This window comes from Hyperoodon ampullatus (assembly GCF_949752795.1).
Source record: "Hyperoodon ampullatus genome assembly, chromosome: 16".
Taxonomy (NCBI): Eukaryota; Metazoa; Chordata; class Mammalia; order Artiodactyla; family Ziphiidae; genus Hyperoodon; species Hyperoodon ampullatus.
In genome coordinates, this window is record NC_136929.1 from 25,754,513 (window position 1) to 25,898,691 (window position 144,179).

Genomic DNA, 144,179 nt, shown 5'->3' on the forward strand with positions numbered 1-144,179 from the left:
CGGTTGCTAGATTTAGCAAATAAAAATACGACATCCAGCTAAATTTGAATTTCAGACAAATGATGGATAACTTTTTAGTATGTCTCATGCAGTATTTGTGACACACTTAAACTTTTTAAAGTTTATTCTCAATACTAAGCTTATACATACTTTTAAAAATTATTCATTAGTTTTATAAAATTCAAATTTAACTGGGCATTCTGTGTATTACCTGGCAACCCTATACTAGAACTTGAAAAATCGGCCGTGAGGCTTATGACCTAATACTTAAAGTTAAGGTTGAAGTTGACTATGAAAGTCCTCTTCATTTATTAATACTTATTTTGTTTGTAAGCATGACACATTGTCAGCAGCAGACAGGGCCACAAACACATGCTTATAACATGGCAACAACAACAAGCAAGACTAATAAGCATGTGACTGCTGAGCTGTTTCTTTCCTACCTGCTCCTGTCCCATTTCCAGAAGCACCTTCCTTCACCTCTGGCTCTGGGAATCAGTGTTTCCTAACAGTGAATCATCTGTTAGGTTTCTGTTATCCAAGTCTGGAAAAATTTAATCATTTCTCTTATACTACCCTAAACCAGCTACCCTGATATTAACTAAAAGTAGAATAACAAACTGTCCTGGTTTGCCCAGAACTGAAGGTTCCCAGGACTTAGGATTTTCAGTTTTTTGGGTTTTTTAAAAAAAATTATTTTATTTATTTATTTTATTTTTGGCCGCGTTGAGTCTTCGTTGCTATGCATGGGCTTTCTCTAGTTGGCAGCGAGCTGGGGCTACTCTTCATTGCGGTGCGCGGGCTTCTCGTTGCGGTGGCTTCTCCTGTTGTGGAGCACGGGCTCTAGGTGCACAGGCTTCAGTAGTTGTGGTGCACGGGCTTAGTTGCTCTGTGGCATGTGGGATCTTCGTGGGCCAGGGCTTGAACCCGTGTCCCCTGCATTGGCAAGCAGATTCTCAACCACTGTGCCACCAGGGAAGCCCGGATTTTCAGTTTTAACACTGGGAATATCCCAGGCGAAGCAGGATCTGCCTTGACCGTGGTAGATTCCTTTAAGCCAGCAATGTCTCTGTGCTGATTATGAAGTTTTAATTCTGACAGGAGAATTATAATTTTTCTCCTCAAAAAAACTTTATCTTCTTTACTTAAATTGTCTCTCTTTTATATAAAAGGTAAGAATTTATAAAGGAAAAGGTATATTTTTTATATATTAGGCCATATTACATTTTAGTTCTTAGGACATTCTTACTGGAAATGTTTGTATTTTTTTTCTAGGCTAATTTGTTGTGCCATTTTTAAATGATTGGGTCAAGAAAAGAGCTGATCCTTATATATAGGTTGACTTCATCCCTTATATACCAATTTGGAGATATCCTAAGGTTCATGAATAATACAGGATGACAAAATACATATACATGTATATATTTATATACTAAATGCAAAATACAAATGACTGGCAACCTGTCTTACTTTCAGAACTGAAAAATCTTAGTTTTGTACCTTGAAGTAAATTATCCTCATATAAATTTCAAGGAAACTTGCATTCCACTGGCTCAAGCATATCTTTACCACAGGGCAAAACAAAAACAACATAATTCTGGATTAGTGAAAACCTTCATTATGATGGCAATTCTAGGGTCCTGATTTACAGTTGTGGAAGAAGCTAGCTACCAAACCAATACCAATTCTCTTCTTCTTACTTAATAAAAAAAAGTTTAAGGGACTTCCCTGGTGGTCCAGTGGGTACGATTCCATGCTCCCACTTCTGGGGGGCCAGGTTCGATCCCTAGTTAAGTAACTAGATACCAAATGCAGCAACTAAGAGTCTGCATGCAGAAACTAATAGAAGTCCGCACGCCACAACTAAAAGATCCCGCATGCTGCAAGGAAGATCCCGCATACCACAGCTAAGACCTGGCACAGCCAAAATAAATAAAATAAATATTTTAAAAAATAAAATAAAATAAAAATAAAAAAAGTTTGATTTTATTCCAAGTAACAATATGACCAACTAAAGAAGTCCTCACAGCCCACATTGCAGCTAGATGTGGAATTCAGAAAGGATCCTTAATAGAGGCACAGCCAGCTTACACAAACCCTTCTTACTTTTTATTTATTTATTTATTTTTGGCTGTGTTGGGTCTTCGTTGCTGTGCACAGGCTTTCTCTAGTTGCAGCGAGTGGAGGCTACTCCTCGTTGCAGTGTGCGGGCTTCTCATTGCAGTGGCTTCTCTTGTTGTGGAGCATGGGCTCTAGGCACGTGGGCTTCAGTAGTTGTGGCTTGCAAGCTCTAGAGCGCAGGCTCAGTAGTTGTTGTGCAGGGGCTTCATTGCTCTGCGGCATGTGGGACCTTCCCAAACCGGGGCTCAGACCTGCATCCCCTGCATTGGCAGGCGGATTCTTAACCACTGCGCCACCAGGGAATTCCCTGCCACTTTTCATTTCATCCTGTTTTCGTTTTTGTTTTTTAGGGATGCTATGTTTGGGGGGAGGTTAGGAATGCATGGGGATGTTTATATTCGGGCATCAGGTTAGGAAGAGATGGTTGGCAGCCTTCTTTGGAGAAATATGAGGAACTAATACATTAACACACTTTCTAGGATCACTAGGAATGATGTAGGATCAGAATTCTTCTCAAAATGGCTTCAGGACTGCCCTTGTTTAGACTATGGAACAACATTTTTTTTTTTTTGCGGTACGCGGTCCTCTCACTGTTGTGGCCTCTCCCATTGCAGAGCACAGGCTCCGGACGCGCAGGCTCAGCGGCCATGGCTCACGGGCCCAGCCGCTCTGCGGCATGTGGGATCCTCCCGTACCGGGGCACGAACCCATGTCCCCTGCATTGGCAGGCGGACTCTCAACCACTGCGCCACCAGGGAAGCCCGGAACAGCATTTTTTTAGTTCAGATACAACTCAAATATGTGGGTTAGGTTACAGTAGGTATTAGATAATCTAATGGACCAAGAATGCTTTCTAACAAGACTATTTTCTTATTTTGAGCTTATTATATTAAGCTCTCACCAATACCAAAAGATCAATTTAAACTTCATTTTGTCTTCTAATTTTCTGGATACAGGATTATTTAAGTTCAGAAGTAACTCAGACTGTTTCAGAGATGTTAGGTATTTGCTCAACTTTCTATTTTGATACTATGCACAGTAATAATTGAGGTCCACAAACTTTATCACACAGGATTATTTCCCTCAGCTTCCTTGTTATTTATGACTCTTTCTCTTAACTAGGTTAAACTTACACTTTGTAGTTCTCTCCCTTTTTTGTTTGTTTGTTTGTTTTTGTCTTTACTAAAAGACCAATCAAGTAGCCAAAATCTATGCACCTTATCTAGCTGTCAAATTAGCTTCCGATTTGTCTCTTTCTCTCTCTTTTGTTTCCCCCCAAAAGGATCCAACTGTATTAACTTCCCATTATGAAGTTCTACAACAGTTTGGGCGGGGACAAATATCACAGCCTCACCCTTCCCTCCAGCTGGTTAGCCAACATTTCTATACAGGCGGAATTGCATTTAATATAAAAACAGGAGCAACTGGAATGTTGTTTAAGAAGAATAAGGTAGAAGCAATCCAGCTCTTTCTTTTGAAGGCAACGGAAGCTGATATGTACCGATTATACAGACACAGACTTTAGGCCTGTCTCTAGCAGTGGCTGAGCCATTTCCTCTCTCTCAGAAGGAGTCGCTGCCCTGAGTCACTGCCTAGCTGTTGCTAGGTGCTTGTTTTCTAAGTAGTCACACTCTCCACCCTCACTTCCCCACACACAGAGTTCTGGGGAATTGCCCCAATTTTCAGCTCTGCTGAGGTGGTTTGTGACTCATCCTCTTTTCTCTTTCATGACCTTTGAAAGCAACAGGAATAACCCCTATTTTTATTTTATTTTATTTTATTTTTTAGTCATTTCTCTTGTAGGCCTCTTACTTATTTGAAAACAGGCACAATGAAGTCTAAAATCATTAACTCTGTTTTGCATACCATTTATATAAAATTGGCTTTCTATTCTGCTTCCTAGATAAAATATTTTCTTTCCATTGGGGGAAAAAGGGCAGGAGGATCTTATTTCCTATGGGACAGTGGACGATATTTCCCATAAAATGCTCTCAGTAATTGTCCTAAATAAGGTATAGAACTGCAATCCTAGGCATTCTATTTAGGTTCTGTTTATTCATAACTTTACATACAAGATCTCTCCTCAAATGACAAGGATTGCCAGCGCAAGCAAAATTGCAGTATTCGATTTTTGCATTATGCTGCAATGTCAAGTAATTTTTTTAAAAAAACCTTAACTCCAGTATCTTTGTTTTATTTTATTGTTATAATTTAAAACTGTTATCATAACTAAATATCCTCACCTTAAATAAAACCTCCTTAACTATTTTATGTTAGAGTTTTTGGCATGCTTATTATCATTTTGACCTCCCATAAAGTGAAGAAACCCTTGTGGATGGGCTATGGAAGATGTCTTTGTGTATGTACTTAACTCCCATCACTAGCCCTGGAGCCGACTGGATTAGAGAATTTTAAGCAGCCCAATTTTGTTGGAACATAAGGTGTGAAGGTGGGAATAGCAGGAGATGATGTAGGAGAGATAGTGTTAAAGAGCTTGAATTTTGTTATTTTAGAGTTTGTCGTAGGTCTGGAGAGAAAGGCTGGGCATAATCTAATTTTAGGAAGTCTAAAATCTAATTTAGATCAATTCTCCTAAATTTAAGAAATTATATATCTCAAAAATTTTAGAGAAAAAAAGTATAAGGCTCCTATATAGTTCAAGAAGGTTTAAAACTCCAGAAATACATTTCTCACTATATAATTCAAATGGCACTAGTAATCACACTGAAAAGTGTTATTGGTTAGTATATTCGCGAGTGGGTGAAGGAGGAGATATCAAAAGAAACAATGAGATTCACACTGAATTCTTCTGTAATCTCACATTTAAATTTATGTGTATAGATATTTATTTTTATATATAAAATTTTTGTATATGAATTTGTATATATGTGCTATTACACACACACAGATGCATGTGTGTATGTCTATGTAGTGGAAATAAGAAGCATATAACTATGGGCAATGTCAAATGAGAGCAATATGCCTAAAGAATATACAGATTAGTTTTAAGTACCATACATAGTGAGCTATTTCTTTTTTTTCCTTTCTGCTTGCTTCCCTTCCTCCCACCCTTCCCTTCTTCCTTCTTTTTTTGGTTATATAAGAAGAAAGAGAGAGGGAGAGGAAGGAAGAAAAGACAGAGAGAGAGAGAGATAAAGAGAGAGAGAAAGGAAGGAAAGAAGGAAAGGAGGAAGGGAGAAAGAGAAAGAAAGGAGAGACCAAGTTCTGGCTCCAGGGGCTGGCACCTGCATGTGGTGGGTCCCAGCCAGGCCTGCCAAGCCTCATGCATGTTTTCAGGTTGGTCATTGCTGCCCAGTGCCGATGAGACATGATTGTAGTGCCATTGTACACAAAGAAGGCCTAGTCATTTTTTTTTCTTTTTTTTTTCTATGGTGTAACTGCCCCATTCTTAAACTTTTTTTTTTTTAGATGTTGGGGGTAGGAGTTTATTAACTAATTTATTTATTTTTGCTGTGTTGGGTCTTCGTTTCTGTGCCAGGGCTTTCTCTAGTTGTGGCAAGGGGGGGCCACTCGTCATCGCGGTGCGCGGGCCTCTCGCGGCCTCTCACTGTTGCGGCCTCTCCCGTTGCGGAGCACAGGCTCCAGACGCACAGGCTCAGTATTTGTGGCTCACGGGCCCAGCCGCTCCGCGGCATGCGGGATCCTCCCAGGCCAGGGCTCGAACCCGTGTCCCCTGCATTAGCAGGCAGACTCCCAACCACTGCGCCACAAGGGAAGCCCGGTCTAGTCATTTTTATATAACCTATGGACCAGGTAGCAAGATGGTGTCTATGATAGAGAAAAAACTGTACCTAGAACCTGGATGAGACACACGTAATATAGTTTGCTTAAGACAGTTTTAGAAACCATAAAATTTAATTATCCTGGAGTTTCAGGTGAGCATGATTTATGTAAGAAGAGCAGCAGCAAATCCAGGTTTTATGAGGTCTGAAATGTATTCAGTTTGGGAGAAGGGCCTTATTTAAGACAAAATAAAAACTAACAAATTCAAAATTTCTGTGGTCTTTCCCAAGGCCTTGGGAAGGACTCATGCAAGCAAGGGACCCTAAAGCTTAAGCTTTAATCTGCCTTTGCTTCAATAAGGGACTTTCTTTGATGTGGCAGGACCTTATCCTGGACAATCACAAAACCATTTCCACCACCCAAACACATGTACTTTGTAGGACTCAAGAAGCCACATTCTCTGCCCACCTGAGTCAAAGAACATGGAAAAATGATTTGAGTGACAATTTTCTCAATTCTCCCCAAATGGTTACATAACTAGAACTACTCTAGATGCATAGGAGAGAAGTTAATTCGTTGCATACAGGGGATGCCTTAGTGCAATTATGGCCTAATTTGCTCTGGGAACTAGTTGAGAAAGACTACGCCAGCTTCATATCTTCTAGTATTCTTTGCTGCATATGTATCACTGGAAGCTACACAATAAAACGTGTATGATATATTTGTCAGAGTGACCACTTCTACTACTCTTTAAAGCCAGTTTCTACAAGACTGAGTCATCACTTTAGACTATGATCCCAGAAAAGGCTTACTCAGACTGGACACATCTAGGCAGATATGATCCTCTGGTTATCAGAGGACTAATATAAATCATTAGGGCCAAGAGGCAAAGATGAGGTCATAAGCAGGAAGTGAGGACAAACATGAGGAATGATGGTGGTCAGAAAGAGGTATCAAGTCTAAACACAGAGGAAGTGTTGCAACCCTGTTCTTAACTGGGGCTAACCACATGATACAAACACAAGCTTGACAGGATGGGTCCAAAGTGAGAACCGATGGTGTACTAATAATATAAAGAAAGCCTACTTCTCATTTTCTACGCTGTTCTAATATTTTCTCTCAAGGGAGAACAATTTTTTGGTGGACAATCATGAAATGAATATTAGTAAAAAAATAGAAACCTACGATTAAAGAAGAGGTTGCAAAGAACATGTCAATAATCTACATGAGATGAAGTCTCCTAACTTAGGTAAATTCCATGTCAGTTGTGGGATATAAAGTATAGTTACATATTAGCTATGCCTATGGGGAGGAGGCATCTAGAAGGATTCTCAGAAAAGGCAATGCTTGAGATGAATCTCAGAGATGAACAGAACATTACAGGTGGACAAGGCAGGGTAAGGAAGGCTAAGTAGTGTGAACAAGAACTTGCACGGGGTGGGGGGCTTCCCTGGTGGTGCAGTGGTTGAGAATCCACCTGCCAATGCAGGGGACACGGGTTCGAGCCCTGGTCCGGGAAGATCCCACATGCCATGGAGCAACTAAGCCCATGAGCCACAACTACTGAGCCTGCACTCTAGAGCCTGTGCTCCGTGTGCTTCTAACAAGAGAAGCCACTGCAATGAGAAGACCGCGCACCACAACGAAGAGTAGCCCCCACTCGCCGCAACTAGAGAAAGCCCGCGTGCAGCAATGAAGACCCAACACAGCCAAAAATAAATAAATAAAATAAATAAATTTATAAAAGAAAAAAAAGAACTTGTACGGGTATCAGTGATGCTTGCAGGGCTGTGAAAGATGGATTCAGAGCAGGAGTAAAACAAAGATTATACAACATTCAAAAGAGGTAAGAAGATTATGCTACAAATTTCTAAAATGGTTGATCCCAAGGAGGATTTTAAATTGGATTACTAAAGAATGCGTCATGTCCTTATAGCTTCCAGCATTGATTAACTTGAAAAGATCAATACATCCTAACCTCGCCTCTCCAAATCCCACACATACCATTCATTACTGGCAGTAGAGGAATGTGTCTGAGTGCTTAAAAGAGGGGGAGAGGAGGAAAGGGGGCATTGGCCGAGGGGCTGCAATGAAAGTTAGTATAGCATAACCCTGGGGATTAAAGCAGGCAATGGAAGGCTATGCAATAGGAGATGTTAAGGCCAGATGATTGAGGAAAGCCAAAGAAAAAAAATGTGCCAAGTTTCAAAAACGTTAGGAAAAAAGTTACAGGAATTGAAGGCAGAATATGATGCCAAAAATATGAATCTCAGGATAATAATAGCAAGTGCCAACAGTCAGGCATTAAATCAGAGGAAAGGGAGGAAAATAGGAGAAGACAGGAAGTAAGTCCTGAGTGGTTGCCCTAAAACATTGGTTTGTTTGTTTGTTTGTTTTAACATCTTTATTAGAGTATAATTGTTTTATAATGGTGTGTCAGTTTCTGCTTTATAACAAAGTGAATCAGTTATACAAATACATATGTCCCCATATCTAAAACATTGGTTTTTAAATTGTGAAGCACCAGATGAGCATCACATGAGAATCTGTTAGAAATGCAGATCCCCAGGCCCTGCCCCAGACCTACCGAATCAGCAGCTCTGACTGGGATCCAGCAATCTGTGTTTTAACAAGCCCATCAGGTGATTCTGGCACAACTAAAGTTTCAGAAACACTTCCCTAGAATATCAGCTAGAGTTTGCAGCTTGCTTTAATGGGAGTAGGGAACTCAGTTTAACTCCAAGGGCCAGTTTCTATCTTGATTGTTATATGGTAAAGGTTTCTATTTTTAAAAAGCTACCCCAAATTTTTGCATTGTGTTTAGATTTCAGGGATCAGTCACAAATTGTTTTGTTAAAAAGGTCTGCTGCAGAGAAGAATGTCATTTTTTTCTAACCACTGAGAGTTACAATGAGCTTTTTATAGCACTGAAAATAAAAGATCTAAAAAACAGAAAACTTAGTGAACTTGCCGCTGATTCATTTGTACCAACTGATAAAATTTATGAACCATCATCAATTTTCACTCTAGCTATTATATCATGACTTTAGGCAATTATTTACAACAATGCTTCACAAAACTTTAACACTTACTCAAGCACAAAGGTTCCTATTGTGTATTTCATAATAAATAAAATCAGGTTCCATAGCACATCCTCTTCTTTTTGGGGACAGAAGCTTAGAGAACAGAAAGTACACTGTAAAACAAAATGTAATCTGATTTAGGACATTTATTCCTATCCTACTAAATCCAGTGAGCAAAAGACAATTTACTTGATGAAAAAATAAATGATTTTCTTCTCAAAGGGTTTATGAGTCAGGGTCCAGTCTGGAGACAGAAACCAAACCAATTATTTAAACAGGAAAAGTTCAATATAAAGAATTGTTAGATAGTAGAAGGTGGTCATCTACTGAAATGAGTAAAAGGAGTCCAGAAATGTCAGGCGCAAAAAAAAACAACAAAAAACAGCTACTATTTGTAGGCTGTGAATACAGACAATAAAGGAACTAAGTACAGTACCAAGAGAAGGCTTCCCCTACCCCGACCCCTACCCCAGACTAAGACTTGGACCTCTTCAGAGAGAAAGCAGCTACCATAGTAACACAGCCTGCCAGTAGCCCAAGAAGTTGCCAGAGTATAAGCTGGCACAGGTCTGTGGAAGAAGCCCACCATTGCTGGAGGAAGTGGTTAGTGGGCTGGAAGTGATACACCATTTGTCAGACAGTGAAGGCAGGCCAGAGCTGTTCAGGCATCTGGTAGGGAGATCATGGCCTCAAGATATGATTGGAGCTCCTCTGCATAGTAGACTACTAATTTCCTGCTCTGAATAATCATATCTAAGGACTGGAATCTGGAAGGGAAGTGTCTTACTGAGGCTATTGCCTAGAGGGTCACACCAGTGCCCCCTACTGGCAAGTCTAATACTCCCTAATGCATCTCAAAGAATTTCCTGGGTTCCAGACATACTATTCTTTGCCTCTGTGTGTGGTAGCAACACAACTTGCCCTTAGTAATTGGGATCAGTTATACCAGCCAGTAGAGTAACTTTTTTTCCTGTCACCTTCAAATGACAAGGTGGTAATCTTATCTTCCAATTCGATAGAACCATTATTTTGTCTTCTGGTGGAAGCATTCCCTCCTGAGAACTAAGACCTTCAAACCAGTGGAGCTCAAAACTGCTAGGACAGGAAGCAAAGATTCTATAAGTGGGTTGCTAGGCATAGTAGTAAGAGAAGCCACTGCAACTTCTACCCCTTGATTCCTACTACCATATATTAGGGGTAGAGAGTACCATACAAGTCTCTGACTCAAAGTGTATAAATGTATTCTGTAAGACAGACTCCTTGGCTTCAGGGTATTTTTTTCTCCCAAACTGGAACTGTAATGGAGTTTTTACATTTACTAATCAATCAGGCCAACTGCTTCTAAGTCTCTGGCTTCATACATTTTTCTAAAAGATAGGACTTTTATGTTTGTTTTTAGAGCAGATAGTGGAAATGGCTTAGATCTAGTGTGACTTGAACCATAGTAGAATATGTGACAAATGGATCATGATATACTTATAAACCATTTAGGGAAATATGGATTGAATGGATGGCTTGGATTAGAAAAGAGTGGAACACCCATTCCCAAAAGATTCACAGGTCAATGTCACCTGAGAGGGACATGTCTAGTATATCAATACAGAAGAGTATTCTTGGCCCAGTAATGTATCACACTGTGATAAATGGCATGGATCATGATATGATTGATGTTGAGGGCATATGCTTCAAATCTATGATAAAATAAAATTAGAAGGGATATAGAATAAATTGAATGAGTTAGGAAAGTAAAATCCTTAGACCTTAAATTTGGGACTTAATTTAACAAGATTAAATTTAACATAGAATCAATACAAATACTAATAAGCTCTTATGGAGTTATACAACTTGATACTAAAGTTCATATAAAAAAACAAACAGGCAAGAGTAGCCAGGAAAACACTGAAAAAAGGAAACACTACCAGGGAACTAGCCCTACCAAGTATTAAAACATAGTAAATATAAATCCTCCATAATTAAAATAGTGTGGTACTGGCACATGAATAGACAAACAGGCCAGTGGAATATAACAGACAAGCTAGAATTAGATCCAAATATTTATGGAAATTTAGTACATGAGAAAGGTGACTATACAAATCACTGGGTTAAAGATAGACTTTTTAGTACATGGTGCTAGACAACTGATTAGCCATTTGTAGAAAGACAAAATTAGATTAATATCTCACATCATACATAAGAATAAACTCCAAATGGATTAAGTATCTACATGTAAATTTAAAAACATCATACAAGTACTAAAGGAAAAATAGATGAATTCCTCCTCAACCTCCATGTAATGAAAGACTTTCTAATCATGGCTCAAAATCCAGAAGCAATAAGAAAATAATAAATTTGACTACATAATAAATTTAAAAATTTTGCACAACAAGAAAACCATAGGACTTCCCTGGTGGCACAGTGGTTAAGAATCCACATGCCAATGCAGGGGACACGGGTTCGAGCCCTGGTCCAGGCAACTTCCACATGCTGTGGAGCAAATAAGCCCATGCACCACAATTACTGAACCTATGCTCTAGAGCCCGCAAGCCACAACTACTTAGCCTGCGTGCTACAACTACTGAAGCCCATGCACCTAGAGCCCATGCTTGACAAGAAAGAGAAGCCACTGCAGTGAGAAGCCCACGCACCTCAACGAAGAGTACTCCCTGTTTGCCACAACTAGAGAAAGTCTGCATGCAGCAATGAAGACTCAACGCAGCCAAAAATAAATAAATAAATAAATAAATTTATTAGAAAAAGAAAACCATAAACAAAGTCAAAGTATAATTTACAAATTGGGAGAAATGTTGATGATACATAATACAAAGTGCTAATAATCTTAATATGCAACTACTCTTAAAATTGAGGAACAGTAGCTAAAGCAGTGCTTACTAGGATATTTGTGGCATTAAATATTTATATTAGAAAGGAAGAAAAGTCTCAGATCAATAATGTAAGTTTTCAATTTAGGAACTAGCAAAAGAAGAGAAAAAATAAAACAAAGCAAGAAGAATGAAGGAAATAATAAACATTAGAGCAGAAATCAATCAAATTGAAAACAGAAAAACAATACAGAAAGTCAATGAAAAAAAAGCTGGTTCTTTGGAAAAAAAAAGTAAAATTGATAAACCTCTAGCAAGACTGACAAAAAAGAGAGAGAGTGGCACAAAACACTAATTCAGGAATAAAAGAGGGGATATTACTATAGACCCCACAGCCAATAAAAGGATAATAAGCGAATATGATGAACAACTCTATGCGCACAAATTTAATAACTCTTATGCACATAAGATGAACAGAACAGCTACTTGAAAACATAAAGAAATCTTTCCCTTCTTTCCATTTTCCCAGGATATTATAACATTATCTTCTGATGATCCCAACCTATTTTGGTTAAAAAAAGCCAGAATTCCAAAGTGCAGTTTGTTTTAACATTTTATTTTTTACAAGGCAGAAGTTCCTCCATATAAATAAAATGGATTTAATTATAGTTAGAACAAAGAAAAGTAGTCCTGCTGAAAAACACCCCAGGTTTTTCCTCACTTAACTGACGTTCAAAGTAATTTTATAGTTTAGTTTGTATGGTGAAAGGCAATATTATTATCTTGTTTATGAAACACAACACATGATGACGTTTTGCAATTCCAAATGCCTGCTTCAAACATTGTTAAATGTTCCCTTTAGAAAAAGTGTATCAATGAAAAGGCCCACATTTATTTTAATCAGTGAGTTCTATATTCTATTTATATGAGTTCTATATTCTACATTCTATTTATATAGAACTAGAGCTCTATATTCTAGTTTGGGGAATGGAAACAATTTATCTCATCAGCTTCATTAATAGTTGCTTCTGCTCAGATGGAATGTTAATATAGCTTATGACAACTACTAAACTTTAATTAGTACACATAATTTTCCAAACAAATGGCTAGCAAAAGTGATTCTATAATTCATAACTCTTATTTTAAAATAATTTAAGTACTTATTTTTGCTTTCTCTTAGTATATAAACTAGAATTATAAATTTATAAGACCAATATAAAGGAGTGTTATAGGCTGAATTGTGTCCCCCCCAAATTCTTCTGTTGAAGTCCTAACCTCCCGTACCATAGAATGTTTGGAGATAGTGACTTTCAAAGAGGTCATTAAGGTACAATGAGGTCATATGGGTGGGCACTGATCCAACATGACTGGTGTCCTTATAAGAAGAGATTAGGACATAGACACAGTAACAGAGGAAAGACCATGTGAGGACACAGTGGGAAGGTGGATATCTGCAAGGCAAGGAGAGGGGTCTCCGAAGAAACCAAACTGGCTGACAATTTGATCTTGGGCTTCCTAGCCTCCAGAACTGTGAGAAATAAATTTCTGTTGTTTAAGCCACTGAGACCGTGTTACTTTGTTACGACAGCCCTAGCAAATGGATGCAAGGATATTCAATATTTTTTCCCACGTGTTGAAAAATGTCTGCAGTATGCTAGGCTCCGTGGGGAATACAAACATTTTAAGAAACAGTTGTTTCACTCAAGAAGTTTAGAATATTCAGACTTAAGTGGGTTGAAGACTGTGGCAGATCTTATATTCTGTAATAAGCAGAAAGATATATATAGATATATATATATATATACACACATATATACATTCTCTTATAGCCTTTAAAAGTAAACAGAACACTGAGTTTTCTCTTCATGATGGCTAAAACAAATCCTACAGTGTTTTTTTTTGCACTGTAATATATAAAGCCCCATAATAATATGTAAATGAAGTTTAATCATGGACAAATGATTAATGAAGAGCATTTTTTTCTGCTCAACTGCACTTTCACAAGAAGTACAAGCGCAAATAGTAAACTTTATACTACATTTAACTAAGAATGTATTTAGGATCTCCAAACAGATGCTCATTAACACTGAATACCCACCGAAAGATAATAATCTGAGGCCAGGGGGCTGACAACTAGAGCTGAGTAGAGACAGGGTCCATGCACCAATGGAGCTAGAATCCAAACAGTGGGATCTGGGATTTTACTCTTCTTACAAAACAGGAGCTACTCTTGTATTTGTGATTGTTCCGAGGAGTAATTACAGGAAATTTCTTTCCAGTAAAAGTTTCAAAGCTTACACACTGCTTTTTTCACTAAAAATAAATAAATAAATAAATAACTGTGCTATTAGTTAAAAGAAGATATGTTGATAAATGAGAGTGTTGTCTGTTCTCTGTGGTTTGGTACAAGCGGTATAATCCATTCCCATCCCACACATCTACATTACTCAACTCTATCACTGAATAATTGAAAGTTAGCCTTGCATTTAGGCACTTACTGCATTGTCTTCTCATACATTCTTAATACTGTATTGCTAATAAGTTGATAATGTACCCCCTTGGATTAGAAATAAATAATCAAAGGCGCTGAACTCTGGGAATATGAGCTGTCAGCTTTCCTTTCCTCACTAATATTGAGTTCATTACTTTGATCACTTGGGCCAGTGGTTAGGGTTAAGGATAGCTCATACTCTGCTGAACATTGATTCAGTATTTGGGGGAAGCTCCTTCTGGAAATGAATTAATTTTATCAGAAAGGGGCAGAGGCAAATTCACAGACAGACATGTTCATAGGACTTGCTAGGAAAGATGTTTCAACACATAGTTACTGCTAAAAACTATATGAAGCTTTCTTAGGCTTGGTCTATAGCTTTTATGATTAATATTAAACAGATTAATTCCATTCATTCAGTCAGTCCACAGAGATTTGCTGAATGCCTACTATAAGATGCTATCTTATGTCAAGTTCCCTAGAAGCAAAGCCTGAGATGGAGATTCTCGTTGAAATGATTAGTTGAGAGAGTGATCTCAGGAGAATGGGGGTGAGAGAGGCAGGTTAGTACAGGGGATAAAATCTTAGCAGGGATGTAATCTCACTGGGATGCTAGCTTCAGTCCAGTCCCACGGGAAATTCTTTTCTCATCTTGAGGGAAGGGAGCCAGCTTTTGTGCCTCCTGTCAGTCAATTTTTGATGGGGGCTATATCCCTCAGGGTGCGGCTGCTCCAGTCTCCCATCCCGCTGAAGGGAAGAGAGCAGTTCTCCTGGGCTGGGGACAGCTGTGAGTTGCTAACAAGAGATACTCGTAAGTGATAGGGGATGGACAGACCAGCCAGATCAAGCAGGGTGGGCACTAGAATAGTCCAGCAGATACGGTCCTGACTTGTTAAATTTTTTAATTTTTGAAAATTTAGAGGTAGAAAGTACCTTAGAGATTACATAACAAATTACCACTCATTTTCCATATAAGGAGAACCGAGGTTCAAAGACAATCTTAGAAGCGCCCGATTTGGCATAATACGGATTCAAGCACAAATCCGACTTCCAGCAGTTTAACTTTTATTATATCCCAATTCCTAATTCCAGAAATGTTTCTTTTGATTACTATATAGGTAGCAGAAAACTTACCTCTAATCTTTTTCTTTCAGAGAGCAAAAGGACATGATAACATATTTTGGGACAAAATTAATTTTGTAATAGGAAAGAATTAACTGCTCAAGGTCAAATTACTGGACTTCTCCTTCTTGCAATGAGTTTAAGAAGAATTCAACGTCTAAATTTAGATGAGAACAAAAAAATAAAAAGGCAGCCCCAAACTGGCGATAAGAATAAGAGACAAAAATCAATTTCTTCCTATCACAAGTGATGAGGCAGAAAAACCCCAGGCTGGAATAATGCTAGAAATAAAAAGCAGAAAGAGATGCCTCACCACCGGATTTTTTTTTTTTTAACAGAGCTAAGTATTTTGAGGATTTTATGAGGAAGAATCTTGAAAGAAACTGCGAGTTAGGATTCTATTTTTGAGTCTTTAGACTTGACATAGACAAACCCAGGAATTTTCCTTTTCTCTTAAAACATCTTGGCTTTATAGATATATTTATGCTGTCTTTAGGAGTTATGTAACTGTACCAAATAGTCAAAATGTGAGGATTACAAATTCTATTTACTGTATCTGTTTATATCAGGAGTTCTTAACCTGGAGTCCTTGGATGCCCAAACTGTCCATGGATAGAATTCAGTAGGTAGTTGAACTTGATGGGCAAAAACATTTACATCTTTATTTTCAGTAATATTTAACTGAAATTCAGAAAGTCCTCCAAGTATGAATGTTGCCAAAAATCTTAGTCTCTGTGACCTTATAAACCAATAGGAATCACAGAGACTTTCAAATCACAGTGAAGTTGTTGAATATATCTCAAAATACCACTTATGCTCATCACTCCCTCAAAGGTACTGCAGTGTTAGCTCTCAGCCTCCCTGTCCACAGACACCCTTGCAGTGGAGCTGGCCAAATGCAGAGCAACTCTGGGCCTCCATATGGTGAAGCTATATAACCTCATAATAGAAATTTAACTCAAATAGCTTTAGAGATTTTTGATATTCCTTGAGAGAATCTACCCATTCCTTGTTAAGCAAGCTATGGAAACTTTAATTAAATTTACGATAATATGTTTTTGAGAATCTGGATTGTCAGCACTTGAAGCCAAAAAACAAAAAGTGGAAGTCAACTGGATGCCATACGACATGTATATTGCTCCGTCAAAGAAAGTTTATCATTCTTATTCATGTTAAGTAACAACAGCCTTCACACTAAGGGTTGTGAAAAATAAAATTTAAATTTGAGTTGCCTATATTTTATATGTATTGTTTAGTGTATTTTTTAAAGCTCATATATTTTTATAGTACAAAAATAATATTAAAAGTTTTTCAATATTTTGAAATATTGAAAACATTTAAAATATTTTTAAATATTGCAAAAATTTTCAACATTTTTTCAATGATTTTCTTTGTAATCCTATATATGCAAAACATTTTATTTTCATTTAATAAAAAAAATATTTATTGAAACATAACAAGCCAGCCATTGCTAGGGACCACATGATGAGTATCTCTATCTCATATATAACAGCAATAAATTTTTAATATGCATAATTTATTTAGTACTAATACAAATGTCCACATAACCACAAAGATGAAAATCAATCAATCTACATTTTTTTTCAACCCCTGTTGTCCCCTGAATTGCTCTTAAGCTCACCTAGGTTCTTAACATCAGGGTAGCTTTAATGGTCCTACTTGGCTACACACCGGCACTTATTCATGCCTAGTTAGACACAGAGTAACATATCAGATTAAAGGGGGAATGGATTTTACAATTAAAAAATGCAAACTATATAAGAAGTGCTGACTACATTTGAATTTAAAAACATTATTACTAGTAGGAATCCATAGGCTTTATCAGACTGCCAAAGGGGTCCATGTTATAAAAGAAGGTTAAGAAGCTTTGATTTAGGCGCAAGTTGTTATTTATGCAAATCATGACTCTGAATGGTTGCTCTCACTGGCCTTCGCTTCTGTGTTCTGATTTAAATCAGTTTTATTATTTCCTTAACTCATATTTCTTCCTATTTTTTTACCTTTAATGAGATGTATTTCACATACCATAAAATTGCTCATTTCTGGTGTATAATTCAGGCATGCAATTAGTAGCTTTATTGAGTCAGTTTTAGAACATTTTCATCCCCCTAATAAGATCACTCATGGTTACTGATGGTCCTTAGATCATTATTAGGCATATTGAAATTGTATCTCACCTCCTCCTCATTGATTATACTGTTTTTTAGATTATAAGAATTCACCTATAATGAAAGTCCTATGACTATGTTAACACTTAGCATGGCATGACTGGTATACATTTTAGAAACAGGTTTAATGAAAAGATATTCATTTTAATTAATTCAGGCAGTAGTCATCAATAGATGCTAACACTGGTGTGTAAATTTTTGAGGAGTATTAAGATAGTTACATAATCTCAAAGTATGTTTCCATAAAGCATTTATTAATTATGAGATAACATAATAATGCTACAGTGGAGAAACATGACAGATACCACCTTGCCAAATGATCAATGTTAACTTCAACAAAAATGGGACAAATAAACAGCATATGCCTCCTAATGTGGTACACTGAGAGGAGCACAGCCTCATTTCTATGATATTCCTACCAAAAGTGCATAACTTGAATCTAATCATGAGAAAACATCAGACAAACCCTAATTTGAAGGACACTCTACAAAATCCTTGTCCTGTACTCTTCAAAAATATCTGCTTCATAAAATACAAAGAACATCTCGGGACTTCCATGCTGAAGGAAAGTAAAAAGATATGACAACTGAATGTGATGCATGATCTTAAATTTCTTTTGCTACAATTGACATTACTGGATAATTAGTGAAATCTGAATAAGGGCTGTATAGTAAATAATAGTGTTATATCAGTATTAATTTCCTAATTTTGAAAATTGTACTGTGGATATATAAAATGTTCTTGGTTTTAGGAAATACACACTGAAGTATATAGCAGGAAAGAAGCATTGTATCTGAAACTTACTCTTAAAGGATTCAGAGGTGTGTGTGTTGGGGGTATGGTTGTGGGTGGGTATGTGCAAGCATGCTTGGATGCACGCGTGCACACACACGAGAGAGAGAGAGAGAGAGAGAGAGAGAATGAAGAAGGTTGTGAGTACAATAAAAGTTAACATTTGAGGAATCTGGGTGGCGTGTATTCCAGAATTCTCTGTACTATTTTTGAAACTTTTCTATAAGTATGATATTATGTTAAAAGAAAACAAAATAAAAAACCTTTCTAAGTGTACTCACTGTCATACCAAATACTGAGAGTTCTGATACCCCAGTTTATACTCCACTCAGTTATTTTTAGCTACTGGCAAATTTTCTCCATAGATTTTTCGCTGTGCCCTATTTGCTTTTTTCATTTGAGTATTCATGCTCTCCTCTTTTGTTTATTATTTCCCTAGGGCAGATGATGCTAAGCTGCAAACATATGGCCATTTTCATTTTCTGCCAATCACTTACAAACAAATGCCCCTAAAGACCAATAGTTGTGATAAGCTAAAATAAGGTGTGGAAATGTTGAGCAGAATGAATCATATATTTTGCAAGTCAGAAGCTTTGGTTGGCTGCTGATTCAATTCGTGAACTTGGGAAAAAACCCATCATTCCTTTGTGCCTTATTCTCCTCATAATCTTTTTCATTATGGAGTGTTGAAAGGATTAATTTATGATTGTACATCACTTTGAATCTCCATGATTTAGGTATTAAGGGAGTTACCTTTATATTCCTATAAATAGCATACTTACGAAAATCTTCTCCTTGGTATTTTCATAGTTGCTTTAGAATTATAAAAGCTTTTCATAATGCTCAAAATATTACCAGCCTTGGCTTGTGGTAAACTTTCACCCTATAGACATTGTATTATTGAATATTATTGGAGACAATAGGAATTATGCAAGGGATTTATAGATTACCATTGTTTTGCCTATTTTATCTTTTCATTTCTAGACTGGAATTGCATACATTAATTTTTTTCCTTCCAAGTTTTTGCCCTCTGCACAAGGTCTGCTGTATTTGCTTGCATGGTACCCAATGACCTTTTTGCTGGAATTGAGTTAAAGTTAGGGAAACATGCCTCCTCCAACTCAGTTCATATGGTTTAGTTGGGACTGACCCAGGAAGATGGGGTCCTTGATGCAGATCTGGCCAATCAGAGAGCACACGCCCTGTCTACAATGATTGTAGGAATAGGCAAGTGATACCAAGGACCATGAGTCCCTCTTATGACTCATTCTAAAATTATTAAGTAACAGGTGATCTCCTTCACCTGGGATTGCTTAACTGAGAAAATGTAAGCTTAGTCTTTCTAGTAGCTATCTTGTCATTATGAGGGGAGAGGACATCTAAGCCTGTTTCCAATCCAGGTAAAGCAAAGGTGAGAAGTAAAAGGAAGTAAAATTTCCCAAAGATCATTTGAGTACCTAGATTAGGTATGCCTGTACAGAGATAACAGTTTGCTAATCTGGGTCAATGCTTTTTCTTTTTTTGGCTCGAGTTGGTTGAGAGAGCTCCAACAAAATCATTTTGTACATGTGGCAGAGACAGCTGGTTGCTTATTCAATGTCCACTTTCCTCTTTATCCTTAGTAACATAATCTCAATTTTATTCGGGGTACCAATTGTCCCAGCTTTAAAAAAATGTACTTCCCAGCCTCCTTTATAGGTAGGAATGACCATGTAACTGGTCAAAGAGATACGGGCAGAAGTCATAGGCTGGGATTTGTTAGAAGACTCTTATTAACAGAAAGCTTGGATGAGTTTTTCTGCTCCTCCCCCTTCTACTTATTCCTTCCTGAAGTAATAACATATGACAGTTGCAATTCTAGTGGCCATCTTGCGCCCTTGAGGATGGAAACCATGTATTAAGAAAGGATTCCCGTTGTCGTTGTAGAACTTCGTACCAGTGTGGATCACCCACTTTTGTGTTTCTTACTTGTAAAAGAATAAACTCTTAGGTATTTAAGCCATTGTAGTCAGGTTTTTATTGCCAGTAACTGATAAAATTCCTACTTGATATAATACAACGCTGCAATTGAACATCAATGGTACTTCAGGAGATGCTTGAATTTATTTTCTGTGAAATGAAGAGAAACGAGACAAGAGTATTTTTGCTTAAAGTTATAGGTAATTCTCTTTATTTTTGCATCATTTATGAATGTTAGGTGACAAGCAATTAATAATACTGGCTGCTACTTCTTCAACCTCTTTTCTGATCCTTTCTATACAACGAAGAAAATTTTAGATGGGTCAAATGTGGTAGTTCAGAGTCACAAAGCTCGCCAATATGAGCTTGTAGATGTTCTCATTTTTTTTGGCCTTCTCCATTCTTATGATTATTGTCCCATTTCAGGACATCATCAGTCTGTTACTTGGGGCTTCCTGCATCCAATCTTTTGTTTGCTAAGCCCAATTCTCTGCACTAGCATCAACGTTATCATTCAAATATACATCATGATTTTAAAAACTGCTTAAAAAATAACGACCTAAATGAGCTGGAGAGTGACAAAAATCAGGTAGAAGCTGGAGATAAGTCAGAACTTGAAGGAGGTGGTAACAGGTTATTTTATCAGGTGATTTTTAACAGGCAGTCTCCAGTAAAGGAGCTAAAACTCAGATGGAAACCCACAGTCATACTGGCTTAAAGAAACAAGAAACAAAGCATCAAGTTTAGGGTGATCACTGCAGCTGGAAAGAAAGAGAAAAAAATCTCTTAAAGGAGAGATCCAGAAAGGGAGAGTTCCAAATTCTCTGCTCAGATCTTAGTTGAAACCTGAACTCTACGTGCACATGACAGATTAAAGCGGCCCAGATAAGGCCAAAAGATTTGAACAGAAATTTAGCTGCTGCCCTCAATGGGGAAGACAGATTTTGGAGTGTGAGTCCAGCTATGTTAACTACATATTAAAAAACAAACAGGGCTTCCCTGGTGGCGCAGTGGTTGAGAGTCCGCCTGCCGATGCAGGGGACGCGGGTTTGTGCCCCGGTCTGGGAGGATCCCACATGCCGTGGAGCGACTGGGCCCGTGAGCCACGGCCGCTGAGCCTGCGCGTCCGGAGCCTGTGCTCCGCAACGGGAGGGGCCACAACGGTGAGAGGCCCACGTACTGCAAAACAAACAAACAAAACAAACAAACGAGCAAACACCACTATTAGAAAACTAGGAATAGAGAGAAAATTCTTCAACTTGATAAGGAACTTGATAAAGAACCTACAGCTAACATGGTGAGAAACTTACAAGCTTTCCTGATAACATCAGATACCAGGCAAGGATATCCCTCCTCACCACTGCTTTTCAACATCATACAGGAAATCCTAGTTAATGTAGTAAGACAAGAAAAGGAAATAAAAGTTATACAGATTGGAAAGGAAGAAATAAAACTGTTGTTGCTTGCAGATGACATGATTGTCCATGTAGAAAACCCAAATGAATCAACAACAAAAAACCCTGCAATTAGTAAGTTATTATATCAAGGTTGCAGGATACAAGGTTAATATACAAAAGTCAATTGCCTATATACTGGCAATGAACAAGTGGAATTTGAAATTAAAAACACATTATCATTTACATTAGCATCCCCCTTAATGAAATACTTATGTATAAATCTAACGAAATATGTACAAGAGCTATATAAGGAAAACTCCAAACTCTGAGGAAAGACATAAAGAAGAACAACATGAATAGAGAGGTATTCAATATTCAAGAGTAGGAAAACTCAACATCATCAAAATGTCAGTTCTTCCCACTTTGATCTATAGATTCAGTGCAATCCCAATCAAAATCCCAGCAAGTTATTCTGTGATTCTAACGTTTATGTAGAATAAGCCCCAAAATAACCAACTCAACACTGAAAAAAAAATGAACAAAGTTGGAGAACTGACACTACCTGATATGCTTCGAGACTTACTATAAAATTACAGTAATCAAGACAGTGTGGTATTGGGACTTCCCTGGCATTCCAGTGGTTAGGACTCTGCGCTTCCACTGCAGAGTGGGCTCGGGTTCGATCCCTGGTCAGGGAACTAAGATCCCACATGCCTCGTGGCCAAAAAAATAAATAAATAAAAGATAAATGAGTAGGGACTTCCCTGGTGGTCCAGTGGTTAAGACTCTGGGGGTTCAATCCCTGGTTGGGGAACTAAGATCCTGCATGCCACCAGTGTGACAAAAAAAAAAGAGTAAATGGTAAATTAAAAAAAAAAAAAAGACAGTGTGGTATTGGTAAAAGACTAGACAAATAGATCAGTGGAGCAGAACAGAGAGCCCAGAAATAGACCCACATAAATATAGTCAACTGATCTTCTTTTTTAAATTGACAAAATTGACATACATTGTATTAGTTTCAGGTGATTCAATCTTTGTATTGTGAAATTATCACCACAATTAGTCTAGCTGACATCCATCACCATACATAGTTACAAAAGTTTGTTTCTTGTGATAAGAACTTTTACCATGCACTTTCTTAGCAACTCCCAAACATGTAATACAGTATTACATCTATACATTACATCTGCAGACTTATTTACTTTATAACTGGAAGTTTGTATCTTTCTGCATGCCAAATAAATACCATAAGTCCAAAGACAGCTAAGTGGTGACACACATCACAAAGGGTTAATTTCCCTAATAAAGAGAGACAGCCTACAAAATTAATAAGAAAAGGACTGACAACTCAAAAGAAAACGAGCAAAGGGTTATGAACAGTAAGCTCATGGAAAGGAAATACAAATAACTCCGACAGTGATAGCTCACTCATAATAAGAGAAATGTATAATACATCTGCAACTAGATACATTTTTCATCTATTAGACTGGCAAAATTCAAAAGTTTGGTAACAGTCAGTTGGCAATACTATAACAAAATGGCTCCATTTCTCCTGAGGGAATATAAATTGGTATAACCTTCATGATGTCAATATCCATCAATATTACACACTCACATGTCCTTTTACCTAGCAACCCCACTTTTGGGACTTTATCCTTCAGACATAATTTTCACATGTATAACATGGCACATGTATACAAGATTATTACTGAAATATTATTTGCAATAGAAAAAGACTGAAAACAACTCAAAAGTTTATCAACTGGAGACTGGTAAATAAATTGTGATATATTCTTAAAATGCACTTGCTATCCACTATACAAATGTTGAAGAAAAAAAGGAGTAAGTTTTCTACAATAGATTTATGGAAAGATTTCCAAGATATATTAGTAATAAAAGCAAGATACAGAATAGGGTATATGATATGGTGCTTTTTGTATAAGAAAAAAAATTGATTAGAATGAGACACATATATATCTGTATATTCATAAAGAAATTCTGGAAGGATACATAAGAAATTAATAATGAATGTTTATCCATGAATGTGGAGGGGCTGAGCATTGAGCTGAGGGAAACATGTTTATATTATGTTTTATTACATATGCAAGAATTACATTTAAAATGTGTCCTATTTCAAAAAATAAAACCCAAAAGGCTGGGGAGGTAGCCAAAATGGGACAGTGCTAATACCAACCTGGCTCCTTTGCTGGGAACTCTTGTTATCTTGCTCTGGATTTATCTAGTGCCATATTTAGAAAAGATTAAATCAAAACTGTGAAATTAAAAAAAAATACAATTGATAAGCCTCTATCCATACTGGTCAAGAAAAATAGAGAAAAAAATAAAAAATAAAATGTGTCATATTTTACCTATCATGTTCTATATTTGCAACTGGAAGGTTTTCATTTTAGTTCAGTCCACCTTACCAGAACTATAAATCTTGGTAAGAAAAAAAATTTTTTTTAAGTAAAGGCTATTGGAAAAATAAATGGACAGAATTAATTTTAATTGCCTGCCATTTCTAAGTAAAATAAATGATAATGATATCTTTTTTTGTTTGGGAATATATTTATTATTTTAACAAGAAATAGGATATTCTTTTTAGTAGTATATTTATATTATTTAAATAATAACTACATCATTTTTCAGAATCCAGCAGCTTTTAAAAGAGAAAATAAGTTTCTTTAGTTAAAAAACAAAACAAAAATGTTTGAGCGCCCTCTGCTGGTTCTATAGTAGCATATCAGAGTAAATTTTGGGTTTATTTAGAAACAAACTTGCACATGATTAATGCCATTAATTCATTTGCCAATATTTAAGAGAGTAATTCTAACCTGTGTTTTCCAAAATTTTATAAATGTTAAGTTCTGCTAATATGTCACTAATATTGCCAAGTAAGATGAGCATTTCAATACAAATCTTAAAACGTTATTCAGTCGGGCTTCCCTGGTGGCGCAGTGGTTGAGAGTCCGCCTGCCGATGCAGGGGACGCGGGTTCGTGCCCCGGTCCGGGAAGATCCCACATGCCGCGGACTGGCTGGGCCCGTGAGCCATGGCTGTCGAGCCTGCGTGTCTGGAGCCCGTGCTCCGCAATGGGAAAAGCCACAACAGTGAAAGGCCCGCGTACCGCAAAAAAAAAAAAGAAAGAAAGAAAAGAAAATCACTAGGTTGGTAACAGAAATGTCAACACTAACACATCTGATAATTGTCTAATGAGCCCATGTCCCAGAAAATCTGAGGGAAGCTCCATTGCCCAAGGGGGGGTCAGAATTTTATGCCTTAGTTTTTTGGACTATTTCTTGCTGTCCAAGGAGTAACACTGGGTTACTATTTTACTGGACACTATTTAATCGACACCAGTAAATCCCAATGATGTATGCAAAGAGGGGTGGGTCTGATACAGAATGCGCATGGATTAAGGTCCAACAAGTCCCCTCCTCTTGGTCCCACCACTGCTCTTGCCTCTTCTGACTACTTGCTCTCCATGGCATTTGACTGCCTGCTGTGTTTGGAATATTCTGCACTTTCACAAGCTAAAAGAACACACACTTCTTGGGGCTGTATGGCAGAACAGGCTCTGGAATCGGACAGACCAGGTTGAAATCTTGGCTCTACCAGCTCCCACTGTGTGACCTGTCCAAACGTTTTCCTGAGTCCTCTGAGTCTCAGTTCTCTCATCTATACAGTTGGGTCATGAACGATACCTACCTTATGGGATTGACGTAAAGAGTAAACGCGTGTCAGCTCCCAGAACTCCATAAATAAAAGCTACTATTCAAGAATCTGGATTGACTGAAAGCACTGGCATAAGAATATCTCTAAGTAGCACTTTTCCCCTAAAGGTCTCTTTGCTTAACCCACTTCTGGACCTTTTCTTTTGTAACTGCTTCCAGCATGAGTACCTTTGGTAATGACATATCTCTTTCCTTTGGGGATGCATTATGACCAGAACTGTTTTTCAGAGCCAACAGTGGTACTGAGAAGAGGAGCATCCTTTTAGTCAAATGTGAGGGGTGACTGTGAAGTCCAAATCTGGTCCCAATACACAAGTCTATCAGTTGTCACCACTCCCCATCCTATGCATTCAGAGTTCCTCAAACCTCACCATTCCCCAAGTGAGCAGAGACTTTCCTGCTCCCAGGGCTTCTCACAGGGCTCCTCCTCCAAATAGAATGGCACAGCCTTGTCTCTCTGACCCAGTCAGAAATATCCTACTTATCCACCACACCAGCCCACTCAACCCTTCTGTAAAGCTTCTTCTCTGCCAGGGAGGCACAATGGCACAGCAGTTAAGAACAAATGTAAGAGCCCAATAACAGCGCTCAGGAGAAGCATCAGAAAAGGTGGTGATGTGCATGGACCACGAAGCCAGGCTGCCTGGGTCTGAATCCTGCCTCTACAATGTGGTCATGAGCTCTGTGATCTTAGATGAGTTACTTTATGTCCCCATGTCTCAGTTTCCTCAATAGTTAAATAAGATAAAGAATGGTGGTTACTTCAAAAGTCTATTTTGGAGATGAGATAAAGCACCTAGAATAGTACCCACCAAATGTTTGTCTAATAAAGTCCTCAATCTATCACTTCTTAGCTGGGTGACCTTCAATGGTTTATTTAACCTTTCTGTATCTCAATTTCTTGACTTTAAAATGAGGATAAGAAAAATAGCACCAATTTCATAGGATTGTTGAGGGTTAAATAAAATAATATATATAACTTGCCTAGTACATAATTGTATACAGAGCTTTGCATATGGCAGGATTTAAACAAAATGGTAGTTTTTAAAAAAAGTTAGTTATTTTTCCTGAACTTTGTAACGCCTTACTCATGTATCTATTACGGCACATATCAGATTATATTGTAATAGCCTAGACTGGGAACTCCTTGAGGACAGGAAGTTTGTCATTAATCTTCTGGTAAAAGGAAAACCAATTCAGCTGGCAACTAGGATGTGAGGGGGGAACTGAAAACTGAAACAGAAACCACAACTTGCAAAACTATATAATGAGTCACAAAATAGAAAAACTGTACAAAACCATGATATGCAAGATAGACTAAGTTCAGACCCCTAACAACATCTCATGGTGTTCTAAATAAGACAACAGACAAACTAACCTAACAATAACTCTACACAAAGGCATGTCTTCTAAAGATAAGACAGCTGATTGTTCCAACAACTTCCTAGTTTACGAATTCTGACCTATCTCTGCCAAGGCCATCCAATGACTAACTACAGTCCTGCAAATTCTGTAGATAATCTTCCTTAACTTCCACCTGTTAAAATGTTGAACTCTCCATTATGTGTGCACCTCCTTGCTGCAGCAAGCTAATAAACCTTTGTTTGAAAAAAAAAATACTACCTATTGTACATTGGACACTGAGAATAAAACCGTGAATGGAAAAAAGCTTTTGCCTTCAAGGAACCTAATCTTTTAATGTGGTAACAGACAGATATTAACAATACAGTGTGATATAATTATAAACAAGGTAAGCACTGTGAACACTTGGCCTAGTCACGGAAGTCTTTCTGGAGGAAGTGATTTTTAGGATAAATCCTGAAGGGTGATTAGGAGTTAGGTAAAGAATAGGGTTGGGCATGGTAAACATTCTAAACAGCAAGGGCTCCCTGTGCGAAGAACAGAATAAAGGACAGCATGCTTGGAATAGAATAAAGGACAGCTAGGAATAGATTAAGGACTTTATAGGCCCCATGCATCAAAAATATTGCTATGTTCTTCCATTTGAAATTCAAAATAAAAATTAATGCTAATTATAAAACACATGCAGGGAAAAAGGCACACAAGGCCCAGGGCGCCACCTCCAGGCACTTGGAGGAAGGAGGGTCAGTGCAGAGCCAGAAGAGCACGCAGCCAGGCAGGGGGTCGCGGCTCCTACAAAGGCGCCAAGAATGTCAGTAAGAGGATACTCTGTGGCTGAGACCACTGGTAAGAGGCTTCTGGCACTTATAATATCAGAGCCGTGTGGCTGACAGGGTCTTGGTGCTCCCGTCGGGTGTCAAGCCTGTGCCTCTGAGGTGGGAGAGCTGAGTTCAGGACACTGGAACAACAGAGACCTCCCAGCTCCACATAATATCAATTGGCAAGAGCACTCCCAGAGATCTCCGTCTCAATGCTAAGACCCAGCTCCACTCAATGATCAGCAAGCTCCAGTGCTGGACACTCTATGCCAAACAACTAGCAAGGCTGAAACACAACCCCACCCATTAGCAGACAGGATGCGTAAAATCATACTAAGTTCACAGACACCTCAAAACATACCACCGGACGCAGCCCTGCCCACCAGAAAGACAAGATCCAGCCTCATCCACCAGAACACAGGCACTAGTCCCCTCCACCAGGAAGGCTACCCAACCCACTGAACCAACCTTAGCCACTGGGGGCAGACACCAAAAACAACGGGAACTATGAACCTGCAGCCTGAGAAAAGGAGTCCCCAAACACAGTAAGTTAAGCAAAATGAGAAGACAGAGAAACACGCAGCAGATGAAGGAGCAAGGTAAAAACCCACCAGACCAAACAAATGAAGAGGAAATAGGCAGTCTACCTGAAAAAGAATTCAGAATAATGATAGTAAAGATGACCCCAAATCTTGGAAATAGAATGGAGAAAATACAAGAAATGTTTAAAAAGGACGTAGAAGAACTAAAGAGCAAACAAATGATGAACAACAAAATAAATGAAATTAAAAATTCTCTAGAAGGAATCAAAAGCATAATAACTGAGGCAGAAAAACGGATAAGTGACCTGGAAGATAAAATACTGGAAATAACTACCACAGAGCAGAATAAGGAAAAAAGAATGAAAAGAACTGAGGACAGTCTCAGAGACCTCTGGGACAACATTAAACGCACCAACATTTGAATTATAGGGATCCCAGAAGAAGAAGAGAAAAAAAAGGGACTGAGAAAATATTTGAAGCGATTATAGTTGAAAACTTCCCTAATATGGGAAAGGATATAGTCAATCAAGTCCAGGAAGAAAAGCAAGTCCCATACAGGATAAATCCAAGGAGAAACACGCCGAGACACATATTAATCAAACTATCAAAAATTAAATACAAAGAAAAAATATTAAAAGAAGCAAGGGAAAAACAACAAATAACATACAAAGGAATCTCCATAAGGTTAACACTGATCTTTCAGCAGCAACTCTGCAAGCCAGAGGGAGTGGCAGGACATAGCTAAAGTGAAGAAAGGGAAAAACCTACAACCAAGATTACTCTACCCAGCAAGGATCTCATTCAAATTCGATGGAGAAATTAAAACATTTACAGACAAGCAAAAGCTAAGAGAATTCAGCACCAACAAAACAGCTTTACAACAAATGCTAAAGGATCTTCTCTAGGCAAGAAACACAAGAGGAAGAAAAGACCTACAATAACAAACCCAGAACAATTAAGAAAATGGTAATAGGAACATACATATTGATAACTACCTTAAATGTAAAGATTAAATGCTCCAGCCAAAAAGACACAGACTGGCTGAATGGATACAAAAACAAGACCCTTGTATATGCTGTCTACAAGAGACCCACTTCAGACCTAGGGACACATACAGACTGAAAGTGAGGGGATGGAAAAAGATATTCCATGCAAATGGAAATCAAAAGAAAGCTGGAGATCATATCTTGGGTCACAGCTCAAGCCTTGGTAAATTTAAGATAATTGAAATCATATCAAGTATCTTTTCTGACCACAATGCTATGAGACTAGATATCAATTACAGGAAGAAATCTGTAAAAAATAAAAACACATGGAGGCTGAACAATACACTGCTTAATAACCAAGCGATCACTGAAGAAATCAAAGAGGAAATCAAAAAATACCTAGAAGCAAATGACAATGAAAACATGACTATCTAAAATCTATGGGATGCAGCAAAAGCAGTTCTAAGTGGGAAGTTTATAGCAATACAATCCTACCTCAAGAAACAAGAAACATCTCAAATAAACAACCTAACCTTACACCTAAAGCAATTAGAGAAAGAACAAAAAAAACCCAAAGTTAGCAGAAAGAAAGAAATCATAAAGATCAGATCACAAATAAATGAAAAAGAAATGAGGGAAACGATAGCAAAGATCAATAAAACTAAAAGCAGGTTCTTTGAGAAGATAAACAAAATTGATAAACCATTAGCCAGACTCATCAAGAAAAAAACGGAGAAGACTCAAATCAATAGAATTAGAAATGAAAAAGGAGAAGTAACAACTGACACTGCAGAAATACAAAAGATCATGAGAGATTACTACAAGCAACTCTATGCCAATAAAATGGACAACCTGGAAGAAATGGACAAATTCTTAGAAATGCACAACCTTGGGCTTCCCTGGTGGCGCAGTGGTTGAGAGTCCGCCTGCCGATGCAGGGGACGCGGGTTCGTGCCCCGGTCCGGGAAGATCCCACCTGCCGTGGAGCGGCTGGGCCTGTGAACCATGGCTGCTGAGCCTGCACGTCCGGAGCCTGTGCTCCGCAACGGGAGAGGCCACAACAGTGAGAGGCCCGCGTAACGTAAAAACAACAGCAACAAAAAAAAAAATTAAAAAAAAGAAAAAGAAATGCACAACCTTCTGAGACTGAACCAGGAAGAAATAGAAAATATGAACAGACCAATCACAAGCACTGAAATTGGAACTGTGATTAAAAATCTTCCAACAAACAAAAGCCCAGGACCAGATGGCTTCACAGGCGAATTCTATCAAACCTTTAGGGAAGAGCTAACACCTATCCTTCTCAAGCTCTTCCAAAATATAGCAGAGGGAGGAACACTCCCAAACTCATTCTACGAGGCCACCATCACTCTGATACCAAAACCAGACAAAGATGTCACAAAGAAAGAAAACTACAGGCCAATATCGCTGATGAACACAGATGCAAAAATCCTCAACAAAATACTAGCAAACAGAATCCAACAGCACATTAAAAGGATCATACAACATGATCAAGTGGGGTTTATTCCAGGAATGCAAGGATTCTTCAATATACGCAAATCAATGAGTGTGATACACCATATTAACAAATTATTTCAGTATGACCTCATCTTAACTTTAATGAATTATACCTGTGATGAATGTGGAAGCAACCTAAGTGTCCATCAACAGATGAATGGATAAAGAAGATGTGGCACATATATACAATGGAATATCACTCAGCCATAAAAAGAAACAAAATTGAGTTATTTGTAGTGAGGTGGATGGACCTAGAGTCTGTCATACAGAGTGAAGTAAGTCAGAAAGAAAAATACAAATACCATATGCTGACATATATATATGGAACTTAAAAGAAAAAATGCCTCTGAAAAACCTAGGGGCAGAACAGGAATAAAGATACAGACGTAGAGAATGGACTTGAGGACACGGGGAGCTGGAAGGGTAAGCTGGGACGAAGTGAGGGAGTGGCATGGATATATATACACTACCAAATGTAAAATAGATAGCTAGTGGGAAGCAGCCACATAGCACAGGGAGGTCAGTGTGGCACTTTGTGTCCACCTAGAGGGGTGGGATAGGGAGGGTGGGAGGGAGATGCAAGAGGGAGGAGATATGGGGATATATGTATATGTATAGCTGATTCACTTTGTTATAAAGCAGAAACTAACACACCATTGTAAAGCAATTATACTCCAATAAAGATGTTTTAAAAATAAATAAATAAGGCTTCCCTGGTGGCGCAGTGGTTGAGAGTCCGCCTGCTGATGCAGGGGACACGGGTTCGTGCCCCGGCCCGGGAAGATCCCACATGCCGCGGAGCAGCTGGGCCCGTGAGCCATGGCTGCTGAGCCTGCGCGTCCAGAGCCTATGCTCCACAGCGGGAGAGGCCACAACGGTGAAAGGTCCTCATACCGCAAAAAAAATAATAAAAAAAATTTAAAAATAAATAAATAAATAAAATGAAATAAAATACATGTAGGAAAGTCCTTCTGGTTTTTCTCATCTTGTGTAGTTTAATACTTTAAAAGAAATCTTGAATTCTCTGAAAAATATACTCATGGTCCTGCTTTGGCACTTCAGCATATATAAGTTTGTCTGTGGCATCATGCACTACTGTTTCTTTAGGGAACTACAAATACTTTGGTGTGGCAGCACTGTAGAGTGTGAAAGGTAATGAAGTAAGAGATAAAGCTGGAGAACTAGGCAAGCACCAGTTAATGAAAGTTCTAGTAAAGATGTAGTTAAAAGATGTGGTCTTTGTTGTCTACTGACCTGGGTTCAATCTCTGCCATGCTTGGGCACTCACTTTATATGACTGGGCAACTCAAAGCCTTAATTTCCTCAACAGTAAAATGGAAATGCTAAGCTGTGATGATTAACATAATAAATATAAAGCGCCTAGCACAGTTCTTAATATCATAAAACACACTAAATTTCAGTTAGGTATTTTTGCTAATAAATTTGTTCTTCAGCTTGAGAAATGGGGAGTCAATAAAGGGTTTTAAGTAGTATGATTAGAATGGGATTTTATGGATTTCTTTGCTGGAGTGTATAGTCTAGGTTGAATGACAATGAGTAGATTCTAGATGTACTTAAGAGGAAGACTCAGTAGATAATGATGGGGCTTCCCTGGTGGCACAGTGGTTAAGAATCTGCCTGTCAATGCAGGGGACACAGGTTCGAGCCCTGGTCCTGGAAGATCCCACATGCCGCGGAGCAACTAAGCCCGTGCGCCACAACAACTGAGCCTGAGCTCTAGAGCCCCTAAGCCACAACTACTGAGCCCACGTGCCACAGCTACTGAAGCCCGCGTGCCTAGAGCCCGTGCTCCACAAGTAGAGAAGCCACCGTAATGAGAAGCCCACGCACCGCAACGAAGAGTAGCCCCCGCTCGCCACAACTAGAGAAAGCCCACATGCAGCAACGAAGACCCAATGAAGCAAAAAAAAAAAACAAATAAAGTTATTAAAAAATGATTGGATGGAGTTTGAAGATATATATGCATATATCTATATGTTGCATGTATACATATATTACATATTCATACAAACACACACATTTACAAAGTCTCCTATATAAACTGCCACAGATGATGATAGGTGTAAATCTCAGTTTCCAGAGGAATCAAATATGTAATATTATTAAAATCATCTGTCAGTGAAATGATGTGATAATCTGTCAAAATAATTTAAAATGGGCTAAGGAGAGAAGATGGAGTGTCAATGAAATAAAATTGACCAGGAGTTGATTACTGTTAAAACTGGATGACAGGAAAGATTATACTTTTTTCTGCTGTTGGATACATTAAAATTTTTCCATAACAAAAAACATTAAAAAAATATATACTAAGGTAGGGAGACCCAGGAAACAAAAAGATCCCTGGGGGGCCTAATAGACTGGCTAGAATACAAGTTCCATGAAGGCAAAGACCTTGTCTGTCTTGTTTACATCTGTATCTCCAGGGCCTAGAGCAGTTCATAGCCACACAGTAGGTTCTCAGTATATAGGAATGAACGTTGGAGAACAAAAGCCATAACCTAAGTGAGTCTGACAGCTTAGATTGAGAGCCAAGATTCCTGGGGATCATCTTTTATGCTCTATATGATATCTCCCTAGCTACTGTAAGGAAGAAGAGCTCGAGAAAACCAAGAGAGAGCAAAGCAGATTCACAAACTTCACTTCCGTATTCCATGAGAAGTAGGTATTTACAACGGTAATATGCATATGATACCTAGAAAGCTTCTCTGGGGACTCTGTCATATCATTTCATGCCATTGCTTTTTAAAAAACAAATATTTATTGTGGAGATGTCTTTGTCTTGTCTTCAAGCCAAGAATCAGGAGAAAACTATGTATACCCTATCCTCTCCTTCCCTTTCTTACGGCTAATACTACTATGGCTAATAGAAGAGAGGGAAGGAATAAACAGTCTTTTGAAGAAGGTTCACCTCTACATTTTGTTCTTATTTCCTTAGTAGCCTTAGAACAAAACTGTCTATTACAAAAGTAATGATGTAGAACCTTAATTAGGGCTTTTGAAATTCAAGCCCACTCTTAATGGGGGGCAGAACCTGAGCTGAGGAAAACGACCAATAACACTGAAACAACAGACATCAGGTACAATTAAATGCCCACATGAGGCACCCTCTAAAGTTTTAAAGCTGCACTGTCCAGTACCATAGCCACTAGCAATGTGTGGCTATTGAGCATTTGTGATGCAGCTTGTCTGAATTGAGTTGACCTGTAAGTATAAATATACACACCAGATTTCAAAGACTTAGTAACAACAACAAAGTAAAATATCTCAATTATTTTTATATTAATTGCACAGTGAAGTGAAAATATTGTGGATAAGTTAGACAAAATATATCATTAAAATTAATTTCCCTTTTTTTTACTTTTTGAAAAAGTAACCACTAGAAAACTTAAAATTACATATGTGGCTCACACTATATTTTTATAGGACAGCATTCTTTTTTTTTTTTTTTTTTTTAGTAATTTTCCTCTCCTTATGTGGAATAAAATAAAGAGCTCAGGGTATTAATAGCACAACTCCTAGTCTTCTTACTCTATACTGTTTTGGGTCCCTTCTATAAAAGTACTGCTATACGGAGTCATTATAAGCAATTATAGGTATAAATGGAGTGCCCACTGAAGAACTGGTGATTGTCCCACAAACTCTTTTTTTTTACTAGAAGTGCTCTGAACTTATTAAGGGAGAAATGATAGAATGTCCTCTGATCCCTATTTACACTATCAGCAATTGCTGAAGTGTTTCCTCTTAAATTACCTAAAGATATACCTTACCACAGCAAGCATTATTTTTCTTTCCAAGTCATCAGTGCCTAGTCTCAGATGAGAAAACTGTTTTCCCTTTATTAACATGTTCTTGATTCACATTTTAAAAAAAATAAATTTATTTATTTTTTTGGCTGCGTTGGGCCTTCTTTACTGCGCGCGGGCTTTCTCTAGTTGCGGCAAGCGGGGGCTACTCTTCGTTGCAGTGTGCATGCTTCTCGTTGCAGCTCACGGGCTCTAGAGCGCAGGCTCAGTAGTTGTGGTGCATGGGCTTAGTTGCTCTGCGGTATGTGGGATTTTTCCGGACCAGGGCTCGAACCCGTGTCCCCTGCATTTGCGGGCAGACTCTTAACCACTGTGCCACCAGGGAAGTCCAGCTCTTGATTCACTTCTAGCGAAATAAAAATCCTGGCATTATTATGTTAAAAGTGATTTGCCTCCCTTCTGTTTTTATTTAAAAATTCCCAAATTTAATTAAGCTTTTTCTTTTAAAAGAAGTATGTACATATGTTCATGTTTTCAATTCATCCTGTCATACTGAAAAACTTTTCAATGGTTGTGTATCATATTTTAAATAAAATCTAGTTCAAAAATTTTAATGTGGCTCTTGTTTACCTAATTTGGCTACAGCCATGTTTCCCCCTAACTTGATACCCTCCCACCTCTCTGGCTTTCTTCAAGAGCATAGCTCTTCCTTACCTCTGGAACATCCCACAAGCTATTATGTCTGCCTTGAATGTTCCTGTCTCTATTTTGTTTCACATGGCTAACTTCTACTCATTACTCCCTTTCTTAACCATTTAAACACTATATTCTAAGAGAAACCATGCTTGAGTCTTTCCAGTCTAAATTGTTATAATGGTTCATATTTCTCTCTATTTTCTTTCATAAAACCTAATATAATTTGTATTAAAATTTAAAATTTTAATTATAAAAATTAAAAATTTTTTCCTATATGATTTTCCGTTAAATGTCTCCCTTTCTAAATTAGGCTATAAGCTCCATAGGGCAGATACCATGCCTTGTTTGTCCATCACTGTATTCTCAGCAAGTAGTAGTATATCTGAAACAGAGCCAACCTTTAGTAAACATTTGTTGAATGATGAATTGGAAAGACCCAACAGAGTGCAAGAGTTGCAAACATGAGATAAGGAAGTAACTGATGAAACAAGGTACTAAAGAGGCCACGGGGGATAAAGTATATGTGCATTAAAAAAATAAAACAATAGGGGCTAAATCAATGATGGCCATAGAAAGTCAAAGGTTTGTTAGAATGTATGTCCTGAGAGACATCATATTAAATGAAGGTGGCTAGGGATGGTTTCAAAGAAGTAATTGGGCCAGAAGGGATGCTTAGATTTTATTAACTATAATTAAAAAAATATTTATAAAAATAGAGTGAATCAGATGACTTGTGTCATAGGTTAGGTTCTCTGGGAAGTAGATGTTGAGGTGGAGTTAGAAGTACAAAAGGTTTACTGGAGGATAGCACTTGTGAAAGAGAAAGGGAGAAAGTAGGATTAGGCAGGGGGAGCCATCAGACTGCCATGCAGGCCTGAAAAAGCCTCTGTCATCCTCATGTTGACATTAGGTCCTTATACTATGCCTTACTCAGTCTTCAGTTGAGGATGGGCATGGGAGAGAGTGGTAGCCCTGAAAATAGTGTAACTTCAGCTTGGAAGCTGAGGTGAACCCAGAAGAAGTTAATGACTGAAGGCTGTCAGCTAACTACATGCCTTGCAGTTGGGCAGTGAGTCCTTTCTCGAAGGTAGATCTGAGCAAAGTACCTCTGTGACTGCTACACAGGATGCCAATTCAACCCAAATTAATCTATAAATTCAATAAAGGATCCTTTTTTTCTTTGCTAAGCTCAACAATCTTGTTCTAGGAAGTATTTAGTAGACCAAGGGTTCACAGTTAGCTAAGTCAAATTTGAAAGACAAGAGCAAAGGGGAGGGATTTTTCACTATTACATATTAAGACAGTCTATAAGACAATGGTAAATAAAAACAACATGGTACTGGCGTCATGATGGATAAAGAGACCAACTGAAAAAGAGGTCAGAACCAGAGCCATACATAAATGGAAATATGAATATATGGTAAAGGTGGCATTGAAAATCAATGGGGAAGGGAGAGACTGTTCAGTAGAATTATAGAGAAGAATTGGCCTGCTCTTTGGAGAAAAAATAGGCTAGATCCCCACCTTACAGCAAATAAAGGCATGTATTCCAGAGAGAATAAAGACCTAAACGTGATTCTCGGGACAGAGTACTGACTATAAAATAGAAGAAAAATATAGAATATGTTTGTGATGTTGAAATACAGGCTAAGTGTTTAATCAAGACCCCCAAAGCACCACAGAGAGTAATAAGATTGTCTCCATCAGCTAGGTGAGAGAACTGGAAGAACCTAAGGAGGAGTTAGGTTAGTCTAGAGACTATTCCTAGGATCAGGGCAGCTAAGTAAACTATAAGGAGATGTAGGCCTATGGGGAGATATATCATTATGACTTGCCTATTGAAAATATTTCCCCTGCCTCTACTTCCTTCTTATATTCTTCAACAAACATTTTTGAGTTCCACACACTGTGCTACGTGCAGAAAGAACAAAGAGGAATAAACCTGAGTCCTAGTCCTTAAAGAACTCATAATCTAGATAGACAGACAGATGAAAAACTAAATAAGACGTTTTAACTCCTATTCTACAGGTAAGAACCCAGAGGCAACAACCTTTGCCTAGGGCATCTGGTATTTGAGCAATAAGGAAAGTCATTCCAGGCAAAAGGAACAGTGCTAACAAAGTCACAGGGCTTTGAAGGAACATGGTATGTTAGAAAATGTTAAGGAGGTAACCTAATAATGGACATTCTGAAATGTTTGTTATTGAATACATAAAGTAGTCTATGCAGGTTGTTTTAGTCTTTTCTTAGTTGCACTGCTTATCACATTAGCTAATTATCACTTCTGAAGACAAAGCCAAAGAAGATGAAGCACTGAAGCGATGAGGGATAAATGATAATAGTTAAGATAGAGAATCATGCTAGGAAGCACTGATGACTAGTCGTGGAGTGATAACAAGCCTTGTAACTAAGGATTTAGAGGAGGAAGAGATTGCTATCAGCTACGTTGTTCAGGGAAGATTTCCTGGAAGTGGCAGGGCTTCATTTGATCATTCAAAAAATTGAGAATTGACTGTATATATCAGGGGCTGTGCATGGAACAGGAGATTCAAAACCATAGTCTACTAATGAACAGATAATCAGATAATTGCAAAAATAAAGCAATGAGTGTTATAATAGATGCAAGCACAGGCTGATGTGATAAAACCTCAGAGGGACTCCTGCTTTAGAGAAGGGAAGTCAAGGATGGTTTTCTAAAGGTGATGCTGTATGCACTGAATTTAATGGATGGGTAGGATTCAAGTGCAAGGGAGGGAAACACATTTTGCAATGGATCAGTTTAGTGAGAGAACACACCTCTTTAAAGGAGCATGAAATAGTTCAGGGTGGCTGAAGCGAAGGCTGAAAGGCAGTGAAAGAAGTTTCTAAGGCATATAGGAAGAGTTTGATTTTAAAAGGTCCTTTATAGATGTTAAAGAATGTAGATTTTTATCCTGAAGACAACGTGGAAGTTGATGAAGATTTTAAGCAGGGAACTAACATGATTAGATCCAAATTTTACAATAACTGCTATTAAAGGCAATGATGATGAAGGCAACTGAAGATGAACTGATAAGGGGGCAGCTAAGAGGCAGAGAAATTAAAAGCCTGTTACTATTGTTTAGGAAAAATAAGGAAGGATTCAAAAATACAGCAGCAGTGGTACTGAGAGAGAAGGATGGGCAAGGTTTGAATAGCCAGAGAAAGAAGTAAGTGGAAGCATTCCCTGTGGAAATGATGTGAATAAATGTTTGGAGGAGGGAAAGGTGAGCAAATCTGTTTCCCTGGATTATATAGCATTTAACAGAAGAATGATGATTAGCTGGAGTGGAGAGCCAGAGTTACCCAACAGTTGGTGATGAGGTTGAAAACTGGTGGAGTCAGTCTGTGGCAAGGCTATTAAACAGACAGGCTAAACAAGTAGGATTTTACATTTTCCCTAGCAATATTAAATTTATAAATCATTTTTTTATTGTGGCAAAATATACAAAAATGTACCATCTTAACCTGTTTTTTTTTTTTTTTTTTTTGCGGTACGTGGGCCTCTCACTGCCGTGGCCTCTCCCGTTGCGGAGCACAGGCTCCGGACGTGCAGGCTCAGCGGCCATGGCTCACGGGCCCAGCTGCTCCGCGGCATGTGGGATCTTCCCGGACCGGGGCACGAACCCGTGTCCCCTGCATCGGCAGGCGGACTCTCAACCACTGCGCCACCAGGGAGGCCCCCATTTTAACCATTTTTAAGTGTACAGTTCACAACACTCACATTATTGTGCAACCATCAACACCGCCTATCTCTAGAACTTTTTCATCATCCCAAACTGAAATCCTTTCCTCATTAAAAACTAGCTCCCCATTCTCCCCTACCCCTCTTGCCCCTGGCAACTAAGTGATAACAAGTTGATAAAAATTCTATTTTTCTGTCTCTAGGGGTTTGGCCACTCTAGGTACCTCACATAAGTGGAAACACAGAATAGTTGCCCTTTTGCATCCAGCTTATTTCACTTAGCTAAATCACTTGTTAATCAACACCCTGGTTAATCAGTAGCAGGTTTCTAATTTGCATACTACTTTATATGTTATATTTTAAAACAAATGTCAAGCTTTTCTGACTTTATCAAATCTTTTCCACTTATTGCTTAAGGACACTTCACTCTAGCAAATTATAAACTCAGAGTTCTTAACAATTTGGTCTACCACTGTGTCTGCCATAAAAAGCTTTTTATTGGTCTACTTTAAGTGTCTATATTGTGAATTATTTTCATTTCATTACAGTTAACAGGCACTAGACTTTTTGTAAAATTCCACCTAGTACCTTAATGGAAGTAAATAATAGCAAATAGAACAACTGAGGCAGGAATCAAACTTATTTGACCACCCAGGAGAAAGGAAGTTACTTTATTTAGGATGCTGATATGAAGGCTCTCTTTTGATATTATGTAATTTCCCTATCTAGGGCTGAATCGGCTCTAAACGGAGAGAATTAAAAACACAAACACTTAAAAAAAACCCCAAAAACAAAACAAAAAAACCCCCACAAACACTTATCTTATTTCTAGCTGGGGAAAAGTCCGAAAGTTTCAGATGTTTGGAAACTATTTCAGAACTGTCAAGGGTTGGAGGAATCCCTAGGTCATTAGTGCTCTGCCCATGCATGAAGTGGAGTAATTCTGGACAAGACTTAACTAAGCCTCTGGCGGTCTCAGTGCGTTACATGAGACCAGCCCGTTCTTCCCAATCTTGTCCACAGCACAGCACATGCAGAATATAGTACTGCAGGACCCTGGGGTAAACGGAGGAGGCAGCACAGCGCAGCACACCTGTAATCCCCAGGTCGCCTGCATCCCGCCACATCCGAGTGGACGCTCTTAGAGGAGCGCTCCCGTCGGTCGTTCCAGCCGATGCGCCACGCCGTCAGTTACAGAGGACGGGCTGGGGTTCCCGCTGATTCTGAAATCAGCAGCCTTTCCCTCCTTGCAAAAAAAATAAAGTCTTTATTCCTTAAGAGAATCAAGGCGTGAAAAAGCTCACGGCCCACAAACCACGCAAAGACGCAAAATTCGCCGCACTTCCCTAGCGCGCTCTCCGCTGATCTTACGTCTCTTCCCAGCAGGCTCCGGGAGTCACCGCGACATTTCAACAATTCTCGCGAGATTTATCGGCAGCCATCTTCTTGGGGGTGCTGGGAACCGGGAAGACCCCCCGAACCGTTCCCATTCAGCTGCGCTTCGTCTTCGCTTTCTTTACTTTTGCCTCTTCTGCGTTGCCAACCAGCACCTGGTCTCAAAGCTGAGAGAAAGCCCGCGTCTAGGAGCGTGTCGCGCTCTGGTCCAGGAAGATTCGCTGGGGTGGAGAGAAGGGGGAGGGCCCGGGCAAACCGTTGCTGCCTCAGCCGGGGCCGGGGTCCGGGGAGGGGGAGCTCCTGGCACCCCGTGGACTCGCGGCCTGCAGCCGTCCCCCCGGAGCTGTTGGCCCATCGGGGCTCGCGGGAGCCTGCCACCGGCGCCTCCCACCGCGGCCCACGCGGGCGGCGCGCGGAGGAGGGGGCGGGGGCAGCGGCGGCTGTAGCGGCCGCGACCTGGGCGGGCGGACTAGTGTGACGGGCCTCTGGGCCGCCGTGGATGGTTTCTAAAATGATCATTGAAAACTTCGAGGCCCTCAAGTCCTGGCTCAGCAAGACTCTCGAGCCCATGTGAGTATCCGGGGGCTATTTCCTTGCAGGGGTGGAAGTGGGAGATAGGTGGACTCACGGTTGCCTCAAGTGCCTTCCGTGGAGGCCGAAGCGGTGAACGCAGGTCCCAGGGCTCTGTTTTCTCCTCCTCTACCACTCTCGTTCCCAGGTTCAGAATACGCCTGGGAGCCTGAGCTGACCTTTACCTTATCGCTGAGTTGGTTCTTAAACCAATGTCTCTTCCTCTTGTTTTCCCGTTATTTGTAGACCGACCCCAACAACCTCCACACACAACTCGTATTTGCCGAGGGCCCCCCGATCGGTTTCTTCTGGTGAATCCGAGCATAATCGCTGTCCACTAGACTATTTTTGTTTCTTTAAATGAGGTGAATAGCCCTTATTACGGATTAGAGCAGTTCTCGTCTCAGCCACTCACGTTTTACCTACATACAATCCCTGAAAGAAAGGCCATGTCTCCCATGTGCTGTCTGGCTCATCAGCACCTCTGTTAACTGAAGATGTAACAGGTGCTAAGGTGCCCCGTAAACTTCCCCTTTCCCACCTACACGTTTGTTAGCTTGGAGGAAGAAAATGCAATCTATCCGTATGGACTATTTAGCAGTTTTAAGTAGGTTTCTGTAGGTGGACTCTGTGCGTGTATGTGTTTGAGGGGGTTCAGGGTGCTGAAATGTATTAGGTTGGAAAAATTGAGTGTTTTAAGGATTTATCTTTGAATACACACAAAATATGGGCCAAGTGTTTTATCAAAATTGGTTGATTTACAATAAACAGCTTAAAATACAACGGGGAATATCCACTCATTTAATAAATTTATTAGGCTCCTTCTATGTAGTGTGGAAGGGTCGGGGCTAGAGTTTTTAAATTCCAAAATCAGTAAGACATAATAAACAAGTAAATAAGCTAATTTCAGGTAATAAGAGTAATGACGATTGTAACAGTAGAGGATCATGTAAAAGAGTGATTAGAAGGCCTCTCAGAGGAGGTGACATTTGAGCAACACCTAAGGAGCAGAAGGAACTATCTGTGTAAAAGTCTGGAGAGAGAATGCTCCTTACAGAAGGAACAGCAAGTGCAAAGGCTCTCTAGTTGGAAATGATCACGGGGTGATCCGGGAAGAGAACGCAGGCAGTTGTGGCCGCAGGGACCCTTGTGATGGGGGAGAGGATGGAAGGTTGTGAAGTTTGAGAAGCAGGCAGGGCCCAAATCATGTAGGGTCTTCTAGGCTGTGGTCAAGAGCTAGGATTTAACTTAAACTATAATGGGAAGACATCAGATGATTTAAAGCAGGCAGGGATTGATTTGATTGTGTTTTAACTCTCCCTGCTTTGTGGAGGTTAAGGGGTCAAGAAGAGAAGTAAGGAGACCATTCCGAAGGACGTTGTAGGCAGAGCTGTAGATAGTTTGCATTAGAGTGATAGTGGAGACAGAACTAAATACGTTGAATGAATAGATCTGGTAGAAGTTGCTGATCGATTGGGTGTGAGAGGTAAGGGAAGGGGAAGTCAAGGGTGATAACTAAGAAGGTAGCCTAAGCAACTGAATCCGTGTTGGTAGAGAAGGCTTGGAGAGCACAGGTTGAGGGGAGAAGAAGTAGGTTGGTTGGTTTTGATCATTAAGTGTAAGGTATTATATATGTAAGTGAGATGTCACATAAGTAGGTGGGTATGAGTCTAGAACTCAGGCCAGGACTAGAAATATTTGGAGTCATGCAGATAGTGTTTAAAGCCATGAGACTGGGAAGTTTCTGAGGAAGAATGTGTAGATAGGGAAGCGAAGAGAGTCCAGGTCTGAGGTAGGAAGAAAATTGGGATACATGTCACTAATGAAACAAATGTATGACAGAAGAGGAGGGTTGTCAACTTGATGGGATGCTGCATAATGGATGAAAAAGGTGGAGGCAGATTAGTGGCCCTTAGGTTTGGCAAGGTAGAAGTTCATTGGTGAACTTCGTGAAAAGTTTCAGTGGAGTGGGGGGGTGTGGATAGAAGCCCTGTTTCAGTGGATTGGAGAGAGAGAGCAGGCAGGAGTGTAGTCATAGTGGTTGAGAGGGAGAACTCTGGAGCCAGAATGGCTGCCTTTGAATTCTGCCTCTGCCACTTACCAGCTGTGTGATACTAGGTAAGTTACTTAGCTCAGTGCCTCCTTCCTCATGTCTAAAATGGGGAAAATAATGAGTATGTATTAAAAAAATCTTTGAACACTGCCTGGTTTGTAATTAGCACTCAATAAGTGTTAGGTGAACAGAAAACTTAGAAGAATGTTTTGAGTTAAAATAGCATTCCCGGGGCTTCCCTGGTGGCGCAGTGGTTGAGAGTCCGCCTGCCGACGCAGGGGACACGGGTTCGTGCCCCGGTCCGGGAAGATCCCACATGCCGTGGAGCAGCTGGGCCCGTGAGCCATGGCCGCTGAGCCTGCGCGTCCGGAGCCTGTGCTCCGCAATGGGAGAGGCCACGGCAGTGAGAGGCCCGCGTACCGCAAAAAAAAAAAAAAAAAAATAGCATTCCCTTTTTTAAGCATTCAGTTCTCAAATTACTTATCAGATTTATTACCATTACCTTTTTTTTTCCCACTAATTGAAGATTATAGCTACGTTGCTTGTAATTTTTCTTGAGTTTTAATAAAGCATCTTCGGGTATCATATAGCCTACTCAGATGACTGTAGCAGTGCAGTCATTACTGCTGGAATAAAAAGCACTACTTGTAGAACCTAGACAGTGATAGGAGCTGGGATTGGTCCTTTTATAATGTACACTACTGTGGTAAAAATGAGCCCTTATCCAAGTTCCTGTCCCTTTAATTGCATTTCAGGTGAATTCTTTTAGATGACTTTTAAAGCTGATTCCAGTTATTTAAGACCTATGGTTTCTAACCTTGGTTTTGTGAAACTTGAAGACGTATTTGTTGTCTAAAGAGATTTTTTTGCTTTACTTCATAATTGCCATATAGCACCTATTTGAGGCAGGACCATATGAAGGACGAAGGATAAGACAGAACTTGAAACGTGTATAGAACTTTTTAGCTATTTGTGCTAGTAAAGTATCTGATGGTTTTGGATTCGCCTCGTAGTTTAAATGTATTAGTTCAGCACATATTTATTGAGCACTTAATCTACTCTGTGCTAAGCACTGTGTTAGATATTGGGGAAATAGTAGGACACACGACATGAAATGACCATCTTCATATTGTTTACCGCTTAGCACGGAAGACAGATGGTGAACAAGTAACCATAAGACTAGTGAGTGTTATAAATCCAGAATGCGGTCAAAATATATGTCTGGGAGGTCAAGAAAGGCTTTCCTGGCATGATAATATTTCATCTCAGCCGGGATGGATAAAGAGCAGTTTGCTGGGGCAAAAGGATGGGAATGGAGAGCTGTGACAGCAAGGTTTTGGAGGGCAGATGGTATGAAGGCCCTAAAATAAAGGGAAAAAGAGGTGTCTTGGAGGAATTGAAAGAAACTGAAAAAAGAGCCAGTGGATAGCTCCAGAGAGAGGAGCCAGATCGCACGGGACTGTTGAGTCATTTTAAGGATTTGGGATGTCATTGAAGGGTAGTGGGAAGCCAGTGAAGGGTTTTAGGGGAGGAAAGTTTTCAGATGGACATTAAGAAAAAAAAAAAAGTCAACCTGGTTGCAGTTTCAACATGAAGTAAAAGTTGGTAAATCTGTATTTTATTTGATTATAAGGTCTGTAGGTATATCAAGATTCTGAGTTTTTTTTCATAATTTATTGAAAATATAGGTGTTAAAATTGTCATCGTGAAATACTTGATGTTTTTGTTCTCCCAAACATTTGCTTAGTCATGCATGCTAATAATAAAATTAGATGTTGGTCTTCCCTTTAACATTGATTTCTTTTTCATAATGTGCAGTCCTGGAAAAAAATTAAGCTATCTTCTTTCGATGTTTTTCTGTTTTTTTAAACAGAAGAGGTTTTCTGCTGTATTTTAAAACTTTTTCTGAGTTTACACATCACTAAATGTGGTGATTTAATAAAATCATGGATTATTTTTAGTTTAAGGGAAACCTCAAGATCTAATCAAACCCGTTAATTTTTCAGAAAATAAAATTGAGAGACAGATGGACTTAATGATGTGCCCAGATTTTGTTGAGTTTAGTAGTAAAGAACAAAATGCCTAGTTTTGTGCTCCTGCTACTATGTAGTGCTGTGGAGGTAGCATTGTGTAGTGGAAAGAAAACATTTTTGTGTCCACATAAACCAGTGTTCACATCTCAGCTCTGCCACTTATTAACTGAGTAATCTAGGCAAATGAACCTCCCTTTTCCTTGTTGGTGTGATAGGGAGAATTATACTTGTTTCTTTCTGTAGTTGAAAGGATTAAATGAGACATATTTTAAAGAGCCTAGCCCTTCCCTCCTTTCTTAAATACCGGGTTGATTAAACACAAATAGGTTACATTACTATTATCGCTACCATTAACATTTGTACACATTGTTAACGTTTTGTATTTCAAGTTTTGTGAGGTAAGTACTGTTACCTCCATTTTGCAAGCGATGACCCCGAGGCACTAAAGCATGAAGTTGAGATACTTGCCCAGAGTCACAGCTTTTACATGTGACTAAACAGTGATTTAAACTCAAGTTTTTGACTCTGGAGCCTTGTTCTTAATTTACTACAGCACAATACAGTGTATTCTTTCCTATTACTCTGTGTGTGTGTATATACATTTTTGGAGTAGTAGCTGCTATTGTAAAGGAACAAAGTTCTAAAGCATCATGGTTATCAGTGCTTTAGAGTTTAAGAAAGAAACCTAGGGTTTTTGTAGTCTTTTCCTCTTCACCCACACTTGTTATTAAACCTTTCTTACCACATTAAAATTTATTTTTGTTCCAGTTTTACAGGAAGAGCTGAAAGGTGATCTTTTTATTTCTGAACTTTATACCTGTTTCCCTCCCTTGATCTTTTCTTTTCTACAGACTCCTTTGGGCACAGAGTCAGTCTCCCATTCCTTAAGGAAGAAAAGCTTAGCAACAATAGCAAAAAATAAAACAAAAAATTAAATCATACTTCTAGTCCCTTTCATGCTAGCTTTCTTTTCCTGTCACTGTTAACTCTTGAAACAGTAGTCAGCCTTTAATTTTTCACTCATTTGCCCCAGCCATTTACTTCTTAATGCCTTACAATATAGTTTCTTGCCACTTGTATTCAACCAAAATTGCTTACATCAATGTTACCAATGAATTTGTTTATTAGATGTAAATACTTTGTATAAATTTTAATTATTTGATCTCTGTGTATAACATTAGACAGTGTTGATAGCTGCCTTTTTTTATTTTAAACTTCTCATGTCTTGGATCCATAATATTTTGGTTCTCTTCTCAAATCAGTCCTATCTCCTTAAGTTCTTTTTCTTGCCTTTGAATTGTGTTATTCTTAGTTCTGTTCCCAAGACTTTTTTTTTCTTAATCATTCTACTCCTGCTCCCTCATTCACATTCATTCCTATGGATGGTTTCTATTGTAATACGTGCCTGTGGTTTTTAAAAACTTTGTGTGTGTGTTGTAGATGCTTTGAAAGTTTGATTAAAGACTGTTTTCCCCGGGATATTGCATATACACATTTGCATTTGAATTTTAGAGCTTTTCCAAGAGTACCTGTATGCATTTATTTTTCACACAATTATGTTTAGGCTTAACCACTTCAAAGTTTTAAGCTCTTAACTCCCATTGCTAGCTCTCTACCTGATCCTCTCATCTGAACTTCAAACTACTGTATGTTTCTGAAAATAAAATGTTCACTTATTTCCATTTCATTTCTCCAAATTATCTGGGCTTGTAGTTTCATTTTTTTGGCTTCTCCTCCCTTCATTTCTTTTCTCCCATTCAAGTTGGTCATTGGGTTCTGTCTCTTTCTTTTAATAATTCTTACTAATGACAGTGCTCAGTAGGGGACTCTTTACTCCTTATCTAAACCATTGCAGTTTGTTTCCTAACAGGCCTCCCTATCTCCAGTCTTTTTCTCTCTTCCAGTTCTTCTGGCCTGGATGCTCAACTTGTTTATATCCTATTGTTAGATCAGAATCTTCAGGACTCTTAAGTAATTAATTGCATACTTTTTAACTTGGTTTTCAGAACTCTAATGTCTGTTTCAAATTATCTTTCCAGTTTATATCTTCCTACTTTTTATGTAAGTCTTAATTTCAGCAAAATTGAACTTTACATTCTGATTCTCTATCACATTGGTCATACAGTCCTTTTCCCCCCAACTTTAAGTAGAAGGTAACATTCACTGAGTGCTATTTGCTAATCCTTGTGCATTCATTGTATGTGAGCTAGGTTCTGTTATACCAATTTTAAGGATGAAGAAGTTGACTCTTAGGAAGATTAAGTAATACACTTCATTCATAGCTTATAAATGATAGAGACAGGATTAAAAACAAGACATTTCTATTCCAGAGCTTTGTTGTGCATTCCTTTCTCCGTTTCTTTTTTATGTGTTGAAATCAAAGGTCAAGTGTGATTCCAGTTCTTCCAGAAAGCCATTTATCATCTGTCCAGTTGGAAGCAGTGACTCTCCTCCATGACTCTCCTCTCCTAGCTCTAGTTTGTACTCATCACTTGCAAACTTGTTCAGTAGTTAATTCTTACTTGTTTTAAGGTTACTGTTAGAGTCTAAGGTCCTTGAAAGTAAACTCCAAATCTTAAGGTTAAGTGTTCTCCTGTTCTGTGTGAGCACCCAGCACAATGCCATGTGTGGGGTGTGCATCTGAGTTTCAAATGCATTAGTTGAAATTTCTATCTTGTGCACCCATGACTTAAGAGAGAAGAGGCATTTGTGTAAAACTTTTATTTCAGAGAAGCAGATAAGTGAGCAATTTGAAGATTTACTAATCTCAGGGTCTGTTTTGCTTTATTTTTACCTTTCAGCACTTTCAAATTAACTAAAACTTAAGTGATTTTTTTAAGGGGGAAAGGATACTGAAGAGTATTAACATTTACTCATTAAAGTATTAGTGAATGCTGCTATATGCAAGACTGTGCACCTCCATGGAGCTGCACAAAAAACTATGTATGGTAATTCTAGTCTGATGAATTTTACAGCTGGTAGAAGAGTTTTTCTATAATTAATTATTGGCTAAAATATTTTTCATGACCTTCATTACCACATTTTACTGCTGCAACCTTAGTTGGGTTTTCCATCTGAGTGATGAGTAGTTAAAATGCATTTAGCATTTTCTGTCTGTTTTAGCAATTCCTTTTCTTTGGCTTACAGTTCTTTTCAAATGAATTATTTTACATGCATAAATCAAGATATAGGGATAGTATTATGAACAAAATGGACAATAAGATATTCCAGTGTTTGGTGTGTACATATTGAGAATGACTAACTCAAACTTGAGCTAAATGTAGGCTTCTAGGAATTTTTTTTCTTCCTCCTGTTTCCTTAGTCCCAGAGAATAGAGAATGAGTGAAACGAGTGGATGGTAAATGCTTCCTACTAGACTTACTCACTACCCTCCTACCACCTTGTTTCTGTGGAAAAATCCTTTTCAGTTTACAGATAGTAACTTCTGAAATAGGTAAAAGTTTATTTTTAACTTAGGGTTATATTTAGTATTTTGTGTGTGTATGAAACAGTGGAGTATGTTGGAGATATGTTACTCATTGGTTCTCACTGCGATATTTTGCCTATGTACAAGCAAATATGTTTATATATATATATTCTCTTTTTTTATATAACTGGTATCATACTTGGAGGTCATTCAATATAATACATAAGAGACTTGCCCCCTTTTTAACGGTTGCATGGCATTTTAATGTAACGGGTGTACCATAATTTATTTAACCAGCCTTTATTGATTTACTGAACAAATAGTACTATGGTGTATATATCTATCATGTGTCCGTTTATACTTAACATAAACATTAGTTGCATAAGGTTTTTTTTTTGGCAGTTTCTTTTTTATTTTTTAATTAAAAAGTTCTTTAAATTAATTTATTAATTTAATTTATTTTTGGCTGTGTTGGGTCTTCGTTTCTATGCGAGGGCTTTCTCTAGTTGCGGCAAGCGGGGGCCACTCTTCATCGCGGTGCGCGGGCCTCTCACTATCGTGGCCTCTCTTGTTGGGAGCACAGGCTCCAGACGTGCAGGCTCAGTAGTTGTGGCTCACGGGCCTAGTTGCTCCGCGGCATGTGGGATCTTCCCAGACCAGGGCTCGAACCTGTGTCCCCTGCACTGGCAGGCAGATTCTCAACCACAACGCCACCAGGGAAGCCCAGTTGCATAAATTTTGACAGTTATATATGCCTATGTAATCACCATATAAAACAGGATCTAGAACATTCTCTGGAAAATTCTCTTGTGCCTCTTTCTGGGTTTTTCTTTCCCCCTCCAACAAAGGCATCTACTTTCTAACTTTGGCATTATGAATGTGGCTGCTATGAATATTCTTATTCAAGTCTTTGTGGAAATATTTTTTGGGGGTAAATATCTAGGAGGATATTTGCTAGATCATAGGGTAGATAGATGTATGTTTTCTATTATAAGAAACTGCCTAATTGTTGCTACCTGTGATTTATGAGAGTTCCAGTTGCTCCATATCCTCAGCAATATTTAGTATTGTCAAGGCTTTTTTTGTTTGTTTGTTTTTAAACCTTTAGAGTGAGTATAAAATGGCATTTCCTTTTTTGGACTGACAGTTTAATTCTCTTTATGGTTTTAATTTGCATTTTCCTGATGACTGATGCTATTGAGGACCTTTCCATGTGCTTATTGACTATCATATCTTTTGTAAAGTATCTAAGTCTTGCTTATTTTTAAAATTGGGCTGTCTTTTATTGTTGACTTACAGGAGCTCTTTATTCATATACAATACATGTACTGCAGATTTTTTCCCCACCCTGTGACTTTTATACAGTAGTCCCCCCTTATCTGTGCTTTTGCTTTCTGTGGTTTCAGTTACCTGTGATGAGCTGCGTTTTGAAAATATTAAATGGAAAATTCCAGAAGTAAACAATTTATAAGTTTTAAATTGCATGCTGTTCTGAGTAGCATGATGAAATCTTGCACTGTCCTGCCTGAGATGTGAATTATTCCTTTGTCCAGCATATCCCACCTGTTAGTCACTTAGTAGCTGTCCTGGTTATCAGGTCGGCTCTCATGGTATTGCAGCACTTGTGTTCAAGTAACCCTTATTTTACTTAACAATGACCACAACACGCAAGAGTAGTGACACTGGCAGTGTGGATATACCAAAGAGAAGCCATAAAGTGCTTCCTTTAAGCAAAAAGGTGAAAATTCTCAACTTAATAAGGAAAGAAAAAATTCAGTACTGAAGTTACTGAGATTTACAGTAAGAATGAATCTTCTGTGAAATTGTGAAGAAGGAAAAAAATTCTTTCTGGTTTTGCTGTCACACTTTAAACTGCAAAAAAGTTGCAGCAACAGTGTGTGATAAATGCTTAAGATGGAAAAGGCATTCCATTTGTACTAAAGTATTTTGAAAGGAGGAGGGAGAGACTACACACTCACATAACATTTATTACAGTATATTGTTATAATTGTTCTATTTTATTATTGTTGTTAATCTCTTACTGTGACTAATTTATATATTAAACTTCATCATAGGTATGTCTGTATGGGAAAAAATGTAGTGTATATAGGGTGTATTTGTGGTTTCACTGGTTTCACACCCCCCCTCACCAGTGGGTGTCTTGAAACATATTTCCCCCATGGATAAGGGGGGACTATTGTATAATGATGTCATTTCGTGAGCAGAAATTTTTAATTTTTATTAAGTCCAATTTATTTTTCTTTTATGGTTAGTGCTCTTTGTGTCTAAGAAGCCTTTATCTCCTCCAACATCATAAAGATATTCTATGTTCTAGAAATTTTCTGCCTCTTGGTTTTATGTTTAGATCTGTTCATCTCAAATGAATTTTAAAAAAATGCATATGGAGGAGTTTGGGTTTTTCGAGCACAAGCCACCTGTTCTTACTTGGCCCTGCAGTAATCGTTTCTCAGTGCCAGACTCCGACATTTTGGTTTGTTTGGCCTAACTGTGCGTCTCTCAGTCAAACAAACTTGCGTTTGGTATCAGTTTTGGTGAGCCAGCCCAGTAGTCTATTCCTGTGGCAGGTTGACCCTGGCCAGAAGCAGCCTCTTCCCTGAGTCCCCAGCAGCTGCCAAAGCTCATTTCGTTCTGAGGCACTCAGAAGGACTCTCCCGTACAAGCACTGGCTGCCCTGGCTCAAGGCTGTTTGGAGTCGAGAAACGAAAAACAAACAAACAAAAATGCATGTGGAATGAGATAGGGCTAAATGGCTCCTTTTTTTTCTTTAATAAGTATATTAAGTTTTCCAGAAATGGTTCCTAAAAAGACTTTCCTTTTCCCATTGGATGACTTGGCACGTTGGTTGATAATTAAGTGTATGTATAAGTCTATTTCTGGATTCTGTCTTGGTCCAATGATATTTGGCATGTTGGCTGATGATTAACTATATATGAGTCTATTTCTGGACTCTGTCTTCGTCCAGTGATATTTATTTATTGTGATGCTTATACCACACTGTCTAAAGCCACCTACCTTTATAATAAGTTTTAAAATCAGGTTATGTAAGTCCTCCTAGTTTGTCCTTTTAAAAGATTGAGTTATGCTGGATTCTTGGCATTTCCCTATAAAGATGAGAATCAGCCTTTCAGTTTCTGCAAGAAAGCCTGAGTGATTGTTGACAGGGATTGTGTTGAATGTAGAGATCAATTTTAGAAGAAAGAACATCTTCATAATATTTAGTCTTCCAGTTCATGAATGTGGCAATCTCTCCATTTACTCAAGCTTAATTTCTCATGGCAATGTTTTGTAGCTCTCCGTGTGGAGTCCTTGTAAATCTTTTGTTAGATTTTTTTTACTGGGTATGTGATGTTTTATAAAATCATTTTAAAATTTAATTTTTCAATTTTCTTTGTTATTTATAGAAATATGATTGATGTTTGCATACTGACCTTATTCTGCAACTTTCTAAGTACACTTATTAGTTATAGTAGCTATTTTATAGATTCTTTGGAGTTTCTTTTACCAATCATGTCATCTGTGATTAATGACACTTTTACTTTCTGATTTTTTATGCCTTCATTTCTTACTGAACTGGTTAGGAACGACAGACAGTACAAGTTAAATTGAAGTGGTAAGAGTGGACCTTATTGTTTTGTCTCAGTCTTAGGGGAAAGAGGCTTAATGTTTCAGTATTAACTGATGTTAGTGCTAGATTTTTTTTTTGGCCATGTCGGGTCTTAGTTGCAGCACACGGGATCTTTGTTGAGGCATGCGGGATCTTTTGTTTTGGTGCGCGGGCTTCTCTCTAGTTGTGGCATGTGGGTTTTCTCTCTCTAGTTGTGTTGTGCGGGCTCCAGGGTGCATAGGCTCTCTAGTTGTGGCGTGCAAGCTCAGTAGTTGTGGCGTGTGGGCTTAGTTGCCCTGCAGCATGTGGGGTCTTAGTTCCCCGACCAGGGATCGAACCTGTGTCCCCTGCATTGGAAGGCAGATTCTTTACCACTGGACTACCAGGGAAGTCCCCAGTGCTAGATTTTTTTTATAACTGCCTTTTAAATACCAGATTGAGGAAATTCTCTTTTATTCTTACTTTGCAGAGTGTTTTTGTCACGAAAAGGTATTGAATTTGTCAAATGCTTTTGTCTACATTTATTGAGATGATCATAGGGGTTTTCTTTCTTTTTCTGTTAATATTGTGTATTACATGGATTGGTTTTCAGATGTTAAGCCAGCCTTGCATTCGTGAGATAAACCCTGCTTGGTCATGATGTATTATCGTTTTTATACGTATTACTGGATTTGATTTGCTAATATTTTGTTAAGAAGTTTTGTTTTTGTTTATGAGGGCTATCTGCATTTTATTATTTCTTTAAAATGTTTGGTAGACTTCACTGATGAAGCCAACTGAAACTGAAGATTTTGTTGTGAAATGGATTTTTTATTACAAAATCAGTTTCTTTAATAGGTATAGGTCTATTTAGGTATTCTGTTTCTTCTTGTGTCACTTTTGGTAATTTATGTTTTTCAAGGATTTTTCTCTTAAGTTGCCAGATTTATTGACATAGAGTTGCTTCTGTTGTTGCCTTACTATTCATATAATGACTAGAATCTATTGTGATGCTCCCCCTCCCCTTTTAAAAATTATACCTGACATTGGTAATACTACTCTTTTATTTTCTTGACCAGTTTTGCTAAGTTTATCAATTTTATTCATCATTTCCAAGAACAGTATTAGCTTTGTTGATTGTTTTCTGTTTCAATATTATATTTCTATTATTTCCTTTTTTCCTACTTTGAATTTAGTTTGCTGGCCTTTCCCTCTTTCTTATGTCATTGGTTTTATATTTTTCTTTTAGTTTCAAAAACTTGGAGCCTGGAGGTAAAGCACAGGCAGGTATCCAGAATCTTGTTAATGCTGAGATTCCAGCTCAACACATTTGAAGCCAGTGGTGAACTGAATCAAATTAAAGCTTCTTTGAAAGCCCAAACCATGTCAATTACAGAACAAGTGACTCCACTCTAGTGGCCTGATGAAAGGGCATGGCATTTACTGAAGGTAAATCTTATTTACTTCAGTCTCCATTCACCTCAGTGTTCTTTTACACAAAACGTTCAACATAAGATCAAATAACAAGGAACACAAAATAGTAAGAAAATAAGATCCACGTGAGAAGAAATAGTCAATGGAAACATACCCAGAGATGACTCAAATAATAGAATTATTAGACAAGGACTTTAAAATAACTATGATAAAAATGCTAAAGAATTTATTTGAACATGTGGACAGCATGCATAAAGATATGGGGAACTTCTGCTAATACACAGAAGCTATTAAAAAGAGCTTAATGGAAAAACCTAGAAATGAAAACTATAACAGAAATAAAGAATTCTGCTTTGCAACAGACTGGACACCATAGAGGAAAAAAACAGCAGTGAACTTGAATGTAGGAAAATAGAAAATATCCAAACCAAAAACAAAGCGACAAAAGTAATTTTAAAAGATACATCTGGGCTTCCCTGGTGGCGCAGTGGTTGAGAGTCCGTCTGCCGATGCAGGGGACACGGGTTCGTGCCCTGGCCCGGGAAGGTCCCACATGCCGCAGAGCGACTGGGCCCGTGAGCCATGGCCGCTGAGCCTGCGTGCCCGGAGCCTGTGCTCCGCAACGGGAGAGGCCACAACAGTGAGAGGCCTGCGTACCGGGAAAAAAAAAAAAAAAAAAAAAAAAAAGATACATCTGAGGTCTGTAGGATAGTATCAAGTAATCTAAAATACAAGTTACTGAAGTCTTAGAAAAAGGAAAGAAAACTAAGGCAGAAAAAATGTTGGAAGACGTAATGACCAAGGACTTTCCAAAACTGATGAAAGACATCAAAACATAGATCCAAATTGGCAAAACCAAACAGGATAAAATATACACCTACACACACACACACACACATACACACACACAGCCTTAAGCATATTGTAGTCAAACTGCTGACCAAATAAAAAGAATCTTAAAAATAGTCAAAGGGAGAAAAAAAGACAGATACATACAGGAAAACAAAGACTTAAATGGTGGCCAATTTCTCATTGTCAGTGGAGGACAGTGGCAATAGAACAATATCATAAAACAACTAAGTGTACAACCACTCAACACTTACCAACTAAAAACACAGGAGTGGTTCTGCAAGCAAGGTTCTGCAAGCAAGAAGTAGAAGAGATCTACCAAGGCACTCCCAGCTTTCAGCTAGCAAAGTCTGAGAGTAGAACAGGAGGGCTGAGCAAAACTCCTCTTAGGCATTCCAGGCCTTCACAGAGAATTGGGTGGTTACCCCACAAAAGAAAAGGGAAGGAGCAACAAAACAACTGCTCTGCCTATATTCTCCATTTATTATTTTTCCACTGCTTACTGGCAGTTTAAAAGTTGATATGGAAAAAAAACCCCAACATCTTGAAGTCAGTTATTATAAATAAAAAACATTTGAATGATGTCAAGTCCTACATATAAGCACTGATAGCAGTTCAGCAGATCATTTGTTGCTCTTTTTAATATAGTTTAAGTGCAAGAAGTATTTTGAAACCTATAACTTAACCTTTTTAGGGCATTTAAAAAAATTGTCAGTGTGACTCTTGTTATTTTTATATATTTAATGATAGCTAAAGTACTTATTTTACATTTTCAAAAAGTTTAATTTTTTATAATAACAGACTGTGAAAGAGATAGATCTTATTTTGAAAACCGTTTTATAAACTTGTACTTACCAGGCTGTGAAAGTTTTTCAATAACTTTCTCTAATTGGATTGTGTTAAAGTTTTTTTTTTTTTTTTTAATTAATTAATTTATTTATGGCTATGTTGGGTCTTCGTTGCTGCGGGTGGGCGTCCTCTAATTGCGTTGAGTGGGGGCTACTCTTCACTGTGGTGTGCGGGCTTCTTATTGCAGTGGCTTCTCTTGTTGCAGAGCATGGGCTCTAGGCGTGTGGGCTTCAGTAGTTGTGGCACACGGGCTCAGTAGTTGTGGCTCGTGGGCTCTAGAGCACAGGCTCAGTAGTTGTGGCACACAGGCTTAGTTGCTCCGCGGCGTGTAGGATCTTCCCAGACCAGGGCTTGAACCTGTGTCCCCTGCATTGGCAGGTGAATTCTTAACCACTGTGCCACCAGGGAAGTCCCTGTGTTAAAGTTTTGAAGCTTCTGATGACATTGAGTGCCCCAAATTGGATGAATAGTTATGTTCTATGAGGAATGATGACCATTCATTATGGGTAGGAAAAGGTTTTTGACTCCAGCTAGCCTTTGTTGGTTTCAAATTAAAAAGGTTTTATTACCATGTTGAAGTGTTTGGACATTTTGGGGACTAGGTTATGGGATACTGGGAAGGTTAATAAAAGTAGCAGAGTAACTTGGTCACATCTCTTTTTAAGAATGAAACTATGGTGTTTAGAGATTTGATTAAGTTGTAACATTTTGGAGACAAGGAAGCCTAAATAGTTTTTTAATTCTAGTTTTAAGAGTGAGTTGTAAAGTGCCTAAATTTGGGCTTTGGCAGGAGGTAGGAAGAGAGAGGTAATATACGTAGAACATATGTACTGGATATATATGAGGGCCATTGCAGCAGTCAGAATATGGAAGAGAAAGCAACTAGGAAGGACTTGTCAGAATGCTTGTGGGCTTTTTTATTGACCTTTTTTGGTATCTGTGACAGCTTTTTAAACTTGTTGGCACACCTTTGTATTTGTAATAATTGGGTTTGACCTAAACTGAGAATTGTTTTTTTGTGAGTTTTGGTTAATACGCCCCTGACTTAGTATGCTATTACATACTGTGATAATTAGTAGATACTTCTCAACCAGTGTGATTGGTTCTAGGGAAAAGGTAGACATAGTTACCTAGTCTGAAACAGACAAGCACACCAGTAGTAACATTTGAACAGTGGTAGAAATATGTGCAAATCTTAAGGTCTGGCAATTCAGAAAAATTATGTAAAGTGTTTCTACCTAGTAGAATTTAGTTATTCTTTATCCTTCCCAGAGGCTCAGACTTTGCTCATGAGCGTTCAGAAAAGGGAATTCTATGGCTTTTGAAAAAGACCTAGAGGAAAAATTTTTTTTCAAAAAATTTTTTTTCAGATTACATACTGAATTATTTTTAAGTTAATTTAAAGTTCCTGGGAATGAGAGTAGGGGAGTGCAATGACGGTGAAAGCTTTGCATCTTATTCCTAAAAAATGACCCACTTTGTCAGATTTATGGTTCAGCACCTTTGTTTTAAAAATGAGAAAACTGAAGCCTAGAGAAATAAAATGCTAACCCAGGATTATGTAACTAATGAATAAAGTAAGATGACATCAGACTAGAAATCTGAAAACCCCTGGGTTTTTGGAGTTCATTTCTGTGCCTTTTTTTTTTTTTTTTTTTTAATAATACCAGACTGCTTCAAGGAAAAGCTGTTAGTTTGGCTTAGAAGACAACATAGATTTGAAAGGGAATAGTGCTTAAAATATAGTAACTAGATTTTAACACCTATTCTAAGGGTGTGGCAATAATAGGCATCTTATTACTTCAAATTTTTATTATTTCATTCTTTAGTGGTCCATTGGTTCTGGTGTTTGGCAGGTTAATAAAATGCTTTCTTATTTGCAGTCATATTTGTTTGTAATTATTTCTAATTTGGCAGAGCAGCTGTTCTTTCAGATAAGGAAACTGAAGCTTAGTTTCTTTAGTCCTGAGATTTGTGAGGTGAAAAGTATGCCCTTTTTAATGAAAAAATTTCAGCGTGATTTGATAGCAATATTAGGAAACTGTTGTGGCAATACTAGAAAAAACCCAGAAGTATACCATACAGCCACACAGCATTAGTCCGAATTTTTTTTTTTAATATATGAGGAAACAGTTTGTAAGAATTTAGTTGACAACAGAATGACAGAACTAGGTTTTTCACATTTCTAGTCTTAGTGCTATTTCTTTTGGATAATTCTGCCCCTTCTTGGTCAAGAGAGAAAATGTTCCCTAGCCTCTCCTGTCTCTTAGTAACTGAAGGGATGAAGCGCTTCAAATCTGTTTTGTAACTAGGTAAATGTGAATCCACATATAAGTAACTGAAGGGGTGGCCTTTGGAAGCCCCAGAGCCCTTTCCCAGAGAATTTGATTCTTCCTCAGCTGTGAATTAGAATGTAAAACATCCAAGAAATAATGGAGTTTTGTTGTGGGCTGCCATATCAGCATTTCATCTGCAGTTCCACTTTTCTTTTAAGAGAGAACTCTATGACATGATTCTATAACCACACCTATCTGTGCTCAGTTTGCTATTTGGGCTACTGCTTTTTGCACTGAGCAGTATACAGTCTGATTATTGGGGCTTTGGGAGTGTGAAGACTGACTTTGTCTTTGAATTAGACACTTAACACATACTTTCTGAATCACTTCTAAAGCAGCGATTCTCAGATGTGGTGTGAGGACTCCTAGGGCTTCCTGAGACCCTTTCATGGAGTCTGTGAGGTCCCCACTTTCCCAACTGTATACCTGTGTGAGGCCAGATTTTATAGTTTAACCAAAACAGGGTATCATAACAGATTGAATATAAAAGTAGATGTAAGTATCAGTCTATTTAAGGCAGACATTAATGGTATTTGCAAAAAAAAAAAAAGAAAGAAAAAGAAACATTGTCAATCTTCTTACTAAATTTTTATTTTGGTGTGGGAATATAACTTTATTCACAAAAAAATATAGGGCACAGGTTTCCCCTGATATCTGAAAGTAGTGTTCCTGTGAAACTTTTCGTAAGCTGAAATGTCGTAAAGTGAAGAAGCAGTTACTTTAGGACACGTCTTGTCAATGGATGCACAAAATAAATTGAGATAAAACATAGATGCTCACAGACACAGTTCAAAGCTATGGCGGCTTGATGCTGAGATGCCCAGTGTAGTTCTTGGGGAAGGATCTGGGCAATGCCACTCGCTGCTCATGATACGGGCTACCTCTGTACAACTTGTTACAAAACAAATGCTGGACACTTTTTGTTTTTCGCCTTTTCTCATAAAAGTGAAAATCCTTTCTGAATTTCTTGTGGTTAGTAGTTACCAATGTAGGTCTTCTGTTAAAGCTTCACAAAGGGGCATAAAGCAAACTTTTGAAAAGCAGGGGATTCCTGTGTTTAGTTTCAGGTGAAGCTATTAGTTATCGAGCTCTGCCCATCCCTGCCTTGCAGTGGGGGTATAGCTCAAACTGGAGAAGGCCAGTCATTTTCAAGGACCAATATGAAGCTCTGGGAGAGAGGGGAGGCTGTTTTCTCTGGCTGCACTGGCTGTCAGAATAATGTAAGCCCAGAACTGCTCAGGGCTATTTTTGTTGCCACATGTGCCTGCCTCAAAATAAAGCAAGTTCAAAGGAAAGCAGAATAGAAAGGGAGTGTCCTGGTAAGATCATTTGAACTCCTGGATCCAGCTATGCCTAAAGACAGTCCTACTGTTGGACTTCCCATTTATTTATATCAATAAGTCCCTCCTTTTGATTACTCCTCCTGCCCCCCGCCCCCAGGTATTTATGTTAAATCATAATGGATTTATTTAGTTATTTTAAACGAAATAATTTAGAATTTTCTCATTTTTAAATTTTAATATGGTAAGTACTGGCTTTTAAATAAAAGCTTTTCCGGGTCCTCTGTCATTTTTAAAGTGTAAAAAGATTCTGAGACCAAAAAGTTTGAGAACCACTGCTCTCAAGGTAAGGAGGAATTCCTGCCATTTCTTGGGGGTAATATAAGGGAATGAAGGAACTAACTGAATAGCTTTCAGCATTATAATTACATGTTTTGTGCTAAGTTTGTGCAGTGATAAGAAGTGGTTCATGTGATGCTCCTGGATGTATCACGTTTACATATGCTTATTTTGTGGTGGTAATTTTATTTTGTAGAATAAAGTGGGTATGTAATAAATAATTCTTTATGAGTAACCTTTGCTGTAACTAATTACTACATACAAATTATCTATGTTTTACTCTTTTTTTGAATTGGATGCAACTGTATAGTAAACTGGTAATTGAATTTTTCAATGTATATAGTATGTTTGTTGCAATGAAATTTGGGTTTTTAAAAGAGTAATTCTATGTACAGGATATAATTGCATGACTTTGATGTAAATTAGATATTTTTCTTGAATATAAAGTGAAAATTTGGTAGGAACAGATGTGGGTGTATATCCGTGTTCTAAAGTGACTGAGTTAACATATTTAAATTTAATTTTTAATTCCCACTGCCACCTCCAGCTCCTCCTCCTCAAGATTACTGAAAATGGAAGCTTGGGTAAAATTTCATCAGTTATCTTCCACTGAATTTCTAAAGCCTCCAAAAAACTTGGGCAAAACAAAACAGACTTCTTTTTGAAATATTGTACTGGTGTGTTAGCTTTTTGTTTTTTTGCTTCACTGTCTAGTTACTATTTTGAAAGTACTAAATTAAAAAGTAAAAACTAATATGATGAGTGTGTTAGGAAGATTAATTACAACCTTTATATCTAGGGGTGATTCTTTTTTTAATTGAGGTATAGTTGATTTACAGTGTTGTGCTGATCTCTGCTGTACAGCAAAGTGACTCAGTTATTTGATTCATGTGTTTTGAAGTCTTTCTTAAGAAAATTAAGTTCTTTTGGGAGATTTTATTAAAACATTTAATTTTCTGCATTGCTTTGGCTTTTCTAACTTATTTAGTGCATGTGCTCTCCTCCCCAGATACAGCTGGAGGAGAATGACCCTCTTAGATATCCACCCGTGCTTTTCAGGGGTATTATTATTAGTTGTATCCTTAACTGAGTATATTCAGAGATTGATAAAATTTTATTTTTATGCCTTTAAAATCATTGGTTTGAATGACTTCATAGTGATCTGATGTAAATTTTAAATCCTTACAAAGGTGAGAGATTAGAAATCCAAATGTGCATGACACATTTGGATGGAATGGAGCACTTTGCTCCATTCCACTGGACTCCTATCCCTCATGAATCAAGTATCAGTAGATACCCACCTCAGCCCTTTTCTGTTGGTTCCCTCTGCCTGGGCTGACCTTTTTCCAGAAAGCCAAAAAGCTTGCTTGCACTACATTCTGTTCCCTATTTAAATTCTGACCCTGTTTAAATATCCTTACCTGATAATCTCATCTAGGATCTACTCATTCATTCCTTCTCCTCCCTCCCTTTGCTTTCTTCCTCTTTTTTCCCCTTCATTCCTCTTCTTCTATTCTTTATCCCATTACCTGGCATTTTTCCTCTTCAGAGCACTTGTTTATATGAGAATGCCTTCTGTGTGTGTATTGTCTGGCTCCTCCCTACACAAGAATCCCCAGTAAGTTATCTGATAATGATATCCATTTACCATTCTGGTCATTTTCTAAGAATGTTTGACTTTGTTTATATATTTATAAAAGGTGGCACCTAGAAGTGAAAGCAGGGGCACTCCCTACTGCATTGTTTATATATTTATAAAAGGTGGCACCTAGAAGTGAAAGCAGTGGCACTCCCTACTGCATGGGGGAGCTGCACTGTTTCCTCTCTGGTTATGATTTGTTTTCCTCCATTTCATTTGACTTTTGTAAGTTGAAATACTTAGTTGCTTCCCCTTCACCCCGCCTTCCACAGTGCTATTGGTAAGCCATGTCTTCTTTATTTCGTAGTTTCTGGTTTTCTTTGTGTTTTCCCAGCTCCCCTCCTTCTATCCCCTCACTGCTCCCACCCTCCTACCCCCAACACACACACAGAAGGGTAATTGAAGTTGGAGCACTCTGTGGTCAGAATTGTACTTTATTGGCAGATTACGTTTTTGCTGGGCTTAGAAGTACTTATGGAACAGAGACTTAGTGGGAATTCAGCCTGTTTTCTAAGGTAGGAGTGAAGTTTGTCACTCTTTCAATATTATTTCTTTGTCCTTAATGTTTTCAAAATCTGATTCTTTTTTTCTCTTTCCCTGATCTGAAAGAAGATTTCAGCCCCACTTTTCTTTCACATCTTTCTAGAATGCTGACAGTGTAGCAGAGGGTAAAGACTAGCTTTGACAAGATAATGTGTCATTCAAATCACAAACCTATCATCAGCAGTACCAACTGGTATAGTAAAGTACCTCGTGAACAGTCTTGCTTACCAAAGAGACAGTTTTTAAAAATAACCCCTTACTATCAGAATATAGTTTTCTTTTGATTCAGTAATTTAAACATTTTTACTTCATTAATTTTGCATAGTAGGTTATTATTGCTAGATGTTCAGATGAAGTAGCATTGGTACTTTTAATTAAGATAAATAGAAAAGAGAACACACAGTTTGCCTTTTGTCCCTGATCCATAACATTTTGGTATATTATTAAACTTCTGGGGTTAAGATGATTTTTTACTTAGCTATAATTTGTAACTACATACCTTTTTCTTGTTTTCAAAAGTTATTAAAATAAAAATGAAATGGGGCTTCCCTGGTGGCGCAGTGGTTGAGAGTCCGCCTGCCGATGCAGGGGACGCGGGTTCATGCCCTGGTCCGGGAGGATCCCACATGCCACGGAGCGGCTGGGCCCGTGAGCCATGGCCGCTGAGCCTGCGTGTCCGGAGCCTGTGCTCCGCAACGGGAGAGGCCACAACAGTGAGAGGCCCGCGTACCGCAAAAAAAAAAAAAAAAAAAATGAAGTGGCTTCCTGTAGGACTTAAGAAAAATTACCTCCCAAATGCATATTTACCTGTTCTGTTGTTAAATGTGAAATTGTAAACCTTGCTTCTATTATGTAATTTGTAGTCTAACAAATTTTAAAAAGTAATCTGCCTTTCAGACTATTTTAAGTATTTAACATTTTTTTGTATGGTGGTTAATTCATTATGATTGTTGTGGCTTTTATTGGTTCTTGATTTGGTTTGAATTGCTTCTAATAGAAGATGTTGAGCAAAGATTGTTCAGGAGTTTATCTTGCTGTTTTATAAAACTGTATTCTAGGCCACAATAATTTTTTTTAAATCTCCACATTTTTAGCTGCTAACATTTAAATTCACTTTTAAAGTGTCCTGTTTAAAAAATAATGGAGGGAATGGAATAGATTTGCTGTTTAGCTAAGAGAAATGTAAAGTGACAGTTATTAGAAAGGCTGTTATTAAGTTGAAAATTTACCACAACAATCAAACCAATACTCAATCAAACTATAGCATTTGGACTCAGTGTAGAGATTCTGAATTTGTTCATTAACAGTAGTTGCAATAAAACTGTATAACACAGTGATAGTATTATGTATCACAGTGATTTCCAGTAAACTGAAGTATGTTCAGCTTGGTGTCTAGTTAGGTTAATGTTTAGTTGATTGTGCTTATTCAGGTTACCTAACATGAAAAAGTACTGTTTCATGGTCTCTCATGCAGTGTTACCAGATTGCCAGATATAAGTATATCTGTAGATACATCATGAGGTTATTGTCCCATTTCTTCATGCTTATTTCATCACAGAGGCTGACCCCAGCCTCTCCAGTTTCTTTGAATTCATTGTCCAGCTCTTTCCTATATCCTTATCTGTGGACTTTTTGCTAAAGAAAATTCCTTGTTTAATCGGTGTTTCAGAAAAATGGGAAAATTCATGGCCCATTGTCTCTGGAGTCATATCATCATCTTCACTAGCAATTAAGTGAAAAGCAGGCTCTAAAATTTTTCTCACAAAATTACCAACATGAATATTATCTTTAATATTGTGCATTTAATATTAATGCGCAATATTAACGTTAGCATTATTAATATTAACATTATTTAATAATGCTCATTGTGATAAACATGAAAAAATTAAGTTACCACAAATCACTTTGTCTGCATTTAAAAAATTGTTGGTATAAATAAATATATTGAAATAAATTTCAAAGAGAAAGTGTTTAAAAATCTCATGTACCATTGAAATGAATTTTTTTTTTTCCTGTTTAGGTTATAACCCACTTCAAGTCTTTGTAAATAAGTGGAAATAGATCTATGAGAAAAGTTGATATACAATTACTAACAGATTACCCTGAAACTTAACTTAGTAGCACAGCAGACATTTATCATCTCATGACATATATCATTCCTGTGGATCAGAAATTTGGAGCAGGTTAGCTAGGTATTTCTGGCTCTGAGTCTTTCATGAGACTGTGGTCAAGCTTTCGGTCAGTGCTGCAGTCTTTTCATGGTTCCACTGGCTCTGTAGAATCGGCTTCCATGTTCATTCACGTATGGTTGTTGGCAAGAGACCTTTGTCCTCCCTGGAGCCCTCATTTCATAGCCACATGGTGCTCTCTGTAAGGCTACTTGAGTGTCCTTGAAACATAGCAGCTGATTTCTCTAGAATATATATATATAATTGCAAATGACCTAGATGGTGTCTGACCTTAAACGTCAGACACCATCACTTCTGCCGTATTCTGTTTGTTTAGAAGCAAGCCACTAAATTGAGCCTACTCTCAAAGAATGGGGGAATTGGGCTCTGCCTTTTGAAGGGAAGATTGAAGAGTTTGAAGACACAGTCACCACAAAGATGTACACTAAGGAGTCTTAACATTATATCATAAATGCTGTACTAGTTCCTCAATAGAGTAATTCTCAACTCTGATACTGTATCAGACTTATCTGTACAGCTCTTATAAAATAAACAAAGCAAAATGCAGATGGTGGTATTAGACCTGTTGATTCACTTACAGTTAGATTTTCCATAGGTGTTTCTACTGTGCAGCCAAAGCTGTCCAGTGTCTTTAAGATGTACTTTTTGATTCAGTGACATGTTACTGCTATAATTCTGTAAAACTGTTACATTCCAGATACGTATAGGAATTAAGACTTTTTGGTATATGTATTAAAGTATTTTCTAGCTTTAATGTGTATAAGTTCCATATTAATATTCTAGCATTTGAACTTTTGGTAGAACATGTGGAATTTCTATTTTGTGTTTAGTACTGTTAGAGTTAAAATTGCTAATAGTTGTTGCAATAAAGAGCGATAAAAATGAATTGAAGGATGTCATGTATCATGTATGTATCTATTTTTCCTCAAATGAACTATTAGGTTATCCTATCTTTCCCCCTCATTTGTAGTCATCTCTCCCTACTGTAATTCCCTAATGTATTTGTCTTTTTTTTAAAACTGTGATTGGTAAGTCTTTTTGTGTCATCAGTATCCTTTGAAAATTTAATTTACTGAGCATTATTTATGTTACTGGCATGAAACTAAGAGAAGCTAGGAAGTTAAATCTAAGCTGGAGGTGGATTCTAAGTTGGGATTTTGCCAAGTTGGTGGCATAGAAGAAGAGTAGAAAGAAAGTGAGGCAAACGTGGCTGAGGAATTTAGAGGTTGCTTGAAATAGTGGACTGTGAGGGGAGAGTACAGGAGGAAGTAGATTAGAGGAACTGTGCCTTGGACAGCAACTAAGGGCGGTATTGTAGGGGGCTTTTACTAGGATGGATAGGGAGTTGGTGGCTGTAACTAGATGTTTGTAGTGGTAAGTAAATTGGAGGTCTGGTTTTTGGGTAGCTCGTTGTAAGAAGCAATTTGGTGTAGTGGTTAAGAGAGCAGACTTTAGAGTAAGAAATTTAGGTTTAAATCTTTGTTCTGTTACTAATTTACATGTAGTCTTGGGCAGTTTGCTTAGCTTTTTCCTGAGCCTCAGTTTCATCAGTAAAATGAGAACTAACTATAGAATGTAAAGTGTGGAGCACCGTTCATGGCGCAAATGAGGGTTCAGTAAATGTTAGTGCTTAGCTATTGCTATTATTTTATTATTATTTACCCTAACTTGTAAAATGACCTTTAATTGAATAGGTAACAACTTTAGCTTAGTTGAAAAACAATTATCTGCTTTTTAGCAATTGGATGGGCATGGTTTGGGCATCAGAAACTTTCCCTCTTCCCTCCTGACCCTGTTTCTTTTTCACTTCCTACTCCCTACCCCCATCAACAAATAACCATAGTTACTTGTTTATACTTATACCTATTCATTATTCAGACATAAGCCAACCCAAATATATAATCTTTTCTCCCCACACAAATGGTAATACACTATACAAATTTTTTCTCTATCTCGCTTTTTAAACTTAACAAATTGATAGGAAAATTTCTCCATGATATGAAAACTTCCTCATTCTTTTTTGTCCTTTTGCTGTATGCCATTCCCTTTTGTAGATTTAGTATACTTTCTTTTTCCAGTCCTCTGTAAATGGACAGTTGCAGATTTTTGATTTTACAATCAGTGTGACACTGAATGACTTGTACACATATCATTTTGAACATGTAAGTATATCTGTAAAGTTAATTCATTGAAGTAGAATTGCTGGGTCAGTTGCATTTGTGATCTTTTTACTGCCATACCCTAGGAGCTACTAGTTTACTCTCAGCAGCAATAATGTATGAAAACTGATTGTTTCCCTGTAATCTTGGCTCCAGAATATGTTTCCATATATTTAGATTTTATCAACTTTATAACAGAAAAATGATATTTCAGTATAGCTTAAGTTTGAATTTCTCTTATGGATGATGTTATATTTTTACTCATATTTAAGAATCATTTTTATTTCTTTTTCTGTTTAGTATTTCATTTGACTTTTAAGTCTTTTTTACATTCTTAAGTTTTTGCTTCTTTTTGTATAGTCAAATTACTCTTGTGCAATATATGGATTTTCTGTCATAATTCAAAAGGTCTTCATTACTCCAGAGTTGTAAAATAACTTTTTCTTGTTTTCTTCTAATACTTTAATGGTTTCATGTTTTTACTGTGGTATATGGAATAAGTTATGGGTCCAACTTAATTTTTTAGAAAGACAGCTGCCAGATTTTCTCAATACCATTTATTTTGTAGTTCATCCCTTCTTCCTTGACTTGGATGTCACCTTTATAAAATTTATGTTTCTATATATATTTGGGTCTATTTCTAAACTTGCTTTTCTTTCATTAAAATTCTGTATTGTGTGGTATGTTTTCAAGTTTCCCTTTATTGTCCTCTTTTTCAGGGATTTTCTGACCATTATTTACCTTGTTCTGGGGGATAATAGCCTCTTGGTTTTTTTTTTTTGCGGTACGCGGGCCTCTCACTGTTGTGGCCTCTCCCGTTGCGGAGCACAGGCTCCGGACGCGCAGGCTCAGCGGCCATGGCTCACGGGCCCAGCCGCTCCGCGGCATCTGGGATCCTCCCGGACCGGGGCACGAACCCGTGTCCCCTGCATTGGCAGGCGGACTCTCAACCACTGCACCACCAGGGAAGCCCACCTCTTGGTATTTTTATTGGTACCACGCTAATTATTAGTTTTTGATGTTTTGGTATTGTTTATAATTTGTTATAACTTCTTTTTTTAATAATAGAGCCTACTGAATCTTTAGTACATGTATTAGTGTGTATTTGGCAGAATACTGATGATGACTACATATGCCATATAAAGCATATTAAGATAAGGGAGAGAAACTTATATTTCTTCATTGCTTTCTATGAACCAGATGCTTTTTTACATATATTAACTCATTTAACTATCATGCTATTAGTTTGTAACTGGAATTCGTAGAATGTGCAATTGTTTATGATTAAATTTCCTTCAACATTGCTTTTTTCTTCAGCTGTGATGCAGATCCATCAGCCCTGGCAAAATACGTTCTCGCTTTGGTAAAGAAAGACAAAAGTGAAAAAGAATTAAAGGCGTTATGTATTGATCAACTGGATGTATTTCTTCAAAAAGGTAAGATCTTTGGTTTAAAAATACTACTTTAAAAAGTTACTTAAAATAAGATTCAGAGAGTGTTAAAGGAGTTCAGTAAGAGACAGACTCTAACTGTAACAAAGTTGAACAAATAGTATTATTACTGATTATATCCATAGCTTATTTATAATGGAAATCTTTTCTTTCATTAACATCCATATGCTCATTCTTAAAGAATGCTCTTATTTTTTTCTTAAGAGATTAAGAAAATGACTGAAAGATAGTACTGCTTAGGAACCTACTTTGGATGTTGTCTAGCACAGTGCTTCTCAAATTTTTTTACCTTGCCAGCATCTAGGTATTGATAATATTTCTGTTTGTCACACTAGACAGGATACATGGAGACTAGTGATGGCTGGGAGCGACTGATCCAGAGGCTCTAGCCATTCTAGCCCTCAGCATCCTGAGAATTGAATGGATCAGTATTACCATGGGACTTGTGCCATAGCACACTGGTTGGGAAGCTGTTGGTCTTAGTATAATTTTTAGATTTATAAAAATCAAGGCATATTTCATCATACTTATGTGGAGAATTAGAGAATAAATATCTTAGCAAATGTTTTTTAATCTATGCTGGTTTTGGTTTTATTTTTAGAGACACAGATATTTGTGGAAAAACTTTTTGATGCTGTGAATACAAAGAGTTATCTACCTCCTCCAGAGCAGCCATCATCAGGAAGCTTAAAGGTAGAATTTTTTCAGCACCAAGAAAAAGATATAAAAAAAGAAGAGGTAAGAATTTGTGTTAAACTTTACATGTTCTTTAAAAACATATTTGGAATAATTAAACTGAGTTTTTTTAGTTTTATTTATTTTTATCTGTGTTGGGAGTCCTCAAGACCACCTCCAGGTTTGATTATTTCACTAGGAGTACTCACAGAACTCAGAGCATATAGTCATACTCATGGCTATGATTTCTTACAGTTAAGGGATACAAAGCAAAATCAGCAAAGGGAAAAAAGTGTATGGTGCAAAATCTGGGGAAAAACAGGAACACATTTCCAGAGGTTTCTTCCAGTGGAGTCAAAGAAGATGCACTTAACAAGTAGTGACAACATGTGTGAACCAGGGATGTTCATTAGAGACACAGTGCCCAGGGTTTTTATTTAGGGCTGGTTACATAGGCATCTTCAGCCTAGTAGGTACCAAAATTCCAGACTCTGAGGAGGAAAGCAGATGTTCAACATAGACCATATTGTTTATCCAGACAGTTTAGGCATAGTGAGCTCTTGTTATCAGGGAATGATGGGAACCTTCCAGAAATTGTTGTTTGCAGATGCCAGCTAAGGGCTTACCTTATCAGCAGGTCTTTCTAAAGATAACAGTCTCAGGAGTGCTTTTAACTCTTTTCTGCACAGCATCTTATAGGTATGGACTCTTATTATCTGTGTTCTGTGAAAATAGTTAGATTGTCAGTAGATCTGTTTGCTTCTGCCTACATGCATTTTGTAGGGGACTATTTTTTTTTAATAGATTTATTTATTTATTATTAATTTTTGGCTGTGTTGGGTCTTCCTTGTTGCATACGGGCATTCTCTAGTTGTGGTCAGCGGGGGCTGCTCTTCGTTGCAGTGCACGGGCTTCTCATTGCAGTGGCTTCTCTTGTTGCGGCGCGCAGGCTTCAGTAGTTGCGGTACACAGGCTTTGTTGCTCTGCGGCATGTGGGGTCTTCCCAGACCAGGGCTCCAACCCGTGTCCCCTGCATTGGCAGGCGGATTCTTAACCACTGCGCCACCAGGGAAGCCCTGTAGGGGACTATTTTTAAGGTAGTCAAATAAAAGGACCTTCACAGGGCAATGGAAATGACTTCATACTTGAAGAGGTGTTTACCTTTCATACAAGATTACCACTCTTGTTTAATAATCATATAATAATTCAAATTTCCTCAGTTTGATGTTTATTTAGATTGTAATTTTACCAAAAATAATCGTTGACAATTAAGCTATTAATATAATATATCCATGGTTAGCCTAGTTTTAGGTTAAACAAATCTTGGTTAAAATTTTGCCACTGTTTGGGGCTTCCCTGGTGGCGCAGTGGTTGAGAGTCCGCCTGCCAATTCAGGGGACATGGGTTCAAGCCCTGGTCCGGGAGGATCCCACATGCCGCGGAGCAATGAAGCCTGTGCACCACAACTACTGAGCCTGCGCTCTGGAGCCCACGAGCCACAACTGCTGAGCCTGAGTGCCACAACTGCTGAAGCCCGCGCGCCTAGAGTCCGTGCTTTGCAAGAAGAGAAGCCACCCAATGAGAAGCCTGCGCACTGCAACAAAGAGTAGCCCCTGCTTGCCGCAACTAGAGAAAAGCCTGTGCACAGCAACAAAGACTCAATGCAGCCAAAAATAAAAATAAATAAAATAAATAAATTTAAAAAAACATTTACCACCGTTTTGTGACCTTGAAATTACTACTTTTCCAACCCTTAGTTTACTCAGCTGTGAAATGGAAATATTATAGGGCTGTTGTGAGGAATAGTAAAATAAGGTCTGTGAAGCACTTGGCAGAGTATGTGGCATAAAGTAGGTTCTCAGTAAATGATAGTTGCTGTTATTGTTGAGACATTGTTGTGTGGTGGGTGTGGTTGTGGCCTTTGGTTTTTTTTCACCTGATACTTTGTTTTTTTTTCCAGATTATATAAGTAATATATGTTCGTTATGTTTATATATGTGTTATATAATATTTATGTATGTATGATATGTATTGTAATTTACACATGTATTTACATATGTATTATATAATTCTCAAATGTATTTTTGTCTCTATATCTGAACATATTTACACACATGTATATATATATATATATATATATATATATATATATATATATATATATATATAGTTACACGCACATATACATAAGACACCCCCATCACTTCTGTCTTCAGAGGAAGACCAGAAATAATTTTATGACTGCATGTTTTGTACCTAACGGTATAGGGGGTCTGTTAGTAAGGAAGAATGGCATGGTGGATATTGTCTTGGCAACTGCTTATGCAACATAGAGATATACAGTAATTTATTTAAATTTTACCCATTGATGGAAGTCTGGGTTGGTTCCAGAATTTTTTCCAGATAATTGCAAATTATATTTTAATTCTTGGAAATCTTGAGTAAATCATGGGCTCTTTGTTTGAGAGGCAGTAAGCCTTAGTCTTACATCTGTTGATATAATAATATTTCACCACAGTTGTCTTGAGCAGTTGTGAAGGATATTTATCCCTCATCTTTCAGAACCGAAATGTCAGATGGCAGTCTGGATTTTAAATGCTGTGGGTGTTGTGAAAGTTCGCAGTTGGGCAGGTACCATGGAATGTGACAGTCTGTCAACCTAACTTACTTACAAGGGTGCATGGAAGCAAACTGAAGGGAAAAAGTGCATCAGGAGGGTTTTTTGTTCTGTTTTGTTTTTGCAGGGGGGAAGGTTGAAATGGGTAGGAAGAGTAGAACAAAAAAAGTACTTACAAGAAAGAAAAAAAAGGGAAACTGTTAAAAGAAGGCTTTTAAGTACTGTTTCTCAGAGTTTGGTCTGTTGATAGGATTTCCATTTAATTTATCATCCAGTGTGAGACACTTGACAGTGAGAGGCTTTTACCCAAAGGAATGCTGAAACAGCTGGCATAAACTGGGACATATTTATGCTATCTGTAGACTACGTGCATCAGAATATCTTAGGATTTTTATTAAACATGCAAAATCTTGAGCCCTATCATATTTACAGAAGCTCATGTTCAATATTTTCTCAATTTGTTTATCCTCTGAATCCTTTTTTCTCTAATAACACCTCTTAATGTCCTGTGGAACTAGTTTTTTGGGCAGCATGGAAAACTGGTCCAGAGAAAGTAGCACTGATCAAGGGAATGTTTTTCAAGGCTGCATTAATTATATAATATGAATTGTAGGAAAGAGGAATATATAGCTGTCATACTGCTGTGAGAAACTAGAGAACTGTTTTCACTTGTTTGTTTATTTTCACGGGTATTGTTTTCTCAAATGTTTTCTTTTTTATGACTTGGTTAGTTCTAATGCATTCTCCTTTAGTCCCTAATGTGTTTGGTGCCAGATCAAATCCATGAAACCAAACCTTGAATGGACTTTTGAAAGAAGGAATAAAATTGGCTTTCCATTAATGATGTGTAAAATGAGGACACTTGCTTAAAATGTTTTTCTTGCTGCTGTTATCTAAGATAAGCATTTATGAATTTCTTTACCATTCACTTTAACTTTCAGCAAGCCTGTCTTTTATTGTTAAATTAAATGATTGTACCCAGAAGACAAATTTATTTTGTTTAACGCTTTCACAAGAAGACCCTATTGCTCATATTTTAATATCAGTTAAGTCATTGAAACAGTAACATGGCAAGGAATAACTGTTGTTAAACTTGCACACATTTTTCTTTGTATATCAGGTCACAAAAGAGGAAGAGCGAGAGAAGAAGTTTTCTAGAAGGCTAAATCACAGTCCTCCTCAGTCAAGCTCCCGATACAGAGAAAATAGGTGATTGATTCTTTGAACCATGTTCAATGTTTAGACATTGCTTTTATTTTATTGAATATTTAGATTTGATTTTCTTTTACATAGGGGTAAGTAATATCTACTCTTTTATTGGTCTAGGAAAGTGTTAACTCCATCCTTTTCTACCAAGAATATCTAGGTGAGATTTGTTGGTCCTGGAAGTGAGATTTAGAACAGTGCTCAGCATATGTTGGTTATTGTTATTATTTTTATTCCTAACTGCAAATTCCAGTGAAGTCTTAATGTGAGACCTTTTTTGCCCAAAGTTTCCCTTTAGAGTAAATACATTATTTTTCCCATTAAGGCTTCAAAAGCATTTAGAGTGCATTGCACGTAGTATATGCCTATAAGTACGAGACTGTGTACAAGACAATATATACTATAGGACATATGTACATATCCCTTAATGTATAGATGCATTTGTGTATAAAATGAAGACTTCAAAAGAGTTTTCTTTTTCCTTAGCAGGGGTTTTAGAGTACTTTAGCAGATCATGTTCAGTTTTTCAGTTTTTTGAGTTTCCTGTGTTTGTATTTTGATGGTGGGATAAAGAATCATGATGGTACAAGAATAAAATAGAACTTTTGCATTTAATTGGAGTTTTTCCTGTATCCACTTACATATTTTCATATAAGTGATCATATATTTCTTTAGAAGTCGTGATGAGAGGAAAAAAGATGATCGTTCTCGCAAAAGAGATTATGATCGAAACCCTCCTCGAAGAGATTCATACAGAGACCGGTACAATAGAAGGCGAGGGCGAAGTCGCAGTTACAGCAGGAGTCGGAGTCGAAGTTGGAGTAAAGAGAGGCTTCGTGACAGGGATAGAGATAGAAGCAGGACTAGAAGCAGAAGCAGGACCCGAAGCAGGGGTAAATAATCCACATATATGTATATTTTGGTCGGCACTTTCATTGTGAAAAAATTTCTGTATTTGAGGGTTTTAAAAATTGTTTTAATTTTGTCAGTGTTATCTTTATTTTTTCTATTTTGATGTATTTTGTGTGTCTAAGTGAATACTTTCTTAAAAAATTTTTATTTTATACAAATTAAAGCCACAATGAATTACCACTGTACACCCATCAGAATGATTGAAATTAAAAAGACTTGCTCTACCCAGTGTTGGTGAGGATGGAGATAAGTGTCTTTGGAAGACACTTGAACAGTATCTTAAAAATGTTAAGCCTATACCTACCAAATGATCCAGTCAGTCATTCCACTCCTAGGTGTTTACTTAAAAGAAATGAAAGTGTATTTCCACACAAAGACATATACAGATGATCATGGCAACTTCATTTGTTATAGCCAAAAGCTAGAAGCAATCCAAACGTCCATCAACAGGTGAATGGACGAACAAATTATGGTATATCCATAGAATGGATAAAAAGGAAAGAACTATTGATACATGCAGGAAAATGCATGAATCTCAAAATAATTATGCTGATTGAAAGAAGCCACACAAAAAAGTGTGTGTGTGTGTGAGAGAGAGAGAGAGAGAGAGAGACATAGAGACATAGAATTTTAGAAACTGCAGACTAATCTATGATGACAGAAAACAACTTAGTGGTTGCCTGGGATAAAGTAAAGGAGGAATGGATCATAAAAGGGAACAAGGATACTTTTGGGGGGTGATGAGTATGTACAGTATATACCTTATTTTGATTGTGATGTTTGGTTTCACAGGTGTATACATAGATCAAAATTCATTAAATTGTACATTTTAAGTATGTTCAGTTTATCATATATCAGTTAGACCTCAAAACTAGGAAAACAGTTAAAATTTTTCATTTCAGATGTGTGAGTTTACAAGAGCGTCTCATTTCCAACATGCATATTTTTCTTTCAATGTGTATTATTGAAAGGGATATATTGCAGGCAGTAAAACAACTAAACACCTTAAGAGTAAAACACCTTTACTCAACTTAGATTTTTACTACCCTTGTGACCTTTATTGTATAGTTACTTTTAGTCTTTAGGAAATAATGTTTATGGCTTTTGTATAAGCCCTGTATTTCTCTGTTACTCTTAGTTTCCCCCCCGCCCCCGTGATCTAGGTGTATTAGGCCTTTGTGCACATTGCTTCACTTAACTGATATCCTTAATGTCTTTTCTCTTTCCTTGGTAAATTTTCTTTTCTTAGCCCAGTTAAGTTCTTTGTGTTTATTATGTGCTCCTTTTTCTTTCTCTTTACACATCCATTCTCATCTTCAACAAATAGTGTTCATTGTATAAAGCCATGCTAGGACCTTTGAATGGAGGACAACTAAATGTTCATCACAGAAAAAATAACCATACTTATATTGTATATATTGTTTTGTTGGCTAAAGTTACGCATGCTACGATTGCAATGAAGAAAATTTAAAAATTCTCTGCTATAACTAAAACTGAAAAGAAAAATCTCATTAAGTACAGCAAGTTTATGTGTGCTTTTTTAGTTTAGGTCATATTGAAAAGAAATAGCTTATCTTGGAACATTGTATATACATTGAATAGTTTTTAAAAGGAGGATTGTGTAAAATTTGAACTTTTTCTCTATGTTTAGCAAAAATATTGGGTTGGCCAAAAAGTTCGTTTGGGTTTTTCCATAACGTCTTATGGAAAAACCCAAACGAACTTTTTGGCAAACCCAGTATCTATTTCTTAGCTTGGGGACATGTGTGTGTTTTTTTTTTTTTTTAATAGAGTGTATTTTTATAAGTCATTTATATTTTGTTGCAGAAAGGGATCTGGTAAAACCTAAATATGACCTGGATAGAGCAGATGCATTAGAAAACAATTATACTCCAGTCTCTTCGGTACCTAATATTTCATCTGGCCACTACCCTGTACCTACTTTGAGCAGCACTATTACAGTAATTGCTCCTACTCATCATGGTAATAATACTACCGAAAGTTGGTCTGAATTTCATGAAGACCAAGTGGACCATAACTCGTATGTAAGACCACCAATGCCAAAGAAACGGTGTAGAGACTATGATGGTAAGCCTGTCAACTATTTCATGAGGTATCGAATTAATATTTCCAGCTGAGTAACTTCTGTAAGGTTAGGTTATACACAGTTACTCAAAGACTTAACCTATTGGAAATAGTGGGAAATTAGTTTTAAGCACTTCATGAATTCCTCAGTATATTACTGAAGTCTTTATTAGTCACCACTGACTATTGAATATCAATTTAAAGGTAGTGTTTATATGCACCAAGTCTTAACATATTTTTGGAATTTGCCAAACAAGAGTAATATCTACTGAGTTACCTACCAGGGAATTGGCTACTGAAACATTCTTGACAAAACTTACTTCTTTAGAAGTCAGTGGTTATTAGCATGTAAGTAAAACCTAGAAATGTGAATATCACCTATGTAAGCATTTTATAAATGAATTGAAGACTCTTTAAGATTTTACTGTAAAAGTTTTGTAAACTGTATTAAAGCTGTATCTTGTTGCTAGCTGGGTATACTCATTTTAATTTGGTAATATATTTTTTAGTGGGTATGTTAGCTATATTTTCACTTAATATATATTTTATATTACTGGAAATGAGTAGGTAGCTCTTGTGATATGGTTACTTATACTTGCCCAGCATTAAAAATATTCCTATTTTTAAATATCTCCACTTTTGTTAACTTAGAGAAAATGTATACGTCCAGCACTTTTCATATTTCTTTCTAATTGTTCTTCCTCACAGAAAAGGGTTTCTGTATGAGAGGAGACATGTGCCCTTTTGATCATGGAAGTGACCCGGTAGTTGTAGAAGATGTCAATCTTCCTGGTATGCTGCCTTTCCCAGCACAGCCTCCTGTTGTTGAAGGACCACCTCCTCCTGGACTCCCTCCACCACCACCAATTCTTACACCCCCACCTGTGAATCTGAGACCCCCAGTGCCACCGCCAGGCCCATTACCACCCAGTCTACCACCTGTCACAGGTAAGTAAATATGTTTGCCTATACTTATTATCTGTCCATTCATAGTCTTTTATAAAAGTTGATAGTTTGATGCTTGATTTTGTTAAAAGTATCTAAAGTAATCCTGTAGATGCCTGCTAGAAACTAAGAGTAAGATGCTCCCATCTGGAATATACTGTTTACTGTGGTTTAGGGTGGCCCTGAATTATGTATGTTACTGATGAATCCCAGCTGTCTGTAGTCCTTTATAGCTTAAGACAAACCTGTTTTGGAATACATTAAATGAATATTTTACCCTGAAAAACTCATATAGTTGTAAGAGCTTGGTGTTTGTAGATATTATAACTTGCTAAAGGAGAATATCACGTTTGGATATACAATAACTTATTTTATTTGTTTGCTTTCAGATGATATTTCTTATTCTTTGGTTTTGACAGGACCACCACCTCCACTTCCTCCTTTGCAACCATCTGGCATGGATGCTCCCCCAAACTCTGCGACCAGCTCTGTTCCTACTGTGGTAACAACTGGCATCCATCACCAGCCTCCTCCTGCTCCACCCTCTCTTTTTACTGCAGGTGCAGTTTTGGCCCTCTCTGTGTTAATAATGTAATATACTTTAGAGAAGAGTTTTAGGTGAGGAATTTAAAAATGTCTAGAGAGTGAATTGCTCTATCAAGTCTATTTTTCTTACTAAAATTATATGGAATAAAATGTAGACATGGTGAATGCACATTAAATATAAGTTCTCAGTTACACTTTTTAAAAAACTAAGTTTTTAATAACATTTAATTTTTATAAGACTATTTTTAAAAATACATATACATGTTAGTTATGAATTAGTAATATGTTACGTAGTTGACTTTTTCTATTATCAATATAAAAAATTACCAAGAGGAGTTTTATAATTGTTTTTTAATTGCAGTTTTTGTATTACCAGATACATATGACACAGATGGCTACAATCCTGAAGCCCCAAGCATAACAAACACTTCCAGACCAATGTATCGACACAGAGTGCATGCGCAAAGGCCTAACTTGATAGGACTAACATCAGGGGATATGGATTTGCCACCCAGAGGTACTATGATGAATCTTTTCTTCTTATCATTTTCATAATATCAAGAGTGGCAAAGCATTTAAAAAGAACAGTCGGTCCTGTGTTTATTGGGGTTGAGTAAGGGATGATGATTATGTTTGTACCTTGGATCCTTTGGTCTCACATGAGAGAAAAGGTAATGTGTGGTACCCTATCTGTGGTGTTGGTGACATTTTATTCTGTCATCCAAGGGGAAAGGAATTTCCCCAAAGTCCTTATTTTCTAGCTTTTTGGGGGTATATGCTATCATTTGTAGTCTTAATTGGTTCATTTAAACTCCTTAAGAATAATGCTTTAATTCCTAAAGATAAATTCTTTTGTAGTTTAGACCATGAAATTAGCTGTACAAATTTAATGCTTGATACATATTTTATTTTTGTTTGCTTTTGACATGTTAGAATTTGATACTGGTTTGCTTATAATATTTTAAGCAAAAAGAATTATATTTTAGAAAGTGACTTGTTAGCTTTTAAAATTTTCTTAGAGGAGACAGACTTTTTGGTATAATTTCTAAATGGGAGAAGAAGATAGAATTTAGACTGGTCCATAAGCCAGGGCAGGAAAAGTGCTATACAGAGGTGCAAACTAATACAAAGGTTCAGAGGAGGGAGAGTTCACATTGATTTGAAAGATGGAGCAATGTTGTCAGACATTATAGAAAATATTATACAGGCCAGTAAAAATATATCTTTTTTCCTAACTACTTCAACTAACTTTTAAATCCCATTTTCTTTCCAATCTTTCCTTGCCATCTTTTATTTCTAGTACAAAAAAAAAAAAAAAAGAGTCATGCATTGTCAGTTGTGAATAAAAGTCCAACTTGTTTAAATAAGTAACAGTCTGTACCTAATGTGGTTTAGTAAACTTGTGTTTACTTACACTTTGCACTTTTTTTGTTTGTTCATTAGAAACTGTCAGATTCTGAGCATCTACTTTGAGTGTTCAGAGAACTTTCTGTGGTGGAGGACTGAGGAACATTTTAATTTATATCCTGTGAGATCACAGGACAACATTTCATGTGGATGTCCCTTTCCCCCATCTTTTAAAGTCTCCTTGAGGCATTCTAATGACTTTCATTAATAACAGCAATAGAAAAAAGGTTTCTTAACAATTTTTATGTAAGGGAAATAAGATTGTTTGTAATTGAAAAGTAGGCACTTAAGATTATGGCTGTTCATGGTATTTACTCATCCCTTGAGTGTCTCCTACCTGACTAGTTCAGAGAAAACCCCTTCCTTCTTTGGGTCACTACTTAGCACTCATTTTCTTTTCATTATACCAGTATTCCTTGCTCTTACTGGAACCTCTGACATCAAATCCTCTCTTTCTTACCTTGCTGCTTTGGAGTGGCATAAATGTATGCCACTATAGATCAACATTTATTAGACCCATCGCAAATCTAGGACAGTTTTTTGCTGGTGATTGAGAGAAGACAGAAGGATCAAACCCCTTGCACATAAATCTTACCATATAGAAGTTGGAATTATGGGAATTTCAGCTCCACATGCATGTAGTTACAAGTTATAGGAAATGGCTCTATTGAGATATAAATGTCTGGTTTGCCTACTTAGAAATTTGAATGCCTTTTCTTACAGAGTCATTATACATAATGATTATTTTAGTACTTTTTAAAGTTCTTTAGATACATCATGTACTATTTCTGTAAGCTGGTTGAGGAATATATTTTCCATTAATAACATTGTTTTTATGTACCAGACAACTGATTTAGCAAACCATTTAAATTGAGGATTACCTATATTTCTGTTGCCTTATCTTTTTTCAGTCCTCCTCCCCTCAAAATGTTCTCATCTATTGCCCATTTGTTTTGAAATTCACTGGCCTGGATTGTGACATATACATAATTAAAAGTTTATAATATTGTTCATTATATAATTATTATACATTTCTAATAGCCTATAGATGGCCTCATTTATGTTTGTCACAGACTATTATGTGATAACTATATTTTTATGCTTCATACTTTCAACTTCATAGGAAATTATTGTTGCTAAACAAATGAAAAAACTTTAGGCCTTTTGATGCCTGGAATCAAGAAAGTGATCATTGTACTTTCTAGATTTCTAAGGCAGTGGAGAACTTGATAGACACTCCCTTGACTGGATATAGATAGGTAGGAAGAAGGGCTAAGTGGTTTTTCATTTGCCATCAACAAAACCAGTGCTGAAAACATTAAGCAGAAAAACAATTTATTAAAAAGGTATCGGGAAAACACAGTAAATACAACTAATAGACACATTTACTAATTGTATATCAAGAGGAACTTGCTTCTGTGTGTTTAGCGCTCCTTCTTTTAAATAAATAACAGTGAAAGAGAATATGAGTGAGAGAATACAGATGAGTTGGAGCAAACACATCACTGCCTTTCTTGGTGAACCTTCAGATAAAGAACATATTAAAGTACAAAAGAATATTGGATAGCTCAAAGACTCTTTAAAAGGGCTAGTGAACATGTTTGGGAGGCAGGAATAAGGCCAGAAATTCTGTTGCAGAACTGGTCCTGGGAAGATACCACTCGGCAAAGAAACTACAACTTGCACTGTGAATGCCAGCAATGCCAGATACTGGATGTTTCCACCCGATCTGCTGTAGAGATGTGGGATAAGTCAGAGTTAGCCAGAAAAAGGGGGTCGATAAAGCACATATATCCTGTGCTACTTTTGTGAAACTGGAAGATCTTTTTGATTAGGAACAGAGGGAGTAAGGGATATGGGGGCGGGGAGATAGGAGGCCAATTAAAGGCGTTTGAAAAATTCTAGAAAAGAGATGATAAGTAGCTAGACTAGGGTAGTAACAGTGGGAAGTAAGAGATTTAAGTTTAGTGGAAAGAGTTGACAACACCTTTAACTTATTGAATTTGGGGACTTAGAATGGGGGTAATGGAGAAGGTGAAATGAAAGACACCAGGTTTCTGTTTTGGATAACTGGGCAGATGATAATATCATTCATTGAGAGGAAGAACAGATTTGGTAGGAGGATCTCCTGCATGGAGATTATAGTGGTAGCCATGAGAGAGATTGTGCTGAAACAGATCCTAAATTCTTTTGGTTAGTTATATGTTTAGAAATACTCAGAATAGGAGTTACATAACCAATTTATCCATCTTTTAAGGAAGGAATTTTAAAATATATTTTTTCCGTGTGGACTAAGGTTAGCATGTTTTAAACTTTGGTGTCATTTGGGAATAACAGGTTAAATGTAGTTTTGTGTTAGTCAAACTCCATCTAAGTGTATGTTAAATGTTGAAAGTAGCACATATTTACAGCTCTTTTGCACTGCATTTCAATGTTGAATCTTTACCTTTTTAAATTCAACATGATTTTATTATGTTAATATGCTGATGTTTAAATAAGCAACCCATTTCAGTCACAACTCCAAGTTATTGAGTCTTAAGGTTACTAGACTAGTGTTAAATTTTAAATCTTGTAGATTGTGCATTTAATTTCAAAACTGTAAACTCAGCCCCAAGATGATTTATTTATTATTAATTTGACATATGAGAATTACTGATTATTCTTCAGTTAAGTGTGAAAGGAATTCAAAATAAGTTAAAATCCCTTAGATGACTATATTTAGATGTACATATATTTCTATTCTAAAATGTATATTTGGACAAAAATCCAGAACTTTGTTTTTAATGCAGATTTAAGTAGGTGGCTACGATTAACAGAAAATATTAATCTATGCTTTCTTTTCTTTTGTTTCGAACAGAAAAGCCTCCTAATAAAAGCAGTATGAGGATAGTAGTGGATTCAGAGTCAAGGAAAAGAACCATTGGTTCTGGGGAGCCTGGAGTTCCTACAAAGAAGACTTGGTTTGATAAGTAAGCTGGCAGGGGAAATTGAGGAATTTTATTATGCAGTGATCTTTAGGATCGTTGCAGTATTATTGTGACAGTATAGTGGTCTCTTTCAAAATAAAATTTATTCTGTAGGCAGTCCCCAACCAAAGTGTATAGTATTTGTTTTCTAAAAATATGTAAGTTAGCTGTCTGGTACTTGGAAGGTGCTTTCTTATAGAAATGGTGTGGTGGTTGAGCACATAATTTTTCCTATTTGTACCTCCCCCTACCTTCACAAAAAAAACAACAACCCACCCCTTAACTTAGCAATGTTGTTGAATACTAGCTGTTTAGAGGATAGTCATGAGCCTACTCTTAGGGAAGGAAGGAAGGGTTAGGTATGAGAGGAGGCTTTACATGTGGGCAGTTCCTGTTAGGAGTTAGAAAGCAGCCTTTGTGGGGGTAGGGGAGGCTGTGTGTTTGATGATTCGTTTACAAATTTGCATGTTTGAGGAAAGACTGGGATCACACTTTTAGAGCTTTAACATATGTTTAATAATAGATAATTTCTAGTTCTGTCTCTGCCTTTAATTCTGTGATTTAGGGCAAGCAATGTAACCTCCCTGGGCCACAGTTTTGACCCCCTTTCTTCAAGTGTCAAACGTATGGTCTACAATTCTGACTTTTTTTTTTTAATTGGAAGGAGGTCGAGACAGTCATTCCTTGCTTTTAATCAATGTTTTGAAGTAGGAAATATTTCAGTAAGTTAGCCTTTGCAGAAACGGCAAAGGTTATATAGGCAAATTGACTGAAAGAGGGTGCTAAGACCTTTCGTGCTAAGAACTTTAAGTAGGAGTGGAATAGAAGTGGAAAGGAACAAATGATATGGAAGAGCCCTTCTCACTTGGCTTCCATGAAAGATAATGAACACTACTCATTTGGGAACTTCATTTTTTGAGGAAAAAAAATAAATTCCCTTTATCAACTAGCAATTCCAATTTTGAAAAAAAAATTGAACTTAAGTTGCAAAACTTTATTCCTTTGTACTTGTAGGGATCAGGATTTATAAATGAATGTATTAATTAACTTGATTTTTGTTACAGACCAAATTTTAATAGAACAAACAGCCCAGGCTTCCAGAAAAAGGTTCAGTTTGGAAATGAAAATACCAAACTTGAACTTAGAAAAGTTCCTCCAGAATTAAATAATATCAGCAAACTTAATGAGCATTTTAGTCGATTTGGAACCTTGGTTAACTTACAGGTAAGAGCTTTGAAGTGATTCTGTTGTCTCTGCTTAATTATCTAGAGAGGGACTCTTAATGTAGTAAGAAAAATAGTTTTATAAGAAAATATTATGGAAACTTTGGTAATATTCTAAGTTTAGAAAATTGGATATGAAGTGAAACTTTTTATTTTAGGAAAATGTGTGATTTTGAATAACCTATTTACTTTCAAAAGGCAGGAGACTTGATTGATCTTATTATACACTTTTTACCTAATAGAGATTATCATAAAATTACAGCAAAGTTAAATAACCACAGTGGTAAATCTAATCTTAGAGTAGTTTTCATTTCCTTAGTTTCACGATAGCAGAATGCTTCAGTCAGATTTATTTTTGCTGCCGCTATGGTGGTACACATTTAATAGATACTTTGGGGGCCCAAATACCAGGTAATCCATAATCAGTTTAAACATTTACTTTTTTCTCTTCCACTTTTGAACATCTGTTCAGATAAATATCAGTGTAATTTGTATTTGATTTCACCTAAAATTAGACCTTGGCTTAGGTATATGTTACTTGTGAGGTTATTTAGTATTGAGTTTACATTATGTAATATGTTGAAAGTTCAAATAATGTTGGGCTTCTTCTCCAGTTTGTGCAGCATTCTTTTGAACTAAATTATTTCCCATAATCGGATAAAAATAAGAATAAATGTTAGAGAGTACAGCTTAAGTTGATATTTTGGAAAATTTTGTTTTCTTTCCATTTAAAAAATAATATTATAAAAGTAATAGATGAGGGACTTCCCTGGTGGTGCAGTGGTTAAGAATCCACCTGCCAATGCAGGGGACACGGGTTTGATCCCTGGTCCAGGAAGATCCCACATGCCGCGGAGCAACTAAGCCCGTGTGCCACAGCTACCGAGCCTGCGCTCTAGAGCCCACGAGCCGCAACTACTGAGCCCGCGTGCCTAGAGCCCGTGCTCCACAACAAGAGAAGCCACCGCAATGAGAAGCCTGCGCACCGCCACGAAGAGTAGCCCCCGCTCGCCGTAGCTAGAGAAAGCCCTCAGGCAGCAATGAAAACCCAACGCAGCCAAATCAATGTCAGTCAGTCAATCCCTAAAATGAAAAGAAAGTTCAACAAAAAGGGTGGGGCAGTAGAGATTTATATAGAATTTAAAGAAAATGTGTTCAGCTGTCTCTTCTATTCTCCTCATATATACCCATAATGTTATTACATTATTGGTAACAAGTTACCATGTGTTATTTTGGATTTTTTGTTTTGTATTTCTGTGAGTATGTATCTACCTATAAATCAGTATGCAAACTTGAAAATGTGTACATATTTAAAGGTATGTGGGTCCCCAGTATACATATTACCCTGTAGTTATTTACTGTATCTTGAATATCTCTAAATATCTTTTTATGGCAATTCGATATATCTACCACGTTTAGATCTAGACTTTAAAAAGTTCTTTTCCTTACACAGTTAACTACATTAGTAATATTAAATTTAAAGAAGTGTAAAGCTGAGGGTTAAAACATGGTATCTCACTATTGTTTCAACTTGTATTTCCTCAGTTACTGGTGAGATTGGTATCTTATCTCTGTGCAGGCCCTATTGCTGTATCTGTATACTACCTGCATTATTATTTATAAAATACATATATTTGAAAGTTAGTTTAAAGAAACCCTTTAGCTTTATCCTAATAGAACTCCCCCCAACCCCACGCTCTGTTTTACATGAATTACTATTTAATTCTTAACAACTACTGAGTGGGTATTGTTATCTGGAGCGAGGTTGCTTGATTCAGGGTCTGTGTGCTTAATCCCTATTTTGTATTGCTTTGCATCACCAGTAGTTTATATAACACACTTTGGAAAGTACTGGTATTACTGAAAGAACAGGAAATTGAACACTAAAAAGCCCTGGATCTACTACTTACTCGTTGTATGGATCTACAGAATCACGTACTCTTTGAATCTTAGTTTCCTTATGTGTAAAATGTGATTGTTGCTATTGTTTTTTAGATCTTACTCCCCCTGCCCGCCTTCAATTTTCTTATGCTCTTGGAAATATTTTTGTGAGAGTTACCAATTCGGAAAATTTTACAGATGGATTTTTCTGTGATTTTCAATTAGAGATCACTCCTTTCAAAGTAGTTTACTGCCTTTTTCTGACTCTGGGGATCTAAGTCATGTCACTCAGTGACATAAGGATTATTTCTCATAGCCTTAATAGCCTTAATATTGGGGGTAGAAAGTGAAACATTCTAATGCTTGTATTTAACATTTGTGCAGTGAGCATTCTCTACTAAGTGTTATATAGAGGAGGCTCTGATTCCACTCTGAACGGTCCCTCAGTTACCATTTCTTCTGGAGTGAAAGTAGGCTACGGTAATAATCTAGATATGAGGAAGTGTAAAGATATACTCTTACTTGGAGGACCAGTATTTCATTTCTTGGGGAATTTTACTGTATGAAGCAATAGATTCATTTGCAGATTCACTGTGCTTAATATTTTAAATCCTAGGTTGCCTATAATGGTGATCCTGAAGGTGCCCTTATCCAATTTGCAACATATGAAGAAGCAAAGAAAGCAATATCAAGTACAGAAGCAGTGCTAAATAATCGCTTTATTAAGGTTTATTGGCACAGAGAAGGAAGCACCCAGCAGTTACAAACTACTTCTCCAAAAGTAAGAGAGAAATTTGTGTGAAATTAAATGCTCTCCTTGGAACGCTCTTGGCACAGTGTTTTTTTTTTTTTTTTTTTTTTGCGGTACGCGGGCCTCTCACTGTCGCGGCCCCTCCCGTCGCGGAGCACAGGCTCCGGACGTGCAGGCCCAGCGGCCATGGCTCACGGGCCCAGCCGCTCCACGGCATGTGGGCTCTTCCTGGACAGGGGCACGAACCCATGTCCCCTGCATCGGCAGGCGGACCCTCAACCACTGCGCCACCAGGGAAGCCCTGGCACAGTGTTTTTTAAAAGCAACTTCTCTAACCTGTTCTCTCATTTTATTATGACATTAATCCCTAGTTTAGATAATTATAAGATGATATGTGTAAAGCATATAGAACAATCCCTGGTACGTGGGAGATACTCCAGTACATGGTAGCTGTGTGTATTCTAGAAACTCAGACTGTGGGTTCATATTGGAAATCCTTCCTTCCCTCTTTTTCTCTCTTTCAATCAGTGAGTCAATGAATATGTAAAGTTTAACTGTTTGCAGAGGTGTACTACAGCAGTTTGTTTTTCTGTTTATCTTTCTTCTGTTAATTAAAAAAAGAGACAGAAGATAGTGAAGGTTAGATTTTGATTTTTTCCTCTATAAATATTTTATGCATCTATATACATGCATGAAGGAATTTGCGAGGTGGTTAGGTTTTGATAATAAGCTGCATTTTTAAAACTTTCTCTGCATGGGCAACTTAGTAACAAAATAACAAAGGTTACCTTCCATGCTCATGAACTAATCAACTTGTTTAACATGTTTTTCTTGTTCTGAGGTAATGCAGCCTTTAGTCCAGCAGCCCATTTTGCCTGTTGTGAAGCAGTCAGTCAAAGAGCGGTTGGGTCCGGTACCTTCAAGTACTGTTGAACCAGTAGAAGCCCAGAGTGCCAGTTCAGAACTTCCTCAGGTAAATGAAAAGTCTTACTGTGCCTGTCATGTAATAGGTTCTCAGTCAATTAGTTTTCCTTGGTGATTTGAATTATAATTAATTGTGTGTGTGTCTGTGTGTGTATATATATATATATATGTATTATATATACATTTTATACAGAAATATGATGGTCTATTCGTATTTGAACACCACTTGTAAAATTCTTTTTTTTACCATTACCATAATGTTTTCACAGTCTACTTTTCCTATAGTATTTGAATCTTAAATTCTTTTCTGTAGCTAATACTTATTTATGAGAATAAATACTTTTTCACTTTGTAGAGGAGACATTTTCCAGCAAAACTGTCTAAAATGTAAAGTTTTAGTACATTAAATCTTATTTTTCCCATCATCTTTTACTTAACTAGAATGCTGTTCCAGAGATAATTATGCAGTAGACTGAACTGAAAGCTTTTGGGAAGGGAAGGCTTAAACCTTGAAGTTACTTATGCAGCTCTCTCAGAACTTTGCATCACTTATTCCTGACTCTCAAGTTCTCTTCTCCATGTGCCATTCCCTTCCCTCCCTTCCACACTTGAGTGGCACTTTCTTTTCTCTGCACCCTCAGTCTCTTATGTTTCAATATTTGCTGTGTGAAATAGTTAGGATGTCGTATCCTACTTAGCTAATGGATGCCACCTTGTTAAAATAAGTCTTTGTAGATAATTCCTGAAGACTAAGATATTGAGATTTTATGAAAACATGCAGAATGTAAATTACTAAATTATTAGGTACTAAAAAAAACCCCCTCCAATCCTGCTATCCCAAATCATCACCAAATACAGTGTATTTGGCTATAAAACAAGCATACGTTAGGAAAGAACGGCGTTTGTTTTAAGCTCACAAAGCAGGCACGTATTTTAACTACTCACATCTAATATTTAGAATGTACAAACTTTCTACTTGTCAACATAGGATTCTGAGAATGTATGGTTCTGTATCACGGGAGGGGACTTTAGCAACCACCTGCTTTAAACCTCTTATTTTACATCATAATTTTCCATGATTGAATAATACTGTATACTGTTTGTTTTTCCAAACATTTTCTTTCTGTCTCTGTCTTTGCAGAAGGCCCAAGGTTTTGTTATTAACATCAGTATACTTACAGAGTCAGTATATGTTAGTAGAATCAGAATGTTCAAAATCCCTACAGACTTATATATGTTTGGGGAAACACTGAATATGTCCATTTTAATTTTTTTAGAATGTAACTAAGTTATCTGTGAAGGACAGGTTGGGTTTTGTATCAAAGCCATCTGTTTCAGCAACTGAAAAGGTAAGAAGAATAGCATGATGTGTGTGTCTTGGCTTCATAAATGTTTTCAGGTGGCATCTTAATTTTTTAATTTTTTTCATAGTTCCAAACTCTTGCTTCTTAATTGTATCTTTTATTCCTACCTTTTTGCTTTCCATTTGCTGAAAAAGAAAAATATTTGCCTACCTCTTTTTGCTTTTTGCATCAGCATTTTAATACTTGCTGCTTGCTGTATTTCCTTATGCTCCATTCTTTTTGTTTTTAGTTTTTATTTACTATTTTTTCTTTAGAGATATCATACATTTTAATTTGAAAACTCTGACGACCTTATAGAGAGGGCCATGAATTAGGAATTTTACCTGAGTTTGAGCTCTGGCTCTTCACTTACTAACTGCATGAGTTTGGGCAGTGCTCTTAACCTTTCTGAACCCTTTTCCTCATCAATAAAATGGTGATGGTAATATTTGTCTTATGGGGTTTTATGATGATTAAATAAAATCAGTTATTTAAAGAGTATTTTGTAAATTAGAAAGAATGATGTAAATAAGTTTATCTATTACAAACAGCTATTGTGTATAGCCTGACAATATAGTTAGTCATTTCTTTTTTTAAATGAGGGGAGCAAATGCTGATTAAATTGAGAACATTTTTGGACCTGTCTTATAGTTCTGTGTAGATGTGTTATTTTTTTCTGTTTAGGTATGAGTGAATGGCCCTGATCTTTAGTCTTTTTTGAGGTATGTCGAATCACAGAATATTAGAATTAGATAATCTTTCTCATTTCTTTATCCTCACCTTAAGGAAGGTAACCCCCAAATAGTTTTATGGTTGACCTATACACTGTGAGTTACTGAGCTAGGACTGGAATCTGGGTCTTTGATTTCTTTCTAGTCCATGGCTCCTTCCATTATGAAGATTACGTGGGAAATTGACACTATAAATAATTACAGCATCCCATGAAATAGCTGACTTGCTCTCTTCACTGGTCCTTCAGTATATTATTTTCCTTATTTACTGTGTTAAACTTTGGCAATTCTAGAAATTTGAGTATGAATCTCATTTTGTATATCACATTTTCTTCTTGGGCACCTCAGCATTACTTAAGGCATAAAATGCCTAAAATGATTCATTATTTCCCCTATAAATTAATTTCTCCTCCTAGCCACCCACCTCTGGAAGTGATGCCACCATTTTCCTTGTTGTGCAGTCTAGAAGCCTTAGAGTCATTGACTTGTGTTTGTAGTCCAGTTGTCTCCTTCAGTTCCCTGGCCTCTGGGCTGGCATCCCCCTCCTCTAGTTTACACTGCCACCATTCTACTCTCAGACTTATTTTAATGTTAACTTCGTACAGAAACTTTCATTTCCTCAGCTAAATTTGTTTGATTCATAACTCATCATACCTCAATTATTGTGGTTCTGTTACCTCTGCTTTAGTTGTTCCTAATGAGCCCTTTTCTGTTCATTGTCTCTTGCTATTTCCTGCCTCTTTTTTCTTTTTTTTGGTGGTGGTTTTTCTGGAGTAATTTCCTTCTGCCTAACAGATTTCTAGTCATTCTTTTAAAGATTGAAAATCTCTCTAACCTCTACTATGAAACCTCCAGATTTTTCCATATATGCCCCCCCCGAATTTGTGTGGCTTAGTCTATGCCACTAAATTTAGCAGCATCTAAATATTTACTTTGATTATTTTTATCCTCCTTGATAATAAGTAACTAAGGAATAAAATAACAATATAAGGGCTGTTACACTTAGCATAGTGCCGAGCAATTCTGGTGAGGTCTACAACCCTGATTATGTTTAGGATCTGTTTATGTCAAGATTTGGATTCTGAAATTGAAGTGTACTAATTACAGCTTTTACAAAACTTTTCTAGCGTGTTTTGCTACTTGTTCTCATTATTGTTTTGTAACGTGTTTTGTATAGCTTCAGATGAAAGGTGTCCAAATTTGGAATTGATAGTATAAATTTGCTAATACAGTTAGCATTAAGTATATTTGTGAAAAATCACTAATGGTAGTAGGCTATTTATGAAAAAAAACCTACTCAGTAAATATTGTAAAGAATCTTCTAAGGAAAGCAATTATTTACAAGTATGTAACTTCCTGTCGTCTTCAGTGAACCTGTTTAGAATAGCATTTTGTTTTTGCTTATTCTTGGTTATTTCTGTTCCCCTAGTCCATAGGGGTTTTTACGGCATAATCCTTAGAGCTCAGTGATTCAGAGAAGTCTTAGGGAGAGTAGGAGAATGTTCCCCATCATCAAATGTTATTTCAATTTTTTTTTAAATTGAAAGCTGGAGAAAACTCAAACCTTGCATCTAAACAATATCTTTTGTCTTTTTTTTTTTTTTTTTTTTTTTTTTTTGAGGCATGTGGGCCTCTCACTGTTGTGGCCTCTCCCGTTGCGGAGCACAGGCTCCGGACGCGCAGGCTCAGCAGCCATGGCTCACAGGCCCAGCTGCTCCGCAGCATGTGGGATCTTCTCTGACCGGGGCACGAACCCGTGTCCCCTGCATCGGGGGGTGGACTCTCAACCACTGCACCACCGGGGAGGCCCTTTTGTCATTGTTAAAGCAAACAAGTACACAAATGTAAAATTTTATCCGCTTCCTGTAAATAGCACCCACTAAACCCTCTAGTGATTCTTTGTTATTCTAAGACTACTTATGAGAGGGCTAAGAAAGGAAACTTAAAACCTAATTTTTACTGCTAAATATTAAGATACTGTAATAGCTACTAAATAGGTATTATCTGAGTAGAGTGATCAGTAAAATGATGTTTGAGTGCCTCAGCTTACTCTAGAGAGATTTATGAAGAATAAAGGTGGCATCTGCATATACCATCCTGGTTAGTTTTTTTTTTTTTTAATTAATTAATTAATTTATTTATTTTCGGCTGCGTTGGGTGTTTGTTGCTGCATGCGGGCTTTCTCTAGTTGTGGCCAGCGGGGGCTACTCTTCATTGCGGTGCATGGGCTTCTCATTGTGGTGGCTTCTCTTGTTGTGGAGCACGGGCTTTAGGCGCGCAGGCTTCAGTAGTTGTGGCATGCAAGCTCAATAGTTGTGACTTGCAGGCTCTAGAGCACAGGCTCAGTAGTTGCAGTGCACGGGCTTAGTTGCTCTGCGGCATGTGGGATCTTCCCAGACCAGGGATCGAACCTGTGTCCCCTGCATTGGCAGGCAGATTCTTAACCATTGCACCACCAGGGAAGTCCATCCTGGTTAGTTTTTTAAAAAAGGTTTAGACTGTCCAAATTATCCCCGTAAAGCTCTTCTAAATTCTAAGAAGGTAAACTGACTAATCAGTTGAATATTTAATGTTCTTATATCAGTTTTAGGTATATCAGACTTATGGTACAGGATGTTATTGTTCCTTAGCAGGGTTTTTTTTTTTGGTAATCTAAAAATATATCCTGGTCCCCTTGCATGATGATAAGCTGACATCTGTACCATGGAACTTTTAAAAGGGAAATTATGTGGCATAATTGAAGGAACATTGCATGTCATATAGAGAATTCGGCTGTTAGGATTTAGCAGCTGACATTCTGGATGATCCTGGATAAGTCTTACTCTCTCTGTTTCCTTAACGATAAAATACAGTCATTTAAGTAACCCTTTGATTTTTAAAATTTGTATTTGTTGTGTAATTTTGCTACTTTATTATAAAGATTAAGGAAATATATGATCATTTCTTTTCATAACTGTTATTGACTAATTTTAATTTTAAAAGATGGATTGGCCTCTGTCAGGATTATTCTGTGGATTACTCAGTCAGGATTATTACCAGGATTATTTTTCTTACAGAGAAATATGATTTATATAAAATTATTTGCTATGCTGAATTTTCTGGGAACCAAGCTGTTGTAGAAAAAATTGATTACTGACTTAAACATTTTTTTCTTTGATGTTAAAATATTTCTCTGCAAGATCTTCAATCCCTTTGTCTCTTTTAAGCTACTTGGTATTCTTGTAAGACATAAAATCGTTAATTCCTGAAAATATTTGATAAACTTAATTTTAAAGTAAACTCCCGTTGTCCTCACTAGAATTCCCAGTTAAGTTTTGCTACAGAAAACACATCTGTATGCTGCTTTCAGGGAATATCATAAGTGAACATTGAGATTTATTGAAAGGCTGATTATTTACTTAATATAAAAGTTGACTATATGGTGATTATATATTAATAAGTTTCCTACACATAACTCCTCAGAATACTGTCTTTTTACTACATTTAAGCAAAGCACTTCTACTTTAGACACCTGTGAGAACTAGCTTATTGGGAGTGTTGCTTTGAGGCATCCTAACTATGTTTCTTTTGTATTTGATTTTAACTTGGGCACTGGTTATTAAAAAATGATACTTGGATGACTTAATTTGTAATAACCTTTTGCAGTAGGTAATTTTTACAAAATACTTTTTTTTTGCGGTACGCGGGCCTCTCACCGCTGTGGCCTCTCCCGTTGCGGAGGACAGGCTCCGGACGCGCAGGCTCAGTGGCCATGGCTCACGGGCCCGGCTGCTCTGCGGCATGTGGGATCTTCGGACCGGGGCACGAACCCGTGTCCTCTGCATTGGCAGGCGGACTCTCAACCACTGCGCCACCAGGGAAGCTCTACAAAATACTTTTTTTATTCCATTTTTATCCATGAGAAAAATCTATTTTTCTTTTTTTACAAGTACTAATAATAGTCATGGCTTGTAATATTTTATATAGGAAGTAAGATAAGGAGGTGTTAATGGATTATGACCTCTATTTTATTGGAGAATTGGCTTTTATCTTGGGAAGTAAGAGGTATTAGTGATGTATATTTTAACAACAAAGCGTGTGATACTTTTCAGCTCATCTTATGAATTGAAGAGAGCTTTGATACCCGACCTGACAAATGTACTACAAGAAATGAAAATTACAAGCCCGTATCTCATGAACATAAACGCAAAAATCCTAAGTAAAATGTTAGCAAATGTACAGTGATATGAGAAAGATAATACATCCTGACCAGGTAGAGTTTATTCCAGAAATGCAAGGTTGATTTAACATTTGAAAATCATTTATTTCACCATATTAACAAAATTAAGGGTTGGGAGGAGAGATGGGGTAGATGTTGGAGGGAGGGAGAAGGACCCCATGTGATTGTCTCAGTAGAAAAAAAAATGTGGTAAAATTATTTAGTCACATTAAACATTCTGCAAACTAGGAATAGAAAGAAACTTCCTTAATTTTGACAAAGTATATTTGCAAAATAACAAACCCCTACAGCTAACATATTCAATGGTGAAATATTGAATACTTTCCCCCTGAGATCAGGAACAGCAAACGATGTCCACTCTCGTCACTTTTTTCCAGTAGTATAGGGCCTAACCACTACAATAAGGAAATAAAATAAATGGCATAAACATTGGAAAGGGAGAAACAGAACGGTGTTTACTCACAGATGATATGATTGTATATGTAGAAAATCCAAAAGAATTCACAGACGATTGGAATTAATAAGTGAATACAATAAGGTCGCTGGAAATAAGGTCAATATGTAAAAATACAGCACATGCAGAAAACCTTTTGGAAAATAGAGGTGTGGTTGTTTAGAAAGACCACTATGTTTTTATTATATTCTTAGAATCGTAGCGTCATCTTTTCTGTTGGGTTCGTTACTTCCCTCCACTGGTTTCATTTTTAATAGATTTTCTTCTCTTTTGTGACAACTCTATCCTCATCTTTTGAAAAATACAGATATTTCTTGTTATTCAAACGCTTACTGTCTAAACTCTGGAACCTAATAGATTCAGATAGTGATCAATATTTGTAATCATATAGTTCACTGTTTCTAAGACATTTTATTTTCACATTTTTACACCTCTGAAATTGGGCTACATCTTATAGTTGTTGGTATTTATGATTATAATTGGCAGCCTTTTCCTTCAGTAGGGTTATATTAAATGACAGTGTGTCTCCTAGGCAGTGATATCTTAAGCTCAGTGAAATATGTTAGCTGATGTTCTGTTTTTACAGAAGGAAGTTCCTGGAAAAAACAAGGATGTAAGATGCTTGTAGCAATAAAGGAGTCTTCTTACTGTTATCAGATACTTTTATGCACCTTGCAACAGCAGTCCTTAGTGTGATATCTGGTATTAATAACAGTACTTGGAAAGGGAGTGTTCCGTACTCACTGAAATTGGAGAAATGCTGAATTAAACAAATTATATGGGTTTCTTTACTTCTGGCTTTCTCACAGCTCTTATGATACTATACATTTTGAAACTAGAAAGTAGGGTTATGATATTGTTTCCAACTTTATTTGAGTATAGAAATCCTTTTTTGGTCACAACTGTTCAACTTGTTATGGAACCATCATGACGAAAACAGTTTATGAACACTCAGTTTCTTTCTTCTGCAGATTATCTTGTGTTTCTCCCTTTATAAAGTTATTATCTCACCCTGTATAATCATACAGTTTGACATTGTATGGTGTGGTAAGGTAGCATGGAATAACTTTTCCTCTAGAATTACAGAGAATGTGACAAGTTAGACTATGAACTAAATCTGTGTCTACTTTATATTTTACTGAATGCAACCATTTCATACTTTTTAGTGATATCTTGAGTATTTTCATTATTGAAGAAAATTATCAAAGTTTGATACACATGAACTATTGTAAAGAACCTTTATTTTTAAACATCAGTTGTGCTGTATGGAACTAGTGTAATTACAGTATTCTAGGTTTTTATTTCATTTAGAGGCTACGACATTCTTGGAGACTTAGAATAGTGATGAGTTGCCTAAGCTTTGTGATGTTCCCTAATCTAATTTCATGATAAAAGATTAGAAAGTAGTGTCCAGATTGCTACTTCTCTGATATACCCAGTTATTTATATTTTAATAGCAAGAAAGTAGGGCTCTTTTTCTCATTGATACTCTTCTATTTATGTAGTTCTTCTAACCTCTTTTAGGTCATGAACTCCTTTAAGACTTTGGAAACTGTTTTTTCCTCTGGGAAGTTACACTCGTCACACACATGTTTTCATGTTTAGATTTTATAGCATTCATAGCTCTCTTTGAAGGGATCTCTAAACTCCTTTCCAAGAACCAGTAACCAACCACTCTTTGGAACCTACAACTTTCTGCTTTTGGAGGATAAAAAAGGCAGCCTATACACTTTAATTTTCTTAAATTGACCTTTGTGTGGAAAAGATTATCCACTCTGATCTACCATCATTTCATTTTAACTTGGTGCAAAAGTGTTTATTGAGTATTTGCTGTGTGCCCTGGTGCTGTTCTAGGCACTGAAGATAAAGCAGTGAACCAAGCAAAAAATCCCTACCCTCATGGAATGAATTTTTGGGTTTGTGAGGACATTAGGAACCATCAGGTTGAACTTCTTATTTAATGAGCAAACTGAGGCCCAAGAAGGTACCTGAATTTACCCATTGTCTCATAATTAGTTGGTAGTAAGGTTTAGTTACTAGAAGAAGCACAAAGAGGAGAAAGACATGGTTTTTTTGTTTCAGGGCCCTTAACAGTGAAGATAGGGAGAGAGATATAAAATAAATTGATATGTCATCAGGTCACTTTTACTAAATATTTTAATAGGAATAATATTTCATCAAAGGACCTAGGTAGAAGAAATAAATGATTAGAGCTTTGTGGAGGTCTGGAGTGGTTGTGCTGAACCTGAGCTGAGTTTAAGGGAATAAGGTCACTTAAAGTAGGAGCAGTGCTAGCAAAGGAATGGAGAGAGAAAGCAATAAGGTTAATTTCAGAAATGTAAATTACAAATGATCATTTTAAATTGTTTGCAGGACAATGTCTGATTTCCTCCTGTGCTGTGTTCTTGTGTACAGTTTTTGCTTTAGTCACTAGGAATACTAGTAATGTATTCAACAACTAATATTTTCTCAGTGATACAGTAATGGCAGTGTTTTTTATTGATTTGAAGTTTTTGTATGTTTGCTTTTCTTCTAAAGGTATATGGTGTTAATTAAAAATTTTTTCACTTTATAGTTTATCCCTCACTCATACCCTTTCTTTCAAATCACTAGTGTGACTTAGTTATTACAAATATATAATACTTTTAGTTCAGTGTGCTAGATTTTGACAGGAGTGCTTTAGAGTTTTGAAGGAAATAGTACTCAGGAAATCATGAATGCTTGATACATTTTTTGAGAAATTGAATTTGTATTGGTAGGTGTTGTCTACATCTACTGGCCTAACAAAAACGGTGTATAATCCAGCTGCTTTGAAGGCTGCACAAAAAACCTTACTTGTTTCCACCTCTGCAGTTGATAATAATGAAGCACAGAAAAAAAAACAGGTAAGTATAGTAGTGTACAGAATTTGCAGGTTGGGAAGCTTTTCTGCATGTATGTGTTTTTTCAGTGCTTATCATAAAATAGAGCTAAAAGAAAGGTATATGTTGGCTGCCACTGAACTTTTATTTTCCCTAGTATATTAGTAAATATTAATTTTCTTCTTGGAATGAAAGCCTCTCCTGATTGATATTTTTTTTTTCCCCCTCGGTACGCGGGCCTCTCACCGCTGTGGCCTCTCCCGTTGCGGAGCACAGGCTCCGGACGTGCAGGCTCAGTGGCCATGGCTCACGGGCTCAGCCGCTCCGCGGCATGTGGGATCTTCCCGGACCGGGGCACGAACCCGTGTCCCCTGCATCGGCAGGCGGACTCTCAACCACTGCGCCACCAGGGAAGCCCTCCTGATTGATTTTTGAAACTTGTGTACTTATTTAAGCTTTACATAGGAAAACTTTGCATTTCATTTTTGTTGCCAAGCTTCTTCAGTTACAACCAGTTCTGTCTTCTTGGGTAATTCCATTTATCGGAAAGGTACATGGTAAATATTCTAATAATATTTTTGATCCCTTCTCTAGGAGGCACTGAAACTTCAGCAGGATGTAAGGAAAAGAAAACAAGAAATTTTAGAAAAGCACATTGAAACACAGAAGGTAAAATATTAAAGTTAGATTTGGCAAAATATATTTATAAGTGTCATAATTTTTAGTGAATTTAATCTTACACTCTATAGATAGTCCTGAGAAACATATTTACTGTAATTGATAATGGTAAAACTGAAATATTTATCAATAATAATGTATATATTAGTTGATAAAATGTTGGTGATGAAGTGTATTATATTGTGTAATATACGTTACACAGTGGACTGGGAAATGGATTAGTTTAAACAGAGCTATGACTATCAACTTGAAATGAAAGTAAGGAATATTTATCCAGGTATGTTGCTGCACAGTAGTTCAATAGATAGTAAGTGGAACCTTTTTCTCATTGTTGACATATGTACCTTTCTTTAATTGGCTTGTGCTCCTCTAGTCCTATGTTGTCTGGTACAGCAGCTAAGAGCCACATCTGACTATCAGGTACTTGAAACGTGTCTAATCCAAATTGAGATGTGCTGTAAGTGTAAAATACATACCAGATTCCAAACACGTAGTATGAAGAAAAATGGTAAAACGTCCCAGTAATTTTTGTTGAAATGTGACTTTTGATAAAATGAGTTAAATAGAATATGTATTTAATTAACTTTAATGTATCTCTTTTATCTTTGTAAGGTGGCTGCTAGAAAATTAAAAATTATGTGGCTTGCAGTATTTCTTTTGTACAGTGTTGCTCTAGTTATGGCATTTAATTAGTGTCAATTCTTGATTATGTCTGGTAATAAAAGTTATGACACTTGAAGATATTGAAAATACACAAACCTTTTACCTTTTGCTTTAAAATGTATGTCTTTTCTAATTTAAATTTGTATGTACTTGATAAAGAGACATCACAATGCTTTACACCCAAAAGTGAAACCATCTTGACTCAGAGAACGTATAATACTTTGTGATGTCTTCTCCATATTACCATGTTTATCTTCTTACTTCCTATCTATGTTGGGCATATTGTTCTTAGCCTAGCCAGTTACTGTTCCCTCTGACAAAGAAAGTAGGTGACTAAATATGCCATTTTTCTAATATCTCATATGGAGGGAAACCGTAAAACTTTTCCTCTGATTCTTTCTGGGTTGCAGACTATGTTTGGAGTGGGAATACTTAGGATCAGTAATATCAGCAAGTGGATTAGAAAGTAAGATTGTTGCTATTTCAAAATGACAACTTTTCAGGGATTGAATTAAATTTCTTGTGGTTGTATGCTTTGAACTTATGTTCTAAGAGACTTAAATAGTAATATAGTTCTTCACAATGTAAACCAAGATTAAGACTTGAATTGAGATAGTTACCATCACCAATCTGCTATTCTGCTATCTCAGTGATTGTAAGCCTTGTCATGAATACATAAACTAAAAGTAGCAGTTATTTATTTTTATATTTACTTTGCCATGTTTGCTTTTTAAATAATAGTAGGAATGTGTCTTATATATTTGTTTTTAAAAACTTGCCAGATGTTAATTTCAAAATTGGAGAAAAACAAAGCAATGAAGTCTGAAGATAAAGCAGAAATAATGAAAACTTTAGAGGTTTTGACAAAAAATATCACCAAGTTGAAAGATGAGGTCAAAGCTGCTTCTCCTGGACGCTGTCTTCCAAAAAGTATAAAAACCAAGACTCAGGTATTTCAATTTGTATTGTTATTCATATTACTACTTGTTAAAAAAACATTAAAACACTACATTATTTAAGATTCAGTTTTCCTTTAGCTAATATTCTTTGCTCAAAATGTGATCATTATATACTACCATTCTTCTTCTCTAGTAATTAATAAGTAAATAAACACAAACAAGCAAACTCTACTCATCTTTTGAACCCTGCACATTGTAGTTAGAAAGTCAATTGTAGTTAGAAAGTCAGTAATTAGACAAATAGTTATGGATAATCTTGAAAAGGTAGCTAGAGGACAAAATGATATAGGTACTGGAATGCTTGACTGAGGAGTTTGAGCTTTATTTTGTAAGTAATTGGTGGTTATAAAATATTAATGAACAGAGAAGTAACAATCTGATGTCACTGTACAGAATGAATGATATTTTCTTTTAATAAATTTATTTTTTTATTTTTATTTTTTGGCTGCATTGGGTCTTCATTGACGCAAACGGGCTTTCTCTAGTTGCGGCGAGTGGGAGATACTCTTCGTTGTGGTGCGCGGGCTTCTCGTTGCAGTGGCTTCTCTTGTTGCAGAGCACGGGCTCTAGGTGCGCAGGCTTCAGTAGTTGTGGCACACGGGCTCAGTATTTGTGGCTCGCAGGCTCTAGAGCGCAGGCTCAGTAGTTGTGGCACATGGGCTTCATTGCTGTGCGGCATGTGGGATCTTCCCGGACCAGGGCTCGAACCCACGTCCCCTGCATTGGCAGGCAGATTCTTTAACCACTGCGCCACCAGTGAAGTCTCCAGAATGAATGATTGAAAGGGAGAAAATTCAGGTAGATTAACTGATTAGATAGAAAAAAGTGAGCAAGTTAATTTCAGATGACAATAAGTGATTTTAAAAAAACCCATGGAGTTATACAGTACTTACACTTAGTGTGTGTGTATGTGTGTATTTGGTGTGTGTGTGTGTTTGTGTGTGTATATATATATATAATCATGAGTTTATATTGATATTTCTCATTCTAATCTAATACCACAGGGTTCTTCTTTTCTTTCTCTTATGCCATATCTCCCTGTTCCCATGATGACAACTTGGTTCCCACTAACATCAATACAGTATACATTTGCACAGCCCTGTAATCCATTTGAATAGTTCCAGAATTGCTAAAACAATACCACTTCCAACAACTAACTAAATATAAAATTAAGAATTTGTTTGCATTCTTTACAACCTCATAATGTACTCCACTAAGAGTACAGAGTCAGACCCGTGGTGTAGGATCATGTGTTTTTCCGTTCGTGTGGTTATTAATTTGATAAAGTTAGGTTTATTTCTGTCTGTATTCAGTTTTGGATCGCCCTCCCTGTCATTCTTGCTGATTTAATTTTATTTTTTGAATAAGTAAAACATTAACATGATTCAAAAGTTACACTATATAAAAAGGTTTATATAAATGACCGTTCCCCTTTGAGCCCTGGCACTCTGCTCCCCACTCTTCCCTCCCTCTTGGTGTGTGTGCATGTATTCTTTCCTACGTAAAAGCATACTGTATATTCCTCATTAACACCTTGGTGGTTTGTTTTTCTTTTCAGTTATTTCCTGAAAATTACTCCATATCAGTCTGTAGAAATCTCACTCTGGCTTCTGTATGGAAAATGGATTATAGGGAAATCAGTGGAAGTAGGAACAAGTTAGAAAGCTGTTGCAGTAGTGTAGACCAGAGGTGACTGATGGCTTGAACTAGGATGGTAGGACTGGAGATAGAGAAGAAATGAGAATGTGTAAAAAATTCTTTGTAAAAAGTTTTGTATAAATGCAGGATATTAATTGTCATCACCTAAAATACTTATTACTATTTTCTAGATGCAGAAAGAATTACTTGACACAGAACTGGATTTATATAAGAAGATGCAAGCTGGAGAAGAAGTCACTGAACTTAGGAGAAAGTATACCGAATTACAGCTGGAGGTATGTTTCATGATAGCCACACAGTACGCTAAAGAGGAGTAGTTGTAGTCTTGATGCTTTATTTGAAAATATATTCCTCCCATTCTGGTCAACAGTCGTTGGCAGTCTCTGGCAAACATATTGGGAGTTGATGAAGAAAAGAGGGAAGAGGTTAGCAAATCTTTCAGAACTAATAGAAAATCTCTTAGTATTTAATGAGGGGTGATAGCCATTCTACTTTTATACACAAGTCCCTCTACTTCTAGTGAATTTTGTTCCTTTTCTATTTTTCGGTTTGTTTTTCTTCCTAGGACCAAAATCTATTAAAGGCTTTTCAGATATTCTTAGGGAGATATTCTGTGCATATATAGGCATGTTACGTTGAGTTCCTATAAGGATCAGACTTCTAGTGGTAGAATTATATTGAAGAACATGCTTACTTAAGTTTTGCCTATAGATGGTGCTGTGGATGTTAAAGAGAAAAAAACTAACTTTTTATAATTTAGTTATATGATTATTTATATTAAGAAAAATCTAGTAAAATTGATCCCTATACATGAGAATTCTTAAGATTTAGCAAAAAGATGTTTAAGAATCAGAATTACATTTTGAAGTACAGGGACATTTATGTCATTAGTGTAGTTGGTACTTGTCTATATTTATCATTGCCACAATTTAATTTTTTGTATTTTAGCTTATTCCTTTTGCTTAATCTGAAAATAATGCTTTTTTCTCCAAATTTATTAGCAACTTGATTTTCTTTTTCCAACATAGTAGAAATCTGTGTTGAGTACTGGTATCCAGCTATTAAAGACTTTAACATTCAGCAGCCATTGTTCTTATCTTAAGGCTCTGTCTTGTCTGTCGTAGGAAGCCATAGGATGGTATATTAAACCTGCATATATTTTGCATTCTCTGGAAAACTGATATGGTTGTCTGTGTGTCCTGCCTAAGATAATAAGTTTTGGAAAAGGTTCCTTTTATGTTAATATAGAAATTGTGTTTTCACCATTCTGGAGATTTCATGCCTGTGTTGATGCGACTTTAAAAAAATACATTATCATTTAAAAATTTTTGACTCATAATTTTTTTTTTTTTTTTGGTGGTACACGGGCCTCTCACTGTTATGGCCCCTCCCGTTGCGGAGCACAGGCTCCGGACACGCAGGCCCAGCAGCCATGGCTCACAGGCCCAGCCGCTCTGCGGCATGTGGGATCCTCCCGGACCGGGGCACAAACCCGTGTCCCCTGCATCGGCAGGCGGACTCTCAACCACTGCACCACCAGGAAAGCCCCTGGCCCATAATTTTAGCAAATAAATAATAGCATTACTAATATCCTTTATATTATTAGTCCATGTTTTCATTCTTTATCATGATATAGCTAAACACTGAATGACAGCTTCTGTTTTTCTTTTATGATGGCCAAACTTCAGTTTGCAATTAATATTAGTATATGCAGTAATGCAGTGTTTGCCAGAGTGTGTTCATTCACCACACCAATTCCATATTTTGTTAATAGGTATTAGTGAAAAAAGCTTTTGAGGCCAAATAAGTTTGGAAGAGGTTATAGTAAACGTGTTTTTTTTTTCCCCCACATTCTATTTTTTATTTTTTTTACAGCTTTATTGGAGTATAATTGCTTTACAGTGGTGTGTTAGTTTCTGCAGTATAACAAAGTGAATCAGCTATATACATACATCCCCATATCTCCTCCCCCTTTCGTCTCCCTCTCACCCTCCCTATCCCACCCCTCTAGCTAGACACAAAGCACCGAGCTGATCTCCCTGTGCTATGCAGCTGCTTCCCACTAGCTATCTATTTTACATTTGGTAGTGTATATATAAACATGTGTTTTGTATATGGTTTTCTAGAGGCTTGTAATTTGTGAATCTCCAAAAACACATGTTTAAATACTCAGTATTGCTCAAACTTACTTGTTCAGGGACCCCTTTTTTAAGGAGCATTTTGAAGTTCCTAAGAGTATACTTTTGTATATGCTGTGCTGTTCTTGATATTAATCCTTGACCTTTGAAGTTTATTATTTGGATTTTAGATGATTACTTTAGCTAATGTTAAAATTAACTGTCTTGAGATGAATAAACTAAAATATTTATACTTGCAGAGATTTTGGCAGTGATGCCTGCTTGACATTTCCACTTGGATGTCTCACATCCTCAGGCTCAACATGTTCAAAATTGTGTTTATTTTGTCCCTAAACTCATCTACACAATTACCCAAACCAGAAATCTGGGAGTCATCATTGATTTCTCCCTTTCCTTCAGTATTCATACACATTTAATTACCAAGTTTTATACATATTACTCCCCAGTGTATCTTTTTAATTAATTAATTAATTAATTAATTAATTAATTTTTGGCTGTGCTGGGTCTTCGTTGCTATGCGTGGGCTTTCTCTAGTTGCGTTGAGCAGGGGCTACTCTTCATTGCGGTGTGCGGGCGTCTCATTTCAGTGGCTTCTCTTTTGGCAGAGCACGGGCTCTAGGCACGCGGGCTTCAGTAGTTGTGGCTTGTAGGCTGAGTAGTTGTGGCTCACAGGCTCTAGAGCACAGGCTCAGTAGCTGTGGCACATGGGCTTAGTTGCTCCGTGGCATGTGGGTTCTTCCCAGACCAGGTCTTGAACCCATGTCCCCTGCATTGGCAGGCAGATTCTTAACCACTGCACCACCAGGGAAGCCTCCTCAGTATGTCTTACATATGTTTATTTTACTTCTCTCCATCTCCATGGCCACCATTGTAGACTAAGCTCTATCTTCAGTTGTTGGCACTATTGTAGTAGCCTGACTGGTTTCCCAGCTTGTTCTCTTTTCCTTTTACCAGAATAATATTTTAAACGCTGAGTTGATTACATCACCCTACTTCTGAACTTTAGATGTTTTAATTGATTTTCATGGCTCTTGGGATAAAATCAGAATCTTTAACATGGTTCTTAAAGTTCATTATCTGGCTCTGCCTGTCTCTCTAGCCTCATCTCTTCATCACATGTGGTCCAGCTGTACTGGATTTTATTCCTTCTTCGAAGTACCATGTTCCTTTCAGCCTTGGTTCCTTTGTTCATGCTCTAACCCCCACCCCTCACCCTTGCCTTGCTTGTTCTTTGTACCTTCTTTGATGCATTGAACAAATATTAAGTTTCTACAATCTGCTAGCTGCTATTTTAGGTGCTGGGGATAAAGTAGAGAGTAAAACAAGGAAAAAAATTCCTCATGGAACTTTTATTCTAGTAGTTTATTCATTGCAGATCTTTAATATTCTATTCAAATCTTTAAGTAGAGCATTTCCTCATTTTTTGAGTCACTTCTCATTAATATAATCAAATAACTTGATTGCTTAATGTCTCTACCCTTCTAGGATTTGAGCTTCATGAGGGTAAAGACTAGACCAGAGGAAGTGCTCATTAAATATTTGTGGAATGAAGGAATAGTGTGCTGTTCATACAGAGCGATAAAGTGGAATATGTTACTATGCTATATTGGTTGTATGATGGTGTGAGTGTAAATGATCAAGAGGATGAATTTGAAATAACTGTACATACTGAAGTCAACAGGCAAACAAATGGAAACATTGTATTTGAAAGCCATAACTGGAAAAAATACACTTATATATATAGGTATCTTGTATGTCTACATTATGCTAACTTCTTTTTTTTTAATAGATTTATTTATTTGTTTATTTTTGGCTGTGTTGGGTCTTTGTTGCTGTGCCTGGGCTTTCTCTAGTTGTGGCGAGCAGGGGCCACTCTTTGTTGTGGTGCATGGGCTTCTCATTGCGGTGGCTTCTCTTGTTGTGGAGCACAGGCTGTAGGCACGTGGGCTTCAGTAGTTTTGGCACACGGGCTCAGTAGTTGTTGCTCGCGGGCTCTAGAGCGCAGGCTCAGTAGTTATGGTGCACGAGCTTAGTTGCTCCGTGGCATGTAGGATCTTCCGGACCAGGGCTCGCACCTGTGTCCCCTCCATTAGCAGGAGGTTTCTTAACCACTGCACCACCAGGGAATTCCCTATACTAACTTTTGAAGTAACATTCAGCACTGTGCCTTATTTGGAACTCAAGAATTGCTGGGGGACTTCCCTGGTGGTCCAGCGGTTAAGACTCCGTGCTCCCAACGCAGGGGGCCTGGGTTTGATCCCTGGTCAGGGAACTAGATCCCGCATGCCGCAGCTAAGACCCAGCACAGCTAAATAAATAAATAATTAAAAATAAATAAATAAATAAAATAAAAAAATAAAAAAGAATTGCTGGTCTTTTTGTGATATAGTTTGATGTCTTAGTAGGGGCTTAGTAGAAAAGGCACATTTATTAATTTCAAAACATTGCTTAAATTAATGTTACTTTGTTTTCTAAATTCATTAGCTACCTAAATTTGCTTTCACTTTAGAAACTAAAACCCTAACTTAAATTATGAAATCCTTTTGTAGGGCATTATTTGAATATGTAAATATGTATCAAATTGTATAACTCATGTCAGATTGTATGGCTCATCTGAGTATAACACTTAGCTCATGTTAGTAATTGTGATATTTAACCTATTTGTCTAATCTCTTCTAGGCTGCGAAACGGGGGATTCTTTCATCTGGTCGTGGGAGAGGAATTCATTCAAGAGGTCGAGGGGCAGCTCACAGCCGAGGCAGGGGTCGAGGTCGAGGTCGAGGTGTGCCTGGTCATGCTGTGGTGGATCACCGTCCCAGGGCATTGGAGATTTCTGCATTTACAGAGAGTGATAGAGAAGATCTTCTTCCTCATTTTGCGGTACTTTCTTACTGTCCAACAAAACAAATACTGATAATCATTGTTGGGGATAATGGCTATTAAAGGGGAAAGTATGAAAATGAAATGAATAATTTAAACCCATTAATCTCACCAAAGGTTTTGATTAATCTATAGTAATCCTTTGTTAATTACTTAAAAAACAAGCTCTAGGGGTTTTTTGTTTAATCATTGTCTGGAAGAAATGTTACTATTCTTACACTTAGTAGGCCTTCAGATTATGAAAGGAATGATTTAGACCTTATTATTTCAGAGAGGGAAGTCCTATCGTTTAGTTTCATTTGATATTTACTTTTAGGAAAAATTTATCATATTGCATGGGCCATCCAGATTTTTAAAAATTAAGATGGAATTTTATTTGTTAATACTGTATTCTTTTTTTTTTTTTTTTTTTTTTTTTTTTTTTTTTTTTTTTTTTTTTTTTTTTTTTTTTTTTTGTGGTATGCGGGCCTCTCACTGTTGTGGCCTCTCCCGTTGCGGAGCACAGGCTCCGGACGCGCAGGCTCAGCAGCCATGGCTCACGGGCCCAGCCGCTCCGCGGCATATGGGATCCTCCCAGACCGGGGCACGAACCCGTATCCCCTGCATCGGCAGGCGGACTCTCAACCACTGCGCCACCAGGGAGGCCCAATACTGTATTCTTGACCTAGCTAACCTAGAAATGACAATAGACAAAATTTTGGAATACGATCTTGACATTGCCTTAGTTGGTGCCAGGGTATAATTAAAGGGAGTCAGTCTAAAGGCAATGGACTTCCTTCTATGAGGAAGGAGAATAAGATTCTAGTCCCTGCTAATCCATTATTTTACTTGGATTTCCTGGGATCTGTTGGGTTCATGTGCAGAATGGAGATTATATCTGCCTAAAGCCCTTTTCAGCTTAAATGTTATGATTCTTAGTGGTATCCCAAAGGTTAGTTACTAAGCATCGGTCTTGCCTGCAGCATTTAGAGTAATTGCTCTGGAGATATAAAATAAATAACCAGTTCTTTACCCTCAAGTATTTTACATATAATGGTTTAACACAAACCAGTTAAAGTCAACTACAAATAATTTAAAATCAAGTTAAATTTATTAAAAACTGTAAATACTTCAGTAACTTAGAGAAGTGTTTTTCACACAGGCATAGGATGGTGAAAGAACAGTAGAGGAAACTTTCAAGAGGTAGTTAAGCTGGAGCTTGGGTCTTAAGGGATAGGTAAGCTTATAGATAGGTACACAAATAATTTAACGTTTTGAATATTCAGATTTAAATGTTTGACAGTTATATTCCAGACTGTTAACTGCAGTTACAAATGTGAAACTATACTTTTTCAGCACATAGAGAGGTATTGGAAGAAATGGTATATGTTTAAGAAATAACTAAAATGATTAATATTTAAGGATGGTGAGTCTGGAAAGTCTTCCGCTTTATGGCTTCAAAGGGAGAAAATAAGGAATCAGCTTTCTAGCTTGGAAATACTGTAGCTCGATTCTTCCCTACTACACGCCCTGTTTCTGCACCTTCCCAAGGGGAAGAAGATCCAGATAACTTACATGTATTACATATAGTTATACAGCTAATCAGGAAATTATCAAAGGATATGCTAAAATAATCCAGACAAACAAGGTGAGTTTAGGAATGTGTTTTGATGAGACTGAAATGGTTTTGGCTTTAGAAACAGTCAGAGCCTCTAAGTGGAATTTCTTGGATGTATTTGGAGATTCAAACTCTTCTCAGAGTTGGTAGTGGTAATGCACATTTTAAACATTGCCAGTCTTTAAATAAGATAGCTTCTCTATCTCAACCTGTGATTTGAACATATGACAGGTATCAGAGAAAAAAATCTACATTACTAAAGGACCATTGACGGTTACAAATTGTGATTAACAAAATGCTCTTTAATTTATCCATTGGAACCAGTAGCAGTAATAAACATTACAGCTCAAACTTACAGAGCACTTATTTTGTGGCGGGTAGTTTTCTGAATGCTTTATATAACTCACCATATTATGAGTTATGTTGACAACTCTATGAGGTAGGTACCTTTATTATGCTTATTTTAGAGATCGGGAAAATGAAGCTTGAAGAGATTAAGTAACTTGTTCAAGTTTACACAGCTAGTACTCACAGAGCTGGGATCTGACTGATTCTGTGGCCGTTTTCTTGACTATGCCCTACAGAATTTTTCTGTGTGGAGTGTGTGTATTTAATGAGATTGTGGTTATAATTTTATTTGGGGCTAAGAAAGAAGGAGGTATTAGTAATGATATATAAAGGACTAAAGTTTTATGTGATAAAGGTGCTGTTTTCTGCTGTTTGCAGAAAAATCTTCCTACACCAGGAAAAATAAAACCCAGCACACCCAAAACAAGCATAATTTAATATGCTTAGCTTTTAAATGTCCTAAAAGAGTGTGGTCTAGAGGAGGGTAAAGTAATAGTAAAAGCAGTGTCAGTTAAAGTTTTGAATTGAAAACTTTTGAATAGAAAACTGGACTCTCATCCTGGTAATTAACTTAGTTACTTTGGAAAAATTACTTAAATTCTCTGAACCTCCCCCCCATCTTTAAATTGGGAATGATACAAAAAACTCACACAATATTCTGAGGATTAAATATTCTGCTTTAGAAAGAATTTAACATACTCTGGAATTGGAATAATGAGTATAGAAGGAATGGCAATAAGGAAGCTCAGTCTTTCACCATTGTTTCCCTATTTAAAGAATAGTTCAGTCAAGTGTAAGTTACCCTGGTTCTAGAAAGTATAGAATTGTAAATAATATTGGAAAATAGGAACATCCTTTATCATACAATATTATGTACTAAAATGAATTATTCATAATTTCTTTCTGCTAATCACCCTGAATTGTTATGCATTGTGGGTTATATTTATTGGTATCTTAATATTTTAAAAACCATTAGGATTTTGGATGTTTCAAAATATTTATTTGGAGGAAATACTTTTTTTTAATTTAAAGCAATATGGTGAAATTGAAGATTGTCAGATTGATGACTCTTCACTTCATGCAGTAATTACATTCAAGACGCGTGCAGAAGCTGAAGCAGTAAGTATTATAAATATTCTAATTTATTGAAGTTCAGATTTAAATGTTTTGTAAATATTGCCTCTAAGTTTTAATATAAATGAATTTTTTTTGACTTACTAAAGAACTACACTGTGACAGTAGATAGACCATAGGAAGTAGAATTCATGGCTACAAAGAATGTCCTAAAGCAGTTAGGCAGTTTTATATATAACATGAATATTTAGAATATATAGTTAATCACCAAGTTGAATGTCAAGTTGTACTCTCTTGAGATATCAGGAATTCTTCCATTCTCTTTCACAGGAGATAGGGCCACACCACTTTCCATTGTCCCTTTCTCAGCTGGCCCAGGACAAGTCTGCTTTGGCAGAATGAGTGGTGAGGGGTAAGGTGCAAGCGGAGATAGAATCCTGATGGCTGCTCTTCTTTTTTTTTTTTTTTTTTTTTGCGGTACGCGGGCCTCTCACTGTTGTGGCCTCTCCCGTTGCGGAGCACAGGCTCCGGACGCGCAGGCTCAGCGGCCATGGCTCGGGCCCAGTCGCTCTGCAGCATGTGGGATCCTCCCGGACCAGGGCACGAACCCATGTCCCCTGCATCGGCAGGCGGACTCTCAACCACTGCGCCACCAGGGAAGCCCGATGGCTGCTCTTCTTAACCATCCCTCATCTGATTCTTCCTAGTCCCAGTTGGCGGAACCCTACAGTGTCCGTAGCTCAGCATACCCACAACTAGGCCTCTACAACTTTTTGCCCAAGACAGGAATATATAGCACTAGCTTTTAGGGTCCTTTTAGTATAGTTGTCTTAAAATGTGTATCTTGAATTATCTTTCTAAAGAATGGCCAGAAGTATATGCAGCCTTGTCTTTCTTCTGGGTTTAAAAGATTTTAAAAAGGAAAATGAGTGCGAGGTGTAACGGGTTCATTGGAACATTTTTAGCCCTGTGTATTCTTTGTTCAAGATTGTAGAGAAATAGATGTACCATTTTGACCTTGGAAAAATGCATTAAGCGTTCCAAACAGATAACCTAATGCGAATGGAAGAGTAGGATGGTTTTCAGAAGTTTTAAGATGATTGTGGTCTAAATAAGTTTTGAAAATCTTCTAAATTGATTTATTCTCTTTGTAGTGAATACTCCCTGCCGGTACATTGCTGGGAACTTACCTGGTAGGAGTTATTCTTGGCGCATTGCAGCCTATAAAAAAGACTGTTGGTCTGATAAGTCTCAGAAAAGTGTTTAACTGAGCCCTAGAATAACATAGTTTCAGGGTTAGATGGGTGGGTAGTGGATAGTTTTATAGAATAGGAATTCCTCATCCTAGAGTTTTATTAAGTTTTAAGAAATCTTCTATTTAAAGGTCTTTTGTGAAAATAAAGGGTAATTTATAATCGATGAGAGTTTAAAACTTTCTTATAAGCTTATATGTATATGTGTTATATTGAAAAAGTAGATTTTTGATCAAGTTTTCTCTGAGAGGTATTGTTGAATATAAGTTAAGACTGAGCCTCCTTTAAATGACAGCTTCAGTGACAGTTTTCAGTGTAATGTTGGATATGTTGCTTGAGTACCATCTTTTTATGTTCTATTTATTTTCTAGGAAGTAGTCTTATTATAAAACAATGGTAATTGTTATGTTCAAATGGTTACAGTATTACCAAGTTTGTGAATTTAGTAACTACTTTAAAAATATATATATTACTACTTGTCCCTGTTTACTTATGTGGCTGAGGAAAAAAAAAAAACCCTCCTGCCTCTTAAATAATTTTTGGATGTTTTGCTTTTGGTAAGTAGGACCTGTTGACATAAATCTTCTTGGGCTTTGCTTTTTCTATCTCAGATGTAAATTTTAATATATATTTTTATACTATGTATATATCCTCCAAATGAATAGCAGTCATTTCAAAGACCTGGGGTTAATGTATAAAGAAAGATTTTTTTTTTTTTTTTTTTTTTTTGCGGTAGGCGGGCCTCTCACTGTTGTGGCCTCTCCCCTTGCGGGGCACAGGCTCCGATGCACAGGCTCAGTGGCCATGGCTCACGGGCCCAGCCGCTCCGTGGCATGTGGGATCTTCCCAGACCGGGGCACGAACCCGTGTCCGCTGCATCGGCAGGCGGACTCTCAACCACTGCGCCACCAGGGAAGCCCTAAAGAAAGATTTTAACAGTGAATTATATGAAGGTTGAATAAGTGGCAGAATAACTTAGCTTAAGTTAGATCTGATGAGAGTTAAGTTTTCAGGGTAAATACCATTTTAGTTGGTTTGGATTTATGTAACAGACTAAAAGGAACAACTACCATTGCTATGATAAACATTTGGAATTAGGTTATAGAAGTCGTTAAACATTTCCTTAAGCCAAAAAAATTTCTTAAAATTTTGTAACATTCTATTTTGGAAGAGGATAGAAAATTAAGTTGAAGCTAATCTTATACAAGCAGAATATAGGCTAAAATAGTGTTTTTCAAACTTCTGGATTTTAGGGAACAGTGAGGTTTAGGAATTTAAAAACTAGTATGTTTGACATTAGGTTGCCAGTGTTTAATTTTGTAAAGGAAGAATACTTAAAAAGTACAAAAAAAATTGTACCATCATTATATAAAATAAAGAAAAATTTAATACCAAATGTAGGTGGATATAAACTCAAGGTAAAGGATAGTCCTTCCCAAGAAAAAATTGTAAGCCTTTGCTAATGTTTATTTCCAAATATTTCATTGTTCATAATTTCTGAATCATTGTATTAGATGACTGAATGTATGTCTATTTCCTTAAGTCAATAGATGCATAATATTTCAAAGGAAAGTACAGGAATAAGATAATCAAGACATTCAAATATGACTGAAAAGTAAGAAATTTTCCTCAGAAAAGAGATTGAAGTATTTTAAGGAGTAATAATATAAACAGAACCATTTTAGCTTTAGGTTAAGATGGCTAAGGTTTGATTCTGGTTAGTTAGAAGATGGATCCTACTGCTTTATTTTCTGTTTTCCAATTTGTCTGTCACCACCCCTAATGTACTAAAGGTGCAGAAGTACCCAAACAGGACAGAAAAAAGTAACCTCTTCCCATGACTGGTTAGAATGTTAGTTTTCCTACTCTGAATTGTTCCTATACTTTTGTAAGAAACCAGGATCCAGTTTTAGAATAGGAATAGTTAAGTTCCTATTTTATAAGAATCAGTCCCAAAGATGAAACTCTACAGTCCCAAACTCAAAGAAGGTGTATAGCTTTTTATATCAAAAAGAAAGAGAATCTTGTTCTACTGGTGCATTTTTGACACCCATGCCTCAATTCCCAGTAGTTGTGTGGATTCACTGATTGAGAACTTGTAAGGTATACTTAGAACAGTGCCTGGAACATAGTAAACCCTCTTAATGTTAGCTATTTTTAATATTTGTGTGTGTGTGTATGTTTAAGAATGAGAATTGATTGGTAAATCAGTGAAACTGAATACAAACAAGATAGAGTGATTTCAAAACTCTCATTCTTTAGACCTGAAGATAGAAGCACAAAATTGGATTCAGAGAGGATAGTGCAACATGAAGAGTAGAAGTTGATGGGGCTGAGTAAATAGTAAATTTATAGCAAGAAGGAAATGTATAAGTGGATTCAGTCAAGAGAAATCAAATCATGTATCTCACAGTCTTTGTGCCTGTGTTCTTGCTGATTTACTTAATAGTTATTAAGTGTTGCTATGTGATGGGCACTGTGCTATGAGAATTAGTAAATCTAAGTCTGAAGCTTGTGAGACAGTAGCCATGTAGTCTTTCCCTATAAGTTCTAAAAATCAGATTTTACATGTTTTTGTGGTCCTTTAATGTAACTCCTGCCTAAACATTGTATACTGTGGTTATTACAAACATTAATAAACTTGGTTTTAACCTTCTTGTATAGATAGTTTTATCGTTATGGTTACTAAAAAAAAAGTTAGGTACACTAGGCTTGCAGCTTTAGCTCTTCTGGCCTTAGGTCAGATTTCCCCACAGTGTTTTTACAGAACACTTGTTCTGTAGGAGCTCCTCTAGCAAAGGATTCTCTTGTCAGTAAATTTGTGAAGAGCTGCATTTTGTATATTCAATTTAGAATTATCTCAATGACTTGAAAAGGCAAAAGGCAAACACACCTGTTTAATTTTGCTTAATCCAGCCTTTTCCAGATGTTAATTGTTTCCAGAATCATTTTCCATGTAAGATATGGAACCTACCTCATAACTACTTTTCATACTTCTTTTTTCTTCCTTCATTTGTCAGGTCTTCAAAGCCTTTAAAAAATTTTTTTCTTCTGTCACTGGGTGTGCCTGCTTTCCTTACGTCCTAATATGGTGCAAACTTTGAATGACTGTGCAAGACTAAATAGGCAAATGTCTAGAGCAAGCCTATGAATAAAATGCTTCAGCTTTTAAACATACTTTTTATTTACCCTTCAAAGCATAGAAATGAGAGAAAATTGTAAAATGAACCTCTACACACTCATCATCAAGCTTTAGCAATTATCCACTTATGGCCAATCTTATTTTGTCTAACAACAACCCTCTGCCTCCTTATTTTGGAACCATTCCCAGTCGTCATATCATTTCAGCTGTAAACCTTTCAGTGTTTATACTGAACCTGTTCTCTCAATATTAGAGTCTTAAAAAAATAAAACAGTACTATTATCGCACCTAAAAATGATTACTATTTCTTAACTATTACCAGATACCAGTGTTTACATTTCTCTGGTTTTCTTATAAATATTTTACTTACTTCCTTTAAGGATCCAGAATAAGATTTATATTTTTGTTTAACTTGATTGGTATTGTGGAATTATAAATTCATAGATTTAAACATTTCATGGGTATTGATCCGTTGTCCTCAGTTATTGATGTCCCATCTTTGGCTAGTGGCTAGTATATAGGTTTGTTCCTGAGTTCTTTTGACAGGACTCTAGTGGGTTATGATACTTTCTCTGCTTTCTGGTATGAAAAGGTGTTCTAGGTTCATCTTATAAATTTTCTCTTCCAGACTAGGAACTGGCCATTTCTCTAAGGAGCTCTGGTTCTTTTTACTGGGAAAGGTATTTAAAGACCATAATCTGAGTACTAGGGGTGCTCATTACTACTGAGTTTGTTACTATAACTAATCTTTTTCAGTGGTAAGAGCTGGGAGTGGGGAAAAAAATGCATGCGTTCATATAGACAGGTGCACATATACATACATATCCTACTGATATTTCCCATTTAATTCTGTACTATATGGTTTTTATACACACACATATACAGGTATACCTTGTTTTATTGTGCTTTGCTTTACTGCAGTTTACAGATGTTGTTTGTTTGTTTTAACAAATTGAAGGTTTGTGGCAGCCCTGCATTATGCAAGTCTGTCAGCGCCATTTTTCCAATAGCATTTGCTCACTGTATGTATCACATTTTGGTAATTTTTGCAGTATTCCAAACTTTCTTATTATTATATTTGTTCTGGTGATCTGTGGTTATTTAGGGGCCCCACAAACCATGCCCATATAAGACAGCAAATTTAATCAATAAATGTGTGTTCTGACTGCTCCCACTGACAAGTCATTCCCCATCTCTCTCCCTCTCCTCAGGCCTCCTTATTCCCTGAGACAAAACAACATTGAAATGAGGCCAGTTGATAACCCTGCAGTGGCCTCTAAGCATTCAAGTGAAAGGAAGAGTCACACATCTCTCACTTTAAATCAAAAGCTAGAAATGGGGCTTCCCTGGTGGCGCAGTGGTTGGGAGTCCGCCTGCCGATGCAGGGGACGCGGGTTCGTGCCCCGGTCCGGGAGGATCCCATGTGCTGCGGAGTGGTTGGGCCCATGAGCCGTGGCCGCTGGGCCTGCGCGTCCGGAGTCTGTGCTCCGCGGCGGGAGAGGCCACAGCAGTGAGAGGCCCATGTACCGCAAAAAAAAAAAAGCGAGAAATGATTAAGCTTAGTGAGGAAGGCATGTCAAAAGCCAAGACAGGATGAAAGCTAGGCCTCTTACACCAGTTATTTAAGTTGTGAATGCAAAGGAAAAGTTCTTGAAGTAAATTGAAAGTGCTACTTCAGTGAACACATGAATGATAAGAATATGAAATAGCCTTATTGCTGATATGGAGAAAATTTTAGTGGTCTGGATAGAATATCAAACCAATCACAACATCCCCTTAAGCCAAAGTCTAATGCAGAGCAAAGCCTTAACTCTTCAATTTTGTGAAGGCTGAGAGAGATGAGGAAGCTTCAGAGGAGAAGTTTGAAGCTAGCAGAGGTTGGTTCATGAGGTTTAAGGAAAGAAGCTGTCACCGTAATATAAAAATGGAAGTGCCAATATAGAAGCTGCAGTGCATTATCCAGAAGATCTTGCTAAGATAATGAAGGTGGCTACTGTAAACAACAGATTTTCAGTGTAGATGAAACAGCCTTATATTGGAAGAAGGTGCCATCTAGGACATTCATAGCTAGAGAGGAGAAGTCAGTGCCTGGTTTCAAAGCTTCAAAGGTCAGGCTGACTCTCTTGTGAGGAGCTAATGTAGCAGATGACTTGAAGTTGAAACCAGAGCTCATTTAGCATTCTAAAAATCCTAGGACCCTTAGATTTATGCTAAATCTACTCTGCCTATGCTCTGTAAATGGAACAACAGAGCCTGGATGATAGCATCCAGTAAATAATTTTAAAATTAAAACTTTAGAGAGTTGTAGATTCACCTTATAAATTTGAAGTGTGTGCTAAATATAGAGATTTACAAAATTAGGTCATAAGAATTTTTTTTAAATAAGTAAATAAATTTATGTATGTATGTATGGCTGTGTTGGGTCATCATTGCTGCACGCGGGCTTTCTCTAGTTGTGGCGAGCAGGGGCTACTCTTTGTTGTGGTGCACAGGCTTATCATTATGGTGGCTTCTCTTGTTGCGTAGCACGGCTCTAGGCGCGCAGGCTTCAGTAGTTGTGGCTCGTGGGCTCTAGAGCACAGGCTCAGTAGTTGTGGCGCATGGGCTTCATTGCTCCGCGGCATGTTGGTTCTTCCCGGACCAGGGCTCGAACCCGTGTCCCCTGCATTGTCAGGCGGATTCTTAACCACTGCACCACCAGGGAAGTCCCCATAAGAAATGTTTGAAGAACTTACTATAAAAAACATCACTACATTTTTTGCCTTTTTTAGCTGGATGAAAACACGAGTTTTTTTTTTTTTTTTTTTGCGGACCTCTCACTGTGTGGCCTCTCCCGTTGCAGAGCACAGGCTCTGGACGCACAGGCTCAGCGGCCATGGCTCACGGGCCTAGCCGGGCCTAGCCGCTCCGCAGCATGTGGCATCTTCCTGGACCGGGGCACGAACCCGTGTCCCCTGCATCGGCAGTCAGGCTCTCAACCACTGCACCACCAGGGAAGCCCCGAACACATGAGTTTTATGAGTAGACATTTTACATGAGACAGTTGGAATTCCTTACAGGAATATATTTTTATGTAATAGTTATAGCTTCAAAAAAATTACAGTTTGTTTCTGGCCTTAAATATTATATATAAGTACTTAAATTTTTTTAGTTATATGACATGATGGGGTCATGGACAAAAAACTCCTGAGCTGCATTTTAATAGGCATGAAATATTTTAAATTTATCATAAATTTATATGTGCAGGTTTAAAATTTATACTGGGGACTTTAATATCATGCAACTCATAGTCAAATGTCATTGAACATATAATTGTTTCTACATTTCACATTATGCTGTACTTCGAGATTGTGCTATAAATCTTTTGTGACTATGAGTTATTTTGTTATGTTGCTAACATTGATTTATGTTAGTTCACATTACTTTAATTTGAAAGCATTCTTTCTAAACCAGCCATTTAATGTAACAAGTACTTAGACTTGACTGTTTACTCAGTTTTACCATATGCAGGTCTGAAAGCTTTGTAGGGAAGTGCTTTAGTTTTCAATAGAAAAATTCAGGGTTTTTGTTTGTTTTTTTTCTTCTTCATTGAGGCATTTATATTTTGTAATAGTGATACATCAGACATTTTATGGTATTTTGTGATTACTTGATGTAATTTAAAAATAAATACACATGCAAAATTATTCTTATATTTGTTAAAGGTTTCTAGTTTCTAGTTATTATATAAGCCATTTGTGAATTAACAAGAATTAAGATCTACAGCCAGAATCTTGAAGTGCTTTGAGATTGTTGCCTTGAGTAGCAGTTATCCTTTTACTGTAGACATGGAGACATAGTTCTTCTAGTCAGATACTGGCCAGTAGTGAAATAGCTCTACTCGATTATGAGAAATTGTTCCTGTTTTCTTTTGTAAAGGAATTTACAATCACTAGGCTGATTTTAGAAGTAAATAACAATATAAAGTACATTATAAATTGCAATAATAAATAGTAAATAAAGAAGTAAACCACAAAGCAAAAATAGACAACTGTGTTTCACTTGTGTTTAGCTAATTTAATTTAAATATTAGGTACTATAACATTTCATTTTTTTCTTCACAAATTATTAATGTTCTATATTCCAATGTTCTTAATTGTTTTAGGCTGCAGTTCATGGAGCTCGTTTCAAAGGGCAGGATCTAAAACTGGCTTGGAATAAACCAATAACTAATATTTCAGCTGTTGAAACAGAAGAAGTTGAACCTGATGAAGAGGAAGTATGTTTTTTTTCCACTTGTTTTTACCCTTAAATGTTTACGTTTTTATATAAAATGTGATTTTATGGCTGTGATTTTAACATAAAACTTTTATTCCTGAGCCATCTTCCAGGCAGGGGATATCAGATAAATGCAGACAACTTTAAATTTTATGTATTAATGAGAACTGTGGATTGCTAATCCAAAAAGAATATATGAAAATCATATATATATTGTTTTCATTTACTCTTAGAAAACATTAATTATTCATTAGATTTTTATCCACAGGAAATCTTGTGATATTTTAAGTTTTAGAGTATATATTCTATTCAGTTGCTTTATTAACATTTCAGGTTTCATTTTAATTCATATCATTTTAGTTCATTAGAATGAATGCCTGCTATATGGTAGATACTGTGATAGGCACAAAAATGAATAAGACACGGTCCCTGTTATCAAGGAGCTTATAATATGGAAGAGGGGGTGGTGACAGACACATAAGAAACTAATTACAATAAAAGGCAGACTGATATGGTAAATAAAGATTTGAACAATATGCTGTGGGAACCCAGAAGAAGGAGTGATTGTTTCTTTCCAGAAGAATCTTGAAGGAGGTGGTGGCAGTGGAGCTGAACCCTGAGCGATAAAAAGAACTTTTCATAACCAAGAGCTGGGACTGGGAGTATAGTTGAGAGAGGCATTTTAAATGGCAGAGGTATAGGTGTGGAAGAGTATATTTTTTCCTTGGGTAACAGCAGGTAGTTTGATGGCTGAGAGGTTAGAGCATGAAGAACAGTGAAGTGGAGAGCCCTTTGAAACCAAAAACCTAAAGATAAGCAGCTCTGTTTTGTTTAATCATGAAATAAGCTGTAGGAAAAAGTTGAGGAAGTTAAGGAATGAAAGGTAAGGTGGGGAAACTAAATGGTTCCATGTTTTACATTGGTTAGATTTTCATAATGGCACTTCATTTTGTTTGAAGAGCATTCAAGGCTGTTATACATATCCATAGTCAAATGCAAGAATAAAATGTGTATTTTGAAACTCATATACATGATTTGTCATTTTATATTTTAGATTATACCTTTGTCCTTCCATGAGTTTGAATTGAATGGGGAGAAAAGCAGGAGAGCTCCTGGTATTAGGTATTTTGAAAAGTTTGAAAAGTAGACTGAGAAGCTTTTATGAAGGGAATGGGGAAAAGAAAAGAATGCTATAAAAGAAAATGTTTGTTACATACAGCAGAAAAGAAATATAAATATTGATAAACTTTATTCAAGTTTTTGGTTGATTTAGTGTCAGAGAAGACTTATTGATGTTTTCTTTAAAACAAAAAAAAGGTGTGGAGCAATGTTTTGTAGGTATAGGAGATGGCATAATTTGATAAAGAGAGGCAGGAGAAACGGCATGTACAAAGGCTTACTTTGATATTTTTTTAGTGTCTATTTGATGCAAGCAATAGAATAGATAGTATTGAGAAACCATTGAGTGAAGATTGCTTTTCTTTGTTTCTTGAATGTTCTAGCTATAGAAATACCTTTTGTATTCGACTCTGTTGAGAGTAATCAGTGTTTAAAAGTGTCACCTTTTTTCTTTTCTTTTTTTTTTTTTTTTTTTGGGTAAATTCCTAAATGCATTTTAACCTAAAGTTTCAGGAAGAGTCTTTGGTGGATGACTCATTACTTCAAGATGATGATGAAGAAGAAGAGGACAATGAATCTCGCTCTTGGAGAAGATGATTTGGCTGATCATTGATCTGCATATGATAGAACTCTACCTGTGTTTCATTAGTATTATCTAATGTACTTTTACATATTTGTAAAAACAATTTTTGGTAAAATGTGATGAAGATGGATTTCACAAATAGACAAAAGAGAAGAAAACTACCTTCTGAATCCTGTATTTTGAAAGATTGATGTTTGAGTTTTATTTCAGTAAACAATTGGTAAAGACATCACACTAGAAACATATGCAATGTTTTTATTACATACTTCTACTGAACATTACAGAATTCTTTGGGTTCTTTGTAATTTAATGAATAGGTCTGAAGACTTAATGACCAATACTTGTTATAACTTAGAGGATTTTGTTTTACTCCAAATAAGGAATGAATTTGCATTTAAAATCTTAATGAATGTTTTCAAAAATGAGTAGGTAACATAGTACTCTAACTAAAGTCTCCAAGTTATGTATTCATAATATTACATAGTAGTATGCTTAGGCTTTACTATGTATTAGCCTTTTGTTGGACTTGTGTATGTATTTTACCATATGGGTTTTAATGATAACGGTGTATGACTGCTTTGCATTTGAGTCCTTATGCATTCAGATGTTAAAAATAAAGTGGAATGGTCTCTTGAAAAGAAAAGAAAAGAAAAAAAGCAATGACAAAAAAAAAAAGACAATGTTCCTTGATTTAAAAAAAGAAAAAAAAAAAAAAGAAAAGAAAAAAAGTTAAAATAAATAGACCATTCCAGATGGTGATCTACCCTTCCCCCCAATAATCACAAAAGGAGCTATAATCACTAACTTATTCTTAATAATAATGGTTACCAGTACCTTTACAATAATGTTCAATCCATTGTTTAAAATTTATACCACTTCAGTTTGGTTTGATCCTATAAACTTTCAACAGATGTCTTAAATTAAAAGCAGGCTGATTAGTTTGGAACCAGACTTCAAGTAGAGCTAACATTTGGTGAATAAGAAAACATCACATTACATTTTGGATGTATGAAAGAAAACTTGACCATTTGAAGATATATGAATAAAGAAATGTACTATAGATACTACTTTAGGAAAACACTGTTTGGTAAGTGTTCCAGTCTGATATTTTAAGTGTGCATTTCCTATACTTGTATAAAAAATCTTTGACATTTGCAACAATATTGTGATTTTTAAGTGGCTTTCTCTGACAAGTGAACATGATCATTGAAAGTTGATACAGCAGTTTCCAGGAAATAAATGCATTCTTTGTAGAATGGAGGGTGGAAGATTACATATTTATCTTTTACAGTTTATCCTTTTGATTGCAAGTGTTTCTACCCCTCCTGAGAATATAGTGATTATATTAAAAGTCACATAAAAAAATTACTTTCTTCCCATACTGGGGTCCTCACAATCACAGACTGTAATTTCACCACCATAGTCTTTTGCCAGTGGAGTAGCTAGTGGATGCTGTTCCTCTTTTTCTTTTCTTCCCACACTTAGGGTTAAAGTTGTATATATATTCTTAATGGTAATAGTATTTCACAGGACTGTTTTGGCTTGCAGTTGATGCACATGTTTATATTTAAAATTTCACTATCAGATTTCTTTTGTCAGACTTTACTTGAAACTTCTTTACTCTACTTAGAGCTGTGATATATTTTGATGTAGTCTCTTGTATGTTGACTATGTGCTATTCTGATTCATTAGGTAAGTTTGTTTTCTTTTCTTTTTAGTAGTCGTGAAAGATGCCAAATTGGCAGAGGCTCACGTTTCTTCTCTTTACACCAAACAGGTATTATAAAGAAAGAAAATCTTGCAAAGGCCAGTTAAATCTCCATGCTGATTTTTGGCTTTATAATATGATTAGTAAATTTTAGCATGATGTTTTGCAATTATTGTAAAATTCCCTTATAATGTAACTGAAATCACATACTATTTATTTAAACCCATAAATAGCTAATCACTTTCCCTAATCTTAAATTCTGTAGTAACCTAAAATTAAAATGCTTTACACCATGTTGCTTTGAATGAATCAGAAGACAAGTATATTTTGATAGGGTCCTGCAGTATGGGGATTAAATATTAGCAACATTCATTAGGTCCATAATTATATTTTTATTATCATTAATATGATTTTAATTATAAATATTACATAGTGTGAAATTGCTATTGAATTTTTTCACATTAATGCATATGTTTATAAATACTAGTACTCTACATGTACTTTCATGTGTTCTCATTTAAAACTTAAGATATCCCTTTGAAGTAGTTGTTAATTCCCATTTTACAGATAAGGAAACTTAGGCTAATAGAGATGGAATGACTTGGCCAAAGTGACAGCTAGTAAGTAGAAGGACTAAATTTGAATTGCAGGCATTCTGATTTCAATGCCAACTTTTTTTTAAACCTCTACATTGCTACCTCCTTCCTAATTATTGATTGGGAATGAGATTGTGTTCACAATAAATGTGGTAGTTGTTACACAAAATTAGTAGACTTCTTGGTCATTAGCCAGTTCATACCTTAACCATCCCTTTTAACACAGCACTTTGTTCATATCTCTGTTACAGTACTTATGTTGTAATATAATTTATCTGGTTTATATGTCTGTCTTCCCCACTAGATTACAAGCTCCTCTAGGAAGGGGACCATGTCTTATTCATCTTTTTATCTCTAGTGATTATCATAAAGCCTGGCTCATAGTGGGCATTCAGTTGTTTGTTGGATGAATTAATGGATGAATGCATATTTAAATCTCCCACAATGGAGTGACAATTACCTCCCTTGTTAATTCTTATCAATTTTCTAAAAATCTCTCTTGAAGGTCTTCTCAGTCATTGGGACCGTCTTAGTAAACAATTGATACTGTTAAGTATTGCACCAGTGGGGGTTACAAATACTGATGGAGGAATATACACGTAGTCTTAGTGGAATTTCCATAACAATTAGTAGGCTATTAAAATTTTGGAGTATTAAATGTTGTCCATTCAGGAGTAAAATCGCCTTTTGGTTTCTATCAGTGTGTAGGAATAGAAATGTCAAGAGCCACTAATCTAGTCCATCCCATTAATTTTTTATATCTGAAGATGAGCTAGTGTAGAGTACTGGACAAGGGTTAAGAGATTTAGCTTTTGGTCCCTAGCTCTGTAACTTGACTCTCTGGCCTTAGACAAGTCTCTTAACTTATCCAGGGTTGTTTCCTTGTCTGTAAAATGAAAGGGGTTGGACTAGATGATCTCTAAGGTCCGTTTCACGTCTTTAGTTTCCCTGGTAGTATATTAGTGTTTGATCTAAAACAATTTAACATATCTATATCAATTCTCCCTACCTGTTGTTGCTGTTGCTGTTTCTATCATCTTATCAGTGGAAACAACTTAGATTTGGTTATGATAATTCATACAGTGTGTCTTGGTACAGTTTTGTATATAGTGTTCCCAAATGTTTGCCTTTGCTACCCGAATTCCTTTTAACCTGGGAAGTGTAGATTAACTTCTGTATTCACACTTTTTCTTCTTGCTTGTAACTTTTCCTTTCACTTCCAAACAAAGTTTAAAACTCTTTCTTATTACAGTATGCTACCTAAAACTCGATACACGCTTTTAAATTTTGCAGTTCTAACAAATTCTTTGCTGTAGTATAGATCTGGGCTGAGGTGGGAGTGAAAAAGGGATTGAGATGTAGGTAGCTACTTTTTCCAGGAAAAAATTGAAGGAAATTGTATATCATTGGTTTAAAAGATTGATTAGGATTACCTCAAGGGATGGTTGAGTTGTCATTTTACATATTTCACTCAATATTTTATGTCTCTATGTAAGCAGTGTTGCTTTAACTGTTATTGGATAATTGTAACATTTAAAAATTAATTTTAGTATTTAACCAGTACTCAAGCATTTAATGAAATCATGTTGCATGAATGGGAGAGTATTCCATAGCTCTTGTTTTATTCTGTAATATGATCAAATGTATCAAACAGTAGTTTTACTATAAAGATAAGACTCCACTGTTTTAGCTGATTGTCTGTAGAAAGTATGGCTGAGCTTAATTGAAGGAAATTTCTTGTTACTAGAACTGTTTTATGGGGACTGTATTTTCAGTCTTACTTGGAACACTAATCACTGGCTCTAAGGGTTACAAAAAGAAGGCAAACAGTTGCTTGTTTGGTATGTTGAAATATCAATGGCTATTGTAGAATATTACACAAACTTTATCAGTCTATATTTTCTTTCTTTTTTCCCCTTACCTATAGTGTGAACTAGTTATAGAAACTCAGTTTTAGTCCTTCCAGAATTTATGTAAATATTTGTAAGATTTTCTTCTTTCTTCCCTTACAAGAAGTCTTTTAGCCTTTTAAAACAAAAATGTCCTGCATAAAATTCTGGCTTATTAGGTTAGTTCACCTTTTGGTCTTTCGCAGGGCTTTTCTCATTCTTCCAAAACCCTATAATTAAAGCAGAAATTTAATCTAGGAATAAATCGTCAGCGTACAGTATTTGTAAGGCAGAAAGAAAATTTCCTTTTCCCAGATCTCAGGAACTACCTTGTTCTTGTTAACTTCTTGAACTGGCTAGTTGCTCCGAGGTATGTATACAGCATACAGGCTTTTAGAGAAGAGTAGATTTTTTCTCTCTGATCATTGTATACGTATCAGATGACAGCAGATTATCTTCCAAAATAGCTATCTAAAAGACCTAAGAAAGGAAGAAACCTTGGTGAACATGACTGACATACTCAGTAATTTCTAATGAAAACTTGTTCAAAGAAAAATTTCATACTTGTTTAGTAGAAAAATTCCTAATTTGGTTAATAACTTTCTTGCAGTTTATCAGTATTATGTACTCATTACTTAGTATAATTAAAAGCATTTTTATTTTACTTTTTTGTATCAATTTATTATATTTGCTTCTTCCTCATCCCTCCCTCCCTGTCACTTTACTTCATCCATCCTCTCATCTTCCCAATCATCCAAGTTAGTCTTCCTTTGTATACGAAACAGTGTCTCATTTTGATATGTTCCTTTTTATTTACTTTTGTTGTTAATCATTATGCTTAGTATAGTATTTTATGTCATATAGTGTGATTGAAGAATGAAATGGTTATCACATGGAGTTTAAGGAAATGAAGTCCTTGGGAAACTTAAGACAATTGTTCTTGCTTTTATTTTATATCAATATTTTGGAATTTGCTCGTGATTTCTTAAAATTAGTACTTTGCCAACCCACACTGATAAAAACTTACTATGTGGTCAGTTATGACATTTCCTAATCAAAAATTTTAGATCGTAACCATGTTGCAGAGCTGTGATCTTTGCAGCTTAATGTTTCAGTGAAGCATGATACAGAGAAGTTTTGTTAAATCATTTTAACCCAAGGCTGATCTTTGTGAAATTTGTCTGCAACTTTCATTTTGATTCCTTTCTCAGATTTTATTTAATGTTTAAAAAAATTGGAGGTCAGTGTATGGTATGATTCAGTTTTTAGATTTATTTACTGTTTTCACAGTTTTTTTTAATAGTCTTCTCTTTTTCCAGCAGAGAGAGATCATCATTGCCTGAATTTAGCTTTGTGACTACAACAGCAAGACCTGTTCCTGTCTGGAGACGACTGTTATAATAATATGATACTATCGTTTTATGTTTGCCCTTTATCATTTTGAATAGATGTTTACATGCACCATAATTAGCATTTTATCTTTACAGTTCTTTTAGGGTACATCTGAGTCCAGAAGTAAATCTGATTGTGTGCTTTGTCTGACCTTATTCTTAAATGTTTTCTCCCCTTTATAGCCATTTATTTTTAAACAGTCTAAGAAGGGAAAAAAAGAAAATCCTCTGGGTTTTCCTAACCTGAGATAAGTTTTCAGTCTCAGCCAAATTGAAATTGTGTCTAGGAAGTCTATAAAGCCATGATACTGTGTTCATTAGCATGAACAATTTAGAATGATGAAAATGATTAAAAAGTTAAACCTTGGTTTGGCTTTAATTTTCCTGGGTTTTTAGGATACATTTCTGGAGTTAGGATAGTCACTTAAAATAATTTTGAACAATTAGTAAAATACTTTTTTCACATGGTGATAACTTGCCTGTTTCTTCTAAATATACTTATTGAAGTCACTGCCAAGGCCACTTACCCAAATAATGTTTTTTAAATTCTTAACTCTTCAAAATAAACAAGGAAAATAATTTTCTTTCTTTTCAAGTAGTATAAAATGATCTGTGGATTATAAATATTGAGAAATATCTATTAAATGTCAAATTTACACAGTTTTTCCTTATTTTCCTCAGTTGCAACCAAGATATCAAAGACAATTTTAAAAGCAAGGGGAAATAGTGTTGTGTGTCTAGCATTGTTAAAACTATAGTTTTCCTGCCGTAAAAGGTGTATGTCCATACTATTTATTTATAAGCAATATGGCTTGGAATTATTTATAGAGAGCGTGATTAAATTTTATTCTAATATTCACCCAAAATACCTTTTCATAATGGGCACCATAAAGTTTTCAGAAAATTAATTTCTTAGTATTCCTTCATAGATTCTCATTAGCATTTGAGAAGTCGGAAGTTACACTTGATAGCAACTCTTATTACAAAAGTCCAAATTATACTTGATTCTTTTCTCCCTTGTTTTTTTTTTTTTTTTATTTCCATTCAGCCATGCTCATGTTTTCACCTTTTTGTGCAAAGTTAACTATTCTTCAAGCACTTTTTCTTGAGTATGCATTGCATTTGTCGTCAAGAAAAAAAGAATGAACCTGTCAGACATAATGTAAGTTATCTATTTTGATCCATGTTAGTTGGAGACAGCATGGTTAATGTAGGCTTAGTTTAAAGGAAGGTCTTCTTAACATAATTATGACCTTACAGCCTACAGGGCATTTTAAAAATTGGACTTCTCTTTTAGTTCACATTTGCGAACAAACATATAGCTGCTGGGAGTTCACAAATATTTTCCCAGATTAGTTCAGTAGTTTTTTCTTTTTAAGGAAAGATTCTCTGCCTGTGTAATAGAATAGTTCTAACCTGCTGGGCTAAAAACCCAAAAACATTCTCTGAAGGGACCATGCTTGCTGTTAACAGTTTTGGTTGGTTAATAGATGTGGATCATATCCCACCACTCTCAATTTTATTTTGTCATCTTCCCCCCCCCTTGCTTTTAAATTAGAAACAAAATAAATTGAACATGCCATTGGGAATCAGAAGTCGAGATGATTTAATTCTCATTGAGATCATTGTACTTTTTGAAAATTGCTGTGAGATCTGGTAGGTCAGGTACATATTTGAGTTCCCATATGTTTATTAATTAAAAATAGGGATTTTCATTATTTCATTTTCCTGAAGAGGATTCTTATGGAGCTATGTGTAGATAACTGTACAGAATCACTTTTGTGTAACTGAGTGAAGCAGTTTACGTCTGCATGATTGCATTATGGAAGCCTTTTATATATCTTTATATTTTTCAATATACTTAGATTTTACACTATCAGCTGCCCTAGTCATGCTATATTTGTTTTTTTAATAGAATTTATAAATATTTGTGCTCAAAATACAGATCAATTGAATATTTTTGGTCTTGTTTACAAGATAAATAATACTTTAAAGTGATGCAGCCCCTCAAGTGTCTTAGGAAAAAGTCATTGGTGCTACAAAACCTTTCAATATCATTTTTCAACCTGTTATCTAGACTTTGCTAGGCTTAAATCTATGATTGCTTATAACTTAATCTAATCTAGCAGCATAATTATAAAAGTGGTCTGCGGTGAGTCGGGTAAAGATCCCAGCCAATTAGAAACGTCCCATAATTTAAAGATAAGATGGAGAATGCCATTATACTAATTTGTGTCCAGCTTCCCCAAAAGAAAAGTTTCTTCAGTTTTTCATTAGCTCTTTTGAGAAAAGGAGTGGTGTGTTAATATGACTAGAATAAAGAAAATGATACATTCAGCATGGCTCAGTTTTCCCAGATTTCAAATGGAAAACTTTTCTAGTCCTAAAATATGGTGTAATCCTATTCTGCTTTAAATTCCCATCTGTCTTTTACTCAACAGGAGGCAGGGTAATTCTTAAATATTTATAGAACATTTGATGAGTTCTAAAGAGATGTATTATTTACATTGTACAAGTTTTGTGTTGATGTGCAGATTGTTTTCTACATCTGCAAGACTTCATTCCAGCACCTTAGTGAATGTTCTTAAGATACAATTTTTAAGTATCAGCAAAGCATTCATAGATGTTTACTTTTGATTCTCAGAATCCTGAACCTGTTTTGGGTATGATGTTACTTCACAACATGTCTGGCACAAGATTTCCTTTAATAGTAGTTTAGTCTAACTCAATTTCTGTGGATTGTTGAACCGAAAAACACCAAAGGAGTTCTTGTCTGGAGACTGGATTGTTCCAGTTTTTAATACCTGTGCCCATAAGTATCCCATTTCACGAATGTGTGTTGGCATGGGGGAAAAATTCCCTGCTCTTTGAGTGGAGCGAAACTAATTGGTTAAGCTGTAGCAGCTTTTTTTGTTTATTTTTTAAAGTGATAATAAAACTTGAACTGAAAATGGTAAAACTTGAACTAGAAAACTACTCTTGTATGCTTAGAATGTTTATAGTATTACGTGTTTATGTGAGGTTGTCAACATTTTTATTATTTATAGTTGAATTATGTTTTGTTTGTTAAATATCCATAATGTTTATTATTTTTATATTTTGAAAAATTTTTAAATAAAATAGTCTTACTAAAAGCAGTTGTTAACTTTTTAAAATTGTCTTGCATTTTGCATCAATTATAGTAATATAGAATAGAAAGGAAAACTTGCAGCCCTCGGGCACTGCACAAGTAGAAACATAAAGTGCTTATACTGTCAACTTCCAAGGCCAATGAAAGTTTTTGGAACTTGCCTCCATAATTTTCAGTTTTCATCTGAACATTTCTTCTCCTGATCTGATTTGATATACTTTTCCAGCATTCAGATGTTCATTTCATATTTATTTTTATTGAATGATAAATATTGCAATATTTGTTTTTGTTTGTTTTTCATTGCAGATATCCCTTCCATCATCTATAACGTGGGTTAATTAAGTTTGGTAATAACCTGTCTTCCACTGCTTCTACAAGAAAATACATTATAATCTCAGTATATAAGTTTTGATAAAAATCTAGTTAAAGAGATCTGGTTATGAAACAGTAGAAGTCTCTGGCTTAAAATAGAGGACTTTGGTTAATAAATAATGATACTTGGTAAAATTATTTAAAAGAATTTTATATATATATATATAGATAGATACATACCTATATATAGTACAAATTACACACAAAAAAGTAAGCCTTTAAAGTCTTTCACATTTTGAACCATTTTTTAATCTTAAAATGATATTTGTCCCTAAGATATCATTTAAATCAGAATTTTCAGGGACATTACCAACCTATTTTAAAAAAAAAATAACATCTGTGATTTAAAACTTTGTAGACAATCCTGTATTTTTTATTAGAAGTCAGTGTTAGGAAGAAATACTTAGAAGTTATAGCCATCTGCAAGTTTGTAGTTGGATAGCTTTCAAATTTGTACTAAGTTTAATGCAGTATTTGTTGTTGTTTAGGGTTTCTTTTGGGGATAAATAACTGGATAATATGCCAACTTCATATTTTATTTTTATCAAGTTGATATACAGAGTTAACAGAAATTAAAGAATGATAAAAAGGCAGATCTCTGGCATTTAACAATTGTCATGTCTGAATGAGGTAAGAATTTACGTAAAAACCAAACAGGTAACTCTTGACAAAAATATTGAATACTGAGCTGATTATTAGTCATGACAGCCCTCACATACGTCATATTTATAATAGTAAATGGATGAAAACTGCATATACTAAAAATGTAATATAATCCTAACCAACCATTTTTTGGTCAACCTAAAAGGAGTAGGTCTTTTAAATTTTGTTTTGTCAAGGTCTCCAGTGAAAAAGGAGAGAATCCCCAGATTGGGAGTGCTCACAAAAGAATAGAGCCATATAAGGTGCCAATGATGGGAAGAGGAGGATGGATTATAGATTTAGTCCTGCATTTGTGAAAATTCTGACTGAGGCAGCCTGGAAGCAAGTAGTGCTTTTTTATTTTTATTTTTCTCCTCAACTGATAAGCTTTGTGGAGCATCAAAAGACATGAAAATTTCATAGAAAAGCATATATCCAGGGCACATCTATTCAAGGTCCTGCTTGTGTTTCTCATGGGGAACCACTTAAGGAAGGGATGATGATAGCAACCTGAGCAAGTTACATTGCCCCCCCACCCCAATAACTCCCTTTTATCTGCCACAAGAGCACCTCAGCACAACTTACCACATAAAGCCGTAAGCCACGCCACTCAGACCTAATGTCCAGATTCAATGTCCCAAGATTTTTACTGTGCTATGTATGTAACCTACCTGTGACTGCCCTTACCCACTTGGACCTGGGAACGTTCCAAATGTGAACAATTAGGGCCTTCCTGTGTGCAGTTCTAACTATGGCGTACTGCAAACTATAAACATAGAAAAATAATTGCATTTCTATGTACTAGCTTTGAACACCTGGAGGCTGAAATTTAAAATACAGTGCCAATTATAATAAGCGAAAAAGTGACATACTTGGGTGTAAATCTAACAAACTGTGTACAGGACTTGTATGCTGAAAACTACAAAATGCTGATGAAAAAAAAAAGAAAAGGAGACCTAAGTAAATGGAGAGACTCATGGGTCGGAAAACCCAATGTAGTAAATGTGTCACTTCTCCCCAAACTGATACACAGGTTTCACATAAGTAATTTTCTTTTTGGTAGATACAAGATCATACAAAAATTTATATGGAAAGGCCAAAAAGAACTAGAATAACTATAATGATTTTTTTAAAAGGAGAATCAGTGGGTGAAATTATCCAATTTCAAGGCATAACTATAGTAATCAGGGCTGTGTTCTTGATGGGAGGGATAGACATAGATCACAGAAGTAGACCCACATGAGTGTGCCCAGCTGATTTTTAACAAGGTGCAAAAACAGTTGAATGGAGGAAATAATTGCCTTTTCAACAAACAATCCTGGAACGGTTGGTCATCCCTCGGCAAAAACAAAATGAACCCTGACTTAAGTCTCACACCTTACTCTACTCAGAATGGATTATGGACTTAAATATAAAGCTATAAAACTTTTAGGAAGAAAAAATGTGGAAAAATCTTTGGAACCTAGGGCTAGGCAAAAAGGTTCTTAAGACCTGATACCAAAAAATCCATAGAAGTATGATAGATTGAACATCAAAATTTAAAACTTTTGCTCTGTGAAAGAATCTGTTAAAAGGACAAAGAGATAAGCTACAAAGTGGAAGAAAATACTTGCAAACCACATTTCTAGTATGTGTCAGGATTGGTATCTAGATTATATCATTAACTCAAAGCAAAACAATAAAAAAGCCAGCAATCCAATTAGAACATAGGCAAAAGACAGACATTTCCTCAAAGATGACATTCAGATGACAAATAAGCTCGTGAAAAGATATTCAACATTCTTTGCCATTAGGGAAGTGAGAAAATTAAAACCACAATGTGACATCACTACATACCTATCAGAATGGCCAAAGTAAAACTGACAACACTAAGTGCTGTCAAGGATGCAGAGAAACTGGATCACAAATAGTACATTGCTGGTGGGAATTGGATAGCCACTCTGGAAAACAGTGTGGCAGTTTCTTAAATAGCTCAACATGGAACTATCATATGAACTAGCAGTTATGCTCCTGGGCATTTAACTTATTTTCATGCAAATACCTGTACACAAATTCTCATAGAAGCTTTATTCATAATAGTAAAAAATGAAATAATCCACAGCATTCAATGGGTGAATGGTTACTGATACATCCGTTCCATGAAAATACTACTCAGCAGTAAAAAAAAAAAAAACAAAAAACTTGATACATGCCACTCCTGGATGAATCTCCAGAGATTACACTGAATGAAACAAGCCAGCCCCAAAAAGCTACTGTGTGAATTCCATTTATATAGTATTCTTGAAATGACAAAATTACAGAGATGAACAGACTAGTAGTTGCTAGGGATTATGGAGGTGGTAGCGGTGGGAGGGAAGCGGATGTGGCTGTGAAAGGGAAACGAGGGATCCTTATGGTGATGGAATCTGTGTTATCTCGTCTATCAACGTAAGTATACTGGTTGTGATAATTGTACTATAGTTTTGCAAGATACTACCATTGGATTAGCAGAAATTGGCAAAGGGTAATGGGATCTCTGCGTTATTTCTTACAACTGCATGTGAATTTTAATTATCTCAAAATCAAAAGTTTAATTTTAAAAACAGTAAAGGCAGAATAACATCTTACTAGTCCCATTTTAGGGTGCAATCTAGGGAAATGCCTTGCATGTGTGCTCCCCATAAAGAATGAGGTTTTGGGAATTCCCTGGTGGTCCAATGGTTAGGACTCCGCAATTCCATTGCAGGGGGCACAGGTCCCCTGGTCGGGGAACTAAGATCCCGCGTGCCATGTGGCGCAGCCAAAAGAAAAGAAAAAGGTCTTGAGAACAAGTATTTGAGGTATATAAAAGCAATGAATTGAGTTTGCACACTTGAGAACTTTCGGAATTACTGCAGACTTATTTCTCTCACTGGTTACACCACAACCAGCGCCAGTAAATGAAGTAGTTCTATATATATGTTGCGTGTTAATTTTTCCCATCAGCATTGCTGCCTGAAAGGGACTTCAGACTGAGAAATGGCACAGCTCACCTACCTATGAAAAGGTGGGTGAGGAGTAAAACGATTGATTCTTATCTTGCTCTTCCTGCCCTTTATCATAGTTCAGGAGGGTTGAAATCATCCAAAAGGGGAAGGAAACAACAAAAACAAAATTTTAAATGCTCTGAAGGAACAGAGTTCCATGAAAGTATAAAGCAAATGGATCTGACTTAGGAAGGGCTTCCCATAACAAGTGATCTTTCATTTGAGATGAGAGCTGAGCAGTTTACTATGGGGGAGCATATTCTTGAGGGAGTGAACAGTTTTGTACAGAAGTACTATAGAGGGACCAAATGTGCATTTGAAGAATGAGAGGAAACCCAGTGTGGCTACAAGGCAGAGAGATACAATTTGAGAATTATTTACTACAGAAATCTTAATCTGTCAGCATGAAATTCCTAGAGATCAAGTATAGAGTGAGGAACTCTACATTTAATTCAGATAATGTGGACAGATTCTGCAAAGGAAAATTAGAAGGGGCAATGACAGAGGTAGAAAAAAACCCAGGAATGGGAGTTACAGAGGCCAAAATAAAAAATTTTAAAAGCCCACTTTGTTTTATAAGGAAATGATCAACAGTTTTAAATGTTGCAAGGTAAAGTAAGATGAAATGTGAAAATGTCCATTGGATTTTAGGATAAGGAAGTCATTGATAACCCTGGAATGTGTTTTTGTCTGTTTTTTTATTTTGTTTTGCTTATTTGCTTTTTAATTATGGATATCGGAGACAAAATGGATAGGCTAAGGAGTGAAATGAGGGTAAGAATATGGAGACAGAGTATAGACAGGTTTTTTGAGAAGATTTTTAAGGATAGAAGAGAGATTAGTAGTTTGCAAGGCAGATGGGATAAAGGGAGGCCAGAGGCCTAATCATGTTTAAATCTCTGCAGAAAGGAGTCCCAATTAGAAGACAGAGTAGACAATAATGATAGTTTACGGTGCCCAAAAGATGGGATGAGAAAAGATCCAAAGCACAATTAGAAGGACTGCCCCTAGGTAGTAATACACACAGGTCATCCACTGGAGGACTAACTGGAGACAAGGAGAGAAAGAAAATTTCATTATGATTTTAGGTTTGGTAATGGAATTAAAAGAGTTCCCATCAAATGACTTCAGTTTTCTTTACAAGTAGGAATATCATTTGCTGCATAGCCCTCACCTGTGTAACTGCTGTATAGCATCCCCCTTTTACCATCTTTCCCAGTTATACCTGAGAATCTCCTAAATATCTAGTCTTAACTAGTCCCCTCACATTCTTCCTTACCAGAATCATCTGGACTCTTCACGGAGGCCTCTATCACTATGTGGCCTCTGCTAAAACACTGCTTTACTGGTAACCCTCAAGGTGTCCTTCTCCCCTACCCAGGACACCAGAGCTGCACTGAGGTGTGGGAAAGTCAATGACCCTTCTCCAGCTCTGTCAGTCTTTGTTCCTGGGATCCAGTGTATAGCATCTGCTCAGAGCCTGTTTCTCTTGAACACAGCTCTTCTATTTCCTGCCCTAAACCTCTCATGCATGCCAGTGGGTAAACAAACATCTTGCTCTCCCAGAATCCTTTTTTTGCCCTTTCTACTCTCTTTTTTGATATTTAGGTGAAAAAGTAGTTTTCATAAATATCAATTAATGAAAAGCAGTCAGAGTGGCAAAAGCATGAAGTAATTAGAATGTAAAGGGTTTTAAGGAAAATAGAAGGATAGAAGGAGTCTGAAAAGAAACAAGGTTTAGAGCATGGTAAGAACTTTGAACTTCATACTGTGGTGTTGCCACTGAAAGGTTTGAAAGTTTATAAGAAAGAAGGTGATGGAATGAAAGGAAGACAGGGATGAGGGTAGGGTAGTGTTAAATGATTATATTTGCAGTTTTGAAAGATCATTTTTGCAGTGGTAAGGAGGGTGAATTGGAGGCAGGGAGGACATTGAGCATAACAAGGGCAGAGAAACCCCAGGTTTCTGGGCTGAGCAGTAAAGCTGAATGGTTGTGAGATGGGGCATGTGGGATTGGGGACTGGTTTGTAAAAAAGAAAAGAAGTTGAATTCATTTCTGACATGTTGAGCTTCAGGGCCTGTAGCATATCAAAATGGAAATAACCTGTGGGCAGATGTCTGCTATCTGAAGCCCAGGAGAGAAGTCTGGGATGCAGGTATAGGGCTGGGAAACATATATAAGAATGAGATTTCCCCGTGAGGACACATAGCATTCAAAGAGGGAAGACAGGATGGTGAACTCCATTATTTGCAAGGACTGGAGGAGGAGGTAACCATGAAGTAGATGAAAAAAGTTGCTAGAAGAAGACCAAACTGAAGTGGTGTCACAAAAGCCAGTGGAGAGAACTTCACAAATGGGGGCTTAATCAAATAAGTCAAGTAAGGTCAAGATGGATTGACAATTCGTAAATCTGTACATAGTTTAATGGAAGGAAAAGACATACTGATGTGGAATGAAGAGTAACTGGGATGCTAGGTGGAGACGATGTAGGAAACTCAAAGTGGAAGGCAAAAAAAGTGTGGTAGCTTGCTGGGTAAAGGAAAGGTGGTGGTTGTTTCTTTTTAGAATGGCAGAAACAGCTCATTTTATAGACTGAAGGAAAAGAGTCAATGGAAGGAGGAGATTAAGAATGTAAGGGAATTTGTTTATAATTGATAAGGTGTTTCAGGGTACACCGTGGAAAGGGATGACAGCAGTTGTGAGAAGAGTGATGAGAGTATGCTAGAATGTGGTCGCCAAGGCCCAAGTGGAATGCGGCAGAGAGAGATGCATGGAACTAGCCAAATTCTGTATTTTAAATCAGTTTTGATAGTGGTTTTGGTCATTACTGAGGCAGGTGTCAGGTGCTGGGGGATGCTGGTTGTCATTTGCAACCAATCCCCACAAATCTAAACACAACTGGAATATTGTAATTGTCCATTACAAAATGTAAGTACTTTGCTCATAATAAGCATCCAAAATATTTGTAAAATAAATGGATTAGGCTGCTCTGGACTTTTCTGGAAAAGAGAGAAGGGAAATTATTAATAATAAATGTGTAGGAAGGGGTAGTGAGGAGAGGGAAAATACCAAGGGAAGAAAGATGAAATAAAGACTGGCACCAGAATTAAAAAGACCCTGTGTAAGAAAAATGTGTTGGTCTATGCTTTCCAGGAATAAAAGAAAATTTTGGGTTTTTCTTTTCTTTTTTTTTTAAATTCTGAACTGTTTATTTCTTTCAAGCTGTGTCTTGATGCCTGGAGTAATGAAAATCTTCCCAGGGCAAGAGTTGATAACTTTGGCTCCTGTTACTGCTTCCTAGAAATGAGTAATGTAAGGTAAGTAGAGAGAGGAAGCACCTGGGTTTAGTAATTGTGTGACCTCCAGCAAATGATTGGAGTAAAGATCTCAGTCTCCTCAGATGTAAAGTGGAGCTAAAAACAGCACCTTTCTCACTGAACTATTGAGAAAATCTGATGAAACCGCAAAAAGTAAGGATTTATTTGGGGCACAGCAATGACTCAATGGACTAGTAATTGTTTATAAAGCCTTGGGGGTTGGAAAACACCGCCTATGAGCTCCCTGTCTGGGGGAAAGGAAGGCCCAGAGGAAGGTCATAATGAAAATGGATGCGGGATAGTTCCATCATCCACTCCCAGTGCCTCATCTGGTAGGGTGAATTGGATTTACCTTCTCATCTGGTCTGGTTTAGTTGTAGGGAATCCTGGGAAAAGTCTCGGTATTTCCCCTTCTTTACTCCAGCTGCTTCTAAATACTCTGGAGCCCTAAATTAAAGGGGGCATGGAGACTGTGGAATAGTGATAGCTGAGCTTTTTGTATTGCAAGGAATTAAGGCTGCTTCAGGTACTCCCTAGAACTCTGTGTCTTGGGGGAAACTGGCTTGAGAGGTATATATGGTGAGGAATTCCAAAAATATTCAAGGTTAAAAGATGTGCACAAATTTCCGTTACCACAGTTTACTTAAATAGCGCCAGTCCCCAAATGCCATGATTCAAAAATCAGTTATCACAGTATATTAGCATGTAGTTGTGTTGCCTTCTTGTCTCCCAGTGATAGACTCATGAAACAGTTTACAAAAATGGGTAATGGGGGCTTCCCTGGTGGCGCAGTGGTTGAGAGTCCGCCTGCCGATGCAGGGGACACGGGTTCGTGCCCCCCTGCCGCAGAGCGGCTGGGCCCGTGGGCCATGGCCGCTGGGCCTGCGCGTCCGGAGCCTGTGCTCCGCGGTGGGAGAGGCCACAACGGTGAGAGGCCCGCGTACCGCAAAAAAAAAAAAAAAAAAAAAGGGTAATGAAGTGCTAGTTACAGCAGTTTTAAAGTGGCGGAGAGGGTCGTTGCTTTCTCAAGAGTGAAGAATAGAAGGGGACAGTTAACTGTCATGGAAGAGGGGCCGGCTCACAGGGGCTGCTTGGACTTCTGAGGAGTTCACACACGGCTGATTCTGAAAGTGATAAAAGATGCTGGAAGGATACACACAAGAGCTGGAAGTGGGAGCTTCTTTTCTTCCTTTCTTTCCCTGGTAGTCTCCCAACAGTGCCTCCCATTGGCAGTTAGTTTGGGAAATGTAGCTCGCAGACACCCAGCGTTACAAAGCCAAGTATAGAGGGGTTGGATTGGGTTTGAGAGGCAGTAGGTAGATAACAGCATAGCTGCCATCACCATTTCTCCCAGGGACTGTTGGAAAAATAGGATTGCTAATGCCTTACTTTGACACCCCAGATCTTTGAAGAGGCATGTCCACAGGGCCACTGTCATATGTTTGCAGCACTTGTAAGTCATGCATTGAAATAAATGGACACTTGTTGCCCAAATATCAACCAGAGGTTAGTTACAACTACTTTTTTTTTTTTCGGTACGCGGGCCTCTCACTGTTGTGGCCTCTCCCGTTGCGGAGCACAGGCTCCGGACGCGCAGGCTCAGCGGCCATGGCTCACGGGCCTAGACACTCCGCGGCATGTGGGCTCCTCCCGGACCGGGGCACAAACCCGCGTCCCCTGCATCAGCAGGTGGACTCTCAACCACTGCGCCACCAGGGAAGCCCAACAACTACTTTTTCTTGGTCTACAAAAATCAGACACTTTTTCCCCAAAGGCTATCATTGTTATTGGTAATAGTTCATTTCATTTCTTATCCTCAAATGGCTAACCTTTGTGTGATTCCATGCCCAAGAACTTTGCTGGCCTTCTTTTATCTATTCTCAGGCTGTGGGCTTGCTTTTTCTTTACACCCTTTCTCATTTGCCTCTCTATTTCTGGTAATGAGGTATCCTGGGTGTTCATTCTTTGAGAGGATTTTTCAGTATGCTACTCAAAGAAAAAGAGGCTAAGGAATCTGAGATTTTAATTCATTTCAACTTTCTTTGTTTCTTTGTTATACCCCTCCTGACCCACTGGGAAGAAACAAATCTATGCCTTTGGAGAGTTTTGAGCTTATGCTCTGGAAACAAAAACAGAGGCTTGCACATACTTCTTAATATATTTCTTATTTTCTTTTACATACATTCATTTACACATAAGCATTTGTGTGTGATAAAGATAGATAACCACAGCATTTGAGAGGTATAAAAATACTGTTAAGACAGTTCTGGAATCCTACCTGATACCTGCTTGTACTGGTGGCAGTGACACCAGCATGGAAGACGATAATGTGAATATACTGAGAAAGTTAATGAAAATTACAAAATGAACTATAGATGACAAGTCTTGCTTATATTCTAATTTTCATAGCTATTTTTTTCAAATACATCTTTGATATGCTAAGAAGCTATAAGAAGGGTACCAAACAGTTAAACTGATGAGTGCTTCTTTTTCATTGCATCATTTTGTGCTTTATAACTTTTTATGGAAACTTTTAGAGGTACCTCAATTTTTGACTTAAAAAATGGAATATTTGTCTCAGAGAGCTAGACCTAGCTGCAGTCAGTTTTTGAAAAATTATGCCTCTATGGCTTTAAGGGAAGACTGGCTTGATATAACATCCCAAGGAAGTCTTTATGATACATTGGTTTGCTAATAACACCATCGGCTAAGAAGTAGTAAATGAAGGTTCTAAACTAGTACGTATCATACATAACGTGCACATATGCATAAAATGAAGAAAACTAACATGTTCTATGAAGTGTTCATTTTTATTAACTGACTATAGCAATAAAACGTGTATTCTAGTAGAAAAAGCCTTTGGTGACCAGGGTTCCATTCCAGTTCAGGCTCTGCTACTAATTAACTCTGTGACCTAGGCAGTCATTTAACCTCTCTGGACCTGACTTTGCTTATCTGTGGTAAAAGAAAATGAATCAGATTAGGAATGACAAGCAGGATACATCCTGACCACCAACTCCAGAAAGTAGCCCGTTAAGAGCTGAGTTGAAAATTCTAAGGCTGAGTCTGGGCTTAATGAGGAGTGCCATGATCGATTAGTGCTGTCTGCTGTGAGTGCAGGATATGGAGAGCAGCAATGTCAGTGCCAGATACTAGCTGTCTACCTAGACTAGCTTACCTCCAAGGCCACTTGTGCTATGCCATATAATTTAAGCTATTCATCATTTAAATTTAATTTACAAACATAAAGCAAACTGGAAAAAAAAATCTTGAGGTTTCCTGACCTGAACATGGATTTTGGAAAAACACAATTTTTCCTTTTGGAAGTAGAAATAAAAAAGGAAGTTTCTGCCAGAACTTTTTTGAAAGCGTTTTAAAATAATGTAAACTTATCTCCCTTCACGCTTTCATTATCGCATGAAATATTAAGTATCAACTTTGAAATTGTCACAGTGTGGGTGTTGAATATTTGCTGAATTGAATTGAATTGGGGGATAGAAAGATGAATAGACACAGCCTTTGCTCTTGTAGAGTTCATGGCCCAGTGGGGAAGGCAGACGTCCTAGCAGGTAATTCCAATACAATATGTTAAATGCTATAATGGATTTGTGAAGCTTAAAAAATGAAATGACTAACTTTGTCTGAAGGAGTTCATGCAGGTTCCACACAGAATATGACATCTGAGCTGAGTGTTAAAGGACGAATAAAAGTCTATCTGGTGGAGCAGGGTAGCTTAGGTATTTTGGCACTATTGAAAAAGAATTCCTTCCCACAAATTATTTGTATTTTGGGGGGTCTTTTTGGTTAAGTTAGAGTCTAGAAAACTGAACTGTAATTGTTAGTGATTATTTTTGTTTGTTTAAGAAAATATTGTCAAATGATGTAGACCTGGAAATGCAATTTGGACTGCTTGGGAGAGTAGGGATGAAGCATTTAGGTGGAAGTTTAAATATCTCTGGATGACAACCGCAGGGAACAATTTGGAAGGAGAGATGACAGAACCATGCTGATCAAAACTGGAGAGTCAGAGAGAAGGGTAGAGGGCACGGCACACTGGATGAGAAGGGGCTTGGGGGTTGGAGGAGTTCATCAGGGAATTTGTGTAAGGATTTGGAAAGGGATTGTCCTAAACCAAGGGCCTCCCAGGAAAGGACTTAGCATCTCCAGGAATACAGAGATGGAAGCAGTATCTCATGCTGGAGTATGACAGTGAAATAAAGTATTAAGTTATGAGAATGACCATCAAAAGTCAGGTGAACAAGAGAACTCAGTCACCAGAAGAAAGGTTATGTAGAACCCATGGAGGGACACGCTGATTGTGTATTAGTGGGTGAAGCCTTCATTTTTTTTAAATTTTTTATTTTATTTTATTTTTTTGCCGTACACGGGCCTCTCACTGTTGTGGCCTCTCCCGTTGCGGAGCACAGGCTCCGGACGCTCAGGCTCAGCAGCCATGGCTCACGGGCCCAGCCGCTCCACGGCATGTGGGATCTTCCCGGACTGGGGCACAAACCCATGTCCCCTGCATCGGCAGGCGGACTCTCAACCACTGCGCCACCAGGGAAGCCCAAAGCCTTCGTTTTTAATACTTGCAAAAAACAATAGAAAAAACTTACTCTGTAGACTGTGATGGTTTCCAGGGTAAAGTGGGGAAATTCTCAGACCAGGTGCTGCCTTAGAGGGAATAGTTCAAAATCTCAGCTCCCTCCCCCTTGGAGCTATTGAAAACTGTTGGGAAAAAGTGAGAGTGGACCAGACTGTAAATTTTCCCGAAATAGACTTAAATGTTGCTCAGAAGGTTTGGTTGCTGATACTCTGAGTTGTGACTATGTGTTGGCACGCCTGGTAAGCAGAGTTAGCAATTGGATTTGCTTTTTAAGCTGCACGTACGCATTTGGGCAGCAGATGAGCCTTACTTGTGCAATGATTGGCTAATAGTATTATCCAGGCCCTCTCCTGTGCAAGGCGAGCTGTGACACTGAACAGTGAGGACTCTGTCCTTTTACCCACTGAAAAAGCACATTTATAGATTGAAAGTGCAACAGGTCTTTTGTTGTTTCAAAAGGATAAAATCAGATGTGTTAGATGAATAAAAACGTGGCTCATGGACTTCCCTGGTGGTGCAGTGGTTAAGAATCCACCTGCCAGTGCAGGGGACACGGGTTCGATCCCTGGTCCGGGAAGCTCCCACATGCCGCAGAGCAACTAAGCCCGTGCGCCACAGCTACTGAACCTGCGCTCTAGATCCCTCGAGCCACAACTACCTAGTCTGTGCAGCTGGAGCCTGTGTTCCGCAGCAAGAGAAGCCACTGCAATGAGAAGCCCACCCACAGCAATGAGAGTTGCCCCCGCTTGCTGCAACTAGAGAAAGCCCGCACACAGCACCTAAGACCCAGTGCAGCCAAAAATAAAAACAAAAAACAAAAAAATGTAGCTCATGTTCTGAATGATATAAAGTGGGTCCTGTGTCTGCAGCATAGAATTGGGATTTGTGGGCAGCTATATCTAACTTTAGTTGCATAGCACACTTTTGGGAAGTCACTCAACAAACTGATCATTTTCCAGTCCATTTAATGAACTCCTTAAGCAGATGGCATCAGAGTTGCAGCCTGGACTGCCACTCTTTCTTTTCACAGCAAGTCATATACGATATTGGCAGGGCTAGCAAATATTAACATTCAGGTTTCAACTCAGGCACATTATTTTCTGGCTGAGAAATTCATGTGTGGCATGTGTATTTAATTTTAGTCAATTTTTTTCTTGGGTTTTTTTTTTTTTTTTTGGTAACCTAAAAGAAAATTTCATAGGACATAGTGAAATTTCCTTACTATATGAAAAGGGCTTTGTTCTGCTTTAGAAGACTGTTAGGCAGGATCTACTAAAGCTGTAGAGTCGTATTCAAATATATGTGTACACCCAGTGACCCAGGAATCCTGCTTCTAGGTATTAGACTCCATAGAAGTTAAAATATATGTGCACCAAAGCAAATGTACAAGAATGTTCCCAGCAGCAATCCAATGGTAAGAATATGCTGTGCATACGACAGAATACTATGCAATGAGAAAGTATAAACTACTGTTACACAACAACACAGATAAATGCCACAAACAATATTGAATAAAGTAGTCAGGCACTCCCACCTCCCCCAAAAAGAAGCCAGACCACAAAAAGTAGACGGTAAGATTCAATTTATATGAGTTTCAAAAACAGGCAAAACCGAGCTATGCTGACGAAATTCGGAAGAGTGGTTATATTTGAAGGGGTTAATTACTGAGAAGAGGCATATCGGGGGCTTCTGTGGCATTGTTAATGCTGCATTTTTTAAAAATCTGAATGGTGGTTACACAGGTGTGTTTACTTTGTTAAATGTCATTGATATATACACTTATGATTTGTGCACTTTTCTGTATATGTATTTTTACTTCTATAAAAAATTTAAACAGGGGTTTTAGTAACAAACATTTACATTTGTAATATTATTCTAACCTTGTAAAGTTAGGTTTAAAGATTTCTTTCTCATTAGCATAGTAGGCTCAAGTATTTTGCACAGGAATCAGTATTTTTATTTTTATTTTTCGTTGAATACATGTGTGTACCAGTTAGTATTTTCTGAATTTTATGACATTCTCTGTAGTTGTTAATCCTGTGGTAAGCAATGATGATTTTAAGAGATGGACTAAGGTAGCAAATTATGTCAAACTTTCTTGCAGAGCAAAAAATGTCTATTAGCTAATAGTATCAGTTGCCTGTACCAAAGTATATTTTAACATTTGTGTATTTATTTTCTTGAATATGAGTACTATGTAACTCATTTAGACATGGTTTGCCTTTGTTACTATCTTTACTTTCTGCATCTCTTCATAAAGTATTGTATTGTTTGGTATCCTCCTTTTTTATAAAGAGAATTTAAGATTACATTGCCCATATATGTGTGTATATATATATATATATATATATATATATATTTATTTATTTATTTATTTATATTTATCCATAAAGTACATACCTGTGGGCATTTTATTTTTTTAACATCTTTATTGGAGTATAATTGCTTTACAATGGTGTGTTAGTTTCTGCTTTGTAACAAAGTGAATCAGCTATACATATACATACATCCCCATATCTCCTCCCTCTTGTGTCTCCTTCCCACCCTCCCTATCCCACCCCTCTAGGTGGTCACAAAGCACCAAGCTGATCTCCCTGTGCTATGCGGCTGCTTCCCACTAGCTATCTATTTTACATTTGGTCATGTATATATGTCCATGCCAGTCTCTCACTTCATCCCAGCTTACCCTTCCCTGTCCCCATGTCCTCAAAGCCACGTCTTTATTCCTGTCCTGCCCCTAGGTTCTTCAGAACCTTTTTTTTTTTTTTTAGATTCCCTATTTACGTGTTAGTATACGGTATTTGTTTTTCTCTTTCTGACTTACTTCACTCCGTATGACAGTCTCTAGGTCCATCCATCTCACTACAAATAACTCAATTTTGTTTCTTTTTATGGCTGAGTAATATTCCATTGTATATATGTGCCACATCTTCATTATCCTTTCATCTGATGGACACTTTGGTTGCTTCCATGTCCTGGGTATTGCAAAGAGAGCTGCAGTGAACATTGTGGTACATGTCTCCTTTTGAATTATGGTTTTCTCAGGGTATATGTCCAGTAGAGGGATTGCTGGATCATATGGTAGTTCTATTTTGAGTTTTTTAAGGAACCTCCATACTGTTCTCCATAGTGGCTGTATCAATTTACATTCTCACCAACAGTGCAAGAGGACTCTCTTTTCTCCACACCCTCTCCAGCATTTATTGTTTGTAGATTTTTTGATGATGGCCATTCTGACTGGTGTGAGGTGATACCTGATTGTAGTTTTGATTTTCATTTCTCTAATGATTTGTGATGTTGAGCATCCTTTCATGTGTTTGTTGGCAATCTGTGTATCTTCTTTGGAGAAATGTCTATTTAGGTCTTCTGCCTATTTTTGGATTGGGTTGCTTGTTTTTTTGATAGTGAGCTGCATGAGCTGCTTGTAAATTTTGGAGATTAATCCTTTGTCTGTGTAACTCATTCTATGTAATTCATTTAAACATGGTTTGCCTTTGCTACTATCTTTACTTTCTGCATCTCTTCATAAAGTATTGTATTGTTTGGTATCCTCCCTTTTTATAAAAAGAATTTAAGATTACATTGCCCCTTTATATATATATTTTTATAAATATATATATATATATTTATCCATAAAGTACATATGTGTGGGCGTTTTGTGTCTTTTTTTTTTTTTTTTTGGCTGCATTGGGTCTTCGTTGCTGTGCACGGACGTCCTCTAGTTGTGGCGAGCGGGGGCTACTCTTCATTGTGGTGCGCAGGCTTCTCATTCTCGTGGCTTCTCTTGTTGCGGAGGATGGGCTCTAGGCACCTGGGCTTCAGTAGTTGCGGCATGCTGGCTCAGTAGTTGCAGTGCGCGGGCTCTAGAGCACAGGCTCAGTAGTTGTGGTGCACGGGCTTAGTTGCTCTGCGGCATGTGGGATCTTCCCAGACTAGGGATCGAACCCATGTCCCCTGCAGGTGGATTCTTAACCACTGCGGCACCAGGGAGGTCCCCCGTTTTCTGTCTTTTTGTCTAAAATCAGTGATGTCTTCCCAGAAAGGGGTGTGTGTGTGTGTGTGTGTGTGTGTGTGTGTGTAGTGATAATTAGAGAAATTGTAAAATCAAATATTAAAAGGAACTGAGGGCAATAGTTCATATTCCTGTTTTCAGACAGCAGACCCTACCCTCTGAGAAATTTGGTGTTGTAAAGCATTTTATTGAGAACTTTTAGAGACTACAGAATTATAAAGCCTCAGCGAAGCAAACTAGGTAACAAGCTCTAGTGTTTTTTAACCCTTCTGGCTTCATAGAATCATAGACTGTTTTTGCTGGTTGGGACAGAGGTCAAACACTCTACACATTCATGGAAATTGTCCCTCAGAGTCTCCTGGTTGTTGGTGATTGTTCTCCAAGGTCCTGAGCACAAAGGAGATGCCACCCTGAACCTGAACCTCTTTGCAGAGACACACTTGAAGATGAACTGACTATATTAACTACAGAGAGGACCTCTGCCTTGCTGGAGATGGAAGCCTGTTAAGAGAAAAGCTGCGATGTCTCAGATTTCTTTCCATTGTGCTTCGCTTTAAAAATTTTAAACTTTGCTTCAGTCCTAAAGCCTGTGGTACAAGAACACAGCTTTCCCATCTTATCTATTTTCCCATGTAGGATAAACATGTTGGGTTTAGTTAAATTATGAATGCTGATAATATTCATTTGGTACAATTTATATTCTTCTTTTATCTTTTTATTTTTGACAGTTTAGGCTGGGGCATAAAGCATTATTATATTCTTGGCATCCTCCCTTAGAAGTTTTAAATCAGTTCATGAGGCTTTCAGCGCGCTTCCTGTCATTCATCCATCAGCATCCAGTCCATTTAATCCCGGCCTCTCAACCGAGCTGCCCTAGCCCCTGTTGTGACTGATTGGCCTGCTCCAGCGCTCCCAGCTTCTCCTGTCACATCGCATTTGCATAAAAGAGGACAGATAACCAAATTTGAGCACACAAATGAAAATGCTAAGCGCTAAACCTGTCACAGTTGTTGTTCAACTAATTGTGAAAAATTTGATTTGCTTGCCTTTCACTGTTTGTCATGTGGACCCCCTTCTCAAATGTGTCTTGGCTTCTGCCTCTGTACATGTAGCTTTTAGACTCTTGAGCACAAGCAGCCCACCCTGGGGATTACTTACCTCTCCTACCAGCTTTTAATGTTGGCTCATCTTCTTGACTAAATTAGGCCACCATGGCAAACAAACACATAATTAAAAACCCAGGAAAGACAACTGCAGTTGCACTTCTTAAATTGATTTTTACAATGCTGATGGATGCCTCTGTGTGTTCTTCCATTTGATAATTTTATTTCTTTATGTAAGCTTATGGTAGGGGAAAATTAAGAATGGGCGTTGTAGAAACCTTTATGTTATTTTAAAACCTATGTGTTATTTTGCTCCTTTCTGTTCCTCAAATAACAAAACTTGTATAATGGGTCTTAAAAAGCATATTTCTGTTCCATAATACTTTACCTGCCATACCAGTATACATTTTTAATCAAGGTTTCAAATGATTCCATTTGAAATTGTATTAGAAACAATGGATAAAATTCCTTTGCTCACAATATTCAATCACATGAGCTCTGTTTAAATGGTAGGTAGTATGAGTGTTTTGAAAATTTGTATGTGTACTATGTACAGTCTCGTTCAATATTTGTTATAAAGAGGCTTTAACTATTGTTTTTACAGGCATGAAGTTGGTAATTTCTTGATGCTCATTAAAACAATACATAATGGTATCTCTATAAAGTCAAAAAACTTGTTTTCCAGGAGTCACACGAGAAAATGTCTCTTTCATTTATAACAATACCTCTCATTGCTTTACTGCATTAATTTGTTTCTAATATTTTAGGTATGTGATGTTCAAGCAACAAAGAAGATGGCATTAACTAAAGTTTAAACCTTTTAGGGTTGAATACAGCTAAATTACCTTGAAGAATTGGAGGGTTATATTCTTGAAATTGGGTTAAAATGAAATGTGACATTACAGTGACAGTTTGTGGTTTGCAAAAGTTGGATGTAACATCATTTATTGCAGTATTCCTTTGGGATTTATTTTTAGTAGGTCATATGAAATGGATTAAAGAAATATTTGAACGGTATAATTTTATACAGTCTTATCCTAAAGAAAAGAAGGTCTTTGTTTTTGCTACAACCCTCTAAAATGCTGAGGGCTTAAATCTAATGTGAAAATTTGAATACACACTAATCTCTTTACAATGTTTAATCCCATTTTAGTTCAAAGGAGTTAAATTATGGTATGAAATGCTCACCACTTTAACACATACATGATAAACTTAAAGTTGAACTCTTTTTTTTTGGCAGAGCTAGAGGAATAATTTCATCCCTATTACATTTTGTTTATACTTCACTATTTTTATGTCATCGTAATTTCTTACTGTGTGG

At 37.0% G+C, this 144,179-nt stretch overlaps 1 protein-coding gene across 7 annotated transcripts; it reads left to right on the forward strand.

The window, feature by feature from the left end:
* The first annotated feature begins 40,674 nt into the window (after positions 1-40,674).
* Positions 40,675-117,886, forward strand: RBM26 (RNA binding motif protein 26). 7 transcript variants are annotated; one of them, XM_079721740.1, is made up of 23 exons: positions 40,675-40,805; positions 66,857-66,975; positions 67,592-67,728; positions 71,403-71,491; positions 72,164-72,381; positions 74,228-74,488; positions 75,194-75,433; positions 75,820-75,990; positions 76,353-76,493; positions 80,241-80,352; positions 81,414-81,573; positions 84,070-84,234; positions 85,046-85,177; positions 86,406-86,477; positions 94,635-94,760; positions 95,331-95,405; positions 96,860-97,027; positions 98,866-98,970; positions 103,513-103,713; positions 106,691-106,777; positions 115,272-115,385; positions 116,439-116,506; positions 117,011-117,886. In XM_079721740.1, exons 1-23 carry the CDS (start codon positions 40,735-40,737, stop codon positions 117,114-117,116), a joined length of 3,138 nt encoding a protein of 1,045 aa, XP_079577866.1. In that variant the 5' UTR covers positions 40,675-40,734; the 3' UTR covers positions 117,117-117,886. The 7 variants fall into 7 exon arrangements, with proteins under 7 accessions (XP_079577866.1, XP_079577867.1, XP_079577868.1 ...); XM_079721741.1 differs by lacking the exon at positions 116,439-116,506; XM_079721742.1 differs by lacking the exon at positions 116,439-116,506 and having other exon boundaries at positions 75,850-75,990; positions 76,338-76,493.
* Positions 117,887-144,179: the final 26,293 nt, after the last annotated feature.

Coding starts and splice junctions, on each gene's coding strand:
- RBM26 (XM_079721740.1), top strand. CDS start 40,735: ATGGTTTCTAAAATGATCATTGAAAACTTCGAGGCCCTCAAGTCCTGG. Junction 74,489..75,193: donor ACGGTGTAGAGACTATGATG/GTAAGCCTGTCA, acceptor TCTTCCTCACAG/AAAAGGGTTTCTGTATGAGA. Junction 106,778..115,271: donor CGCGTGCAGAAGCTGAAGCA/GTAAGTATTATA, acceptor TAATTGTTTTAG/GCTGCAGTTCATGGAGCTCG.